The 144,179-nt window shown below is 38.7% G+C and overlaps 1 protein-coding gene and 1 pseudogene across 3 annotated transcripts; both read left to right on the forward strand.

Moving 5' to 3' along the window:
* Positions 1-489: 489 nt before the first annotated feature.
* On the forward strand, positions 490-85,652 carry CD28 (CD28 molecule). 3 transcript variants are annotated; one of them, XM_053598090.1, is made up of 5 exons: positions 490-655; positions 21,791-22,147; positions 24,280-24,404; positions 28,003-28,148; positions 29,528-29,640. In XM_053598090.1, exons 1-4 carry the CDS (start codon positions 529-531, stop codon positions 28,135-28,137), a joined length of 744 nt encoding a protein of 247 aa, XP_053454065.1. In that variant the 5' UTR covers positions 490-528; the 3' UTR covers positions 28,138-28,148; positions 29,528-29,640. The 3 variants fall into 3 exon arrangements, with proteins under 3 accessions (XP_053454065.1, XP_053454067.1, XP_053454066.1); XM_053598092.1 differs by lacking the exons at positions 28,003-28,148; positions 29,528-29,640 and adding an exon at positions 85,082-85,652; XM_053598091.1 differs by lacking the exon at positions 28,003-28,148 and having other exon boundaries at positions 29,528-31,105.
* LOC128590695 (securin-like) lies at positions 30,536-31,104 on the forward strand (annotated as a pseudogene).
* Positions 85,653-144,179: the final 58,527 nt, after the last annotated feature.

The raw sequence follows: 144,179 nt of genomic DNA on the forward strand, positions 1-144,179 counted from the left end.
ACAACGCCCGGCTATTTTTTGGTTGCAGTTCAGCCGGGGCTGGGTTTGAACCCGCCACCCTCGGTATATGGGGCTGGCGCCTTACTCACTGAGCCACAGGCAATCTATCATCCTATGAAAATCTCACCATTGCAAGATGATTTTTTTCCTTCTTCAGCACACTTTATCTACCCTTAAATCTCTGCCAGATTTTGAACCCCATCAACAGAGAATAATTCTCATGAGCCCATCATATAGTGATAGACACAAGGAAAGAAATAAGAAGTCTAAGAGTCAGCCAAGTGCAGGTGTGCACCTGTAGTCCCAGCTACCCAGGAGGCTGAGGTGGGAAGATTGGAGATCAGCCTGGGCAACATAGTGAGACCCTGTCTCAAAAAAAAAAAGCCTAAAGTCATCAAAACAATGTAATATCCTGTATGAAATGCTGCAGTCACGGTGCCTTGTAGTTTCAGTTCCTTCATTATGTGCCCCTAAGGGAAGTAAGTTGGTGGTGACTGTAGATGACAGAGCCTGTCAGCCTCGGCACAGATGTCTTCAGTTCACTTCACACTTTGGGTTCCTCGGGAGGGGGGGCTGGAGCCCTCGCCCACCGTTAGGACAATGATGTTTAGGCTGCTCTTGGCTCTCAACTTATTCTCCTCATTTCAAGTAACAGGTAAATAATTTTAATTTCTTTCATCTTCTAAATTTGTTTTTTGAGGTCTTGAGACCAGCTTGGTTTATTTTAAATTTCAAACAATCTGTGAAATTTAGACATTTGAGGTGAAGTTTTGTTCTAATGTGGCAACTTATGATTTAGAAACTGATTTTCAGACTATAGTATTTTAACAAAATTACTTTGGAAATAAATAAAATTTATTTAATTATTAGTTGATGGTATCTCAAGAATTTTAAACTTATGTATATGCTTTTTTTTTTTTAACTTAAGAAAACTGCTATTAGTAAGTTGGTTCTGAAAATTCTGAATTTAGGCTGCCTGCATTCACATCACTGATCCAATTCTTACTAGCTAAGTTTAGGTGTCTGTTTAAACTCTCTAAGCCTATCTTCTTATCTGTAAAATGGGAATGATAATAAGCTTCATCCTGAGGCCATTGTGAGGATAAAATGAAATAATCTGTGTGATAGCCTTAGCTCAGCCAGTGCTCAGCTAGAAAGATAAATCTTACTTATAATTTACTATGTCTACCCAATTGAATGAGTGTCAAAATGAATCCTAGGGTCCCCACAGAAGTGGGTACCTATAATTGAGTTTTCCTAGATTAAAATTCTTGAAGTTCCTCAACGATGATGGGGAGGATAATATATCTAACACTTACAGAGCACTCACTCCGAGAGCACTTACTTCTCATGAGTAGAAGGTGGGTATTGCCGTTAACCCCGTTCAGATGGAGAGACTGAGGGGTAGGCATGGTAAGCAATCTGCCTAAAGATATACAGGCATCAGTTATCAGAGGCAGTCTGACCCCAGAGCTGGTTCTCTTGCCCACTCTGGTATTCTACCGACCATGATATTGTGGTTGTAATTTCATAGGCCCAGGTAAATCCAGGATTAAATCATCTTTGGAGAAATCAAGATTCTCAACAAGAACTTGTTATTTTGGTGGGCTGGAGTAAGATATTCATTCAGCTTACTCTCTGAGAAGGGTCCCTCTTGGCTCAGAAATTGTACTGATAAGGGCTAACAGGCATATTTAAATAAAGACAGGTATTTTTCCCAAAAGATGCACTGAAAAGCCAGTATCTTCAATTTTATTTCTTATTTGTCTTGGAGGTATAGAGATTGCATTATTTGCTATTGCTCTTAAACATTATGTGCATATACCCCAAAGAGTATAATTTCCTAGCCTGCAGAAAAATAATAGTTGCATATCCATTCATCTATTTTGTGGTGTGATGTACAGTGAGCCTAAATTGTGTATATTTATAAAAGGTGTTGAAGTGATGAAAGACATGAGCTTGTGCTAACTTATTTTCTAGTATTTGGTACCAAATATTTAGAGCTACCAAATAAATTCTAAAAGAATCTTTATAATTTATTTAAGAAATATACTTAACATTTATTTTTAAGAGATCTTTAAAATTTAAAAAAATTTTAAATTGAAAAAATTTAAATTTTTTTAATTGAAAAAATTTAAATTTTTTTAATTTTAAAAAATTTAAATTTTTTTTAATTTAAAAAATTAAAAAAAATTAAAAATGAAGCCCCTCACTCCAACTGAAAACTATTTAAAGTTGGTAATTGTACACAAAATAATTTTCTGATGTGCCTTGTGGACATCTATGTCTTATTAATTCATTCACTCTCTTTTGGAGATTTTTTTTGGTAAGGGTCCCCTTCTCCTTAACAAATATTTTAAATGTTTTTTCCTTAGAACATTATTATAAGGCGGATAGCTAAAGAAGCAGTTGGAGAGTTCACACACGTGAAGCCTTTGTTTTCTACTTTGAGATACTTTTACTTTTCAAACATCAACTCACTTTCCTAATAACTTTTAGGATTTGAGGTTGAGTGTCTATCTAATGAAGAAGGAAAGGGATTGGGGTAGACGGGACACTTTTGAAATGACTCTTTTCAGTAAGAAAACTTAAGAGAAAGAAAATCATTACAACGTGCAAAAATGTATGATCTGTACTAATCAAATGGTGCAAAGCCTTCTGTGTGCTCTTTGTTTCTCTCACTGTGATTGCCCTGCATTAAGAAATTATCACTAAGGAAATTCTCTGGTCAAAGTGTAAGTGTCCTCCCTGGGACAGTGAGAAACTCCTCTAACAGCTATGTTGACTTGTGTGTGTGTGTACATGCATGTATGAAGAACAGTTTCTTTCCCCATGAATTTAATAATTCTCACTTAAAATACTTATGCTATTATAGAAAGATCTTATGGCTAAATTAAAGTAATATGATTAAGAGTGACAAATCTTTAACTTAGACAAGTCCTTTGCTAAAGTCATGTGTTTTTTTATGAGAGTCGAATAATTGTGCAACTGAGATCACCAGAGAGGACTTTGTTGGACTTTGGAATATTAGCCCAGCTTGGAAGTGCAGGCTCTTACAAAAAATCCTATGTACTCAATTTTGATATGAGGACAATTAATGACAATTAAGGTTATGGGGGGGGGAGGAAAAGTAGAAAGAGGGAAGGAGGGAGGGAGCTGGGGCCTTGGTGTGTGTCACACTTTATGGGGGCAAGACATGATTGCAAGAGGGACTTTGCTTAACAATTGCAATCAGTGTAACCTGGCTTATTGTACCCTCAATGAATCCCCAACAATAAAAAAAAAGAAAAAAAAAAGGATTTGGGATTGATGATGGGCATATGCGCGTACTACGCAGCATGTATTACATTTTTCAGATAACCTTGGTTATTTTTCAGCAAGCTAACCAGCCAGTATGAAGACACAAATCAGGACAACACCGTTCACTTTTCCACGAGGGTGTTCATTTTCATTTCTCCCCAACATTAGCAAATAAAGTATCAAAATGACCAGTTGGCATACAGTTATTTTGCTTACGCTGCTGCATCCCTATAGCCCTTCTTTTTCTGAGAGAGAGTCGAAGGCAGGACAATAATTGGCATTCAATGAAAAGTCATAAGGAAAGAAAAGTGATTAGAAACTTTATTTTTACTTCAGTGTTCAGCAGATGACTCTGCCGAGGTAGCTGTCTGCAGAACAAAGTAATTTCCTTCTCACAGTTAAGTGATGCTACCGGGCTATGCTTGGGAAAATAGGGTAAAAAAGAAAACTTTGAAAAATCAATAGATTGCTGTATTTACACGACCTTTAATACACTGTGGCCAGTTTTGCTGACTTAAAAAATTGCCTGGGTGGTTTGTCACTTCAAGTAAATCTGATGGATATTTCAAAGTACAGACATTACTTAAGAATTTGCTTTACTCTAATACTGTATCCAGATAATACACTAATTTTTTCAAAGGCACTCATCCTGCAAAGACTTTTACAGCAAGAACTATTAAATTAATATCAATATATCAATTCCAGGAAGTAGTATGAGTCATTGTCACAGACAGATTAGAAGTAGAAATGAATCTGTGATTGTAGCTCTGAAGCTAGACATTCAAACATTTACTGTTGGTGGGAAGGGGACCTTGCTGTCTGCCCTTCTTTAAGACATATACCTTGTTAATGTCTTTCTTCTGTTTTTTTCATGGGTGGAGAAATGCCGTGTGATTACCACTTGGCTTTTATCTTGTGTGGATATCTTCCTCCAAGTATTTCCTGCATGCAGTGTGCTGACATTTTCAAAATGAATTTTTTTTTTTTAATGCCACCAACATCCCAGAAGAAAATTCCGTTTGTGGTTTATCATCTCTAAAACAATAGCTCTTCATTAACTAGCATAGGCACTGATGAGGATATGCAGTTCATTTCACTTTCTCGTCCAAAAATCAGAGGACAGGCACTCCTTCAAAGCATAATTATTTCACTGCAGGTCATTGCAAGGGACAAACACCTTTGTCTCTTTTTCATCTTGATTGCCAAGATGAAAAAAAATTGCCATTTTTTCAATAAATTTATTATTTATGACATTTCATAGAGGCTAGAACTTTTCTTCCCAGTAGATAGATCAGCAGAACATTAGGAAAACTGATATCTAAGTGGTTTTGTGATCGATTGAAGGGGTCTCTGGCTTTCTATGCTGTGTTAAAGTATCTTTGTCTATTTTTTTATAATGATTTCTTTGAATACCTCCCTCCCCACCCTGCCTTTTGGCTGTGATAGGGTATTAGCACCAAAACAAAAGAAAACAAAACAGAATCAAACAAAAAAGACCCCTAAAACTTCAACTAGAGCTTTCTGTCTGAGAATAATTGCATGAGAATTGGCTCCTGAAGCCAGAGGGAAGGTAACCCAGGCTCTGCAGAGAAGTGGTTGCACAGTGGGTGTAAGTTTTTGGTTGTTACTCATTTTGATGACTCTAAACAAGAGAAGAGGGAGGTGCACCAGATGGGACCCAGTGCTCCCCAGTCAGGGTGCAGAGGTTTGCCCCTGTAATCCAACCTACTCAAGAAGCCAAGGAGGGAGGATAGTGTGAGCCCAGGAGTTGGAGGCTACAGCGAGCCATGATATTGCCACTGCACTACAGCCTAAATGACAGAGGAAGACTCCCTTCTCTTAAAAAAAAAAAAAAAAAGCATTAGACAGAAAAAAAAAAGAGCTGCCCAGCCACTTGGTAGAGTGGAGAAAGAGAATCTAGAGTTCTTTAGCCTTAGTATTTCAATGCTAACTTCATAAGCATATTAATTTAGTCTGGTATCACCATGCAAGTTACATGTGTTTTTGGTTTTCATTAAGGAAGAGAATTTGCAAGGTGGCGGAGAATTTCTTACGTAACTTTGGGCTACTCCTTTATCTCTGCATCACCATTACCGTCATCTTTTTCTTTGTTATCATCTTCATTATCTTAAGAACTCTGGTTGACAAGGTACCGAGGTTAATGGTTCCTAATGGTGTCATTCAGAATTACTCACTCATAATTCACTTTGGCCTCTGATCTAATCAAGAGCACTTTTCTACAGTACCCAAATCACCTCAGTGGCTCACAGTCTACCATGTAATGTGCTGATTATAGCATAACTCCTATTCACCCCTCACTAATTCATACAGAAATCCGAATTATTGACATGTCTGCACATTTTAGTAACAACATGGGTTCTAGATTCCCTTTTGAGAACGTAGGTGGGTGTTGTACATTTTTTTTTTAATTTGCTGAGAAGGTAGAAGGTTGTGCTTTTCATTGTTCAAGGATACTTGACATGTAGTAAAGTATCAGAATATCACCAGAGATGTATTTGTAGCTTTTGTGTTACTTGATGACTTTCTTTGATATGGACCACTACCAGTTATAAGGGTACATAATTTAAGATGAAGGAGGTTCCATTTTTGATCCATAGACTCTTTCTCCTAGAGGGTGGGAGCCTTCTCTGAGATGAGTCCTAATGAGGTAAAAGTTTCCTTTCACAATGAGACTCCTGGTGGACTAAAACAGGCCTTAGCAGGTTTCTGTTCTCCAATGTGCCAGCTCCTTCTCATGCTTTGATAAGACAGGTCCTCATTCATATTCAGGTATGTGTGTTGAATATTTTCTGTGTGCAAGATACTATTCTAGATTCTGTGATAGATACGAAATCCTACTTTGAGCTTCCAGGAAGTAAAAATGAAAATTGTGAAATTTTCCTAGAATTGTTTTCTTACAATTTAGGGCCATTGTGAATAATATTCTATCCATATGAATCTATGTTTTGGAAAACATTTATAAGCAGAAGCATCCAGAGAATTGCTGGATTCAACCACAGATATTTAGAGATGGGAGGGAATTTAGACATCTCTCATTTTACAGAAAATGAAATAGCATTGATGGTTCCTAGAAAGATGACATTTCAAAGTTTCCTGGAATTTTTGTATGCTTTTAGGCTGGACTTGTCTTACTTTTATAAACTTTCCTTTCGTGCCTTAATATAAGACCTTCAACTCTAAGACTGCAGGTTTCTTCACTGTTTCCATAACTCCATTCTCCCTTTAGGATCTTACCGAGGCCGTTTCCCTCTTGAAATTCACTCTTTCCTTTTTCTGTTCATCCAAATCCTGTCTTTTACTTAGATCTTTGGTGCAAGATTCACCTTTTTGAGGCAGCTTCTCCTCCATACTTCAGCCTTTATTGTGGACTTGTAAGGGGAGTTCTGGAAGGGTAGCTTAATTTGACAAATATGTATTAAATTTCTCTTCCATTTTAATCTCTATTAGAGTCTGAGGGAATGTAAAAAGAGGAAAAGAAATAAAAATATTTAGCACACAAGAACTGCTTGTGTAATTAATTGAATTCTCTTTGTTTTCATGGATTCCATAATTTAATGGAAAAGACTATAACATCTGGAAACAGACAAATGATAACACTGGCACTCCCCTACCTCACCATGCTATTTGGTACCTTAATGAATTTTCATATATTATTGTTATAGTCTGGAATGTCCCCTACACCTCTCACCTGAAAAAGCCTTCTCTGAGACTCAACATGGCAAATTGACAGACTTCTTTCCTCCTTAAAGTTCTCAAATTATTATGTGTTGACACATCTACTTTTCCCACTATACTGTGGACTTGTAAGGGGAGTTCTGGAAAGGTAACTTAATTTGACAAATATGTATTAACGTTCTCTTACATTTTAATGTCTATTAGAGTCTAAGGGAATGTAAAAAGAGGAAAAAAAATACTTAGCACACAAGGACTGCTTGTGTAATTCAAGCAGTTGAATCCCTTTAGGGCAGGATCATGTCTTATTCATCCTTATAAGCTGTGTTAGGCACAATGCTTGAAGCATGTAGATAGTCAATAAATATTTGTTGAAAAAGAAAATGACTGAATTAGTACAAAAACAAGGACGCGTAAGAGGAATACTCCAGTAAGATTAATGTAGAGTGATAAGTCTTTATGAAGAGTTGGGAACTGAGCTACATGTTAATGGTAAATAGGATTTATATGAATGATATTATTAAAGTAATTGCTAGCTAGCATTTATTTGGCACTTATAATGTGCCAGACACTGTTCTACAATGTGTGTTATTCCAGTGATGGATAAACTAAAAGCTGAAAGCCTGGTTTCACCACTATGAAATCTATCAATGTAACAAATACACTCGTACCCCATAAATGTATACAAATAAAGAACCATGCAATCTCCCCTCAAGTCAGATGAAGTAGTTACTATGATCACTATGATCATGCTATTTCATAGGTGGGGAACCTAAAGCACAGAGTGTATAGAGCAACTTCCCTGTGGTCACATAATGACTGAGTATGGAAATCCAGATAGTCTTGCTCCAGCATTCACATTCTTACCAATACTATGTTTCTGCAAGAAAGAGAAGCCATATTAATAAAGAAATCAAACCAGGAATACTGTCATTTCATGTTCTTGAAGCAGATGGCAAGTCTGAATGTGTAGGGGCATGAAAGAAGTAGGGCAGAGTCAGGTTAAACAAAGGACTGAACACTGGTAACAGAAGTTCAAGCTTTATTTTCCAGGTGTTTTGAAGTAGCTGAACTGGGTAAAAAGAAAATATGTAGGAATCTTTATCTTTGGAGTAAAGCTGAAGTCATGGGAATGGATGGCTAGTTGAAAGGGAAAGGTATAATTACAGAAAAGCAGAATGGAGCTGAATCTGGAAAATAGCTCTGGTTAGGAGTCAGCTGAAAAGGATGACAAGTTAGTGGAGGAGATAGATGTGGTTAGAGAGGCCAGAGAGGAATGTCTAATGGAATGTCACTAAGGCCAAAGGGGGAAGGAGTTTTGAAAAGAGTGGTTGATGGCACTATGGGTAGGAGGGAAGGAGAACGTGAATAATGGTTTGGGATTTGGCTGAAAGGAGGCCAAATGGGATTTTAGAGTTTAGGCAGAGTCATGGAGAAGGAAGATAAGACTTCACAGGGTTAAGAAAAAGTGGAGGGAGACAAAACTGAGACAGTGAAAAAGGAGATGAAATAGATAAGGTGAAGACAATTATAAACTCAGAATGTCTAACTTGGTATTTTGTTTATGGTAGGTATGAAATAAATGTTTACAATCTGAACAATTTACTTACCACATGGAAAGAGCCCAATGCTGGATTTGTGTGTGTGTGTGTGTGTGTGCGTGATGTGTGTGATGTGTAGCATTGCAGGGCTGGTAGGGAGAGAAGGCTATTAGGAAAGAAAGCAGGAGGAGGGAGAGGGGAAAAAGGAGGGTGGGGCTATTTATGTAAGGAGATGGGGAGGGGGGTGTGATGCAAGGGAGAGGGGAGTACTAGAGAGGAGGACAAATCTATAAGAAGATGGTCAGGAACAGAAGAGCTTTATAGGGACAGACATATTTTGGGATGAAGCTAGGGTAGAGGAGTAATTCCATGCTGGTAAACCAGAAGTTAAAAACTGCCTTGTTAAATAAGTCAATAAAAATAATTCTCTCAAAATAGATCGCAGTGCTAAACCTGTATCAGCAAAGGCCAATTCAAAGACTGAGTCCCTGTGTCTTTTATATTTTTGCTTGAATCCTCAAAAATTCACAATGATTGGACTTGACCTCAGCTCATGGCAGCGATAACAGGGTCACTAGGTTCAAACCAACCCTGCCCAACATTGTCTGTGGGGCTCCTATTTACAGTCAGGTATGCTAATCTTAGTATCTCCCTGTCTATTTCAGAACAAGGATGTGGTTGCTTGACCTAAAGCCAAGGATTTCTCAAGGTTGAGGGGTGCGATTAGGACTTTTAGTCTGTTGCACTATGACATAATTTTTCTAGTCCACAGTTTCTTCATCTGATACATGAAGAGCTTAGACTAGAGGGTATCTCAGGTCTATTTTCTGGCTTAAGAATCCTTCTACAGTGAAAGAAAAAAAGCCAGTTTTTATCAGCTCTATCAAAGCAATTCAACCACCTCACCCCTTTGTGAATACTCATCTGATCTGACAGAACAAATGCAAGGAATTGCAAACCAGGCCATCTCTGAATTCTCTTGGAGGGATTGCTCACCAGGATCTTAGATCTTAGAAATGACTGTGGGACTTTGGGTGTGTGTGTGCAATTTTATCTTTGTTGTCTCTTATTGTCCTATATAAAGATGAAGTCTAACATAGTAATTATTCCCAAATAATTGCCCAAATAAAAGTCCATGGGTATCAGGCTGTGACACTTACCTTAGAAATTCTATATATGCCAAACCTCTGAGTTGGCTCTTCAGAGGTTTAGGATTTAGGGAGAATGGATCAGACAGGAAAAATAGACTGTTGTCGTTTTTTTTAGAGTTGGTTTGAATGAGGGCTAAGAATGATGGTGGCTTGATGATTCTCAAATGTGGTCACTAGATTAAAAAATACATCTATTTAGAAAAAAACATATTAATAGAGGAGGTCCCTCTATACCCATGGGTTTTCTATTGATCTATTAACTGAATTACCATCATAATATTTATACAGAAATCTATGAGGCCCTGGTTACATACTATTTGGACCACAGGCAACCTCTTAGGATAATAAAATTTGATTTTGGGGAGTGGTTTGGCAGCTTTTGATATGGGTACCACTTTCATATGTGGCCATATTGTCCTCTGAGATTGCCCTTCTAGTATTAGGAGAAGACAGGAAGATTGCAGACTTGTGAACTTGGTCACATTGTGTCAAGTTTGCTTTGTGTTTAGGAAGATTGGGGTTTGGGGAGCTCACCTCCTGTGTTTCTGGGCAGTGTCTGTGAGTGGCCGTGATGAGAGCACAGGCAATGGTTTTAGAAGTTTCAAAATATTAAATGTCTTCCTAGTACAGTTGATTTTTCAATGTACATTTCTAGTCCACACTGGCTTCCTTGACCTCTAGTCTTACATTTCTGACTCCTTAGGATCTTTTCTCCAGGATGCCTTAGTCACCCCTCAAACCCAACTTATCTAAATATGAACCCAACAGCTTTTTTCCCAACAAATTTCTTCTCTTAATTTATCTAATTTTGTCAGCAGTGCCTCCACTCTTGCCCTCACCCAGCCCATGAACTCCATGTCAGTGTCCATTCCTGCTCACTGTGAGTCTGCTCAGACCAGCTCCAGGGACAAGTCTACCCCTTTTGACCTCAGCTGCTACCTCCACAGCTCAGGCCTTGTAAACTCATGTCAGTGTATTTCTTTGGCTCCTGGAATGATCACTCACTACTATGCTAACCTTCTTGAAGGAGCATGTCCACCCCATTCTCAATTCAGATGTCTTCAGAGTCTGCTATAACTTTCCTGGTAAAATCCATTGCCTTTTCCTGACATTAAAGGAAAAGGACTGAAGACTCTCTGTGCATGGTATCAGCCATCTTTATCCATTTCCTCCAGACATGAATGGAATACTCTGCTATTTCTTAATAAACCTTTACAGTAAGGTTAATTCTTTGATTTTTAGCCTGCCCAAATTTGCCCCAGAACTCATGGCTCAGCTAAAGGCCAATCTGTACAAAAACATCCAGAATTATCCTGCCTGGAAATAATGCCTCGCTCATGTGACTGTCAATGACCTTCTATAGAGGTTATGCTACACAATGCTACTCATGGATTTGGAGTGGAGCTAGTTGCGCACCTGCCTCAGGAGTTCTCCTCAGAGGAAGCAGCTCTGGCTTTCACATCTTTCTATCTCCTAAGAACCAAGTCCATCAAGTTCCATTATTTATTTGCTAAAGAAATGAATAAACTTGTTATGGCAGAAGTCAGAATATCAAAGAATAATTCTCTGATCCGCCAGAATTCCTTTTCAGGAAGTACTCATTGATCATTTTGATAATTTCTCTCTCTCAAAAATAAATGTCTTAAGTCTTGATGCTCAGACGGGACTTTTTACTCCTGAACTATTTGACCTTTGAATTACTTTCTGACAGTTGCTTGTAGCACAATTTTTTTTTTTTTTTAAAGGACAAAAGCTAGTGTCCCCCATACTACAGTGTCTGGCTGTGTAGGAACAAAAATAGGGGTTAAATGTGGGGCTTAGACTAGTGCTGGCCAAAAGCATCTTGTTTAGCAAATTTATAAAAAGGCTTGTGTTTCTATTTCTGTTGTTACCTATAATCATTGTCCTTGTTTGAACTAAAGTCTCTTTGGTTTTTGTTTCGAAATCATACTTTCTGTCAATAAGTATTAATGTGCTTAGTATAACTTACAGAGTCCTTGCACAGGGCTGCTTGCCTGGCCTGCTTGTCTTGATAGTCTGTCAAAGTGGCTTCCTCTATACAATTCATTTTCCTCTGGTTCTGGTAATTCCCTGTCCCTTTACCTTTTCAGACCTAAGTGTGGTCATAACTCTGCTGGGGCAAGCTATAGTCCTTTCATAAAGAAACCCTCCTACTATTGCCCATTGTCATGTGTGCCATTTGTTTCCTATTGGGACCATGAAGGAGACAGCACAGTTGGCTCTCTGTACCCGTGGGTTCCATATCTGTAAATGCAACCAACCATGGATCGAAGATACAGAATTCGGGAGACGCAGAATTTGTGGATACAGAGGACCAACTGTTTGTATCCACAGGTTCTGGGGGCTCAATTTTCACATCTGTGGGAATTCTGGAGTCAGTCCCCCGCAGATACTGAGGGGTGACTGATGCATGTAGATGAAGCTTATCTAAAGCTTTTTTAAAAAAAGATGGAGATACTTTCCTTAAATCTCCATTCCTTATGAAAAACAGGGAGAGTTTCAAGATAACAGACAATAGAAAATTAGATGAAATGACCACAAAGTTATTTTGAAACTGTAACCTGAGTTATTATTATTTTTTCATTTTGACATGAATTTCTGGGAGAGAGAGTGTCTGGAGCCATTCAACGCATGATAGGTCATTGATAGCTCTGTTTTTAATCTTCCTAGTAGCTTGCAAATGTTCTGTACTCCTCTTTCTCTCAAATCAGTGTGAAACCAAACCCCCTGCTAAAGTTATCAGACCTCAGACTCGTGCATCTCTCTTTACCACAGGAGAAACAATTTGTCTTAGAGGTTACTGAGCAAGCACTGGATTGCCTGTGGGGGAGTCTGCCCCTTTTGGACAAAAGGAGCCAGTGGTCAGAGGGCCACGTGTTGAAGGATATCCTGGGCCCAAACAGGAAATATACTCAGAGGAAAGTTATAGTAACTTAACTAGCTCTGTGGTCAGGAGTGAGGTGTTCTTCTGTGCCAGGGAAACTGGCGTCATCTTCACGATATGCTCACAAACATCATAGGGCAAGATGGCTGAAAAGAGAAGCTTTCATTTTCTTTGGTTCTTACCTAACCCATTAAATTATGTTTGTCAGAATTTAAAAAAGGAAACAGCATGATTAGTATCTTATAAACTGATTTTTCAACTGCAAAAGAAACTCTGGCTGTGATGTGCATAAATGGGACCTGATAAAGTTCTTAAACATTCTGGAGGAAAATCACATAGCTAATTAAACATGTGTTCTCACTTTCTAATTGCTTCTTTTACTTTCAAGTGCAGACTTTAGTCTTGAGTGCTGTTTACCACACTCTGGTTCACCAGCTTCTGTGTGCCATTTTATTTCTTGGTAGTGCTATGATAAAGGAACAAACAAAAGTAATTCATAAAATCTCCACAGTAAAAGATTTGCCCAGTTAGGCAAACGCGACTTTATGTATTGACTAATGTTCTCGTTCAATCAATTTGTACACTTGGGCAAGCTGGAATGGAAGACCCACAATGGCATAATCACTGTTTTTGCATAAAAATAATTGACACGAGGTGTCCCATGTCAGTAGATTGTCTGCAGACCCTATCTGGCACCCATCTATGACCTTCAGGTAGTGTTTCAAATCGTAAGCAAAATGTTTTGTATATATGCTTTAGATGAAAAAAAAAAGTTTGGAAATATACTTTCTGTAAATATGAGCATGAAATCAATTCAATCTTGCTGAATGAACAAAGTTGTTTTTCTACTCATTCATGATTTAAAACCTAGATGTCTAATAAATTTATGATTTACTCCTAGATGTCCAAATAAATAAGTTACTTCTCAGCTCTTTCATTATTTGTGTGACCTTGTTCAAAAAGTCATTTGCTTCTTTTGTTTTCAGTTGTCTCTTCCATAAAATGAGGGATTGGCTTAGATCATCTCCAATTTTCCATCCAGCTCAGCAGTTTTTGCAGGATGGGACTCCAGCAAAATGGTGGAGAAAATGAAATTTATCTTGTTCTGGTTCTTTTCACATTCTTTTTACTCCCTTACTTAATGACAGCCTCCTCCCTAACTCTCACTTCAGATGCTGAGTACCATCTTCTTTATCAAGTCCAACTTTGAGAGGATCTAGAATCAATCAAAAAATTGTTTTGAAAATTTGATGCAAAATGGCAGAGGGAAAAGAACAAGAGCTTAGAAGTGATGAGGCATGGCCTCAAGTCTCAAGGGTCACTTACTTTTCCTATAACCTCAGACAACTCACCTACCTCTTTGACCTTGGTTGGCCCATCTGTAAAACAGGTGTGAGGATGATGATCCTATTTTCTTCACAGATTAATATGGAGTTCAGAAGAGATAAAGTAAGAGAAAGCATTTTGTAGCCCTACAAATGTAAGCCTTTGTGTTTCCCACATTACATTTTAGGCTTCATTTTCTTTGGGAATCTAAGTATTAACTGAGGGTCTTTCAAGGTCAGAGAGCCACACTTTAGGGGTGGTTATTCATTCCACCTGTGCAGAGGGTTGACCTGGTTACTGAACATAGTAATTGACCCATTTATAATAGGTAAAAAGAGAAAGGTTTTTTGTTTTTTTGGTAACCAACCTGCCACCCAACTCTGGCCCCCATTCTCATGGAAGTCCAAGCAACTTTCGATTTTCCTTAAGTCAGCTATATCACAAGATTATCTGTGGGAAATCTCTTCATTCTCACTGCCTTGCTCATAAGCAGCAGATAAGTAGCTTCTCACCTCCGATCTTACTCTTCATGTTGCCTATTGTCAGGCAAGAGTTGTGAGGGAAAGAGGTTTGAGGTTACTGTTTCCTGTCTCCACACCTTTAGCTGGTTTAGCTGTTAGGAAAGGCTTTGCAAAGCAAAGCAGTAAATTCATCATCAAAACAACTTGTCAATTCAGTTACAGAAATGTCAGTCAAGCTAACCTTTTGATACCATAAGCAAATACAGTTGATGGGTTGACAATGTTTCTCTTTTAACATGTAGGTTTGACCTAGGTAGAGCTTGACTAATATTCACAAGGAGGAAAGTCAAATATTCACAAGCAAAGGGCTAGGTCTGCTATATCAGTACTAAAATAGCCTAAAAAGGGTGCTTTCCATTCCTAGCATGCACTGGAAAGCAACCAAACAGAAGTTAGTATGGGGAAGCTAAATATTCCTCAGATTTTTTCTGAGTGTAGATTTGTCCTTAAGTTTTACAATATGTCCTTAAATTATTTGAAGTACTATGGATTCCCAGAAACTCAGAGAACCAAAGTATGTATCAAAACCAAATGTTGTCAGATGCTCTGATTATCAGCTGTTTTGATTTAGCCAAGGTTTTGCTTTACTCTCATTGAGTAAAGAGTGTACATTTTTTTTTCTTTTTTTTTCTTTTTATTGTTGGGGATTCATTGAGGGTACAATAAGCCAGGTTACACTGATTGCGTTTGTTAGATAAAGTCCCTCTTGCAATCATGTCTTGCCCCCAGAAGGTGTGGCACACACCAAGTCCCTCTTTTTCTCTTTCATTTTTACACATGCTCCATTTTAAGAGAAAATAAGAGGAGTCAGAATGGTGTCTACTGTAAATCATAATAATTATATATGTTCAATATCACTTAGAGTAACTGGTTATCTTTTTCTACCCACTGAAAGTAAATTTATTTCATTTAGCAACTCTCTAAAGCAGATGTAGATTTTGAGGTCCTATGAGATCGTTTCTCATTTGGGTTTCTCTGAATTATTGACATGAATCAAGATGGGACTAAGTGATATAAGGGTATAAATATTGCAAGATAAGAGATTTTGTTAGCTGACTTTAAACTCAGCTTGAACCCTACACTAGCAGCCTGTTAGCTACATATGAACACACAGTAAGCAAGCTATTGCAAGCATGTGTTTAAGGATCAGCTAATTTAAAAGTTATCTGTGTTGACATAAGAAGAGAAAGGAAAGTAAACATTGACAGGTAAATTGGGTGTCTTTTTTTTTTTTCATAAAATGGCCATATCGAAAACCAATAGTTTTCAATCTCTTTCCCAACAAAATCTTAGCACAGAGAGTAACAAAATAGTTTTCCTTCCCCTGTTCGGTTGCTGAATAGGCCATCAGCCAGGAGAATGCTGAATATGTAGCCAGCCTACCAGGCGTCCACAAACTTTTTAAACAGTTTACTGTCCCTCAGACTGTTGGAGGGCCGGACTATAGTTTAAAAAAAAAACAACTATGAACAAATTCCTATGCACACTGCACATATCTTATTTTGAAGTAAAAAAACAAAGTGGGAACAAATACAATCACACCGCCTCATGTGGCCTGTGGGCTGCAGTTTGAGGACCCCTGGGCCTAGACACTGGTCTCAGCTTGGCCCTGCTCCTGTAGTGCCTAGGTAGAGTGGGCTCTGGAGAAATCCTATCAGTCTCAACAATGCTGATGTTTGAATTTTGAGGTCCCACTGTGGACAGAAGGGAAATCCATCTGCCAGTTATCTCACTACATGATGCCTTGTGAAGGAAAGATAGTTTCGGGAGAGAAAGATCACTGCTTCTCTCCTCTGAAAAACAGCTCCAGGGAGTCGGCTGTGTTCCCAGCAAACTTCAAGGTGATCTGTATTTTCTTCACAATGATGCCTCAGGCTGAAAGAATGTTTTCCTAAAAGCTCAGATGTCCACACTTCACATCGGTGTCTAAGCTGTCTCTTCTGGTAATGTGATGAAGAAGAGCTGAATGAAGGAGAGGTGGAGGAAAAGGAAAATAGTGACTTTCTTAGTGAGGTCTATGTGGCCTCAGGACAGGCATTTTCAGCTCCTCCTTTTTTCTCACCACACTTAAGCAAATGTCAGGTTTTGCAAAGTGCATCCTGTAAATATTTCTTGAGTTTATCTGCTTCTTTCATACCATATTCCTGTCCCTTATCCCCTGTTGCCTAGAATCCTATGGATATAGCTTAACTGGTCTCCATGTTTTCACTCTTGAGCCGTTCAAATTTACCTTCCATGTTTTTGCCAAAGTGCCCTATATAAAATGAAAAGTTGCGCACATCACTTTTCTGCACAAAAGCATTCAAAATCTCTGTTGCCTGCAAGCTAGAGCTCAAGTTCCCCAGTGAGGTGAACTATGCTTGCTTTGCCAATCTTATCTTTCGTAACTCATGATCCAGAAAATTGAGGTAGCCATAATTTACCTACATCTGTCATACTCTTTCTTACCTCTTTCTCTCCTTTGCTTAGACTGCTGTTTTTCTGTTTGTCTTTCCCTCACACAGTCCCCTAACTCACCCCCAACCACAATGCACATTCTCCCCCCTTAACCCAGGTGGGAGACACATCTTAGCCAGGCTAACTTTTACATAGTAAAAGTTTGTCAAATCAATGTATGCATGACCTCTCATGACTCAGGTGAGCAGTCATCTCCTCCAGAAATCTTTAGCTGGTTCCCCAAGTGTCCCCAGGAGCTCTGCACAGATCACTGTTCCACTATTTGGAAAGCAGTATCTGTTTAGTTTATAGTCTTTCTTTTCTAGTAGAGTGTGTGGAAGAAACTGAGTACAATTCATTTTTGGGAAATCAATTCTTCCCTTCCACGTGCATCTTAGGAACATGTCACACCCTGAGTTAGACAAGTTGTGTTCAGCATACAGCTGGGGTAGAAATGCAAGACCTTCCTTTCTCCCTCCCTTCCCTGGCTCCACCTCACTGTGTGTACCTGGAGAAGGGAGCCCAACTGGGTAACAATCTGGGCTTTCTCTCTAGCCTCACTCATTTTCTCCACCCACAGTCCCTTTTTATCCCCACAAAGAAGTTCTATTCTCATCTTTTTCTTTATATTAAAAGCAGATCAGGAAGAATTTGAATGCCCAATAAAACAAAATCCAGACAATTAGCAACAGAAACACAGATCCCAGAAGGCTCCATAAACAGAAATACAGATGTCTAACCTCTACTCCCTGAAACGGAGAGGAGATGCTGGCATTTGTTGCTGGGGTTGGTTACCCTTCCAGTCAAAATTGGCCTCATGACTCCTTCTAACTAAACAAAGACAAAAGCCAAACAAAATAGAAACAACAAACAGGTTGGACTTTCACAGTGAGACAGGTTGAACTTTTCAATTCTTTCATGTTTACTTCTCAGTGCTTCCACAGAATATTTGTTGACTGAATAATAAATGAAACCCAACTTGTTGAGACACAGTTCTGAACAGGGATTTAAGGAGATGGCAGTCAAATTGGCAGCTAGATTTGACAGCCATGTCCTTAAATCCTGAAGAATGATATAGTCTCCTTAAGAAAGACACAATCAGATCACCATTTTTCACTCAGCAATTATTCTATGAGATCCTATTACTTCCTCAGTATTATATAAAGAAATGGAATATGTAGCCTTTGTTGTGAAGAGACTTGGACACTAGGGGCCTAGGGAATTATATATGAATCGAAAGCTAAACAAATTGAACCATGTGAAAAAAGAGGCGTTCAAAATGTAGAACCTGACCAAATAGCAAAGGAGTGATACAGACAATAATAATTTTGAGATCTGAGAAGAGTGGTGTGCTGGGCTATACCAAGTCAGTAGACAAAGTGTGGAGGCAGAAATACTGATTATGTTCTTGGGGTGTTAACTTAAATGGCCTGGTTAATTAGGAGGTTTGGGTTAGATGAGATGAGGTGGGAAAAGTCTGTGGAGGCCTATGAATTTGAGGATAATAAGTTGTGTTTCATTTGTTAGCCCATTTGTTCTCAAACTTGATTGCAATTTACAATTACCAGAGAAACTTAAAAAAATATGAATGGAATGCCTGGATCTTATACCCTGTGATTGTGATTTAATTGGCCTGGGAATCATAGGTTTTTAGAATTCTCCAGGTGATTAGTCTAATATGTTGTCAGCTGGAGAAATCAATTAGGCCATACTTGTTTTCAATCCCTACTGAATACTAAAGTCAAGTTGGGGACTTTTAAGACAACTCATGGAATGGGAGAAGATATTTAAAAATCACATATATGATAAACATATATAAATAACTCTATCATCCAATAATAAAAAGACAAATACCAGTTAACAAATGGGAAAATGATCTGAATAGACTTTTGTCTAAAAAGAATATACAAATGGCTAACAAGTACATGAGAAGATGCTTATGTCTTTAGAGAAATGCAAATCAAACCATGATGAGACACCACTTCACACCCACTAGGATGGCCATAATAGAAAAGACAGACAATGATAAATGTTGGCAAAGAAGTAGAGAAATAGGAACCCCATATTCTGCTGGTGGGAATGTACAATGGTGCAGTTGTTTTGGAAAACAGTCTGGCAGTTCCTCAAAAAGTTAAACAGAGTTATTATGTGACCCAGCAATTCCACTCTTGGTATGTACCCAAGAAGACTGCAAACATATGTTCACATAAAAACCTGTACACAAATGTTCATAGTAGTGTTATTTATAATAGCTAAAAAGTAATGAATGGAAAAACAAAATGTGTTTATCCATACAGTGAAATATTATTTGGTCATAAAGAGCAATGAAGTTCGGATACATTGATAACATGGATGAACTTTTTTTTTATGGTATGCACTTTTTTTTTAAATTAAATCATAGCTATGTACATTAGTATGATCATGGGGCACCATACACTTGGTTCATAGACCGTTTGACACATTTTCATCACACTAGTTAACATAGCTTTCCTGGCATTTTCTTAGTTATTTTGCTAAGACCTTTACATTCCACATTTACTAAGATTCACATATACCCTTGTAAGATGCACCGCAGGTGTAATCCCATTAATCCCCCTCCCTCCACCTACCTCCCCCCTCCCTCCCCTCCCTTTCCCCCTTCTCCCTATTCTTAGGTTGTAACTGGGTTATAGCTTTCATGTGAAGGTCCCACATTAGTTTCATAATAAGGGTGAGTACATTGGGTACTTCTCTTCCATTCTTGAGACACTTTACTAAGAAGAATATGTTCCAGCTCCATCCATGTAAACATGAAAGAGGTAAAGTCTCCATCTTTCTTTAAGGCTGCATAATATTCATAAACTTGACACAAGAAAGAAAGAAACCAGACATAAATGCCCACATATTGTGTGATTCAATTCATCTAAAGGTCCAGAATAGGCAAAACTAAATAGTCAGAAAGTAGATTAGTGGTTTCTAGGGCTTGAAGGAATGGAGGAATGGAGAGTGGCTACAAATCAGTATGGTGTTTCTTTTGGGGGTAATGAAAATATTCTGGAATCAGGTAGCTGTGGTCCATTCACAACTCTATGAATATACACCAAATCCATGGAATCATACATTTTAAAAGGGCAAATTTTGTGGTATGTAAATTATATCTTAAAAATATATCAATCCTTCCCCACAACTATCCCCAGCATAGACAAATTAAATCAGAATTTCTGGGAGTGAGAGAACCTGGGCACTAGTATTTTTTTCTAAAGTTCTTGATATAGAGCTAGAATTGATAACTATATAGGAGACCAAAAAAGCTGTTATTAATTCAATTCTATGCAGCTCCTTTACTCCCAAAGCGAAAACAAAACACCTGAATACATAAATTCAAATTCAGATTATATTATAAATTTCATTTTAATGGTTCTGATTCTTTTGCTCTTCAGAATGGGTAAATGGGGTGTTGCTTCAAATAACTTTTTTTTTTTAAATGCAGATAGACAGGTAATTATTGGCATCTCCCTAAACAATAACAAAAAACGTTTTTGTTGGTATTGAAATTTGAATCAGAGACACAAGGCAATTTGTTGTTTTAGAAAAAATTTGGAGGGTCTTTTGTTTATAAAGTTGAGTTTTAATGTTTCAGGGGTCTATTTCTCAGGTGATTGTGGATGACTTGGGTTTCAGTTCTGGCTTTGCTCATCTTTTGCTCAATGACTTAAGAAAAACCATATAATGTTTCTAGGCCTACAGTCAATTGAAAAAAGAAAAGGAACATATTGTCATGTGCCAGCAATGAGGGTACAGTGGGAAACAAGGTTGTTGTGTTCTCCTCTCCCATGGAATTGATAACCTAGTTTCAGTTTCTTTGCTTTAAAGGTGAAGACAATTAAATGATCTCTAGATTCTTTGATCTTTTATTGGGGTAGCATAAGGGTAGTAGATGAACTAGAGAGATAACTCTTGTGAAATCTTTCCATTCTTTGTGATTTAAAGAATAAACCTGTGAATTTCTTGGGGAGGCTATTTTCTGAATTTGCTGGGGAAGAGAAATTAAAGAAAACTCTTTGGGCTATGTATTTTCTTACCTCTTCATCCTACTTTTGGAATGGCCAATAAAGTCAAAATGTTTCAGGATCATACACCTAACTCCACCTTTAACCCAAATACCTAATCTTACTCTAATACTAACCTTAACCGTAAACCTAATGCTAACTCCCTAAATCTAATTTTAAATCTAACCCTGAACCTGGACAGTTAAGTCTAAGCCTAACCCTCCTACTAGGTCCTAATTCCAAACACATAACCCTAACCTGAACCCTAACCCCATCCCTAACCCTAAGCTCCAACCTCTAACACTAACCCGTAACCCATATCCCTGACACTAACACTAACACCGTAATCCTCACCATAACACCCTATCCCCAACCCTAACCCCCAAACCTAACCCTAACATTAACCTAAGCCTAATGTGAGGAAAAATTTCAAAGTATTTTAATTCCTTCATGAAAGTCTATATTACAGCTTAAAAACAAATCTATCTGTGCCTGTGTCAGGTGTTAAAACCGCTTCCAAATATATCACCCCTGGAAGAAATCAGCTTAATTCATGTTTAACTTCTCAGGAATCTCAATACAGATTAAACAATTCCAAGTGCACAGTGGCAAAGCTCAGTTCTGTTAGAAGGCTATATTCTGCCTTTCAGATGAACATATGCTCCATTGTCCCATTCAGAGGAGGGTGAAAATGATATCAAAGTGTAAACTTTTAAACTCTTTGTATAATTATCTCCCTCAAGAGCTCCTAAATCTTTATCTGTCATGAGAAAGCCTTTTCTAGAGAAGTCTTGATTTGGTTAATTAATATATCTTGATTTCAGGGAAAAAAACGTTATCCTTATGTTGTTGTTCTAAGAAAATGATTTCTCCCCCCCCCCCCCCCCAGAAAACAAGATTTTGGTGAAGCAGTCGCCCTTGCTTGTGGTGTATAACAATTCAGTCAACCTTAGCTGCAAGTATACCTACAACCTCTTCTCAAAGGAGTTCCGGGCATCTCTTTATAAAGGAGTTGATAGTGCCATGGAAGTCTGCATGTTGTATGCGAATTACTCCCATCCGCTTCAGTTTTCCTCAAATACAGGGTTCAACTGCGATGGGAAGTTGGGCAACGAGTCAGTGACATTCTACCTTTGGGATCTGTATGTTAACCAAACAGATATTTACTTCTGCAAAATCGAGATCATGTATCCCCCCCCTTACCTGGACAATGAGAAGAGCAATGGGACCATTATCCACGTGAAAGGTAATGTGCAACTCTACCAGTATACCACCCTACGGTAATGGTTTTCAACTGCATCCCCGAAAACTAGGCCAGGGTCAGTGGCAGGGTTGAATAAGTCCCAGCTGATCTGATACTAATAAAGTTAATGTTTTCAAAAAATGTTTTTGGTTTCCCTTTAGAGGAGATTTGAGGTTATGTCTTGAGTATCTTTACTTTCCCTCACTGACATTGAGTGGGAGGGGAAGGGGTGAAGTTACAACCTACAGGAATAGATCACTCATAACGTCACTCTCCATTAGAGTGGATCATGGCAGAAAAAAGCATGCCATTAAAATGTAAGCCCAGGTATCCTCAAGAAGCAACTTGGTCTAACAGATCAAGACTCAAAAAGAATGAGTTCTCTTTCTAATTAATTCTCTTTTTGTGCTCCATGGTTGTCTTCTGTAAAAGTATCTTTTTATTTTCTAAAACATACAAAGGATGCTGGCCTAAAAACTAGGAAATATGATATTTGCTGTTAACCAACTCTATGATCTTGGATAAGTCACTCAACCTTTTCATGGTTCTAATCTCAATACCATGAAGCAGTAATCATGATTTAGTGAAAATAAGTCTACTGAGCTTATGTTGACCTTATGTTCTCTCTAAAGGTTGGGGGGGAAATCATACTTCCCAAACTCAGAATATAGTTTGTTGGTAACAACAAGTAAAACTGAGAGAGTTCACATCACTTTTTAGTCCACCACTTTGTGGCCACAGTAAACCCTTTTTTTCCCCCCCTGTAGAATGATAAATAAGAAAATGGATGCTCAGTTTTATATTTAATATTAGCATAATTCCAATAAATGTTTTTTCCTCCTATGCTAGAATAGAGCTGTGCTGTGGTGAAAAATAAGATATTAAATAAGCAAAGAACCATTAACTGAATGTGGCAGAGTCGCTTTTGTGTTCTGGCAGAATAGAGGCAATTAATGTGTGACCATTTTGCTTGCTGAGTCCCTTTGAGATTTCCAATGTGTCTTATGTCTAAGCAGAACATTTTAATGGAATCAAATTAAAGGTTAAAAAAAGTCTATTTTGGAAGTTAAGAATAGAATTTTTTTTCTACATGAATGATACATTACTTTAGGATAGTATTATATATTATCCTTTAGGATAGTATATATATATATATACATATACATTATGTATATAATTTATATATATAGTTATGTATATAATTATATAGTAATATATTCTAATTTATATATAATTACATTAATATTATATATAATAATGTTATATATATACACATATATATGTACCACTATATATAATTTATATTAGAACTGGAGAAGACACTAATGATTTTCTACTCAGTAATTTTCAATCCTGTCTACATATTATAAATCTGGGCAGGGGCAGGTTTTTAAAAGACACCAATGCCTGAGTCCAACCCTGAGATTTTGATGCAATTGATACGGGTTGAAAAAAGGTGCTGGACCTTGTTATATTTTCAAACTTCCTCAGATTGAGATCATGTATCCTCCCCCTTACTTGGACAATTCCTCAGATAATTTTAATGTTTTTAATGTGCAGCTGGGATTGAAAATCAATGAACTAGAATTTTTGGTATTCTTTCTAGTTCTAATTTTCTCCAATTTTGAATAGAAGTCCCCCCCTCAACCTTTCTGATTCTCAAAGGTTTAAAGTGACTTCTGTCATCATGTACTCTATTAGACAGTGTTGGAGCTGGAAATTTATCTTCTGGTTACTAGACCAGTATTCTGACTGCCATTAATAGGCTGATGATTTTCTTCAGGTTCAAAAACATGTATATCATTTAACTGATTTTAAGGACATAGTTTAGGGTTTAGATGATGAAGGGGAGTTTAGGGTTCTGATGAAGGGGAGAGATCTTTGGTTGAGGCAACGGGAAGTCACCATTTTGAATCCCACCGTGGATTTAACAAAGTGAAGTGAATGAAGCTTTACCAGTGTACCACCCTGAAGTAATAGTGTTCAACTATAGTCTTGAATGCTGACTGGATTGGGGATGGGGTTGGATAAGTGATAGTTTTCATATTTTTACTTCTTTCACATTTTTCTGTGATATTTTAATGCACTCAACTGTCATTCCTGTATTCTTTAATCCACTGTATTCTATTTTTCAGAGAATTATTTTTGTCCAGATCGCCCATCTCCTGAGTCTTCCAAGCCCTTTTGGACCCTGGTAGCAGTTAATGGAGCCCTGGCTTTCTATAGCTTGCTGGTCACAGTGGCCCTTTTTGCTTGCTGGGTAAGAGAAGTGGCACTGCTTTTACATAACTTTTCTACTGTACATGAAATCTGAACGTATTCAAGAATTTTGCCTCTGTGATTTATTTTCTGTGTAATGTATGATTATTATTTTCTTTTTCCCATGCTAGTGTAGGCAATCTTTTACCCTGTTTAACTTTATCTAAGTGAGTAGGGCGCCGGCCCCATATGCTGAGGGTGGCGGGTTCAAGCCCAGCCCCGGCCAAACTGCAACCAAAAAATAGCCGGGCATTGTGGCAGGCGCCTGTAGTCTCAGCTGCTCGGGAGGCTGAGGCAAGAGAATCGCGTAAGCCCAAGAGTTAGAGGTTGCTGTGAGCCGTGTGACGCCACGACACTCTACCGAGAGCGGTACAGCGAGACTCTGTCTCTACAAAAAAAAAAAAAAATCTTCTATTTTCCAGAAGATTGGTGCCTGGCAGAATAATAAACTAAATGGGCAAATTAGGGTGTGGGGATTAGGAACAGTTATTTTCCTTCTCCTCATTTTGCAATGAGGATACATGAAACCGTTGTAATACATACATATGTATAAAAATCCAGGTAACTTGGGAAGCTAAGGCAACTGAAGCCAACTAAGAACTTCAGTTTGGTCAAAAGTCATGAGAAACCTGGCTATTGAAATTGTGTATTCAAACCTAGCAAAGAAACTAGATCTAGCGATCTGAGTCATATTTTTGTCTCCTCTGAAGCACTTGAATTGTGTGAGGCCAACTATGGTGTTGTCATTATGAAACTGTAAGAGGAGTTAGACTTTTCTGAGCTCTTGCCACCAAACTTAAGTTTACTAACTTTTGCAAATGTTTGTGCAATAAACTTTGTGTATTTTTCTTTACTTTCCTCGATGTTGCACACATTTTGATGAACATATATATCTACAGTTAAGAAAGGACCTTGTGATGAAGGATCATTTCCCTACTCAGAAACTTCCTTCTTATATACCCAGTGCAGTACAGAATACCTCCTTTGTTGACTCCATGTTGTCTTTGAATTTTTTTCTAGAAGTTAGATGCATGTGTGAGTCATTTTCTCAATGAGAAATGTCTTCTCTTTAAGGATAAAAGACTATCTTTCTTAATATTCTCTATCCATGTGTATTAAGTATACTAAGAATTTAATGAAAGCTTATTGGATTGATGAGCTGATAAACCCCAGGAGGTAAAGTTAAGGACTTAAATTAGCCTGTCTGAAGTGGTTGCTTTTTCCTGGAAATTCTTTATACTTGGTTCATCTGCAGCATGCCTGGTTTGCCTTCTGCAAGTTGCTCAACCCTGACAGAGGGCTTTACTATAGTTAAATATTGCCTATGTTCTGCCCCTTGAATACTTTCATCTTTCTAGACTTTGGTGTTTTCATCCACGGTATCTTCTAACTTTGATCCACTGTGGTGTTTTCCAGTGGTTTTAGGATTTTTAGAATTCTTAGTTCTTGTTTTTATCCAAATCCCTGGTTAGGTTTTATGCCTGCTATACAGCTTTTCAATCCTCTTACATCTCAAATTCCTAACTTAAGGATCAGGTGCAGTGGGCCTTTGGGTACCCCTCTAGGAAGGCTGCTCCCCTGTCATATGCTGACCTAGTAAATTACTAGTAATTTACTAGTTTTGCAAGGAAGCAGTTTTGGGAACTCTTTTAATTTTCAGTGGCCAGAAGAGTACTGCTCATCATTTAAGGTCTAATGTAAATATCCATTAGAATGTCAGTTCCACAATGAGGCACTAATTTGAGTGACTTGAATCACCCACAAGGCCAAAAGCAGCTTCTCACTTTCAATGAGTTTGAACAGTTCACTTTCAACTCAGATATATCATAGACTTTCTGGGGTTTATCTTGGTAGCACTACTAATTCCTAGCAAGGTTCATCTTGCTTTGCCTTTTTTTTTTTTTTAACTGACCCTTCATTCATCAGTCAGATCTTGCTTTGTCTTGAGAAAACTTATTGTGGTTTTACTTTGTCTCACAGACTCCCTGTGAATTGGGTAGTTTCAGTGCTTGGCATGGTTTATCTTCTGTGGCCTCATGTAGTTTCTTATGTTAACCAGTAAGAACCATTCTTTATTTGCATCACAAACCTAGGCTTTTGTACTCTCTTACCAAAAGAGTATAAATAAAAAGATGTCTATTATTTCATAGAACATAATGGCATTTTTACCCTGAGCTCATCTTTTCCTGTTAATTACTATTTAAGAAATAAGCAACCTGCTGAGCTGGGCATTTAGGCCATTAGGGATCCCTAGAGTTTAGCCATTTCCTGGGTAACTTTCTGGGATCCTATTTTTGGCTACTGTGCAGCATGCCTTGGTATAAGTTGCTGTTTTCTGGAACTTACTGTATGCCTGTGATGTGCTACTGTAGGCAGTTCTGGACTGAGTGGGTTTCTGGGAACAGCTGCAGATTCTATCCCCGTTCCTGACCTCATGTTGACACTGAGTAAATGAAGAGCTCCCCTTGGTCAGTCTGCCATAGACCAGCACCTGTTACTCTCATTCAATTCTCTGTTCACTTAGCTGAGCTGGTAAACCTACTCCTTTTTCTAGTCTAAAGGAACCTTTTAAAAACATGGTGTTCCCACCCGGTGGGGAATGTAGATAGTACAGATAGTAGTATCTGCCTTTTAATCCAGTAGATACTTGAAGATAGAGTAGCCCTTATTTTCCCTTACTAGTTTTGCAGGAAGCAGTTTTCGGAACTCTTTTAATTTTCAGTGGCCAGAAGAGTACTGCTCATCACTTAAGGTTTAATGTAAATATCCATTAGAATGTCAGTTCCACAATGAGGCACTAGTTTGAGTGACTTGAATCACCCACAAGGCCAAAAGCAGCTTCGAAAACTGCTAAGATTTATGGTGAGTGTAAATTTTGCTACAGGTTCAGCATAGCCCTTATTTTCATACTATAGATAGTAATATCTGCCTTTTAATCCAGTAGATACTGTACGTAGAGTACCCTATGCATTGCTGCTGCTCCCAGGAAACAGTGGATAAGGCTGGTGTGGGGTTCATGGCACGGAGAGACTGGTCCTGACCACATATTGTTACTCAACATCAATGAAGGGGTGGAATAGATGATAGTCACACAGACACATAGGGTGGGTACTCCCTGCACACATACACACGTGTGTTACATGCACATGGACACTGTGGGTTCTCACTGGTGTTCCCAGCCATGACTGTGTCATTTTCATCCCACTGCTATGTTTATGGTTAAGATAAATAAATTCACCATTTGCTGATAGCATAAGGGTAAGCATGGAATTAACTATAGTAGATCTTTCATTATCTTTATGTGCAACCTGGAGACCTCAGAGTCAAGTCATCTTTATTACTGAGGCCTCTCTACCAGCTATCATTTTGTTTGGGAGTCTGGATTAAAGATTGTCACTTGGAGGTTTGGCAAAGTGATTCATTTGGGTTGAAGTAAGTACTAAAATGCTCCCAAGGTTATCATTAGCAGTCTTCTACACTTATCTGGGGACGCACATTTTCTTAGTTTTGCCTGTGCCTTGCTGTAACACTGTGCCCAAGAGAGCTCTAGTCTTTCATTTATAGAAAGGATGTAGGACCAAGATAATTCTTTGTTGCAGGTGGCTCCTTGTACATTGTATGATGTCCTAGAAGCATCTCTGGCTTTCCTCACCAGATGCCAGGAGCATCCCTCCCTGTTGTGGCACCCAAAACGTCTTCACAATTTGCCAGATGTCTTCTGGGACAGGGGCTAAGAAAGCTTGAGGTATCAAGGACCAGGTTTGGGAGGCCTGCCTTGGGCAAACATATATATGGTAGTGTCATTTACTGTGATGAGAAACACTTAGACAGGAGTTCATTTTTAGGGAAGATCTTGAGTCTTATATAGGACAGGTTGTGTTTAGTCCAGAAATTTGGATGAATAGGTGGTAATTGAATCTGTGGAGGTGGATGAGACTGCCTAGAGAAAGAGGACAGAGTGAGTAGAGGAACTGGCCTAGGACGAAGTTGGGAGGAATTATGGCACTGAATGGCTAGGGAAGGATGAGCTTGCAAAGGAGGCAGGGGAGGAGTGGCCAAGGAGGTGGGGTGAAAACCGGATGTCACAGAAGACAAAGAGGAAGAGTGTTGCAAAAAGGAGAGAGTAATTGGTAGTATAGAATACTGCTGAGAGTTCCAGAAGATGAGGACTGAAAACATGATAGTTGTGTTTAGTAACATGAAGGTCAGTGTTTATCAAACTCTTCTTTAGCACTTTCTCTTCCATGGAACTAAGGTCAAAGAGGAAGCTGCTCACTTATTTATTCATTCAGGTATCATCTCATTCATGTGCAGCACATCTACTTATACTTCAGGCCTATGTGCCAGGAAACAGGCATTTTTTTTTTCATAATAGAGAATTCTGAATCCATAAATCCAGATGGCTTTATGTTTTTAGAAGTTTTATGGGTCATTTGTTAAAAATGTAAAACTTACCTTACTTTGACCCAGGAACGACAGTTCTAACCCTCAGTCGAAAACTGCTAAGATTTATGGTGAGTGTGAATTTTGCTACAGGTTCAGCATAGCCCTTATTTTCACTCCTAGTAGAAATTTGTCCTGAGGGAGCTGAGCCTGCAGAATAGAGATGAGTGATGCTATTGTCCCTAGAGTCAGAAAGGAGTAGGAATGTAATTATTTGTGTGGAACTGTAAATTGCCATTAACTGGACTCTGCTTTTACAAATTTATGACTATACCAGACTCTGGAGGAGCGAAGGTCCCTATGGTTAACTATGGAAAAATGGCTTTTTAAGCAAACACTAATGTAAGAAGATTTTGATGGGGATAGGCTTAATCTTCTCAAAGGGGTGAGGGCTTTCAAGTATATTTAAATATCAACAGTAGATATGTTAATTGATATGATTTTGGAATTCAGGTTAAATAGCAGCATTGAGAACAACGTGGATGGATTTCTCTAAAATATTTTCTTTAATTGAGATTTTTCAAGTTCATTTACAAGAATTAGTGGTTAAGTTTGACTAGTTATTACCCAAGTCTGAGGTGCTCAAGGAATGCTGCTGTTTAGTGTCATGTGACAGTCAATGTTCTGTACAGTTAGAACTCCTTCCATGTCCTTCCACCTTGACACTTGTCTCTGCTGCAGATGAAGAATAAGAGGAGCAGGCTCTTGCAGAGTGACTACATGAATATGACCCCACGGCGGCCCGGCCCCACCCGCAAACACTACCAGCCCTACGCCCCTGCACGTGACTTTGCGGCCTACCGCTCCTGACACAGACGCCTATCCAGAAGCCAGCCGGCTGGCACTCCCCATCTGCTCAACACCACTGCTCTGGATAGGAAAGGACCACCTCATTGTCAGCCAGCCACCTCGGGCCCCTGTTAGGCCACCAATGCCAAGTTCTCTTGAACGACTATCAAATGTCAAGATTCTTTTGAAGCTCTGAAATGAAGTTAAAGAAATTACTGTGGTAGGCCAAGTCTTGTAGTGCCATGACCCCAATTCAAACTTACCATGTATTTATTGACTTGACTGAGAAGTGGGTAGAAAATACAAAGTGAGTGGACTCTGTTAGCCTTGAAATCTGCTTCCAAGTTGCTGGCAGAGCTTGTTTCGTTTTCCACTCATCTGCACATCTCAGTCAAACATCCACTAATGGATATTTTAAATGGAGGAGAAAGGCTAGAATCATTCCTTTTGGTTAAATGAGTGTTTAAGGAGGGAACAACTTAGTGTAGGGAGAGGGGGAGGGAGACTTGACTATTTTAAAACCATTAAAACACTGTCTCCTATTCATGAAATGAGCCATTTAATTCATATTTAATGTTGTTTTCCTTTTAGTTTAGAAAGATGTAGACATTCTCTTTGAAGAATTTTGACCTTACTTAGTTATTTGGAGCAATGGGATCCCCTCAAAACAATGCTAGGCAAATCAATTTGCTTTTCTCACTCCTTGAGATGGGAATTCAGTGTTAGTATTCACAGTATGACTTCAAAAGAATAAAATAGTTCTCCCAAAAGGAAGAATGTGTCAGAAAATAAGGTCATGTGAAGTCAAAATTATTTGAATACTACGAAGGATTATTTGTTCAGCAGCAGCTCATTCTAGACAAACCATGCAGTGGGGCTGCGGCCTTAGAATAATCCAGAATGGCTACTCTGATCTTTGTCGATAAGGAAAACAGAGAACCAGCCACTTTTGTGGCTTCTAAAGATGGGCTGAAGTTGAAGTCTAGACCTTGAGTCTAAGGTTTAGATAGCAGATCTCAGGTTTCAACACCACATGTTGGCAAAACGTTTGATACTCCACCAGCTTTACCTAAATCTGCCAGAAAGGCTTTGGGAACTGTCAACAAAACTACAAAGTCAGTAAAGACTAAGAGACCCCTAAAACAAAAAGAGCCAAACTTCACTGCAAAAAGGTGACTGAGAAGACTACTGGTGCAAAAAGCTCTGTTCCTGCCTCAGATGACACCTATCTAGAAGTAGAAAAATTCTTTCCCTTCCATCTTCTAGATTTTGAGAGTATTGACCTGCCTCAAGAGCACCAGATTGCAGACCTCCCCTTGAATTGAGTGCCTCTCATGATCCTTGATGAGGACAGAAAACATGAAAAGCTGTTACAGATGGACCCCCCTTCACCTGTGAAGATGCCCTCTCCACCATGGGAAGCTGGTCTGTTAGTCTCCTTCAAGCATTCTGTCAACCCTGGAGGTTGAGTTGCCACCTGTTTGTTATAACGTAGATACTTAAATTTCTTAGTGCTTTATAGCTAGTGTGTGTTTGTATTAATAAAGCATTTCTTTAACATGTTAAAAAAAAACAAAACAAAACAAAACCACACAATGGCTTTTGTGTTCCATACATTTCAGGTTTGAACAAGTTGGTCTTGTTACCGTGTGTATGTAGATCTGAAGTGGGTTGCTGAAAGAGCAGCCAGGGGGAATTGAGGAGACTGTGAAAAGGAGACAGTAACATTCATGAGGGTATGAGGGATAAGTCCCAAGAAGCATCTTCTGAAGGAGGGAGAACAGAAAGGAAGAACAAAATTCTTGCCATGTGCTAAGGAGGTAGAGGCATCAGGTGGAAGCTTTCCAAAAGGTTCAGGCAGAAGAAGCCCTGGGGCTCCTTTACATGAACTTGAAATGCTGAGGGGATCAGGGCTCCAAAACTCTGGGCTCAGCTGCCCCTGTGCCCTAAAGATCCATTGACATGGGAAAGTATTTTGGAGGGAGTCTTTTGAGACAGCATTAAAATTCTCAAGAGACTCTGCAAGGCCTCACCCTGGAATGACCATGGATGTTTTTCTGCCTCCAGTTTGGATCAACTGGAATACGCCTGGAGACCTTAAAGAATGGCTTCAGTTAATTCAGGTGTTGGAGGAGACCAGGTTTGAGAGGCAAATAGACTTGGGTCAAGTCCCATTAGCTGAATGGCCTTAGGCAAGTGTCACCATGCATCTGAGACTATGATTCTTCAACAATAAATTGGAGAAAATGATCACAAATGTCTGTTCCTATTCTAAAATCTCCATGAGGGCATGACTCAAGTCTTTGTCTTTGCTTGTCCCTGGCATTTAATACCATGCCTGACATATAATGTTAGCTATTATTATTATTGCCATGTAGATAAATTATGTATAAAAATCAAACTGGGTAATGACTGAAGAAGGGAGGGAATATTGTAACACAAATTTAAACCCACTACACAGGGAAGAGGTGCTATGATATGTGAGAACCTCTCAATTCTCACCATGTTCCTGTTTATTGGAATATTTTATCTTGTAATGAAGTATAGAGCATTTTTCCTTCCCTATTTTTATGTATATAAAAAGGTCTTTTAACTGTTTTTGTCTTTTCTTTTTATGGGGTAGGGGAGAGTGGAGGAGAGGGGTAGGAATCTCATTATTCCAGACAGAAAATTTTATACTCTGGTTGATTTTTAAATGGGCTTCCATTCCAATGATTTCATTAATCCAAAGAAGATCAAACCCAGCAGTACTTGGGTAATGAAGGACTATTGAGTTTACACTGGCATTTCTGCCACTTGTTGGCCTTTTGATACACAAACTTCTTCAATTCAAGATATCAGATTATAATTGAAAATGACAGACCTAGAGAAATTTTAGAGAGGGCAGCAGCAAATAAAAATTTTTTTTTTTAAATGGAAAGATTTGATCTAAGGTAGTAAATGGTTTTATTTTCTAACTGGAAAAGTAGGTTTACTAAAGATGAATCATACCTGAGATTTTTCTTACTCACTCTGAACAGAACCAAAGTAGAGATGTTATATAGGGAAGGACGTTTTCACTATTAGTGTGAACCAAGAAATGGCTTAACAACAGAGGTTGGAGTAGAGCTTTTATAGTTTCAGATATGGTAATTATGAAGCAAACAATCTCATTTGCTGCTATTACTGTAAGAGCCTTATAATTAATGATATTCCTGTAATTTTTTATTGTGAGCTTACTATTTTGGGTTAAGCATGCCAATTTAAAGAGACCAAGTGTAAATTATGTTCTGTGTATTTAGTGATAAAATTACTAAACTACCATATGCCTGTTTTAAGTTTGTACTTTAATATTATCTTTTAGTATTAAGAATGATATGCTTTCAGAGTAGATAAGCTTCACTCAGCAAACTTGCTATTTAAAAGAGGTGTGAGATAAATCTTTTTATACGTGTCCAGTTTAGCCTTTTTTTTTTTTTTTGAGCTAGACTTTCAAATACTAATTTCACTTCAAGCAAGGTACATTTCTGGTTTGTTTGCTAGCTTTAGTCACAGTTTCTCAGTAGGACAATGGTTCACCTCTCTGAGGTGTTGGGCTGGGCTTACCTGTGCATTATGTGTGGTGTGAATACTCTGAAGTTTCAGCCTTGACTCCATCAGTTCTCAGGGTAACTAACTGAACTACCAGTCCTCATGGCTGTTTAAACAGAGATATTTGCGGGCAGCGCCTGTGGCTCAGTGAGCAGGGCGCCTGCCCCATATGCCGAGGGTGGCGGGTTCAAACCCAGCCCCGGCCAAACTGCAACAAAAAAATAGCCGGGCGTTGTGGCGGGCGCCTGTAGTCCCAGCTACTCGGGAGGCTGAGGCAGGAGAATCGCGTAAGCCCAAGAGTTAGAGGTTGCTGTGAGCTGTGTGAGGCCATGGCACTCTACCGAGGGCCATAAAGTGAAACTCTGTCTCTACAAAAAAAAAACAAAACAACAGAGATATTTGCAGTCGAATGGACTTTTCATCCTTCACAGCCTTTTGCACTGCTAGATGCCAACTATACCAGACCTGGGGACTGACCCTAAAGTGTTAAATTCCTATATACTGGAGATTGAAGATGGTGTCAGTGATGGACCCAGATTAAGGATCACTGCCCTAGACCCAGGTCTAAGATAGTGGCATGGACTCTCTCAAGACCCACAGCGAATGAGTCTCTGTGATCTGCAAGATCATTTGAGTTTCAGGCACTCTCTCTCTATTATGGGGATATACATGTTTTCTGACACAGTCTTCCTCCAACACCACAGGCATGTTCCCATTTCAGGGCCTTTACACTTACTGTTTCTTCTGTCGGGAATGTTCTTCCCTAGATATTTACCTGCATTGCTGCCTTGTCTCCTTCAGGTCCCTGCTCAAGTGACCCCTTGTCCCCTTGTTAAATTCCCCCATACCCTGTCCGCTTCTCTTACTTGTTTTTCTCCATAGCATTTTACCATCTCTTATAATAGACATTTTACTTATTTGTTTATTGTTACTTGTTTCCCAAACTAGAATGTAAGCTCCATGAGGGAAAGGACTTCATCTGTTTTGTTTATTATTGTATCCCCAGTGACTAGAACAGTGCCTGGCATACAATGGATATTTATTGATTGAGTGAATGACCTTTATATGGCCTTATGAATTAATGGTCAGTCTAAATGTTCTAATCAAACGTTCAGAGGAGGTATGTCAGATTTATTTTCTACTTTCCTGTTAACAAGTTCAAAAATGCATTTTATCAGAAAAAGATATATACATGGCCAAATCTGGTGAAAGAAAATCTAAAAGATTTAAGTTCATTTATATTTTAGCAATCTTTGTGCAGTGAGGAAAACCAATACTATTAGAAAGAATCATCCTAAAAAGTCACGTTAAAAAGGACAGTCAGGAGTAGACTGATTTTCCACTGAAGTCTTCAAATTCCCTTTTAATGGAGTGCTGACTAGTGAGGTTTTAAACATATTGTTTGCCTAAGATTTCTGGAAATTTTGCTTTTGTAGTTGACCTGCTTCTCTTTCCTGGGGGGTGATTTTACCCCAGTAAATTCTATAAGTGCCTTATCTGGCTCTGAATCAAAGAGAACTAAAATAAATAAATAAATAAAAATAAAAAACAGGAATGCTGGGGACTGAAAGTTTCAGCTTCTTCACCTGTCATGCTCATTTCATAGCTGAACACTGATAGCTTGAAACAGTTTGAAAATAAAATAGCAACAATAAACAAATTGGTGGCATTTGGAATAAGTTGAAAATTTGAATCATATTTACATTAAACACACACACACAGAGCTATCATCTCTCAGGTAGGGGAAGGCCCTTGAACAACAGGCACAAGAGCTGGTCTGATGATTCGTGTGTGTAACAGCTTCTGTTTCCTTCGCTGTCTATTTTACTTTGAGGGTAACCTGGAGTCGAATAGTTGTGATCTCTAAACTGACTCTTTTCTTTGTTGAAATGGAGCTTTTTAAACTTAATAAGGGTAACTAAAACTTGAAAAATATGAGCTTACATGTTTCTTATTAGTCCAGTAGAGACCGAACTTAGCTAGTTGCTCATGGATGATCTGATAGGACAAATCGAATCAATTGGAAAGAAACAAGATTGGTTAAAAAAAAAACCCAAAAAAACAGTCAATACTACGTGAATCTCTCAATAAGCCCTCCTTTACTGTACTAATAAAAGTAGTGTATCCTAATTATTAAAAAATGATCTAAAAAAAAAAGGGGCAGTGCCTGTGGCTCAAAGGAGTAAGGGGCCAGCCCCATATACTGGAGGTGGCAGGTTCAAACCCTGCCCTGGCCAAAAAAAAAAGATCTAGTACCTTGAAAGTCAAATTCAAAACAAATTAAAATGCAAATTTCAAGACTTAATAGACCTCCCACCATGTTCCAGCTATACAACTATGTGAATATTGTAATTGTGAACAGCTATGAATTCATTTTTTTCCCAACAATCTGATGAAAAAGATTGATTCCTTTTAAAGCAGCACCCTTTCTCCTCTCTCATCTTGTTTGGAATAGAGATAGTGGATGGATGGGTAAGAAAAATTAAAGAAACTTCTGGATCCACTGTAATGGGCCTGACTACCACACTGAACTGCAGCAAATGGAGTGGTCTGAGAACCAGACCAAAACCTTGCTTGGTAACTTTTGCTTCTCCTAACATCTATTTGTGTTTCCTAAACTGAGGCCTAACTCTTGACTTTTCAGCAGTGGTTGGGTTCTTCAGGAACGCACCTGGGTGTCTGGATCACTCAGTTTTCTCAGATGTGGCATCCAAGCAGAGCAGTGTGCTTTCCATTTGAAGATTCACAGGCTCCCAGTATTTAGAAGACCAGGTTACTGTCCAGAACAGAAGGTGGCATTATTTTCTCAGCATGTCTTTTGTTCCTTTCAGGGAGTGGACATTATCTATGAAAAATGATTGGGATGAAACTTTGGTGACAGAAGAATACCCCAGCTTTTCCAAGCTGACCTCATTCTTGGTGCAACTCTAAGGGCCAGAATGCATTTTTCCCAATTCCCCTACCCTATTTGCCTGTTTAAACTCGGTGAAAGGGTTCTTCAGTGCTGGGAATTCAATGAGTTGGGGGGCAAGACATGATTTCAAGAGGGACTTTACCTAACAAATGCAATCAGTACCCTCAATGAATCCCCAACAATGAAAAAAAAGCGAAGAAGGGTGAATTGATTTCAGAGTAGGAGTGGACTGGATTTTACTTACACTTCATCAGGCAGAGCAATCTTAGTGACAGTTTTAAACACTGCTTCGACTCCAAAGAACAAATTGTGAGCTTGGTGGAAATGTCAGTTGAGACAGAAGAGCAGCAAACAGCTTTGTTTTCCTATAGTTGTGGTTTTGCATGGTGATGATGACACATGAAGCTGAAAATGTGCAGCATGAACTCCAGTTGTTATCTGAGTAAGCATCTGTGCCAACAATGAAGGATATGTGTGGGTGTCACCTGCAAGGAGAAAGAGAGAGAGAGGCCCTGTTTTGGAAAGAAGAGCCAGTTAATCAAAGATCAACAGTGACAAGGGGTGCTGTTTATTTCATGAGCTTTATATTTGCTTTCCTTTGCCTTGCTAATCTCCATGTCTAGTAACTGGGGAAGGGGATGGAAAAGTGAGCTTGAATGACCATCAGGGCAGTTATCACAGCTTTTTAGTTATTTCTTCAGTCTCTTGGGCACACACTTAGCTTCCAAAGTTGGGATTTTTGCTAACTTTTGGGAACTCATGACATTACCCAGGGTAGACAAATTCGAGCTGGTTTTTGGGACCCTTTTTTAACTTCCCACCCTGTGCAACTCTTGTTTCACTTGCTTTGTTTCTCCTTCCTCTCTTCCTCTTTACTTACTTGGTGCACCTACCCAGCTCTAAGACATCAGCTAGGTTTGGGGATGTGGCAGTGAGCACCATAGTCCTTATTACCTCTATGCCAGCACTTAGTGTAGAGTGTATACTTTGTATATCCCTCCACTGATTTTTTTCTGCTCACCATACCCTGCTCCTCAGGGCAATCATCTGGTCTTGTCTGTGGGCCTTAGGCTTTAATGTGGTTAATTGATAGCCTCGGTCTTATTGGTTTGCCTGCAACTTATTTCTTTGAGATATTCTCATTTATTTATTTATATTTGTTTTTGTTTTGTTTTTTGGCCGGGGCTGGGTTTGAACCCGCAACCTCTGGCATATGAGACCGGCGCCCTACTCCTTGAGCCACAGGCGCCGCCCTTATTTATTTATTTTTGAGACAGAGTTTCATTTGTCACCCTCGGGAGAGTGCCATGGCATCATAGCTCACAGCAACCTCAAACTCCTGGGCTTAAGTGATTTTCTTGCTTCAGTCATCTCTCTTTTAATGTCTTAAAGGGAATTGGAATTTTTTTTTTCTGAAAGGGCAAGATAGTAAGTCTTTTAGGTTTACTAAATTACTGCTTACTAAATCACTACCTGATTTTTGTCAAGTGGTAAGATAGCACCACAGACAGGATAGAAACAAATGGGCATGTCTGCCTTCCAGCAAACCTATAACTAGAGATAGTGATATTTAAATTTCACGTAGTTTTCATGTCATGCAATGTTACTATTCTATTACTATTTTTCCCCTAACAATTTACTCATGTAAAATCCATTTTTAGCTCATGGACTGTATAAAGGCAGGTAGGTAGTGGCCTGCATTGGCCTGCAGATTGCAGTTTGTAGATACTTGTTATAGATCTAAGCCTTGATTTTAGCTATTAGCTTGTATTTGAGTTCCAGCCAACATCTATATTTTTAAGGCTGGAAGGAATCAGTTTGGGTGTGTGTAAAGGCTTGTTGGAAGTGATTAGTGTCAAGTATCTGTTTTGAAAGAAGGGCATGATTCAATTAAGAAGATGGAAGAAGCTTCATCTAAGGAAAAGCCATTTGATGTGGAAGAAATGGGAAGTTACAAGTGAAGGGAATGAGGAGGTTTTTCAGGATGACAGAATCTTCTGTATATTATTGTTAAACACCTAAAGATCTTGGGAATTTTTCTTCAAATCCTCTTTGCTCTGTCTCTTCTTTTCTAGACATCCACACCTTATGATCTCCAAGGAAACAAATTTCTATTTACAGAAGGCAGGGGAACAGGATCAACTTTCCCTATTAATTCTTACCCACGTAGCACACCCAATCCAACCTGCATGGGTGGAGAAGAAGTCAGAAGCAGCTGTCTCAGAACTGGCCTCCTATTTACTATCCATCTTGTTTTTTTCAATTTGAACTTGGCTGCCATTTTATAGGTGACCAAGAGTAGTCTGTAAGGCTCAGTATTTCATAGGTAACAGGTGAAATTAGTTTAACCCAGATCAGAAAGGCACTGACTTGAGCTTTACCATCTTTCCTCCCCATTCCTCACTCTTGTCTATAGCTGCTGTTTACACCCAAGGTACAAAGTGTTCCTGGAAGCAGCCCAGTGTGTGGGGGATCCCTGAGCCACACCCCCATTCACACCATCTGGGCCATTTGAAAATAGGGCCAAATGTTTCATTTAGCCTGGCCTGTCTAGCCAAGATCAGGAAATTGCCTCTAAAAGGTCAGATGATTAAGATTATTATGCCAACACTCTAGGATGTCAGTAATAAAAGAAAACTTCTAGCGGAATGGATTTCTCTTGACTTTGTATGTGACATTCAAATTCTGAGTCTGGGCGAATAGCCTCTGGAACTCCAAGATTTTTCTTCTCCAATGTGTAAGAGTATTGCGCACATTGGTTCATTGTGTGCCCTGTACAAGGGCCCCTAGTGAAGGAGAAAAAGAGGCCTGAAATTCAGTCAGAGTCCCCTTATTAAACTCCACACCAGCTTAATAAAGGAGAGGCACCTTCTCCCTTGTCCTCATAATGGGCTATTATGGCCCTGAGAAAACACATTGCTTTTCTGCCACTTGGTTAGTGAGCTTTATAGAATAAGATATATCCCCATTTTCAAAACAGGAATTAAGATGAACAACTATTTAAACAAAATAAAACAAACAAACAAAAAATTGGAATGGTTTATAATACTATAAAATTTTCTCTCCTAGGTTCCTTCTTTAGTCTTTCCTTTCCCTTGTCTCTGCACATTTTAATTTAGTTTGTTTCTTGACATATTATCTGGTGGGGCTGTCTTTGAGGATTAATGTGAAAAGAAACTTCCTGGTTCAGATCTAAGAGGAAAAACAAATATGTTTTTGTGACCTGGAGAATACTGAGTTTGGGATTAGTACTTGGGATGTCCCTGAAAACTTTCAGTTAATGCTGAGTCTACTCTTATTTTCCATTTATTAGTATATGGGGGCACTAGACTAAATAATCTCAGGGCTCATTCCTATTATAGTTTTCACACTCCATATTATAACTCTTCTTGAATTGTCTAACTACCATTGTTTTTGGGTTGTCCCCCATTGTCACATTTATAAGTCTTACAGATATAAACGTTTTGTTTGATATTTGTCAATCAGGATTTAACTATTACATTCATTAATTTACCAAAATTATTTGCATCACTTTCTTTTACAAAAACAATGACTTCTACTCATAAGTTTAGGCTAGAAATCTGGAAAATTTGTTAAGATTTGTGGATTTGGGGGGTAGATTTAAGTTGAAGTGCACTTTGACATTGTAGCATGACAAATAGTTACATTATTTTTAAAGGTTGGGCATTTTCCAAATAACAAACTTTTGGATGAAAATAAGTCATACTTTGCCAGCCTTGCTGACTCAGAATTTGGGGTGTGTGCCTTCCCCCATCTCCTCCCCAAGAAGGACAGCAGGAGGCCCAGGAATTTGAATTTAAACAAGTGTTCCAGATAATGCTGACTTCCAGGAAACTGAGGTGAGGAAGACTTTGACAATGTTGTCAGGGGTGGAGGCAAGATGGCTGACTGAAGCCAGCTTTCCACAGAAGCTCCCATCCAGAAGGAGAGTTAAAGGACAGAAATTTAGCAAGTAACCTGGTGGATTAGAGCTGTGCCAAGAGAGAAGGTTGAAGAATGCATATCAACCCTGCTGAGGTGAGCTGCAACCCCAAGGATATAAACAAAAGGTACAAAATCCATTGCCAAGCAGATGGGAGTCCCCTCCCCCACGAGAATGGCTCGGAGTGCTCCATACAATCAAGTGAACAGAACCCAAAAGTCCTTTCATTATATCTCACGGGAGAGACCCTCTAAAAAAAGGACCTAATTCCCCCACTAGGGTGTCATGGTGCTCTCCTGCCAGGCATAAAATGATATAAAATGTATGTATTCTCTACCTGCAATTCTGAGCTCCCAGCACTCCCTTCCACTCTCACTCTGAGGTCTGGAAGCCTGTCCCCCAGGAGTCCAGATTCTTTGGTATTTTCTTGAGAGGTATTTTCTCTAGTGGACAGGTCATGGATTGCTGCTGGTCAGTGCTGATTCAGTGCATGGCAGTGAGGAGAGGACAACTGGCTGAGAGGGAACCACTACAGGAGTGGCGGTGCCCCGATGCACAGAGCAGCATCTATTTTTGGCAACAATAGGGCTCACCCCTGGATATCTCGGAGTCACACCCCTGGTCTCTCTGGGCAACCAGAGGAGGCTGGGCATCTTCTCTGGTGGCAGCCACTAGCGGAAATGCTGGCCCTGTGAGCAAGGGGTTTGCCTGATGTGGTACCAGCTTGTGTGGAGCGTAGGGACTAGAAAACGCACGCCCAGAGCTGGCAGATTCCCAGGGTGGAGCTGAACCAGAGGACTGCTTTCCTGGGCCTGGGATGTACCAGCCCCCAAGGGATCATTAGCCGAGACAAAGGAGGGCAGGTGGCTGGAACTGACAGCTAACCATGCTGCAAATACAAACTATAGGTGAGACCAGGCAGCAGCACAGACAGGGCCTGAGGTGCAGGTTCTGTGAACTCTAACAGCCTCTCTTCTGCAGGGGAAGATAGCTGGGACAGAAAAAATTCTGCAAAGTTGTTCTGTTCTGTCAGTAACATCAATCAGGGGCAGGGCTGGAACTGAGTGAACAGCCTCAGCCTCCATTAAGCACCTGAGTTTGTCAGGCCTCACCTCCCCCTTCTGCATAGTGACAGAGAGAAGTGGCCTGGCTGAGGAGACATAGATCTCTGTGTGATTCAGGCAGGTGCAAACCCCTGGAGTATCTGCTCATTGGAGGCAACTAGGTCACAGCCCTGTTGGGTTATCACTGAATGGGTGTGACAGAGGTGCAAGGTGGGGAAGGAGGCATCAGCCTTCCCAGACTAATCTATTTTCTGGGTAGGTCCTCCTGACCTCACGGAGCACCGGAGCAACTCATATTTGAGTTGAGTTGTTAGCAGAGCCCTGTGATCTAGTTGCCAGAGACCTTTTAAACTCTCCCACTTGAGACAGGTGCTGACTGAGACAATTGATTTGGACCTCTTGAACTGGGCCAATCACCCAAGGACTATCCAAGTGGTACCCTGGGTATGTGGTTGTAGGAAGGTTTGATTTTCCTTTTCCAATTGTTGCCTGTGGCGGGGTGGAGTGACTTAATTGCTGGCATTTCTCCACAGCTGAAACTTCAACCCAGAGTAACTAATTTACTAGGGTCAGACAGAGACCAGCTGAAAACAAGACAGAGTCACTTAGCCCCACCACACCAAGAAGGTCCCCAATTTCTCAGGCCATAGCACTATACAGGTCCTTGACAAAGCTCAAGGGGAAAAGGTACAGACACCAGTCCCACCTTTTGGGCAAAGGGCTGGTTAATCACTACTCCTGGAACACTGAACCCAACTTTTCTTTATCTAGTCAAATTTATCTTGACTCAAGTTTATCTTTATCTATAGTTTACTATAATCTAGTAAAACAATTATGAGGCCGAATCAGCAGAAAAACTCTGGTAACATGAAAAACCAGAGTAGATCAACCCCCCCAAAGAAAGATATGGCAGACATAACTGAAGATCCAATTCATAAACAGATGGCTGAGATGTCAGAAATCGAATTAAAAATTTGGATTGCAAACAAGATTAATAGAATGGAGGAAAAGTTGGAATTAGAAATTCGAGAAGCAATTAAAAAGTTGTCTTAAGAATTCAATGAATTTAAAGACAAAAATCACCAAAGATTTTGACACATTGAAGCAAGAATTTGCAGCATTCAAAGATCTGAAAAAATAGTAGAATCCCTCAGTAACAAAGTGGAGCAAGCAAAAGAAAAGATTTCTGCATTGAAGACAAAGCTTTTGAATGCTCCCAAACTCTCAAAGAGGAAGAGGAATGGAGAGCAAAAATGGATCATTCTCTCAGAGAGCTCTGGGATAATTCGAAGAAGGCTAATATCCGCCTCATAGGAATCCCTGAAAGTGATGAAGTGGCTTCTCAAGGCACAGAGGCTCTTCTCCATGAAATTTTGAAAGAGAATTTTCCAGACATGCCAAGAGATTCTGAAATTCAGATAGCAGACAGTTTCAGTACTCCAGCATGACTCAATCCAAATAAGACATCCCCCAGGCACATCATAATTAACTTCACTAAAGTTAATATGAAGGACAAAATTCTGAAAGTGACCAGATGTAAGAAAACCATAACCTACAAAGGGAAGAATATTAGAGTGATTGCAGATCTCTCTGCTGAAACCTTTCAAGCCAGAAGAGGGTGGTCATCAACTTTTAATCTCTTAAAACAAAATAACTTTCAAGCCCGGATCCTGTATCCAGCTAAACTGAGTTTCATTTATGATGGAGAAATTAAATACTTTAATCACATTCACATGTTGAAGAAAGTTGCCATAACTAAACCAACTCTTCAGGATATTCTCAGACCTATCCTCCATAATGACCAGCTAATCCTCTACCACAAAAGTAAACTCACTCAGAAGCTTTTGATCAAACTCCAACTTCCACACTGGTGAAAAGATTAAAAATGTCCACTGAACTTTTGAAAAACTCCATACCCAAAAATCTTACCAGGCTTATCAATATTTTCCATTAATGTGAATGGCTTAAACTCTCCTCTAAAGAGGCACAGGTTGGCTGACTGGATACAAAAACTCAGGCCAAATATTTGCTGCATACAAGAATCACATCTTACCTTAAAAGATAAATATAGACTCAGGGTGAAAGGATGGTCATCCATATTTCAGGCAAATGGTAATCAGAAAAAAGCAGGTGTTGCAATTCTATTTGCAGACACAATAGGCTTTAAACCAACAAAAGTAAGGAAGGATAAGAATGGTCACTTCATATTTGTTAAGGGTAATACTCAATATGATGAGATTTCAATTATTAATATTTATGTACCCAACCAGAATGCAATTTATAAGAGAAAATCTAACAGACATGAGCAACTTGATTTCTTCCAGCTCCATAATAATTGGAGATTTCAACACACCTTTGGCAGTGTTGGATAGATCCTCCAATAAGAAGCTGAGCAAAGAAATTTTAGATTTAAACCTAACCATCCAACATTTGGATTTAGCAGACATCTACAGAACATTTCATTCTAACAAAACTGAATACACATACTTATCATCAGCCCATAGACCATACTCCAAAATCAATCACATCTTAGGTCACAAGTCTAACCTCAGTAAATTTAAAGGAATAGAAATTATTCCTTGCATCTTCTTGGAACACCATGGATAAAAGTTGAACTCAGTAACAACAGGAATCTGCATACTCATACAAAAACATGGAGGTTAAATAACCTTATGCTGAATGATAGCTGGGCCAGAGATGAGATTAAGAAGGAAATTGCCAAATTTTGGGAACAAAAGGACAATGAAGATACGAATTATCAGAACCTCTGGGATACTGCAAGGGCAGTCCTAAGAGGGAAATTTATAGCACTGCAAGCCTTCCTCAAGACAATGGAAAGAGAGGAAGTTAACAACTTAATGGGACATATCAAGCAACTGGAAAAGGAAGAACATTCCAACCCCAAACCAAGTCAAAGAAAGGAAATAACCAAAATTAGAGCAGAATTAAATGAAATTGAAAACAAAAGAATTATACAACAGATCAATAAATCAAAAAGTTGGTTTTTTGAAAGGTCAATAAAATAGATAAACCTTTGGCTAACCTAACCAGGAAAAAGAGAGTAAAATCTCTAATCTCATAAATCAGAAACGACAAAGACGAAGTAACAACAGACTCCTCATAAATTCAAAAAATCATTAATGAATATTACAAGAAACTTTATTCTCAGAAATATGAAAATCTGAAGGAAATTGACCAATATTTGGAAGCATGTCACCTTCCAAGATTTAGCCAGAATCAAGTGGAGATGTTGAACAGGCCTATATCCAGCTCTGAAATAGCATCAACCATGCAAAATCTCCCTAAAAAGAAAAGCCCAGGATCAGATGGCTTCACATCAGAATTCTACCAAACCTTTAAAGCGGAACTAGTACCTATATTGCTCAACCTGTTCCAAAATATAGAAAAAGAAGGAAGACTACGCAACACATTCTATGAAGCAAACATCACCCTGATCCCCAAACCAGGAAAAGACTCAACAAGAAAAGAAAATTATGGACCAATGTCACTAATGAATATAGATGCAAAAATATTCAACAAGACCCTAACAAACAGAATCCAGCAACACATCAAACAAATTATACATCATGACCAAGTTGATTTTATACCAGGGTCTCAAGGCTGGTTCAATATATGTAAATCTATAAATATAATTCAGCACATAAACAAATTAAAAAACAAAGACCATATATTTTCTGAGTTTATGCAGAAAAAGCTTTTGATATTACCCAGCATCCCTTCATGATCAGAACACTTAAGAAAATTGGTCTAGAAGGGACATTTCTTAAACTGATAGAGGCTATCTACAGCAAACCCACAGCCAATATCATATTGAATGGAGTTAAACTGAAATCATTTCCACTCAGATCAGGAACCAGGCAAGGTTGCCCATTGTCTCCACTGCTCTTTAACATTGTAATGGAAGTTTTAGCCAAGTTTTAGCCATCGCAATTTGGGAAGAAAAGGCAATAAAGGGTATCCAAATAGGGTCAGAAGAGATCAAACTTTCACTCTTCACAGATGATATGATTGTATATCTGGAAAACACCAGGGATTCTACTACAAAACTCTTAGAAGTGATCAAGGAATACAGCAGCATCCCCGGTTACAAAATCAACATTCGTAAATAGGTAGCCTTTATATATACCAACAATAGTCAAGCTGAAAAAACAGTCGAGGACTCTATTCCAGTCACAGTAGTGCCAAAGAAGATGAAATATTTGGGAGTTTATCTAACAAAGGATGTGAAAGATCTCTATAAAGAGAACTATGGAACTCTAAGGAAAGAAATAGCTGAAAATGTTAACAAATGGAAAAACATACCATGCTCATGGCTGGGAAAAATCAACATTGTTACAATGTCCATTCTACCCAAAGCAATATACAATTTTAATGCAATCCCTATTAAAGCTCCACTGTCATACTTTAAAGATCTGGAAAAAATAATACTTCATTTTGTATGGAATCAGAAAAAACCTCGAATAGCCAAGACATTACTCAGAAATAAAAGCAAAGTAGGAGGAATCACACTACCAGACCTCAGACTATAGTATAAACCTCAGACTACACTATACTATACTATACTATACATCACACTACCAGACCTCAGACTAAACGTATAAGCATTGATAGTGATCAAAACAGCATGGTACTGGCACAAAAACAGAGAGGTAGATGTATGGAACAGAATAGAGAACCAAGAGATGAACCCAGCTACTTACCATTATTTGATCTTTGACAATCCAATTAAAAACATTCAGTGGGGAAAAGATTCCCTATTTAACAAATGGTGCTGGGTGAACTGGCTGGCAACCTGTAGAAGACTGAAACTGGACCCACACCTTTCACCATTAACTAAGATAGACTCTCACTGGATTAAAGATTTAAACTTAAGACATGAAACTATAAAAATACTAGAAGAGAGTGCAGGGAAAACCCTGGAAGAAATTGGTCTGGGCGAGTATTTTATGAGAAGGACCCCCTGGGCAATTGAAGCAGCTTCAAAAATACACTACTGGGAACTGATCAAACTAAAAAGCTTCTGCACAGCCAAGAACACAGTAAGTAAAGCAAGCAGGCAGCCTGCAGAATGGGAGAAAATATTTGTAGGTTATGTCTCTGACAAAGGTTTAATAACCAGAATCCACAGAGAACACCAACATATAAGAAAAAAAAGAACAAGTGATCCCATCTCAGGGTGGGCAAGGGACTTGAAGAGAAACTTCTCCGAAGAAGACAGGCACACGGCCTACAGACATAGGAAAAAATGCTCATCATCCTTAATCATCAGAGAAATGCAAATCAAAACTACTTTGAGATATCATCTAACTCCAGTAAGATTAGCTCATATCACAAAATCCCAAGACCAGAGATGTTGGCATGGATGTGGAGAAAAGGGAACACTTCTACACTGCTGGTGGGAATGCAAACTAATTCAAACTAATTCGTTCCTTTTGGAAAGATGTTTGGAGGACACTTAGAGATCTAAAATAGACCTGCCATTGGATCCTACAATTCCTCTACTAGGTATATAACCAGAAAACTAAAAATCACCTTATAACAAAGATATTTGTACTAGAATGTTTATTGCAGCCCAATTCATAATTGCTAAGTCATGGAAAAAGCCCAAGTGCCCATTGATCCAAGAATGGATTAATAAATTGTGGTATATGTACACCATGGAATATTATGCAGCCTTAAAGAAAGATGGAAACTTTACCTCTTTCATGTTTACATGGATGGAGCTGGAACATATTCTTATTAAAGTATCTCAAGAATGGAAGAAAAGGTATCCAATGTACTCAACCCTATTATGAAACTAATTTATGGCTTTCATATGAAAGCTATAAGCCAGTTATAACCTACGAATATGGGGAATGGAGAGAGGGAAGGGAGAGAGGATGGGTGGGTGGAGGGTGATTGGTGGGATCATACCTATGATGCATCTTACAAGGGTACATGTGAAACTTACTAAATGTAGAGTATAAATGTCTTAACACAATAACTAAGAAAATGCCAGGAAGGCTATGTTAACCAGTGTGATGAAAATATGTCAAATGGTATATAAAACCAGCATATGGTTCCCCATGATTGCAATAATGTACACAGCTATGATTTAATAATAAATAACAAAAAAATAAGAATGTTGCCCAAGGTACATATTGGTAGTTAGTGGGAGAGCCAGGTTTCCTATTCAGGCAATCTGTTCCAAAATAAAACAATGGAAAAAAGTCATACTTTATTAAATTGTTCATGTAAAACCATATCTTGAATATGATAGATACTCAGAATATCTGAATGAATAAATTGATGGGTAAATGAGTGACAATTTTTCATTTGATAAATTGCTCCAAGCTATTTTAGTGTTTGACAAATTAGATGAAGTACGTATTTTAAAAAGACTTGGGAAATCGGAGGTGATCAAAGATGGTGGCTGAGTAACAGCTTCCTTGCAACTGGGCACAGTGAGACTGGGGAGAGAAGACTCCAGGCATCTCTGGCTGGTGGGATCTGCCCAGCAACAGAAAAAAATGCTCATCATCCTTAATCATCAGAGAAATGCAAATCAAAACTACTTTGAGATATCATCTAACTCCAGTAAGATTTAGCCCATATCACAAAATCCCAAGACCAGAGATGTTGGTGTAGATGTGGAGAAAAGGGAACACTTCTACACTGCTTGTGGGAACGGAAACTAATACATTCCTCTGGGGACAGAGGGAGACAGCAAGAGACTTCTGGACCCCATGAGGAGGACAAAAAGCAGTGGAGAACTGGCAAGTGTTTGCATGTGTTTGTTTGGTCTAATCCCACCGGCAGCTGTAAGTATAGCAGCAATGATATTCCAAAATATCATTTTGTTTTTTGGAAAGCTGTTTTGTTTTTTGTGGACTTGGCACTCAGTTGAACTACCTTGGGAGAACTTGGGCAAGAGTGCAGAGGACTTTAAGCATTGTCTAGGGCCCCGGACTGCACCGATGAGCCGGACAGAGCTAATAGTGTTCAGCCACTGTGGGAGAACTGCCCCAGAAGCCCTTCCCTCACGGTCGCAGAGCCAGGATTGGGTGGGACACCTTGGGCAAGTAATCTAGTGACTGAGCAGGCTAAAGATGCCTTACAGCCTTGGCCTTCAGGGGCATAGAGTGAGACCAGTTTTGGCACAATGGGTAAGTGGACAGCCACTTCAGAAGTGATCCCAGTGACAAGTGCTTTCCTGGGAAATCTTCTGTTTAGCCAAGGTTAACAGTTTAAAGTGCCTTTTAAGCAGACTAAGGGGAGATTTAAGCTCTCTACACTGTAGGGTTTGAGAAATCAGCAGAGGTCTCCAGTCTATATCTTGTATAGCTGTAACAGCATTGTGATTAACTTCTCATACCCCAGAAGATCTCCTGTTGCCCAGACCAATATTCAGCAAGATATATATATATACATACATACACACTGCTTTTTAAAGAAATTCCAACTTTTCCCTCTAGATTTTTCTTTTTTCTTTCTTTCTTCATTTTTCTAGTTTATATATAATTTTCAACTATTGCCTTCTTTAACAACTAAAACTTCATTTTTGCTTGTGTTTCTACCCCTATTATTTGGTTTCCCCCCCAATTTTATCCCATAAAGTTTTCTGTTTGCTTGTTTTGGTTTGATTTATAGTATTTTTGTCTTTCCTCTCTACTTGGTGGATGTAGGGTACTGTGTCTGAATAGGCTGGCAAAGAGCTGCTGATCTCAAGGGAATCACCCAACCCAGCACCTGCAGAGGTTGGTTTTTTTTTTTCTTTTTCAGAATGGTAGAAGATTTATTTTTTTATTTTTAATTTTTTTTAATATTAAATCATAGCTGTGTACATTAATGCGATCATGGGGCACCATACACTGTTTTTATAGACCATTTGACATATTTTCATCACACTGGTTAACATAGCCTTCCTGGCATTTTCTTAGTTACTGTGTTAAGACATTTATATTTTACATGTACTAAGTTTCACATGTACCTTGTAAGATGCACCGTAGATGTAATCCCACAAATCACTCTCCCTCTGCCCATCCTCCCACCTCCCTCCCCTCCTTCTCCGTCTTCCCCATATTCTTAGGTTATAACTGGGTTATAGCTTTCATATGAAAGCCATAAATTAGTTTCATAGTAGGGCTGAGTACATTGGATACTTTTTCTTCCATTCTTGAGATACTTTAATAAGAATATGTTCCAGCTCCACCCATGTAAACATGAAAGAGGTAAAGTTTCCATCTTTCTTTAAGGCTGCATAATATTCCATGGTATACATATACCACAATTTATTAATCTATTTGTGGATTGATGGAGCACATTCTTGTTAGAAGACACAACAAGGATCCCATTGAACTACACATTATAGCTGCCACTAGGACATTTTGGAGTTTTGTTTGAAAGAACCAGCAGGCAGGAAGCAGAGTCACCATAAGCAGAGTCACCCTGATCAAAGAGGAGGTAAGTCTGCTTCTCTACAACAGGAACAGGGAGGAATAACAGTGGAACACATGTGATCCTCTCTGGTGCTCTCTGGTATTCTTGCCCCATTGTAAGTGTGAACGAACATGTGTAACAACCCAGAACTGCTAAATCAGAAATGATAAAGGGGAAATAACAACTGATGCCACAGAGATACAAGAGATCATCTCTGAATGCTACCAGAAACTCTATGCCCAGAAATTTGGCAATGTGAAGGAAATGGATCAATATTTTGAATCACACCCTCTACCTAGACTTAGCCAGGAAGAAATAGAGCTCCTGAACAGACCAATTTCAAGCACTGAGATCAAAGAAACAATAAAAAATCTTCCAACAAAAAATGCCCTGGTCCAGATGGCTTCACACCAGAATTCTATCAAACCTTCAAAGAACAGCTTATTCCCATACTGTAGAAATTATTCCAAAAAATTGAGGAGGAAGGAATCTTCCCTAACACGTTCTATGAAGCAAACATCACCCTGATACCAAAACCAGGAAAAGACCCAACTAAAAAGGAGAATTTCAGACCCATTTTACTAATGAATATAGACACAAAAATTCTCAGCAAAATCATAGCCAATAGATTACAGCTTATCATCAAAAAAGTCATACATCATGATCACGTAGGTTTCACCCCAGGGATACAAGGCTGGTTTAACATATGCAAGTCCATAAACGTTATTCAATAGGAGCAAAAACAAAGACCATATGATCCTCTCAATAGATGCAGAAAAAGCATTCAATAAAATCCAGCATCCTTTTCTGATTAGAACACCGAAGAGTATAGGCATAGCTGGCACATTTCTTAAACTGATTGAAACTATCTATGACAAACCCACAGCTAATATCTTACTGAATGGAGTAAAACAAAAAGCTTTTCCTCTTAGAACTGGCTGTCTCCTTAGCTTCTGTAGAGCTAAGGAGACAATAACCAAAGCAAATAGACAACCTACACAATGGGAAAGGATATTTGCATATTTTGAATCAAACAAAAGCTTGATAATTAGGATCTATAAAGAACTCAAATTAATCCACATGAAAAAAGCCAACAATCCCATATAGCAATAGGAAAGTGACATGAATAGAAACTTCTCTAAAGAAGAGAGACGAATGGCTAACAAACATATGAAAAAATGCTCATCATCCCTAATTATTAGAGAAATCAAAATAAAAACCACCCTGGGATACCAACCATCTAACCCCAGCAAGAATGGCCCACATCACAAAATCTCAAAACTGCAAATGCTGGCCTGGGTGTAGAGAGAAGGGAACACTTTTACACTGCTGGTGGGACTGCAAACTAATACAAACTTTTTGGAAGGAAGTATGGAGAACTCTAAAAGAACTCAAGCTAGACGTCCCATTTGATCCTGAAATCCCATTACCCAGAAGGAAAAATGTCCTTTTATCATGAGGACACCTGCACTAGACTGTTTACTGCAGCTCAATTTACAATAGCCAAAATGTGGAAACAGCCTAAATGCCCACCAACCCAGGAATGGATTAACAAGCTGTGGTATATGTACACCATGGAATACTATTCAGCCATTGAAAAAGATGGAGATTTTACATCCTTTATTTTAACCTGGATGGAAGTAAAACACATTATTCTTAGTAAAGCATCACAAGAATTGAGAAGCATGAATCCTATGTACTCAATTTTGATATGAGGACAATTAATGACAATTAATGACATGGTAGGGGTGGGGGAAGGGAAGAGCAGAGAAAGAAAGAAGGAGGGAGTGGTGGGGGAAAGGAAGATCAGAGAGAGGGAAGGAAGGAGGGGGTGGGGTCTTGGTGTGTGACACACCTTTTGGGGGCAAGACACAATTGTAGAGGGACTTTACCTAACAAATGCAATCAGTGTAACCTGGTTTCTTGTACCCTCAAATAAAAAAAAATAGAATGGAAAAAAAAAGACTTGGGAAATGTATAATTTCTTAAATTGTATTAATGTGTCCACTAATATGCACTTTAAGACATCATTTAACTGTACCTTTCCTTGGCTACAAACAGATATGTAATGTGTGCAGGTATTTACCCTCCACGTGCTTCTGGGGAGTTCCAGGGAATCAAGAATGATTGGTTTAATCCAGATTATTATTCTCAGCCTTCTCATCTGTGATAGGTTTAGACAATTTTTGGCAAAATTCTGACCAATAGCCTCATGGTGTGTTCTGAGAAGACTCTGGGAAAGTTTCTCCTTGCTTTTAAAAAGAGATACTTGGAAATAGACATTCTCTTTTCTGCTGTAGAAGGTTGTGCGTACAAGCAGTGCTTGAAACGACCACTGTAGGACCAAGGAGTGAAGCAGGCAGAGCAGGAAGAAGAATCTGGCTCTTGATGACACACACCGTAGACCTCCAGATTGAACCAACCTTGAAACTATCCTTCCTTCTTCTTGTCATGTGAGATGAAATAGCTTTATTATTTAAGCCATATTGAGTTGGATTTTTCGATTGCATAAAGCTTAAAACATTCTAGCATTCTTCATGTTTTCTGATGTGTATAAATACTCATAGATTATATTACTTGGGGATATAAAGAACTTGACTCAATAGTATCTTATCCTATTGCCATGCTCAATTATCAGTCTCTAGTAACCTTGAAAAACTAAATGTTATCATCACATTCAGGATGTTATCCATGTCTGCTGACACATGAAATTTTGGGCAGCTTGTTTCTTTGAGCACATTATCTATCGGGAATGTTGTAAGTCACAGAATAGTAGAAGATACAAGGACTTATGCAAGAGATCATTAAGACTTTCTGTTTCTTTTCCTTTTGTCATATGAATTGATGAGAAGGAATAGCTGCTGGAAAAAGCCTGGGGAATTGTATTGTATTATATTGTATTTTGACTTAAAATATTTATGTGAAAAATGGGAACAGTGGCACTTACTTCTTGGCAGTATAAGACATCAAACAGTAGTAAAAACTTCCAAGATTTTTCTAGCTGAGGGATCTCTTCCTACCCCGTGTTCCTTAAAGTTGCTCTAAACTCCAGGGTCTTATAGGTCTTTATACTTGTAAAACATATTTTTTAATATGTTGCATTTAAAAATTCAAAATATACTCACATTCAAAATTTTCTTCTAATGAAATTTTTTTTTTTTTTTTTTTGTGGAGACAGAGTCTCACTGTACTGCCCTCTGGTAGAGTGCCCTGGCGTCACACGGCTATGAAATCTTATCAGAAGACCAAAGTAAATGTCCTGGACCTGGACCAACATCCTTTTAGACAACCTTTGCTTCTGGCAGTGGTGCTTCAGGCCACACTGATTTTCCATGGGTGTCCTGGGATAACACATTAACTTCTAGAATGATCTGAGGATTTCCTGATTGTGTCCTGTGAAAAGGACACAAAGTGCCTACACATATGTGCAGGTTAGTGAGGGACACTGAAAAAGACAGAAAGTGGCTTGACATAGTCCTGACCTCAGAAATTTCTATCTAGCTGGGAAACAACTGGTTATAAAGGCAGTGTATACTAAACTCCAATTAAGTGATATACAATTCATATTAGGAAGTGAAAGATTATTCTGGATTGGAATTCTAAATTCAGCTCTCAACAGGAATGAATATTATATACAGCTTTTCCACTTGTGGTAAATAGAATTGCTTGGAGGAGTACTCACATTTTTAATTTTTAGAAACATTGCTAGTTTGCTTTGTGTAGAGGTAAGTACTTCCATCAGTCGCGTACCAGAGAGCCTTTTACCCTAATTATTCTCGTTAGTAATTAGTCGTTTTCAACACTTTTGATCTTTGCCGATTGATAGTTTTAAATGGTATCTCATCATTGGGTTAATTTGCATTTCATTTTTATGAATTGGATTCATCATCTTTTCATTTCTCATGAGAGTCATTTGTTCATGGAAAGAGTATTTCTTTTTCTGTGAACTATCTGCTCATATATTTTGCCAATTATTTTTTTCAGTTGTCTTATTGACATTTGAATGTAGGACTACTTCAAGCAAACTATTTTTTTGTTTGTAACTCTTTCATTTTAGAGGTGAGTAGATGCAAGCTTATTGTTTCATTGTTCCTTCATCAGCATTTATTAAGTACTTATTCCATGCCAGGCACTGAACTTGGCACAGGGATTAGAAATAGATCCTATCCTCAGGAAGCTCCCAGGCTATGGGAAATACATTATTTTTCACATGGTTTTCTGCTCTATGATAGAAAGCTATGCATAGGGAATTAGCATTTCAAAGGTGGGGCATCACCTAACCCATGGGAGGAGTCGGGGAGGCTCAGGAAAGTATCTGTGGAGTAGATGACAGCCTCAGAATCTTAAAGGACAAAGAAGACTTAGCTAAATGACAAAGGGGGAAATTACACTTCAGACAAAGACCAACTTGTGCAGAAACACAAATACAGTGCCTTTGAAGTGTTGACCTGTGAATTCAGAGTGGCCTGGGAGTAGTTAAAGCTATGTGAGAGTTTAAGAGATGAGGCCAGCTGCATGGACTGACCTCATATTAAGACAAACTCTTTCTGCTAAGGAATTTGGAGTTTATCCTAAGGGAAATGGCAAGTTAATAAAAGATATATTTTTAAAATTTGCATTTTAAATTACTTTTGATGTATAATTAATACTCTTACATACAAAAGCTACAAAGCAAAAACTAAAGGTCTTCCTTTTCCTTGTCCCGACCCCTGCAGTTCTGTTCTTCAGAGGTTACCATTTCTTTTTTAGCAATTTTTATTTACCTCTATTGTCTTAAAAGTTCATGTATAGTATTCCTATTTCTTGATTTCTCAAAGCTAACAGAATTTATGGACTCTCCACTATGAAACATGAAAACTTTAGCTCACTTCTGCTAACTCCCATCCTTCTAATTTTTTGGAAGTCTTTTAAGCACAGGAGGGACCTGTTTAGATTTTGGAAAGACTATTTTACTAGTGTGTAAAGTGTAGTTTAATAGCTTTTATAGTACGTCAAGCAAGAATGCAGGTTGGAGGGATGGGTTAGTGGAATGTACTTACTGGATAGAAAGGTGAGGACTGGTGGCTGACTAGAAGTTAAGGAGATGGTTACTCCTGGGTGCTGACTGGTGCTTTGGCAGGTGGTACTACACTGAGATGTGGCTATAAGAGGAGAAAGTAATTTTAAAGGGGTGGGGAAAGATGGCAAATATCACTTAGGACATGTTGAATTTGATATGCTTTTGGAAATCCACGTAGAGATGGTTTATGAAGCAGTTGGACACAGAATTGTAGCACTCAGAAGTGAGCAGGGGCTAGTAAAATAGCTCTGTGAGTTAGCCATCAATATATGGCTTTTTCATTTCTTATTCCTTCATTTTTATTGAATGTCTTCTATGAGCTACCTGCTGGGTATAAAATGGTGAGAAAACAAATCAGTTTCCTCACCTCACAGAGCTTTTAAGCCGGTGGGGGAGAGAGACATTAACACATAAGCTCTGAAATACGTATGTAATTACAGATTGTGATAGGTGCCACAAGAGAAAAATACAGGCATATCTGACAGAGTGAGAAGACCAATCAAATTTAGACTGTGGGGGAAACAGATGGGCAGGCCAGGCTTCTTTACCCCTAGACCCACGGAGCGCAAAAGAGTTAAAGAGGCTATTAGCAGAGGAAATTTTGAAGTGGAGGTCATGGTCAGGCCCAACCCTGATCCTTGTGGAACTTAGGATAAAGTATAATCAATGGAGACTCACTCAATATCTAAATATCACCAATCAAGATGACAAAGTGAGATCAGCTATGCTCTATCCCTCACTTCCACAAATATACCTTCATAATGACAAAATAGAAAAATACATGTAAAGTAAAACTGAAAGTTGGCAAAATATCAATGGCAACTGAATTTAGTTCTTATTACACATGTCTGGGCCTTCTGTTAATTGGCTGAGATGACTGAATGAGAAAGAAAATGAAGACAGGTATCATATTCTGTGTCCTGAACTGGGTCCTTAAACTTCACTGTTCACTCTTGTGAAAATCCATTGAGCTTTATTAAGTATGATTTGTGTAATTTTCTGTATTGCTATACCTAAGCAAAAGTTTGAAATATTTATCAAATTCTTGTGCCATAAAATTTATTTTGCTTGCCTTTATTTCAGCATAATGTGTTTTAATCAAGATTTTCAAAATACTTTGTGTATTATTAATTGTAATGTTAAATCGGAGAACTTGTCTGTGTATTTCTTAGTCTCAACTGAATCTGTGACTCTATCTCAAATGACCAAAAAATGGTCTTGAGATAAATTAATTTCAGGATTATTCACGGGTAAAACAACTTATTTATGTCCATATGAATAGTTTAGTGTTTTGTTCTGATTGTTTTTCATGCTTCGTTGAAATGACACTCCAACTGCATTTTTTAACAGGTAGTTTCTTTTGATACAGAAAACTCATTTACTCTAAAGTACAAAATACTTTAAATCTCTTTTAAAAATAAAATATTCACATTTAGCTTTGTTTCTTTTTATAATAAATAACATGTAAACATTCATATCCAATAACTGTAGCTAGAGCTAATATAGAAGCAATTTAATTTTCTGACAAAGACCACAATTTGCATCTTCTTTTGTTTCACTTATCTCTTCTAAGATATTTTATATCTTGTCTGAGTTAAATCTAATTGCTTCAATAGTATTTAGTTGGTATTCTTATCTGTCTTAGCCATTTCAGGCTACCATAAAAAATTACCAGGCCAGGTGCAGTGGCTCATGTCTGTAATTCTAGTATTTTGGGAGGCTGATGTGGGTGGATTGCTTGAGCTCAGGAGTTGGAGACCAGCCTGAGCAAGAGCAAGACCCTATCTCTAAAAATAGGTAGGAGTTGTGGCAGGCACCTGTAGTCCCAGCTACTTGGGAGGCTGAGATAAGAGGATCACTTAAGCCCAAAAGTTCAAGGGTGCTGTGAGCTAAGTCACTCTCTACCAAGGGTGACAAAGTGAGACTCTGTCAAGAAAAAAAAAATCATACACTGGAGGCTTAAACAACAGAGATTTATTTCTCACAGTTCTAGAGGCTGGGAAGTCTAAGATCCGGTGTCCTGGTTTGCAGATGGTCATCTTCTTGCTGTGCCCTTACATGATAGAGAACACAGAGAGGAAGCAAGCTTTCTTGAATCTCTTCTTAGAAGGCACTAGTCTCATCATAAGGACTCCATCCTCATGACCTAATTACCTCCTAAAGGCCCTATCTCCAAATTCCATCCCACTGGGAGTTAGGATTTCAACATATAAATTTTGGTGGGACACGAACATGTGGTCCATAATACCATCATGTGTGCAAAAGCAATTGTAAGGCCAAATCTGATGTCTTTCATCAATATTTATATCTTTTGGCAGATCCAGCCATAAAATATTATGTATAATCTTCGAATTTTTCCTAAGACTGTCATCGCTATCAGCATATTTTCAGTCATGTCTCCTAATGCCAAATACAAACAATGAATCATATGTGGCTTTGTTTTAATTCATATGCATCTTTCTTTCCAACCATGTTAGTGCCATTTTCATTTCATTGATGATTAAAAAAAATCATTAAAATAAAACAAAAATTGTTTTAATTTTTTAAAGATTTAAATAAATTGCATTACTGTTATATAAAGATAAAACTATTTTTAATTCTACCACTTAATATAAATTTAGTTGCCCATGGAAATATGATAGATGCTAAGATGTCTGGATTCCTGGTGGGACCTGTGTATTCATTCCTGTAGCTGCTGGAGTGTTTACTTCTGAAGGCTCACAAGTGAGTTCCTCTCCAGGGATTGTCCTGGTCGTGGATGGGAGCTGCCTAACTGTAAATTATGCCTTTTCCTGGCAACAGCCTTTGACCAGTGTCTGGTCAATTTGGAGGTGACCCCAATGGCGTCATTCTGAAGGGCCATCCATACCTGCTCCAGAGCTTCCTGTAGACAGTGGCTTCTGTTTTAGCTGCAAATGTGTCATGGTGCAATTTCTCCCTCTACTCACTTCTGTTTCACTCCCTCACTGCCCCATAGAGGTTTTTTTTTTTTTTTCTGTAAAAACTTTAATAAATTTCAGAGCCTCAGAGTCTGTTTCCAGGGAATCTAACCAGCAGTAGTAAAGAATCAGCATCAATTTTCACATATGTTGTGTCTATGCTTACATGTATACAAATTTTGGAGTCATTTAAATTATGTGATATTGCAAAATATTATGTGGAACTGTTGCAAATACTCTGCTAATTTGTGAACACTTCAAATTGGAACCCAAAGGGAAGCCAGAAAAAGAGTGTTTAGCAGTAGTGGGAGATATTTATACAAGAAGCTATTGCATTCATGCTATTTGAGAGGAAGTATTTAAAATTTAAAGTCTAATTTTAATTAGTTTTCCTTTTCTCCTCCTGGAAAGTTTTAGCCACTCAATCCTCCCCAAACATGGAAGCAGTATCTGTGTCTGAAATTGATACAGGTAAAATTTATGACCGTGGCATTTGGAGGCAGTTACCCATTATTCTGAGGTCACAGGACAGGAGATGTGGAATTGCACTTCCAGGATCCTTGTCAGCAGGATCCTAAGGAAAGAAGTCTTTTCTTGTGGGAAGTATTTACAGTGTGAAGAAAACACAGGACCCTGGAGAATGCCAAGCTAAGGAAAGGACTGAGGGAGGTAAACCCGAGGAGGCATAGAAGGAGCTGTTGGACAGGAGGGGAGCAGAACTGTTACATGGAACCATATGCAACTGCTTATAGTTGGCCTTTTAAAAAAATTAATAAATTTTATTTTTTAAAACTTTATTCAAATTAATATGAGGGTGCAACATTTAGGTTATATTGTTCTCACTTTGATGGCAAAGTTCCATTTGTAGAAGAGCCCTTCACCCAGGGAGCGTGTTATACACTCCCACAATGGGCACATTAGGTGAGATCCTACCTCATGCCCGCCCTCCTTCTGCCACACATCCTCCTCCCTTTCCCCTCCCACTTCCTTCTACCCCTGAACTGGACTACCATAGTGTTTTATTGTGCTTAGGAACATGTAATTGTTTATATATTGATTTCATATTACTATGGAGTACATTGGATATTCATCTTTCCATTCTTGCAATACTTTACTAAGAAGAATATATTTCAACTCCATCCAGATAAATGTAAAAGATGTAAAGTCTCCATCTTTTTTAATGGCTGCATAATATTTCATGATATACATATGCCACAGTTTGTTGATCCATTCATGGGTTGATGGGCACTGAGGTTGCTTCCACGATTTGGCAATTATGAATTGAGCTGCAATTAGATTTAATTTTAGAGCAGTTTTAGGTTCAGTGTAAAATTAAACAGAACATATAAGTTCCCAAATATTCCCTTCACCTCCAACAGCTTCCGCCACTATCAACACCCCACACCAGAATGGCGTTCACCTTTGTTACAATCAGTGAACCACCACTGCATCATTATCAACCAAAGCTCAGACCTCACATTGAGGTCAACTTAAGTGTGGTAGATTTCAAGGGTTTTGACAAATGTATAATGACATGTATCCATCATAATATTATGATAGTATCTTACAGAAAAGTTTCACTACCCTAAAAATTCCCTGTGCTCTTGTTCACCCCTCCCTTTCCCCTAAATCTTGGCTATTAACCATTTAAAAACATTTCTTGCTTTTCTTTTTTTGTATGTATGTTTTCAATATATACCATTTACGATTTTACAAAATCTGTGACCTTCTAAAGTTCAAGGTAAAGGAGGGAAAGGATCGCACCTACTTGAAAAGGGAAAAAAATTCTAAGTCTGAAGGTACAGTTTACAGTGTCCATTAGGTAAGCAGATGAGGAATGAGAGCAGGTCTTTGGATTTTGGAACTAGAGGCCTTGGCATGATTAGTTGAAGTGGGATTTGGGGGCTGGAAGTGAGGTCTTAGGTCAATTGTGTTCAGACAGTGAAGAGTAAGTGGCCAAAAGAGCTGAACTTGCAGCAAGAAGTTTCCTTGTGAAAAACTTCCTGGTACCTGAGTTCCCTGTATTGGTCTGGGAACTTCTTGAGGCTATCTCCAAAGTCCAGCAGATTACATAGTAACTGGCATGTGGTTGGCTCTCAAAAGTTTACTGATTGGAGAGTAAGAGAAAAAGGATAAGGTAAAGGAGTTTATTTGTTATAGTTAGAAGGCAAAGATTTAACCTGTTTATGTGTTTAGGAAAGAGTGAAATGAAACTTGAAAAAATAATAGAACATAATGGATCATGAAAGATCCTTGAGGAATGAGGTGGGTGATGGTGTTGGGGAAGGTGGGTGAGTGGGGTTGGGTGGAGCAGGAAATTTCATCCTGAAGATTCCTGGTCTCGTACACACACACACACATTCACACACATACAACATACTGAGCACCCATTCTTTTCTGAGCTTGGGAGAAGATCATTTTGACCAGCTACTCCTGACCTGTTAGCTGCAGTGTACATTGGATAGAAAGGAATGGACTATGGGGGATTAGTTTCCTGCCAAGAAAGATCTTCTAGTCCTCACTTGATGCAAAATGCACAGAGGTGCAAAAACAAATCATCAGAGCTTGTGCTATATTCCTTTTATATGTGGGAAGAAGTGTCGACTCTTCCCTATATGCCTCCCTGCTCAAAAGAGGGATCAATGGTTCTGTAGGGGTTGTGGTCTACACCTAAAAGTAGAGTCCTGCTCCCCTTCCATCATCTATTAATCTGCAACAGACAATCCTGAGCTTAATGGCATATAGCAACAACAACATAGTTTTATTATGATCTCTTACAGTTTAAGTTTGACAAGGCTCAGCCTGGTGATCATAACACAGGGTCTCTGGAGCCATCTTGAAAACTTCCAGCACTGAATTCAGCATTCCAAACTGAATGTCAAGATTTCAGTGGAGGCTATTAGCTGGAAGTTGGTGGCCTGAACAGAACCTTTCCAAACAATCTGGGCTTCCTAATTGTATTGCAGCTGGGGTACCAAGGGCAAGAGTATCTTAATGGAGCAAGGCTCCATTAATGGTTGCTTTGGAAATTAGAAGTGAGTCCCAAAGACCAGCCTATAATTCAAAGAGAGGAGAATTAGACTCTACCTCAAGATAGGTAAAGCTACATCCCAAATCAATAACAATGTAATAAAACAAAGCATGGATAAGTGGAAAAGGTATAGGACTGAGAGTCAGGAGACTTTACTTGGGAGATAATGTACTTTGTAAGATAATTTTAGTGCTCTCTACATCCTTGCAAGCCTGGAGTGGGGCTGTCAAAAGACAACATGGAGAGTGCTTGCTGGGTCTCCCTTCATTTGCATTCAGCATCTCTGTGGTCTGTATTACCTCTAGGTTCCTTTAAATGCCTTGCACATATGTGTAGCTTTTATGTATTGGCATTTAAGGAGCTAAAATTTGTTAATATAATTAGTAATAATATCATGGCCAACACTCAGAGAATGCTTGTGTATGAAGCACTATGGCATGTAGCATGTAGTAAATCTTATAGATAGTAAATGTTATAGTAAATGTTAGTAAATGTTATACATGTAGATTTACTCAGTCCTCACAATTCTTCTGAATTTATCTTTCCCATTTTCTAGGCAAGAAAACTGAAATTCAGACTTAGAGAATTTAAGTGACTCTTTTGAATGTGGACCAAAGTTCAAACCCAGGGAATTTATTTTCAGATCCTCCTGTGTATGTGTGCATTATATATATATATATATAATATATATATATAATGCATTATATATATTATATATATAATGCACACATATATATATATAAATAATTTTTTTTAATGTGGAGTCTTGCCCTGTCACCTATGCTGGAGTGCAGTGGCACAATCAAATCTCACTGTATCCTTGAACTCTTGGGCTCAAGTGATCCTCTTGAGTAGCTAAGACTACAGATGTGAACTACCATGTCTGGCTAATTTTTAAATTTTTTGTAGAGATGAGGTCTAGCTATGTTGCCCAAGCTGGTCTTGAACTTCTGGCATCAAGTGATCCTCCCACCTTGGCCTCCCAAAGTGCTGGGGTTATAGTTGTGAGACACTGTGCCTGACCCACAGCCATATTCTTAATTATTTTTCTTTACAAAGTGTTTTTTTCTCAACCTGTTGAGAGATGCCAAGGCCTATGACTTGTGATAAATTGCCATTGATTTTAGATATGAATGTGAAATTTTTCTTCCTCTGAAGTTTGTCTATGGAGGTAAGTCACTTAGAGATGAGCTATGCTAACAACGTGCCAGGGTAGTTGTCTTTTTTTGTATGGTACAGACTTCTGCAGTAATTATTGTGATAAGATAAAAAACCTTTGTTCCTTATTGAGAAGTGGCCTGAAAATAAATATAACTGTTTGAGCCAATGCTGAAAACAAAGGTCAGGACTCTTTAGGTTGTAAGTGACAGAAACATGACTTGAACTAGCTAAAGTAGACAAAGGGGATTTAGTAGCTCAGGTGTCTGGGATAGGAAGGGGACAATGCAAGTAGAGCCTCAACACACATAAGATTCTTTCAACCTCTTGCTTTTGCTTCCTTTTGGATATAAGCTCCATTCCCTCCTCCTTCTCTATGAGATTAGACATGCTGGGTATAAGTTGACTGCCTATTGGGCTCACATCATTTCAAATGAGTAACCAAAGAATAAAAAGAGTATTGTTCTCTTTGTTTCAGCCTGAAAAATCTCAGAGAATGATTTTGACTTGCTTGGCTTGGATCCAGTGCCAAAGAAGAGTCTTTTGTTGGAACAAGAGCACAGATAGGATTTCTGGAGAAACCTTTGTTCCTTGAGCTGCCACCATGTTTGTGACTCCTACAGGTCTAAAAAATGTCTGGTTCTTCATAAGAAAATAGAGGTTTTAGGGATGTCACATTGTTTCATTCAGTGACAAAGTTTCATGAATCCTGTTCCATTTTTTTTTTCCCAAATAGGGTACATTGTGGGCTTCTTTATATTATATAACTGAGCTACCACCAAATTCAAGTGTTTGTAACCTTTTAATGGAACATGGGCTCTTTTTAAAAGTCATGAAATTTCTTCCCAGAAAAGGGCACACAAACAGAATTTTTTCTGTTGTTTCGTAGTATTTATTAGAATACTTAGACTTGTGAAGAAGTTCTCTTGAACAAGCCAATGGAAAGGCCAAAGGAGGGGAATAGTATGTCATTATAGGGAATATCAACATCTTAACAAGTGTCAAGGGTTCTACTTTTGCTTGTTTTAGGAATGTGCATGTTTGAATCCACCCTCATATAGAATCAATTCATAGGAAGATACACAAGTTTAAATTTATTTGGGTCCAAACAAATCAGGTGCTTATGTATAATATTTCCAGATATTATGTGTTTAGCATCTTATAGACAAGTACTTGGAAATTGTGCTTGACTGTGAATTTGCTTTAAGTCTTGAAAACTTTCTGGATAGAAAAAAGATAGATCAGTTTTATTTTATGAGGCCCAGAGATTTAGAATGAGGACCTAGGACTTGAAATCCCAGAACGAATTTAAGATTGTTGAAGCCTCTCTCTCTTTCATTCCAAAATGGCGAGGGAGGTATGTTTAAGGTAAGAATGAAATGTTTTGATTGGGCTCAGGAGGAGTGATTTGTTTAAAATATGCAACCAGGGTATATTATCTTCAAGTTCCTTACTCCAAGTCAAAGTGTTAGGGAGAGAGAACTGGTCTACTAATCGGCATATGGTTCCCAAAAGGTAGTCCCATAGTTGACATCAGAGCCTTGGTTAACAACTCATTTCATGTAAGAGGGACACAGCTTCTCCTTAACTCTACTTCCAAACTTCCTAAGACAGCAGTGTGAGGGAATGATGATTTCTTGCTTTAATTCACGCTGGCCATTCTCCTTCCACCTACACACAAAAAAGAGGAGAGTGAACTCCCAGTAGAGCTTTCTCCTTACATACCACAATGCAATAATTATCCTGGTCATGTTATAAAACTAAGAAATACCACAGATGACTCTATGCCGCAGACATCTTTTTGGATGGCTCTAAATATTCTTAACCTCACCTGTTTCCTTTTCTTCCCTCTGCTCAGGCAAACAGCCTTATGCAGTTTCAGCCTGAAAGTACCTCATCTCTGGGGCTTTTGTGCTGATACCTTAGTGTAAATTTCTCAAAAATGCAGTTGGTGCCTGCATGTGCTTGGTGGATTAGATTAGATGATGGCTCTCAATCTTTACTCCTTCTCTGTAATTGAAACCCATTCTCGAGTGGTTTTATTTTTAGTGCCTCTCAGTAGAAGAGATGGAGATTTATATTTGTCTTGTTGACTTTGGGTTTGGCTATGTGACTTGCTTTGCCCAATGGACTATAAGAGCGTGGGCCTCAGGCAGAGGCTTTAAATGTGTCTGTGTAGTTTGACTTGGCCTCTGTTTCTGCCATTCAGCAGGAGCGATGGCAGGAAATTTCTTTTCCAAAAAAGATGGACATATGGAATAGACTTGAACCCAATCCATACACAGTCTGAAGCAGAGCATGGACAGCTGACCCACAGATTCATGAGTGAGAAAAATTAGTATTTGTTTTGTATGCCACTCCAAAATTTTGGAGTTGTGGACGATTCAGTATTTTTGGAGTAATAGTTCACAAATATATGTGTGTAATCTGGAGGCATGGGATGTCAATGTCCTGTGGGATAAACTTTGAACTAGTGGCATTTGGGAGATGATGACTTCCCCCTTTCTACAAGGTATTGTACAAGGTCCCATATAGTCCTGCAGGATTGAGCAATCAGTCCCATATAAAGGTGGCTAATTTAATAACTCATCCTTCAGTTGGCTCTCTCCTGTCTGTGTTGGTGTCACTTTGCTTCCAGTCCTGCTTTCTGGATCCCTCTCTTTAGAGTATTCACATAGAATATTTTGTTTCACACTTAGTTTTCTGAGGAACCCAAGTTAAGACATTGTGCATTTGCTTCTGATTTTCACTGATTACATGTTGGTTTATATGCATTGTTTAAATGTTCAAAGTTCTAAAGTGTTCCCTACCTCACCCTTCCACACTTTTGCCATCAATTAGATAGTCAAAAATTTTTAATTTTTATTGCTTAAGCTTAGGGAGCTTAAGGGAAGGGTGTGCAAGTGTAAGATGGCTAATGAGAAAATGTTGACCTGACTGAGCCTGAATTTTTATTTTCTCTTCTTGTCTATCTGTATCTACAGCCTCCTTGGTTAGTCCTTAATACAGCCCTTGCTTATCATCCACCCTCTGGACTCTTCCTCCTTGGACAGTTGGCAATCCCAATGTTAAGGATGTACTTTGTAACTTTTGAAGAGTCTTCCAAAAATGAATGGATTAACTAGAGAAGTAATTGAGTTTCTTATCACGGAAGGGGAGTTAAGGCAGCTGAGTGATCATTTGTTAACCATGTAGGAATTGAGTAAGTGGATAAATAAGATCATAGCTACCACTTATCTGGTGTTAGGCACAATGTAAAGCATGTTAAATACATTACCTTATGAAAGGTGTAAACAATGGTACTCAGAGATGAGGCTGCAAAAGAGATGTTCAGACCAGGTTTATTGAAAGAGGAGGGTGACTCTTTTGGAGCAGTTAGAGACCCCTTTTATATGGGGCCACAGTGGGTGGGCAAATTCCACAGCTTGCTTGGAAAGTTAGGGTCTTTTGGCACAAACTTCTGGAGTGGGGCTAGCCAGAACTTTTGTGTCTTTGACTTAGAAGTAGAGGAGGAGGTGGAGAAGGGGAAAGGGTTTGTGTGTGGCTAGGTTAGGCCCCTCAGCACCTTGAATCTTCATAATTCTGCACACTATTATCTCTGTTTTTCAGTTCATGGATTTTAGACCCTGGGAGGTTAAGTAACTCATTTATGGTCATGTGACTAGGAAGTGACACAGCCAACCCATCCTGCTTGAAAGTCTATTCTCTTTTAATGAGTACATATGCCAATTTAATTATAGACTAGGTATTTAATCCAACTTCACTTTAATATCCCTTCTAATTCAGAGATCCTATAAGTCTACTAAGTTTTGCATCAAAGCATGGTAGCAAAAGGGGATGAAATAATACTGTGTGAGGTTTCATCTCCACCTTTTAAAATTCATTCTTTGGGGGTTAGGGTCTAGAAGTTGAGAAGAATAACACTTCATAACTCTTTTAACAAACAAGTGGGTATAGTGGTTTTCATACTCAAATCTAACCCAAGGTTGTTTTCTGACTCTGGATGGGCCCTTGCAGAATGTAGTCATTTGTAACTTAGGTAAAGGCTGTGCTTGACTGCTGCAGCTAGAGTGGAGAAAATGAGCCATAGAGGTCTGTGGGAGTACAGGGGTCACATTGGGGAGGTGTAGGTGAGTTTAGGAAGACAGCCACCATAGCCAAAGATGTGCTCCTCCTGGCTCGCCTCTGGGTGTTTGGGAAGGATAAAAGTACTAAATATGATACAAAAGGGAAAAAGAGGTGGGTTTGACCCAAGAACTTAGTATCTGACTCATGGAGACATGAAAATACTTGACAGAAGGGGAGGAAGGTACGTGCATCAGGAGGATGTGAGTGCACACAGGCAAGGTAGTAAACTTGTGAGTTTGCAAGTGCACTGGGACTTTTCATGACCCAACTAAGGAAGTGCCACTTAGGCTAGTCTAAGACCCAAAATGTGCTAAATGAAAAAACAACAACAACAACAACAACAACAACAACAACAACAACAACAACTATGTGCTGTCTTTTTGTTTTTTTTTTTTATTCTTTTTTTTTTGTAGAGACAGAGTCTCACTTTATGGCCCTTGGTAGAGTGCCGTGGCATCACACAGCTCACAGCAACCTCCAACTCCTGGGCTTAAGCGTTTCTCTTGGCTCAGCCTCCCGAGTAGCTGGGACTACAGGCGCCCGCCACAACGCCCGGCTATTTTTTGGTTGCAGTTTGGCCGGGGCCGGGTTTGAACCCGCCACCCTCGGTATATGGGGCCGGCGCCTTACCGACTGAGCCACAGGCGCTGCCCTGTCTTTTTGTTTATTGTTTTCAAGATGGGGGGGGGTCTCACTCTGTTGTGCAGGCTGGAGTGCCGTGACAAGATGATGGCTCACTGCAGCATCAAACTCATGGGCTGGAGAGATCCTTTCACCTGTGCCTCCTGAGTAGCTGAGACTACAGGCATGTGCATCAAGCTTGACTAATTTTTAATTTTTTTTATAGAGACAGGGTCTTTTGATGTTGTCCTGGCTGGTCTCAAACTCTTAGCCTCAAGCAATTATCCCATCTTGGCCTCTAAAAGTGCTGGGATTGCAGGCACGAGTTACAGTGCCTGGTCTGTGCTCTGTTTTTGTACTAGCATGCAAACCAACGAATGTAGCACTCGTATTATACAGACTACAGGCATCTACAGCTGGGACTTGAAAATGTGTAAATCAGACATTAGGTTTCAAAAATCTGTAGTAAAGAATTAGGTGGGCATGGTGCCACATGTCTGTAGTCCCAACTACTCAGGAAGCTGCAGCAGGAGGATTGCTTGAGCCTAGAACTGTGAGTCTGCAGTGAGCTATGATGATGCCACTGCACTCTAGCCTGGGCAACAGGGTGAGACCTGTCTTAAAAAACAACACAAAACAAAACAAACTATAGTAAAGAGACTTGTGATTAAGACTTCATATTATATTATTATTTTGTAAACGATTAATTAATTACCTTTAGGAAAATATGATCTATAGACTGGAAAGGGAGAATGTGTTGCTATAGTCCAATCTGTATTTTTGTTGCTTTGGATTCTTGTTAATATTTTGTTTCCTTGAGTTCCTGAATATAGTGTTATACGTGTAGTAATGTAGTATATTGGTTGGTTGGGTAGTTTTTGCTCTAATAAAACATTGCTTTGGAAAATTTGTTATTCCCTCCCTGTTAACAGAAATCCAAAATAACAAACATTAGAGAGGATATTCTAGAAATGATGTAACAAGAAGTAGGAATGCAGAAATGAAAGGGGAAAGGGTGAAAGATAAAGTTGTACTTGCTAGAAATAGTATTTTATTTTTATTTTAGGTTATGTTTTTTTTTTAGTTTTTTATTTTTTTTATTGTTGGGGATTCATTGAGGGTACAATAAACCAGATTACACTGATTGCATTTGTTAGGCAAAGTCCTTCTTGCAATCGTGTCTTGCCCCCAAAAGGTGTGGCACACACCAAGGCCCCACTCCACCTCCCTCCTTCCCTCTCTCTGCTTTTCCTTTCCCCCACCCCCACCGTGTCCTTAATTGTCATTAACTGTCCTCATATCAAAATTGAGTACATAGGATTCATGATTCTCCATTCTTGTGATGCTTTACTAAGAATAATGTCTTCCACTTCCATCCAAGTTAATACAAAGGATGTAAAATCTCCATTTTTTTAATGGCTGTATAGTATTCCATGGTGTACATATACCACAGCTTAGTAATCCATTCCTTGGTTGGTGGGCATTTAGGCTGTTTCCACATTTTGGCGATTGTCAATTGAGCTGCAATAAACAGTCTAGTGCAAGTGCTAGTCCTTATGATAAAAGGATTTTTTTTCCTTCTGGGTAATGCCCCGTAATGGGATTGCAGGATCAAATGGGAGGTCTAGCTTGAGTGCTTTGAGGTTTCTCCATACTTCCTTCCAGAAAGGTTGTACTAGTTTGCAGTCCCACCAGCAGCGTTAGAAATAGTATTTTGCAGAGGGAGAGAGAGAGAGAGAGAGAGGGAGAGAGGAAGGAAGGAAGTGGTCAAAAATTTGGAAAAACACTACAGATGATATTCTTCTCAGATCTTCAACTCTGTTACAATAGCAGGTTAAAGATTCTTACAAGTCCTGTAATAAAAGGAACAGATTTGACTTAATTAAACCAGTGTTTTCCAACTCATTTTGATCCTCTTACTTTTAATGTTTTAATCCACAATATCTATTCCATGATAACTTATGGAATTAGTGTTCTGTACCACTTCTTGAGAAATTAGTCCAGGATTCCTCCTGGTTCAACTCTTGGCCTTTAGTGAAGATTGTTAATACTTGTCTTATCCAATTTGAAGCTAAGAATTAAAATAATAACAAAATTGTATAGCACTTTTCAGTTTATGAAATGCTATCACATATAGTTCCTCTGTTCATTTCCATGGGCATGCTCTGAGGTAGACACTATCATTCCAATTTTACAGATAAGGAAACTGAGGTATAGAGAGTCTGCATGGTTGTTATGACAACACATAGAGAAGAGAATGGAGCTGAACTTCATCTGAATGGCAAGCCCATATTGATCATGCTTTTCAAAGTGTTTTTGTATAACTCTATACACTTGATTAAATATATACAACAGGTATGTGTTGGGGAGAAAAAGACGTGGTGATGTGGAAAGCCTCTGCTCTCCTTAGGGCAGTATCTATACCCCATATGGATTCAACATATTGTGATTCACCATATTTCTTCTTTAGGAATTGCCCTAAAGAAGACCAAAGCAATTTAAGCACAGAAGGATGGAGTGTGGGCTGGCCTCTCTGGAACTTTAGACTGCAGTGTGCAGAACCCAATCATTTTCAATATTTTTAATGGGCATTAGAAAAAATAGTTTATTTTATTAACTTGGATTTCATAATGACTCAATGTTTATCACTATTTAAACTATTTAGCTAAAAGTTTTTCTTTGAATTTAAACACTTTAATCATTGGCAGGAAAGAACACCAAAAGCTTCACTACTGGGGCAGTAGTGTGGTATTTTATCTTGGTATTTGCTAAATGGACCACAGATAAAACAAGGGCGATAAAATTTGTTAGTTCCCAGAAGGATTTCTAATTATAGCCAAAAGTTTTAAACAAGAATTCTTAATGGCTCTGGCATGTGAAATTTAAAATTCCCCAACCATGTTCTCAAGAATAAAAGGTTTAATCTCTAATGTTAATGTGTGTGTGTGTGTGTGTGTTTGTACAGTTACATGAAATATGATATAGTTAGACCACAGGACTTTGATGAGTCAAGAAACATAATTTTGGGCCGGGTATGGTGGCTCATGCCTATAATCCTAGCACTCTGGGAGGCCGAGGTAGGTGGATTGCTTAAGCTCATAGGTTCGAGATCAGCCTGAGCAGAGTGAGATCTCATCTCTAAAAATAGCTGGCTGTTGTGGTGGGTGCCTGTAGTCCCAACTACTTGGGAGGCTGAGGCAATAGAAACCCTTGAGCCCAAGGGCTTGAGGATGTTGTGAGCAATGACACCACGGCACTTTACCAAGGGTGACAAACTAAGACTCTGTCTCAAAAAAAGAAACATAATTTTTAGGCCAAGCTTTTGAATTCAAGGAGATATTTTCATAGTGTGAATAAAAACAAAAAGGAAAAAGCAATCACAAAAAGGAAAAGACTTACAAATAATTGAGGGGAGATGTTCTGGTCACACTTTGTTCGGAAGCCTTTTTCCTCCCTGAAATAAGGAGATCTCTAAAAACAGACTCTTCTCAGGTAAACATACAGAAAAGATTTTTTTATATTGGTCTTTTATAGGAGACATTTGAAGATAGCATTTCAGAACACATTTCCCTGTAGGAACATTTCCTGAATTTTCAGCATTTGTGTGGCTCTGCGTAATAAGATATAAGAGCATAAAGAGCTACACCAATGGACACATAGTTACTGAAGCATGTGGCTGGATTAGAAAGTGTGGTTTAAATGGAACCTCTAGGATTAGAGAAATTCGAATGCTTCATTGTTGGTCTGTTGCTCTTGGGTCTGACTCAGGATTCAACGTACCGTGATGACATGAATGTGATCAGAAGATCATTAGAGAAGACTATATCTGGGTGTAGAATTCAAGAGTTTCACCAATATTTTATCTTTAAAGATTTAATTCAGATGAAAGTAAAAGACAGCCTTACTTTAGGAACACATTGGTCACATCACAAGATGCTTGGTAGGCTTCCCAGGGCTGGTAGAGGTGTTCAACCACGTGTTGAAAACCAAGGCGCTTTTGTCTTCCATGCCATCACTTTTGGTATGTGGCTGATGTCCTCAAGCTTGCACACTATCTGCTTCATTCTGGGTATCATATCTATATAACACTTTGGAAAAAAGTGGAAAGATAAAAAGCCTTTATGAACTTGTCCTCTTTTTTCCTCAAAAGTATTTTTTTTATTGTAAAATATGTCATATGAGTAATATATGTTTAATATGCCTATGTACACATATATGTGGTTCAAAGTAAGATAATGTAATGAAAACCTGCATACGCCTGCTCTAGAATAAGAAATAGAACATACCCAGTAATCTGGAAGTTTCCTTAAATCCCTTTTTCATTCTTCCTCTCTCCTTACCAGAGAGATATCTTGATTTCTGTTTTTATCATTTTCTTGCTTTAAAAAGTTTTTTATCAAATATGTGTGCCTCCTTAAGCAATATAGTTTTTCGTTTTGCATGCTTTTAATTGATCTTTACCAAAACTTATTTTTATGTAAAGAGTCGTATCCTGTGTTTTCTTTTGCAACTTACTTTTATGCTCAATGTGAGATTTGAGTTATTTATCCATGTCCATGCTGTTCATTTGCCCTGATTTACAGTTTTTCCACTGTTTGAATATGTATCACTCTAGTCTCCAATTTGAGTTGTTTTCTGTTTTTTTTCCCCCCCTTATTTTAAGGAATGAGGCCATTAAACATGGACAAAAAGTGGACATAAAGTTTGTGTGCAATTTAAAATAGTTTAAGATAATAAATTGCACACAAATTTTATGCCTGCCCTATACATCTCCAACTGCATGTGTAGAAGATTTTCTTCATAGGATATATATATATAGGAGTGGAATTGCTGCATTATAGGTTATATCAATTTTCAACTTTTTAAGATAATAGCAAATTATTTTCTAGTTATTTTATTGATCTTCTTTCTCTCTGGCAATGTTTATGATTACCTAAAACTGTGAAACTCCTGGAAGAAAACATAAAAGAAAAACTTCTAGACATTGGTCTTAGCTATGATTTCTTGGATGTAACACCAAAAGCACAGGCAACAAAAGCAAAAATAGACAAGTGGGACTATAGCAAACTAAAAAGCTTTCGCAAAGCCAACAATCAATAGAAGGAAAAGGCAACCAACAGAATGAAAGAAAGTATTTCTAGACCATATATCTGACAAGGAGTTAATTCTTAAAATATATAAGGAACTGCTAAAACTTAGTAGTAAGGAAACAAAGTCCAAATAATACAATTTAAAAAATAAGCAAAGGCTTTTTCCACGTCTTAGTAGTTATGAATTTGGCTGCAATAAACATTCTGGTACAAATATCTTAGTTAAAATGTGATTTTTGGTCTTCTGGGTATATACCTAGTAGAGGAATAGATTAATAAATTGTGGTATATGTACACCATGGAATATTATGCAGCCTTAAAGAAAGATGGAGACTTTACCTCTTTCATGTTTACATGGATGGAGCTGAAACATATTCTTCTTAGTAAAGTATTTCAAGAATGGAAGAAAACGTATCCAATGTACTCAGCCCTACTATGAAACTAATTTATGGCTTTCATATGAAAGCTGTAACCCAGTTATAACCTAAGAATATGAGGAAGAGGGAGAGGGAGGGGAGGGAGGCTGGAGGATGGGCGGAGGGAGAGTGATTGGTGGGATTACACCTGCGGTGCATCTTACAAGGGTACATGTGAAACTTAGTAAATGTAAAATATAAATGTCTTAACACAATAACTAAGAAAATGCCAGGAAGGGTATATTAACCAGTGTGATGAAAATATGTCAAATGGTCTATAAAAACAGTGTATGGTGCCCCATGATTGCATTAATGTACACAGCTATGATTTAATAATAAAATAAAATAAAAAAAATAAGCAAAGGACTTAAACAGACATTTCTCCAAAGAAGACATAAAAATTGCCAACAGGTGTATGAAAAGACACTCAACATCAGGAATTATTATAAAAATTCAAATCAAAACTATAGTGAAATATTATCTCACACCCGTTAGAATGACTATTATATAAAAAAAGGAAAATGTTGGTAGACCTTGTACACTGGTGTTGGGAATGTAAAATGGTGCAGCCACAACGGAAAATAGTAAAAAACATTAACAGTAGAAGTACCATATGATCCAGCATTATTACTTCTGGGTATATAGCCAAAAGAATTGAAATCAGGATCTTGAAGAGATAATACCCAGGTTCATTGAAGCACTATTTAAAATAGGCAAGATACGGAAACAACCCAAGTGTGCACTCACCAGATGAATGGATAAAGGAAAAGTGATATATACATACAGTATCATTTGCCTTAAAACAGAAGGAAATTCTGCTATTTGTGAAAACACAGATAAATCCGGAGGACAGTATGCTAAGTGAAATCACTGGTTACAGAAGGACAAATCCTGGATGACTCCACTTATAAGTTAACTATAATAGCCACACTCAGAAGCAGAGAACACAAAAGTGGTTGTCATGGGCTGGGTCATGGGAAAAATAGGGAATTGTTGTCAGAGTATAAACTTTAAGTTACTCTACATAAATAAGTCCTAGAGATCTGCTGAAGAAGACTGTGCCTGTTGTTTAACAATACAGTCTCAACACACTTCATAATTGGTTAAGAGGGCAGATCTTACATTATGTGTTCTTACTGGAAAAAACAAAACAAAACAAAAGTAACAAACAACAAAAACAAAAAGAGACAGGAAAGGCATTGGATATGACTGTTACCTTGATTGTGGTAGTAGTATCACAGATGTTTATGTATGTCCAAACTTATCAAATTGTCCGCTTTAAATATGTGTGGTCCTTTGTATATCAACTTTACTTCAATAAAGCTGTTATAGAAGATTTATTTTTCTCCAGATCATTGCCAAGACCATTTTCATTTAATTTTCACTAGTCTAATGGGTGGAAATAAGTATTGCAATGTATTTTACTTTATATTCGTCAGATTACAAATAAAGTTGGGTATATTTTCTTATTTTTTTTGGCAATTTGTGTCAATTTTCTCTTTAGTGAAATGCCTGAATAAGCCCTTTTGCCCTTTTTCTGTATTTTTTTCTCTCTACATCACATTTGCTCTAAGGTGCTTTTAAAACTATTTCTGAATTCCAGGTCTTTGTTATCTATGTGTGTTACAAACATACACATGTATTTCCATTTTGTGACTCATCTTTACATTATTGGTGTCTTCTCATAAATTGGCTAAATAAAACTGGTAATTTCTGCTCATAAGTATTTCCATTTGGGGTTTATGTGTTTCTGTTCCATTTTTAAAATCCTCTTACTTGAGATCATAAATATATTTTCTTCTAATGGTTTTTAAGTTTGTCTTTCACACCTAAGTTCACAATCTATTTGAAATTGATTTTTGAATATAATATGAGGTTGGGATACAGTTTTATTTTTTCCATATAGATCTTCATTTGTTCTACCATTTCACTGTTATTTATTGCCACCCACATATGGGTGTGGATCTATCTACTAGGGCTCTCTGTTTCGTTTCAGTTGTCTAGCTGTCTCTTTTGTTGATCTAAAACTGACTTCCCCTAACAACTATGGCTTTATACTAAATCTTGTTTTCTGACTTTCTTCAGACTACTTTGGATATTTGGTCTTCTATATAGATTTTAGAATTAACTTATCAATGAATCCCAAAGAATAAAAAAAAAAAAGAAAAAAATAATTAACTTATCAAGTTCCATGAAAAATCCTGTTGGTATTTGGAATGAAGTGTCATTGAATTCAAAGGTCAATTTGGGGATTATTAACATATTTATATATTAAGTTTCTTTGTCTAAGGACACAGTATGTCATTGTATGTATTTAGTATTCTAAAACTATACTATAAAAAGCAGTAAAAATAAAGTATCTAGAAATAAATGTGGAAAATATGTGCAATAACCTCAGGAGAAAGTAAATATCTTATTGAAGATATACTTTTTAATCTTTTGTTTCTGGTATACAGTAATATAATTGGCTTTCATACATTGATCTTGCCAAATATACTTTTTAATTATAATTTTTCTGGCTATTCTTTGATGTTATATATGTAGCTAATCATACCATATATGGATGTATGCTTTTCAATTCTAATACCTTTTATATCTTTTTCGTACTTTTAACTGTAACTAAGGCCTTCAATATAATATGGAATAGAAGTGGTGAGAGCAGGTATTCCTTTCTGGTCCTGATTTAAGAGGGAAGAATTTCAATGTTCACTATTATTTTAAGATTTGTTCTCTCTCTCTCTCTCTCTTTTTTTTTTTTGGTAGATACTCTTTGCCAGTGAAGTATATTAGCTTCTAGTTATATTTGCTAAGGATTCTTTTAAAACAACAAATGAACATTAAATCAAGTGTATTTTCTTCATCTTTCAAAGCTAATTTTATAACTTTTCTAATCTATTAATGTGGTTGTGATGGTTGTGAAAACTTGTCAATCAGATCTGTTGATGCAGGGGACAAAACTGACCAAGGACTCCAGCTGCCATCCTCCTGGACAGCATTATATTCACATTGAAGCCAAATGGCTATGAGCTGGTCCCAGCCAATGACTAAACAGGGTGTAAGTCCTAATGCAGGACTATTTCCACAAGACATGGACTCCCTGAGAGAGTTCTTTGGCTCAAGAACTCTATATTAGCATGTTTATTACACCATTATTTATTATCAGGTATATATTTGTTTGTTTATTTTTATGTATAGAATAGTACCACTAGAGTTTTGTTGGAAGTCTCAATCTCCTAAAAGAAACAATTTGCTTTCTTATTTTAAACATGTTTTTACTGGTTATTTAATCTTTCAACATAGAGGATAAAACAAGAAGAACCATAATTCTGAAATAATTGATTAGTAATAAAAAAATCATTGCTGTGAATGTTAAGCCAACTTTTGGGCAGAAGTGACACTCTTCCACTATAGAGGTGATAAAATAGTCAATGAGAAACAATATTGGGCTCATTCTAGTAAGTGAAAGCCTATTTAAAATGTTGAGGGGTTTCTCACGACCAGACACTCCAAAAGTGTAGATAATACAAAGTGAATGGGCATGTCTTAAAACGACATCTTGAGAATGTGTTGAAAATGATTACAGTAAGGCAGAAGTGGAAACAGCAGAGATAATGAAGTTGGAGAGGTTTGGTGAGACCAGAGTTTAAAAGGACACATCCAAGTGATGGAAGATGAGCAAATGTCACTGGCTGTATTTTAAGCTATCAAGTCTTGGGTTTCTTTTTCTCCTTTTTTTTTACACTATTTCTATTCAAATAAGAAAGTTACTTTAAGCTTCATTGTCTTATGGTGGAATATATAAAGAACTTTCTAGGTTTTGTTTTAAGAACTTGAGCCCTTAGAAATCCTTAAGCAAAAAAAAAGGATAGCTTTCTTGGGTATGGGCAGAGTTCTGAGGGAGCTTGGGAGGTTAGAAAGAGATTGTTCTCAGGATGGTAGGAGGAAGGGTGGTTTGTAGAGGCCTTGCTCTCTGGTTGTGCTTGTTCAAGTCCATAGCCCATGATTCTCTAGTACAGAGCTCGCTACTAGGCAAAGGCTTATAAATATTTGTTACATGTATGGGAGTCTGAAATCTAGAATGCAATAACTTATGAGGAATTCTGAGGATAACAGAAATAACATTGGAAAAGCTTCCTAATAGAAAGGAGAAAAAGGAAGGGAGAACCCACCATTTGGCACTGTTGATATATCAGAAGACACCAAGAAGACAGCATTACTACATTCTTATTTCATGTCCCTGCTTTCTAAAGTGGAAACTTATCTTTCAACTGAGATGTGTAAAACATATATGGCAAAGAGGATTTCTCAGGCTGAAGTGTGCTGGTTGGTCTTCATCTCTCCCCTTCTCTGCATGATATGGGCTCCCTTGCTAGCTGGCTTCTACTATAGTTGGGTCTGGCCAAAAGGAGGCACCAGCTAGGTTAAGAGAGAGAGGGTGGGGCATATCATCCCTGCATCCCCCTGCTTTGGTGCCTCATTCCTTCACTTCTGATGGCCTCGCCTCCTACTCTAGTTCCAAGTTGCAGAAGGTTCTACAACATTTCCTCCTCTTTCCCTTCAGACATAAGGGACTGTCCTGGCTATTCTTTGCCCTTCTGGATCCACTCAGTCTCATCCTTCACCTTGCTGTGTGCACAAGAGTCTACCATGTATGCCCTTCACTGAAGGGCTTCCTTTTCTCTGGCTTCCAAGTGAGTTCAGGCAATGAGAGGCATAAGAGGGATTTCAGAGGGTGAGGAATTACACTGAGTTGATTGTGGGCTATGGGCCTCTACCAAAGGCCACACACAGCAGGTGTCAGGGGCCAGCCCATACTACAGTCTCTCTGGGTTCTAGTAATAGTTTTTTCTACTTACTCATTCAGGCTCAGGGGATATCCACTCTTCCTGTTCTTACTAGCCCTAGGATACTGAGCCATTATTTCTTATTTATCCTAAACACTGTACATAGCTTTGTAAGTGACCTCTCCCTTGAGGTCAGTTATAAAGTTTAAGCGTGTTGTCTATTTCTTGCTGACTGATACAGAGGATTAGCAGCTTCCCATTGTCTCTGGGTGCTTTGCCATCCCTGTTCCTTAACTCTGCCTATGTCCCTGTAAGAAACCCTTCTATTGAAGTCTCTTCATGCTGTTCTTCTGGGGTAAGGAGGGGATTTTGTGCCCTGCCAGGATGCTGATTGATACGTGAAGTGAGGCTATAGTTAAACATTTACTTACTGTATTAATGGACTTCACATTCTCAGCCACAGACAGACTGTAACTCATAGAACTGAAGTTACTTGTATTAGCACTCTAGAATTATTGCCAATAAGTTCTTAAAAATTGTAGAGGCTAGGAGGCATGATGGGAAGCTAGATGTGAACAGTGTGGCCCTTGAAGTTCCAAAAACAGAGAGAAAAATGGCATGTAGAAAATCCATATCCGTGAAAACATAGGCTTTTAGCAGGAATAAATTCTTCTTTCTTTTGTGGTAGAATAAATTCTTAAAGGGACATTTCATGATTGCTTGGAAAGAGAAGTAGTCATCACCAAGAAGCCAACATAGTTATTCATTAAGATAAAGGAGTAAAACCTTTTACAGCTTACGTAAGAAAGAGTTTAGACTGGAGAGAACAAAGGGAATTGTTGGTCTGCAAAATACATGAATTTCAAATGAAATTTGATGAAGTATCTAGTGATATTCTAGGGAAGAAATAGGATGCTGGCTGTGACATATGTAGATGGATCAAGTGATAGTTTGAGTACTTGCATCCAAAGAATGCTAAGTAATAACTAGTTTCAACTTTGAAGCAAGTCTCTTAAGGTATTCACCATGGTTTTGTTTTTAGCCTTTTCTTGTGTAAAAATTTTTACTGGGCACTGATTTGAATGATTGCACAGCATGCATATTTATCATCCACAAATCTGATAAATTGCTGGCGAAGATAATATTCTGGGTTATAAAATTATGAATTAAAATGTCTTCAACCAGCGGGAATTTTAGAATCAAAATGAAAGCTAAAATGCAATAAAGATAAAGATAAGGGTTGGAAAATAAAAACAAAGTGTTATGTTCACAGATAACATGATAGCAAATGTAGAAAGTCCAAAAGAATCTACAGACAAACTATTTTGGTATGTGAATTTAGGGAGGTCTCTGGATATAAGGCATGTATGCAATAACACTGTGTTTTTATATACGAGCAACAAATAGAGAATAAAAATTTAAAACATACCATTTACAACAGTGTCAAAACCCATTAAGTATCTAGGAATAATTTTAACAAAAGACATGCAAAACTTTTACCATCCATACCACAAAACATTATTGAGAGAAATTGTCATAACAAGTGGTGAAAGAGACCACTGTTGGAAGACTGAGTATTATAAATAAGTCAGTTTCATACAAATTACTGTATGGATTAAAAAACATTCCAGTCAAGGCACCACAGATTATTTTGTGGCGATTGCCCATATAGTTCTAAAATATAATGAACCAAGAATAGTAAAGACATTTTAGAAGTAGAAGAACAAAGCTGGAAGATAAAATTGGCAGTAGAGAGGCAAAATGATCAAAGGAACAGAATAGAAAGTCTAGAAACAGAATCTGCATATACATATTACCTGACTTATAACAAAAAAGTCACTCAATGCAAAACAGAAAAGTTAGGTCCTATTTATTTACTTATTTATTCATTTATTTCTGAGACAGAGTCTCTGTTGCTGGGATTGGAGTACAGTGAAATCATCATAGCTCACTGCAACCTCAAACTTCTGGGCTGAAGTGATTCTCTTGCCTCAGCCTCACAAGTAGCTGGGACTATGGGTGCAAGCCACCACACTTGGCTAATTTTCCTATTTTTTGCAGTGATGGGGTTTCACTATGTTGCCCAGATTGATCTTGAACTCTTGACTTCAAGGAATACTCTCACTTGGGCCTCCCAAAGTGTGAAGATTACAGGCATGAGCCTTGGTGACTGGCCAGAAAAGATAGTCTTTTAAATCAATGGTGTTGAGCCAACTGGATATACAAATGGGAAAACTATATCATGATTCATGTCTCATACTACATCCCAAAATTTCACTTTAGATGAGTTGCCAATCAACATTTGAACAGTAAAACAATGAAGATTATGAAAGAGAATGTAAAACAAATCCATGATTCTGAAGTAGGTAAGGAATTTTTAAGTAGAACACAAAATGTGCTAGTTATAATGAAAAATATTGCTTAATTGTTCCATATTAAAATTAAGAAATTCCATTTTAGCAAATATACCATTAAGAGACTGAAGAAGCCAGGTACAGTGGCTCACGCCTATAACCCCAGCACTCTGAGAGGCTGAGGCTGGTGGATTGTCTGAACTCAGGAGTTTCAGGTCAGCCTGAGCAAGAGTGAGACTCTAAAAATTACCTGGGCCTTGTGGCGGGCGCCTGTAGTTTCAGCTACTTGGGAGGCTGAGGCAAGAGGATATCTTGAGCCCAAGAGTTTGAAGTTACTGTGAGATATGACCCCAGGGCACTTTTCTGAGGGCAAGAAAGTGAGACTGTCAAAAAAAAAAAAAAAGAGAGAGAGAGAGAAACTAAGAAGATGGTGTATTTACAGAATGGAGTGATACCTAAAAATGAGGATAAATCAATGGTCACATACAACATTGTGAATGAATCTCACAATACTGGGCAAAAAGTACACACTGTATTATTCCATTCATATAAAACACAAAATGATAAAAATTAATATATGCTGTTAGAAGTCAGGGTAGTGCTTACTGTGGGCTTGTGGAGATTGCCCATCTAGTTCTAAAATACATGTGGAAACACAAAGAACCAAGAATAGTAAAGACATTTTAGAAGTAGAAGAACAAAGTGGGAAGATAAAATTGGCAGTCGAGAGGCAAAATGACGGGGGGCTGAAAGAGGGCATGACGGGGCTTCTGAGACGTTCTCTTTTTTGTTAGTTACATATGTGCGTTCAGTGTGTGAAATGCTACTGAATTAATTCACTGTAGGTAAAGAATTTATGAGTGGAATTTTAGAAAGTTAATAGTAATATATGTAAAGTTTTGAATTAAAGTGTAAACAAATGAATTGCACAATCACCGGACTGCAGAGTCAGGCTAATCAATGTAAGATGCCACAACGAAGTCTGATATTATGTTATTTTAACAATAAATATTCATTTCTCATTTATGCAAAGTCTGATGAGAAGCCTACTTTCCAGAATGCATTCTCCAAGTTCCCTGCAACAGGGATGAGGGTGATGGAAGAGACATTCTGGCTCTTAACTGCCTATGCCCAGAAGTGACACACATTATTTCTGCTCCTAGGAAGGTAAACATGGCCCCAACCACACCGTGAGGGAGGCAGGGAAGTGTAGGGAAGCAAATAGGATATTTGGTGAACACTGACTGTAGCACAGTCAGCAGTTGGCTTGAAAAATACCTCTGTGTTTTTAGTTAACTACAAATGTAGCTTGTGCACCTGTGTATTTGTAATGAAGTTGCTAAGCAGAAGGCAACTTTGGAAAGCACTGATAAAAATATGGTACTCAGAGAAATGACAACAGCAATAACAAGAAGGGAAACAGTTTGCAGTGTCATTCCATCAGGGTGAGGTCACATTTGAAAAACTGGGTTCAGTTCTTGATATCCTCTTTTGAGTGTCATTGACAAACTAGTGTAGGTCCAGCGAAGGTAACTATAAAGATATGTTAGCCATGGTGGGCTAGGAAATGTTGCAGTAATGGATCAATCCTCAAGTCTTAACGGCATAATACAACAAAGGCTTATTTCTCACCCACGTCACACTCTGACAGGTGTTTGACAGGTAGTCTTCTATGTGGTGACACAGGGATTCAGGCTTCTTCCATATTACAGCTTCCATGAAAACTTTGAGGGTCTCCTTGGAGTTTTCCACTGGATCCATGGCATTAAGCACACCAGTGAGTGAAAGAGAACACAGCCTGGTGTGGAGTAGCACATGTGCCTTTTACTGTCATTTTATTGGCCAGAGCCTAGTTACATGACCCCAGTCTAGGGTAGGGTATTGTTATTATATAAGCCCAAGAAAAGGAAATGGAATCAGGAGGTATCCAGCTACCTCTGCCACATATGGCGATGGAGCCAAGTCAGGTGAGATATCATGTGGAACCCTGATACCTGTCCTCAAATATATGAATGGAGGCACACAATAGCTTCCTCAAATATTTAAAGTGCTATTGTGTGGAAGAAGGAATATGCTTATTCTGGATAGCTTCTGAAGGCATAACTACAAAGAAAGAATGAGGTTATTAAGAGCCTAATTTTAATTTGTTTACTATAAGAAATAACTTGCTATCAATAGAGCTTTTCATCTCAGAACAGATTACTAAGAAAAGTGTTTGTCATGTGGTAACTCCTTAAATCATTTAGTTGTAGTGACCACTCTTGAGTTAGTACTGTTAATACTCATATCTTGCAGACGAGGAAGCAGGTCTTAGAGAGATTATGTAACTTGCCCAATGACATACAGATAGTAGGGAGCAGAGTCAGGATTTGAATCCTGGTCTTCCAAAACCTCTGAACCCAAACTATGTACACTTAAACCCTATGCCATACAGGCCTATTTCTTATTTGTGTAGATAACAGTTCAGCAAGAATATTTCAAAGAGGATTCCTTTGCTGTGTCTGGATTAGACTGAGGTGGAAGCTGCTTCATGATAAGAATGTGTAAAGAAACTTCTGGGAACATTGGGAGGCTCAGTTAAGTGATTAATAAAAACTAGGAGGTCTGGGGGATGACAATGATCCCTGGTGCTTTTTCCTGTGTGTGAGGGTTTGGCTACTACCAAAGCAAAGCCTGATGGAGCCTTTGCTAAGAATATTGCTGGGTTTTAGTTGAATGCTCAACATCTCCTCCTACAGAGCTTAGAGATGCACATCCTCTACTGGTGTTGGCTGCAGTCACTTGTTTAGTTCACACCGTCACATAGATGCAGGCGCTGGCAGCCTTAGTAATTTTGTCAGGTAGCCATGGAGATGCTGTGCTGCTTCAGAAATTCATCACCTACAAAGGGAGAATGGATTCTGAAAGCATTGGAAGCACATCGTAATGCCCCGTCTCTGGCTTGCATTTGTAAAAGCAGATGTGCAAAACAGATACACATGGACCCAAGCATCCAAACCAATTAACTGACTCATCCGAGAAAACACAGGACTGCTAGCCTTGCATCCCTTAACAAACAAGTTTTTAATCTTGATTCAAGTGGCCATTCGGGAATTGCTGCATGCCAAGAATTCAACACTGCAAAAAATGTGCACTCTCTAGTTTGTAAAAATTTATACCCTGTCTAAAGTGGTTCAGAGGTCACCATAGACTACAGCAGTTACAATGTCCTTTAAATGTAAAGCAGAGAGAAAGGAGAAAGAGTAAGTATATTTAGGGCACAGAGTGGAACAGATTGCCACACTTGGGCAAGAAAATTGCTAGAAGATTTCCACTTGCTAAAGCTGCACGAGAAACACAGTTATATATTTTTCATTTTCTGACAACAGGAAGTTAATAAATCTATCAGCAGATAGATCTTTTCACCCTCCAGGTAAATAAAATCACAAATGGCTCTTGAACCAACCAGCCATAAAGGCAGAGGGCATAGCTTTAAGCAACAATGAAGTAGTTTTTGCAGCAGGTTCTGTTGACATAGTGCAAACATTCTTTTTCCAGGGTTTAACTTAATAGAGGGATAGACCTGGGAAGGTCTGTATTAGACATTCTCAAGTTTTATTGAATTACCTTGAGAACTTAAAAAAAAAAAGGTGGATTCTGAAGCCCCTTTTCCAGAATTTTGGTTTCAGTCTGTTTGGACAAGGGCCCTGAAATCTGCATTTTTAGAGGTGTCCTGTGGATCTGATTTTGAGAAACAGATGGGATGGTGAAAGTGGACTTTGGGGTAGGTGCTAGATCAACCTGTTTGCAATGGGAAGGAAACTGGCTGGGGGCATTTCACAGCCTCTATGGACTTTTCAAGGTCTAAAGTGGGCCAGGAACCCTGCTAAGTGCTTTGCTTATACTGACTCATTTAAAGAAACAAGGAGCCACAGGCTGTATTTCTCTTTGCAACATATTAGATTAGATGTCTATTTAAAGTATCTGTCATGAGTTACTTAGAGTAAAAGCCTACTATATCATTTTAGTTACAGAATTATGGGAGCATTTTGGTATGTCCAGAGTCCCAGGAATGTTAAGTGTATCCTTGAAATGGCTCACTTTTTTCTAAACCTCATAGTTATGAAATAGTTTAAAGCCCATGTCCCCTTAAAAAAAAATTACGCTTTGAAGTTCTTTCTGCATTTGAGAAATCTAAATATGTGAGTGGTCTTCATAAACTAACACTGGAGGCCTGACCCTGTAGGCGTGGGGTGGGGGGCTGTGCGTGTAGGTGATAGGCAGGAAACTTGGGGACAAGATCAGAGCTCCCTCTACTTTTCTCATTGCTACCTCAAAGGTTGTGTGAGTTTTGAAAACAGAAACAAAACAAACAAGCAAAAGATTTTTTTTTTGGGGGGGGGTCTAAGAGTGGTTAGCTTTTGGGACCTGTTGTTGAAGCACATCCCCTTTCATGATGGGTGTAGGTCAGGTGGACAAGGGAAAAAAAAAACCCATGACTGCTTCTTAGGGTCTGATTCAAGGACATGTCCCAACAATGGGGGTACAGCATGAAATCTTTGAAAGGCCACATAAGAGATTTCAAAGTCACAGATCTTGTTTATTTATTTTTTGAAACTTGTGTTTTACTGGAGTAGAGGGCATCTATCTTGGGGCATAGTTGTAGAAAGGAAGAAAAAGCCCAGGCTTCTGAATTCAGACCAATTAAAGACTGGACAATGGCAATCTATACATAATATTTCCCCCATACCAATTTGACATATTAGAAATCTTATCAAACATTTGTTTTGTCTTCACAACATGAAACAATGTGAACATTTTTTCCCCTTCATTAAACAGTTGATTAAACAGCTGTTTCAACTCAACATTCTTTGTTGTGATTATTTGTTGTTTAACATTTGACCCTGATAATATTCCCAATTCTAAGTGCTAAGAATATGTTTAAATCAACTAAAATATTTTGGTTATGTTTTATTTAAGGGATTTTCCCCCCTGCTTATCTTTTAATTTTCTAAAAGCAGGGAGACAAATTATTAGCTCATCTAGTTTGGCAGAATAGAGCGATGAATGGTTTAAAAAGCTCAGAAAATGTAAAACTTCAGAGAATCCTGAACAACATCCAGCCTGTAATGCTGTTTATGTACTTTCTATATAGGATATACAGCTCCATCCTGCGGAAGGATTTCCTTCATTTGAATCCCCGAAGGCCTCTGACCGACTTTCCTCTTCTTTTGGCACTGCTTGTGTTTAAAAAATAATGCCCCAGAGAAAGATAATCCTCATTCTGTTGCTTTGTGGACACACATACATTCTCATCCACTTTCTGTTCCCTCTTCCTTGTAAGTGATGAGATGAAGAACTGAGTTTAATTAAGCACATCCTCAAAATTGCACCGTAAGTGGTCAGGAGTCTTTCAAACAGCACGAAAAGCAGCTGAATTACCAGCGAGGAAAGCGCAGCTGGAGGCTAGATATTGCATCATCTGGCCTTCCTCTGCTGAACAAAGAAAATTGTTTTGTGAATTATGTACAGATGCTCTTATTTCAAATGACAGAATGCATTTGTTTCAATGGAGGTTTTCAATCTGCAACTTTGAAACTTTCCTTACTACGGAAAACCCCAAGACAACTCACTGTACCCTGGGGTATATTTGAAAGCAAATAATCGTAAAAGCCAAAACTAGCAATTTGGATAAACTTGGAGGATGATTTTTCTGGGGCATTTCCATTTTATATTACAACACAGAGGTTCTGTATTTATGTCAAAAGGGAAGAACTAGGAAAAGGTTTTCTGTAGGTCATGAAACTAATTATGTTTTGTGATTTCAAATGTGTATTGACCACTATAGTTCAAATATTCAAACTGAGATTCTTAGAAGTGAAGAATTTTTCAGAAAAGTAAGCACCAATACAGGCTTCTAAAATCAAACTAATTGTTCTCATTTATTTGACTTCCAGGCCGACGCTTCCTTCAAAACATCCTGGGCAAAGCAACAAAGATGATGCCAAAAATCCAAATATTTTTGCATTTATTCTAAAGATTAGTGGTAAATATATTGGTGGATATTTTATGGCCATAAACTAATTGCACAAGAGATAACCCCCAGATTTAACATAGGAAAAAGAGAGTTTCTTCATGCCTAGTTAAAATCGTGGATGTGGGTGGGCATGGAGGCTCACACTTGTAATCCTAGCACTCTGGGAGGCTGAGGCCAGTGGATGGCTCAGGAATTTGACACCAGCCTGAGCAAGAGACCAGGTCTCTATTAAAAATAGGAAAACTAAGCTGGGTGTAGAGGCACATGCCTATAGTTCCAGCTACTTGGGAGGCTTAGGCAAGAGGATTGCTCAAGCCCAAGAGAATTTTTAAGTTGCTGTTAGCTATGATGTCACAACACTCTATCCAGGGCAACATAGACTGTGTCTCAAAAAAAAAAAAAAAAAAAAATCACAGATGTGATTCATCCTCCTCTATTAGGTAGGAAAGTAGCTTGTAGAAAGGAGGAACATGCACATTGTTTAAGCAGGCTGAGAAATGGAAAAAGTGGATTCTGAAGTGGATTCTGTCTGGACTGAAGTAATGCTTACCTTTCTGATTCAGAATCTTGGGGGAATTTCTTTGTGTATCTCTTGCACTTTATGTGTCAGACCAAAATAAACAGGAATACCAGGAAGAGTTTGTTCAGATTCTTTAGTTCAGTTTCGGTTCCCCCCATTTCTCAGAATTGGAGGTCAATGATATTCCCTCTGTGATGATTCATCTCATCAGCTTCATTTCTTATTAGAGTAAGTGCTTGATAAAATACATGTTGGAGTCATGTTGACACAATGAATCAACCAGAATTTATTTATTACCTACTCATAAAATGTTCTGAGCTAGGTAGTATTGGTGGGGGTGGGGGAGTCATACAGAAGTGTAAGCTCTGATCTTTTCCAGTAAGGAACCTGGATTTTTACAGTCTCTTTAGTAGGGTCCTTCTGCTCTAGCCAGGCCAATTCACCTGCTGCCCATACCCAGGCCTTAAATCCCTCCCTCTGGAAAGCTGCTTAACTTTTCCATCTGGAATACCTTCCCCACACCACTCTGGCAGGTCTCATCCTTCAAGCACAGCTCAAAATTCAGTCTTTGAAAAAGCCTTGACAGGTGAAACTCGCCCACTTTGGTGTTTCTGTGTCACCTCTGCAATTAATGTGTGATAGTTCCAACTTTGTATTTTCTAATGAACTCTTTGAACATGGGGACCATAATTAATTCATGTTTGTATGCCTTACGCCTGAAAAACCTATTTTAAAAAGTCCAAAAAAAATAACAAATACATTTCTTTATTTATTTGCAGTGGAAGGATTGATCTAAAAAAACTAGACTGCTGTTACTGGAATTAGAAGCATGAATCTCTTTTAAGAACATTATATACCCTGATTTCCTTATCATTTTTCCCACATAATGGTATCTTTAGCTTGAGGAGATAATGAAGAGGAACCTCTAAGCATTTGGTAATATTGTTTAAAAATGTGTTTTTTTGTAGATCCCAACATACATCTATTATCTATGAGTTTGTTCTCTGTGTCATAATTCCCTAAATTCTTTAAGAATTTTCTGCCCTCTGATTGAGAAGCACATTTAAGATATTAATTTTTTATTATTTTTATTTTTTATTGTTTGAGATTCATTGAGGGTACAAAGAATTAGGTCACATGGATTGCATCTGTTAGATAAAGTCCCTCTTATTATTGTGTCCCACCCTAGGGTAGAATATTAGTTTTTTGACTGGACTTAGTGGCCTAGTATAGTGCAATATTAGACTAAAGCATAACAAGACAAAGATAATCTTTTAATCTTAAATTTAGGCTCCAGATTTTATTTTCTTCATTTTTTTTCTGCCTCCTTTTTTTTTATTCCTTCCCGTTTTTCTCCTGTCTTTTTTTTTTTTTTTTAATCATTTGTCAGACAGGCTGGATGCCTTAATAATTAAGTAATACATTAAAATCAACTCCTTTTGGCTGATACTAAAGGTAGACTTGAACTTCGCACTTAACAATAATAATCACACAAGGTTTACCAAGTATTGGACAGTCTTCACATATTTTACCTCATTAAGCTCTCAGAAGATAGGTTCTGTTATTTTCATCATCATCATTCCTTCTTTCCTTTTATAGGTCAGTCTGAACATAGATTCTCTGATCTTCATTATATAGGTTGATCTTCTGGCTGTAGGTTTATTAGTTGGTAAAAAGCAAAAATAAATGCAGCTCCTATTTATGTCCCGAGTTGCCAAAAACTAGTGCTGGGAAAAACTTTTTCAGGCTGACAATTGTTGTTAAAGGCAGCTTTCCCCCTTAGGCTGCCTGGCAAAAGCAGGAGGGCAGGTGTGTTTTCCCATGATTGCCAAAGCAAGGACGGCTTCTGGTAGAAAGGAGTGTGGCATACCTGTGTATTTCTCTTCTAGGCTTAGCTGCTTTTCTATTTCTTCTCTTTAACCGTTCTGCTTGTGTGTGTGTGTGTGTGAGATTACTTCATACTTCAGGTCCTGATCTACTTCTTTCTTCTATCTTCAAGCACACTCAGAGCATTTTTCGCAAAGATAACTTCAAAAGTTTAGAAGTCATATTCTGGATTTTATTTTAAGGGCAAATTTTATGACTTCTAAACATCTCTAGGCAGTGTTAAAATTCATTACCCTGACAATTGCCGTTTGGCCTAAATATAAGGGTACCTGAAGCACCCTATCCTAGGATTCTCCTTGCTACTCTTTAGGAGGTAACAATAACAATTTTTTATGAATCAGAGGGCAAGTCAGTGAATAATGTCTTTGATACCACCCATGATAGTATTGCTACTGCAAGTAGAAAACAAGTTTCATAGGGCCACTCTTTTTTTTTTTTTTTTTTTTTTTTTTTTTTGTGGTTTTTGGCCAGGGCTGGGTTTGAACCCGCCACCTCCGGCATATGGGACCGGTGCCCTACTCCTTGAGCCACAGGCGCCGCCCCATATAGGGCCACTCTTTACAGTACACTTTAACAGCTGACTATGACATAATGTCAAAACTCACGTTGGTAAAATTCTACAAGGAGTGAAACACAGTGTGCAAGTTTCTGATGATCTGATTTAATTCGAGGATAAACTTACCTAATTCAATGAAGAAGTCCATCACAAATCTTACTTCTTCTCCAGCACTGAATTCTAGGTTAAACCCTTGGATGAATGAAGATATTTTACATTGGCCATTACCTTTAAGGCTGTGAGGAATACAAGAAATCCTCTGAAGATGTGCCTCTAAATACACAGTCATCCCCATCCTCTAACCATGTGCTATTGGAGTATCCTAGTCAACAGAAAGAGCTTCTAAAATAATTTGGGGTTGATGCTACTGCAGAAGAATGGATGGTTATAGAACTAAAAAATTATAAGCTCCAGGCTGGGAGTTGTGGCTCATGCTGGTAATCGTAGCACTCTAAGAGGCTGAGGCAGGTAGATTGCTTGAGCTCAGGAGTTCAAGACCAGGCTGAGCAAGAGCACGACCCCATCTCTAGTAAAAATAGAAAAAATTCCCCCACCCCCAAATAGAAGGGCCATTGTGGCAAGTGTCTGTAGTCCCAGCTTCTTGGGAGCCAGAGGTAAGAGGATTGCTTCAAGCCCAGGAGTTTGAGGTAGCTATGATGATGCCATGACACTCTACCCAGGGCAACAGAATGAGACTGTCTCAAAAAGAAAAAAAAAATTATAAGCTCCAACTTCATTAATTCAAACTGGATTAAAATTAAGCTGAAATCAGGAATTGAAAATATTTAGTAGGATGGTGCCTGTGACTCAGTGAGTATGGCGCTGGCCCCATATACTGAGGATGGCGGGTTCCAACCCTGCCCCCGGCCAAACTGCAACAAAAAATAGCCGAGCGTTGTGGTGGGTGCCTATAGTCCCAGCTACTCAGGAGGCTGAGGCAAGAGAATCGCCTAAGCACAAGAGCTGGAGATTGCTGTGAGCTGTGATGTCACAGCACTCTACCAAGGGTGAAAAATTAAGACTATATCTCTAAAAAAAAAAAAATGTAGTAATAGGAAACTTGATACATGTATTTTAGGAATACAAGACATCGAATTGATTTCTTAACATTATCTTTTGAAATATAAGAGAGTTAGAAACTGCTGATACATGTATTTTAGGAATCCAAAACATTTGACTGATTTCTCAATATCTTGTTTTGAAATTTAAGAAAGTAAGTTAGAAAATGTTTGTATACCAGTTACCATAAAATTTGGATTAATTTAATTTCTATTCTCTTTCTTTTTCTTACATTGCAATTGTGCCAACTGTTCTTTGATAAAGAAAGAGCAAATATTTTTCCTGAAATATTGAAATTCTAATGGTTTTTAATAGTTTCAAAATTGCTGACTTATAATTGTGAGGCTTTGAATGCTTGTTATAAAAGATTACATTTGTAGAATGTTCCACGAGGAAAGCTGTTAAAGTAGAAAACGGTATTTTCCGTAGTAAGTTGATTTTACTTATCAACCGTGAAGAGGTTTCACTTGTCTTCTGTTGTACCAGTATTATTCACTCCTTCCTCTGCAGCTGCAGAACTTTTAGCTCGGCACAGAGCTAGCTGTAATATAGGTAGCATGGTGTAGTCATGTGATTAAATAGCAGCCAGTAGGATGTGAGCAGAAGTAATTTGTAAACTTTTGAAAATATTCTCAAAGGGAAAGGACATGCCCTACTTCTTGCCTTCCTCTTTCTTGGGGTCTGGAATGTGGATGGAATGGCAAGTTATCTTGCAGATGAGGACAGAACTCTAGTGATGTGGCAGAGCAATGGTAGAAGGGCCTGGGTTTCTGACCCTACAGCAGAGGTGGGGGTGTCATCCCTGAGACCACTGATCTTCAGACATCCTTGAAATAAACAGATGTTTTATTTAAGTTACTTCTATTTTGGGACTGTTTGCATACTGCCACACCTAACCCTAACAAATCCTAGTCCACTTTGGACCAACTTTGTGCTAACTGACTGGCTGACTGTGACTTTATTGCTTAATTTCAAATTAACTCCATCAAAATAAAAGAATTTCCAGATAATTTAGAGACATATACCTAAATATATCCCCATTGTAAAAAAGTTATTTTAGTAGAACAAATAAGTGGTTCCTCATTAGATTAATTATAGAAATACAATATAGAAACTCCATTTTCTGAGATAACTATCAAACCAGAGCTGTCCAGGCCCAGTGCAGCCATTTGGTACAGGTGGCTATTACGTACCTGAAATACTGGTAGTATAATTGAAAAATTAAACTTTTAATTTCATATAATTTTAAGTAATTTGAATTTAAATAACTACAGCCTTAGTCTTGGCTATAATAATTTTAGCTTTCAAAACTTATAAATCTCAAGACCAGAGATGTTGGCGTGGATGCGGAGAAAAGGGAACACTTCTGCACTGCTGGTGGGAATGCAAATTAATACATTCCTTTTGGAAAGATATATGGAGAACACTCAGAGATCTAAAAATAGATCTGCCATTCAATCCTGTAATTCCTCTGCTGGGCATATACCCAGAAGACCAAAAATCACAACATAACAAAGATATTTGTACCAGAATGTTTATTGCAGCCCAATTCATAATAGCTAAGTTATGGAAAAAGCCCAAGTGCCCATCGATCCACGAATGGATTAATAAATTGTGGTATATGTATACCATGGAATACTATGCAGCCTTAAAGAAAGATGGAGACTTTACCTCTTTCATGTTTACATGGATGGAGCTGGAACATATTCTTCTTAGTAAAGTATCCCAAGAATGGAAGAAAAAGTACCCAATATACACAGCCCTACTATGAAACTAATTTGGGACTCTCACATGAAAGCTATAACCCAGCTACAACTTAACAATAGGGGGAATGGGAAAGGGAGTGGGTGGGTAGAGGGAGGGGGATCGGTGGGATCACACCTGTGGTGCATATTACAGGGGTATTTGCGAAACTTGGTAAATGTAGAATGTAAAGGTTTTGGCACAGTAACTGAGATAACGCCGGAAAGGCTATGTTAACCACTGTGATAAAAATGTGTCAAATGGTTTATGAAGCGAGTGTATGATGCCCCATGATCATATCAATGTATACAGTTATGATTTAATAAAAAAAAATATATAAAAAAAACTTATAAATTTCAATGACATAGCCACAGTATTTCTCTCTCTCTCTGAAAATTTCAACTTTCTGGTGAACATTCCAAGATAAATATATTACAAAATAATACTTAGGTATCTTAACTTGCTTTATAAAGTCATTAACCTTAACAACTTAGACCCTGCTCGGGGCTTAAGGCTGTTAAATATTGGGGAAAAAGTGGTTACCTATAAAATCTGACCTTTTTGATTTAGTATAATTGATATTTAGCACTACTTTGGAACAATAATTTAAAATGTGGCCAATGATCTATTGAAGCCTTTCCTAGATTATGATAATAAAGCCAAGTAATTAAATAAAGAAGAATGTTTACTTTCTGTCCTCTCTGGTGGGAATGACATGTATTTAGCTCGGCCCAAAGTGGCAACATCCATAGATTAAAAGCTCAGATGAAGTTAGAGGAAGATTCCAGCCCCAGCTCAACTAATTTACTATGTGACCTTGGACATGTTGCTCAATTATCAGTTTCAGTTGTTTATAAAATGGTGGTAACAGTAACAGCTACCTAATAGATTTGTTAGGCTCATATGAGATTATTTGCACTCAGCGCTTGGGGAAGCAATAGCATCAGAGTAAACACCTGAATCTTACAGAAAGACAGATCCAAAAGATGGAAAGGAAAAAGGTCAATAAGGATAAGAAGCAATATTGCAAAGCAAAGCATCTTGGCTATGAATGGGAACACATTCATCTTATAAATGCTGTGGGAGGCTTCTCTGTGGAGGAAGAGGTAGAATATACAAAATTAGATTATTAAGTAGTTAACATATGATCAAATATGAAATAGACTGTGATTTAATAGGGGGTGATGTTAAGTGTTAAGAAAAATTATGTCTACTTTTCAAGAAAGCTGAATCAGAACCAGAGATTTCTATCATATGACACAGAAAGTTTAAAAGCAGACTCTTTAAAACCAAGATAAAGATTGGTTGAATTTATCCTGATTATTTTTTAATTGCCCTAAAAGCTGGAGGAGATTAAAAGGTTAAAAACTAGTGCAGATTAAAAATGGGATGTTCTAGAAGAAGATCCAATACACTCTGTATGTACTCATCCAATTAACCATCTTTAGGAAAACTACCTCTTTTTATTTGTATTGGGGTAGTGACGTAGTGCGAGAAACTTCACATAAGAAATTGATAAATTGACTAATTCTCACTCTCTGACACCTTTGGTTCTGAAATATTTGCTGGACATTTGCTGTTTCTTTTAAATGTAGGTGTGTAGGGGAAGAAAACAGAAGTAAGTTAGGAGTAAAATAGGAGTAAGTTAGGAGTAAATTATGGTCTTAATAAAAGTGGACAAATCTTAAGAAAATTGTGGATCAAATAAAAATTTTACCAACATAATAACCTGAAATAACATATATCAGAGAGCTTTACCCAGTTTTAGCCTGACTTTTTATTATCTTAATACTTTATATATTCTTGAATTAAAGTCAATGGCATACTAGAGGATGTTACTACAAAATTGCATGATTCTTATCTCAAAATAATCTGAAATGTTAGACTTTCTTACTTTTATGACTGAATCTGGCTGCCTTTCAGGAGAGGGACTTCAGTTATTTCAGGGGTCAAAGTCCCTGGAAGATAGGAACATTTTGAGGGTAAGGTGGGCTTTAAAGGGATAGTGATGAAAAACTGGTGTTGCTTAGAACTGGCTAAACCTGTAGCTACGAGCATAGCATACCATCCTGAATTTGGCAAACTAAGTTGATTTGGTTTGAGGTACGAACATCTAACCAGTTTCTAGACTTGGAGGACTTTTCTGGCATTTTAGATCCATTGAAATTTTGGTTGTAAACATCAGAAATCAACTCCAAGTAACTTAAAAAGGAATTGTCAGGAAATTCACAGAATCAATAGGAGATCTGAAAAATTAGGCTTGGAAAATAGGAACCAAAGGAAGTTTGAGTGCAAGAAACATGGGCAAGGGTTTTACCACTTACCAATGCCTTTTTCACTAGACCCATGATGCTGTGACCAAGTCCAGTTTCTCAGCCATCCCTGAATTTTTGTGTCACCACTACAAGAGTCAAAGTTTCCCATGAAAGCATCTGATTGGACAAGCCTGCTTCCTTTACCTTATCTTTGAGGGCTGAGGCAAATCAGTGAGTCCTTTTAGCTTCCATTTCAAGATACAGACAGTAGGGAATTAGCCCTCAGAGAAAAGGTGTTGAAATAAAAAAATAATAAATGTTCACAATGCTTTCTGGACCATGTCTTTTAGAGATGGATTTACTGGTACAACAAGCAAGCAGGAAGCTCTTCCAGGAGGTAGACCTGGCCCAGGGTAGTTGAGTAATATAAGGAAGCTGCTAGAAGGAGAGGCACGTATTATATCAGAGAAGGACAACTTTAAATCTCTGTGGTGCTTACATCATCAAGGTATATATTAAACATGGAAACAGAGCATGCTGGGAAGATGATGGCTAGACAAGTCACCTTCTCTTCCCTTTAATCATGAACTCCAAACCCAAATCTCTCTTGGACTAACTAGGAGCTGGGACTGGGAGGTAGGTGGGGCCTGGAGAGCATGAACTTCCCTTTCCTGCTACTGCCCTGAAGCCAGGTAAAACTCAGACAAAGCCTGGGGAAGGATTTGAAAGCTCCAGTTCCTGGGAGGGCTTGGCCCATGGACATCTCTGAGCACTCAGGGAGAGGGCTGACATCAGCTAGCCTGAGCGTGGCTATCTTTTTGGTCTCTAGGAAGCTGAAGAGGAAGGCTGGGTTGTCTCCACTTCGGAGGTTGAGAGAAGATGAGGAGACAGGGGTCTTCCCAATTCTTCAGCAGGGAGTTGAAAACCTTTTCAACAGTGCGATGAGTCACAGGGTCAGAGACTGCTGGGCTTCTACCACTCTGGAGATTGCTCCTGCTAATATACCTTTAAGAACAGTTACAAGAAAATATACTGCATCTCAGAGGCCAGCAGCCATAGAGAAGAAGAGTGAATAAAATAAAATCTGAGGCATTTACTTGAGGAAAGATTTAAGGCAAATAATAAGTAAATCCAAAGACCTCAAGAAAGGGAAAGATACTGAGGGGAGAAAATGTTTGTATTAAAGGAATCTTGCAATATTTATCATTAAATCAAAATGGATAACCACAGCTATTTAACCATATATTGATAATGACACCATTGTGGATAATATACTATACTCCATGAGTGCATATAACCTAAGAGAAAACTAATAGAGAAAGCAGCTGAAATTATTGGAATAGAAATTTGAAAATGGAACAAAGCCTAAATAAATTTGAAAACTGATTCTTTGTAAAACATGATAGAATAGATAAGTCTCTTGAGTACCTGATTAAGGAAAAAAGAAATAGTGCAAAAGTATATAATATCAGGAATGAGAAAGGAAACATAACCACAGAAATCTAAGAGACACCTTCTGGGGGCAAGACACGATTGCAAGAGGGACTTTACCTAAAAAATGCAATTGACTCCCTACAAAGATCCAGCAATAATAGAGTGATCCCGCTGGGGTCTAATCTTGGAGAGACACCTCCCCAACTCTGAGGACAGCCAGAGGCAATGGTGAAAAACAATCATGAGGCGAAATCAACAGAAAAACTCTGGCAATATGAATAATCAGAGTAGATCAACTCCCCCAAGGATCAATGGGGCAGACACAGCACAAGATCCCATGCACAAACAAATAGCTGAGATGTCAGAAATCGAATTCACGATCTGGATAGCAAATAAGATCGAATTAGAATTCCAAGCAGTAACCTAAAAGATATCTCAAGAATTCAACGAATTAAAAGAACAAATGACCAAAGATTTTGACACATTGAGACAAGAAGTTGCAGCCCTCAAAGATCTGAGAAACACAGTAGTATCCCTCCGTAACAGAATGGAGCAAGCAGAAGAAAGGATTTCTGACATTGAAGACAAAGTTTTTGAACGCTCTCAAACTCTCAAAGAGGATGAGAAATGGAGAGCAAAAACAGATCTCTCTCTCAGAGAACTCTGGGATAATTCGAAGAAAACCAATATTCGTCTTATAGGGATCCCTGAAAGCAACGAAGTGGCTTCACAAGGCACAGAGTCTTTTCTCCATGAGACTATGAAGGAGAACTTTCCAGACATGCCAAGAGATTCTGAAATTCAGATAGCAGACAGTTTCAGAACTCCAGCATGACTCAACCCGAATAAGACATCCCCCAGACACATCATAATCAATTTCACTAAAGTTAATATGAAGGAGAAAATTCTGAAAGCAGCCAGATGAAAGAAGACCATAACCTACAAGGGGAAGAATATTAGAATAACTGCAGATCTCTCTGCTTAAACCTATCAAGCTAGAAGAGGAAGGTCATCGACTTTTAATCTCCTAAAACAAAATAACTTTCAACCCAGGATCCTATACCCAGCTAAACTGAGTTTTATTTCTGACAGAGAAATTAAATACTTCAATGACATTCACAAGTTGAAGAAATTTGCCATAACTAAACCAGCTCTCCAGGATATTCTCAGACCTATCCTCCATAAAGACCAGTGTAATCCTGGTAAACAACAAAAGTAAACTCACTCAGAAAATTTTGATCAAATTCCAACTTCCACAGTTGCAAAAGGATTAAAAATGTCCACTGGACTCTTGAAAGGCTTATCAATATTCTCAATTAATGTGAATGGTTTAAACTGTCCTCTAAAGAGGCACAGGTTGGCTGACTGGATACAGAAACCCAAGCCAGATATCTGCTGCATACAAGAATCACATCTTACATTAAAAGACAAATATAGACTCAAGGTGAAGGGATGGTCATGTATATTCCAGGCAAATGGAAAGCAGAAAAAAGCAGGCATTGCAATCCTGTTCACAGATGCGATAGGCTTTAAACCAACCAAAATAATTAAGGATAAGGATGGACACTTCATATTCGTTAAAGGTAATACTCAATATGATGAGATCTCTATTATTAATATTTATACACCCAACCACAACGCACCTCAATTTATAAGAGAAACTCTAACAGACATGAGCAACTCGATTTCCTCCACTTCCATAGTAGTTGGAGATTTTAACACCCCTTTAGCAGTGCTGGATAGATCCTCCAAAAAGAAGCTAAGCAAAGAAATTTTAGATTTAAACTCAACCATTCAACATCTGGACTTAACAGACATCTACAGAACATTTCATCCCAACAAAACTAAATACACATTCTTCTCATCAGCCCATGGAACATACTTTAAAATCGACCACATCGTAGGCCACAAATCTAACCTCAGCAAATTTAAAAAAATAGAAATTATTCCTTGCATCTTCACAGACCATCATGGAATAAAAGTTGAACTCAATAACCACAGGAACCTGCATTCGCATACAAAAACATGGAAGCTAAACAACCTTATGCTGAAGGATAGATGGGTTATAGACGAGAGTAAGAAGGAAATCACCATATTTTTGGAACAAAACAACAATGAAGACATGAATTATCAGAACCTCTGGATACTGCAAAGCAGTCCTAAGAGGGAAATTTATAGCACTGGAAGCCTTCCTCAAGAAAATGGAAAGAGAGGAAGTTAATAACATAATGGGACAGCTCAAGCAACTGGAGAAGGAAGAACACTCCAACCCCAAACCCAGCAGAAGAAAAGAAATAACCAAAATCAGAGCAGAATTAAATGAAATTGAAAACAAAAGAATTATACAACAGATCAATAAATCCAAAAGTTGGTTTTTTTAAAAGATAAATAAAATAGATAAACCTTTGGCCAACCTAACCAGGAAAAAAAGAGTAAAATCTCTAATTTCATCAATCAGAAATGGTAAAGATGAAATAACAACAGACTCCTCAGAAATTCAAAAAATCCTTAACGAATACGACAAGAAACTCTACTCTCAGAAATATGAAAATATGAAAGAAATTGACTAATACCTGGAAGTATGCCACCTACCAAGACTTAGCGAGAATGAGGTGGAAATGTTGAACAGGCCTATATCAAGTTCTGAAATAGCATCAACTATACAAAATCTCCCTAAAAAGAAAAGCCCAGGACCAGATGGCTTTACGTCAGAATTCTACCAAACCTTTAAAGAAGAACTAGTACCTTTATTACTAGACTTCTTCCAAAATATAGAAAAAGCAGGAATATTACCCAACACATTCTATGAAGCAAACATCACCTTGATCCCAAACCAGGGAAAGACCAAACAAGAAAAGAAAATTATAGACCAATATCACTAATGAATATTGATGCTAAAATACCCAATAAGATCATAACAAACAGAATCCAACAATACATCAAAAAAATTATACACCATGACCAAGTGGGATTTATCCCAGGGTTTCAAGGCTGGTTCAATATATGTAAATCTATAAATGCAATTCAGCACATAAACAAACTAAAAAATAAGGACCATATTATTCTTTCAATTGATGCAGAAAAAGCTTTTGACAATATCCAGCATCTCTTCATGATCAGAACACTTAAGAAAATTGGTATAGAAGGGACATTTCTTAAACTAATAGAGGCCATCTACAGCAAACCCACAGCCAATATTGTATTGAATGGAGTTAAATTGAAATCATTTCCACTTAGATCAGGAACCAGGCAAGGTTGCCCATTGTCTCCATTGCTCTTCAACATTGTAATGAAAGTTTTAGCCATTTCAATTAGGGAAGAAAAGGCGATCAATGGTATCCACATAGGGTCAGAAGAGATCAAACTTTCACTCTTCACAGATGATATGATCGTATAACTGGAAAACACTAGGGATTCAACTACAAAACTTTAAGAAGTGATCAAGGAATATAGCAATGTCTCAGGCTACAAAATCAACACCCATAAATCTGTAGCCTTTATATATACCAACAATAACCAAGCCGAAAAACAGTCAAGGACTCTATTCCTTTCACAGTAGTGCCAAAGAAGATGAAATATTTGAGAGTATACCTAACAAAGGACGTGAAAGATCTCTACAAAGAGAACTATGAAACTTTAAGAAAAGAAACAGCTGAAGATGTCAACAAATGGAAAAACATACCATGCTCATGGCTGGGAAGAATCAACATTGTTAAAATGTCCATACTGCCCAAAGAAATATATAATTTTAATGCAATTCCTGTTAAAGCTCCATTGTCATATTTTAAAGATCTTGAAAAAATAATACTTTGTTTTATATGGAATCAGAGAAAACCTCGAATAGCCAAAACATTACTCAGCAATAAAAACACAGCAGGAGGAATCACACTACCAGACCTGAGACTGTATTATAAGTCGATAGTGATCAAAACAGCATGGTATTGACACAAAAACAGAGAAGTAGATGTCTGGAATAGAATAGAGAACCAAGAGATGGATCCAGCTACTTGCTGTTATTTGATCTTTGACAAGCTGATTAAAAACATTCAATGGGAAAAAAAACAAAGAAAAAAAAAACATTCGATGGGGAAAAGATTCCCTATTTAACAAATGGTGCTGGGTAAACTGGCTGGCAACCTGTAGAAGATTGAAACTGAACCCACACCTTTCACCATTAACTAAGATAGACTCTCACTGGGTAAAAGATTTAAACTTAAGACATGAAACTATAAAAATACTTGAAGAAAGTGCAGGGAAACTCTTGAAGGAAACGGCCTGGGTGAATATTTTATGAGGAGGACTCCCCAGGCAATTGAAGCAGTATCAAAAATATACTACTGGGACCTGATCAAACTAAAAAGCTTCTGCACAGCCAAGAACATAGTAAGTAAAGCAAGCAGACAGCCCTCAGAATGGGAGAAAATATTTGTAAGTTATACCTCCATTAAAGATCTAATAACCAGAATCCAGAGAGAACTCAAACATATTAGCAAGAAAAGAACACGTGATCCCATCTCAGGGTGGGCAAGGGACTTGAAGAGAAACTTCTCTAAAGAAGACAGACGCACGATCTACAAACACATGAAAAAAAGCTCATCATCCTTAATCATCAGAGAAATGCAAATCAAAACTACTTTAAGATATCACCTAACCCCAGTAAGGATAGCCCACATAACAAAATCCCCAAACCAGAGATGTTGGCGTGGATGTGGAGAAAAGGGCACACTTCTACACTGCTGGTGGGAATGCCCACTAATACGTTCCTTCTGGAAGGATGTTTGGAGAATACTTAAGAGACCTAAAGATAGACCTGACATTCGATCCTATAATTCCTTTACTAGGTTTATATCCCAAAGACCAAAAATCACAATATAACAAAGACATCTGTACCAGACTGTTTATTGCAGCCCAATTCATAATTGCTAAGTCCTGGAAGAAGCCGAAGTGCCCATCGACCCACGAATGGACTAGCAAATTGTGGTACATGTATACCATGGAATATTATGCAGCCTTAAAGAAAGATGGAGACTTTACCTCTTTCATGTTTACATGGATGGAGCTGGAACATATTCTTCTTAGCACAGTATCTCAGGAATGGAAGAAAAAGTATCCAATGTACTCAGTTCTACTATGAAGCTAATTTAAAGCTTTCACATGGAGGCTATAACCCAACTCTATCACAAGACTATGGGGAAAGGGCCAAGGAAGGGGAAGATAGGGGGGAGGTTAGGGTGGAGGGAGGGTAATTGGTGGGGTGTATCTTAGAATGGGTACAGGGGAAACTTAACTAAATGCAGAATACAAATGCCTACATACAATAACTAAGAAAATGCCATGAAGGCTACTTTGAACAGTTTGATGAGAATATTTCAGATTGTTTATGAAACCAGCACATTGTACCCCTTGATTGCACTAATGTACACAGCTATGATTTAACAATAAAAAAAAAATAAAAAAAAATGCAATCAGTGTAACCTGGCTTATTGTACCCTCAATGAATCCCCAACAATTAAAAAAAAAAAATTGTAAGGTAAGACCACTAATCCAATAGTTTGAAAAATTAGAAAAAGTGGATAATGGTCTAACAAAATATAATTACCAAAATTAACATGAAATTAATTGAAAAACTAATTAGCATAGAGTGGTGATAAGAATTACTTGTACTTGCTAACACTATAAATTCCTGTCATTGACTCTGTCTCAGATCCAGTGAATCAGCGTCTTCAGGGTAGGGACCTAGTAAATTTCCACATTTTGTCAAGAGTCCCAGTTGATTTTTATCATCAGTGAAGTTAGGAAATGCTGCCATAGAAGTTAAAGGCTAGCTGATTGCCTACCTGCAATTTAAGAAAAGGCTTTAGAAAACCTGATGTTTTATAGCTGAGTTCTATTTAGCCTTTAATTAACAGAAACTTTCAAAATTATATTACTAATCTAGGCCATTGAAAATGATAGAATAATTCTTATGATGCTAAGTAATAGTAATACCAAAACTTGATATAATATAAAACAAAAATAAAAAATTACAGACCAAATGAATGTAGATGGAACAATGTAACAAACAGCACAGAGAATAAAATTTATTTCATGTTCATAAGAATAATTTTAAGACAAGACTATCAACACCATATATTTCATTAACTGAAAGAGCAAAACATGATTATGTCAATACATGCTTAAAAGATGTTTGTTAATATTCCTAACAAAAACTCTATGCAAAATTGAAATAAAATGAATATCAGAATTGAATATTCAAAATCGAATATCAGAAAGTCTGTTTTCTAAAAACAGAATAGTGAACAGCAAATATAAGTAGCAATATGCCAACATTTTCAGTTAAAATAAGAAATTACACAGGGCTGCCAGCTATCATTATTCTTATTTAACATCACCTTAGCATAGTAGCAAATGGAATAAAACAATATTAAAAATAAACAGTATTAGGAAAGTAAAAAGCATAACGTTTTGCTCATTAGATCACTGTGTATAGAGAAAGCCCAAAAGATCTTGCTAAGAGATAAAAACTGTTAGAATTATTGATATAATCTAGCAAACTAATTGGACGAGGATAAATATAAAAATACAGCTTTCCTATTTATTTCAATAAGAACTTAAAAATGAATTGAGAAGAGGAGAGGCGGAGCAAGATGGCGGCCGAGTAACAGCTTCCTTGCATCTGGGCACCGTGAGTCTGGGGAGATAGGACTCCAGGCATCTCTGGCTGGTGGGAACTGCCGATCATCACTCCTATGAGGATACAGGGAGTCAGCGAGAGACTTCTGGACCCCAAGAGGAGGACTAAAACAGTGGAAAACCGGCAAGGGGTCGCATGTGTTCAATCCGTCTGAACCCGCCCACAACTGTAAGTTCAGTAGCAGCGAGACTGCAAACCAGAAAGACCTTACCTGTGAACTGTTTTGGTGTCCTTGGACTTGGCATTGAGTTGAACTGCCTTGGGGAGGGCCTGAGCGGGAGTGCAGAGAACTTTGGCCATTGTCTAGGGCCCCAGTCTGAGCCGCTGAGCCAGACGGAGCTAATAGTGTTTGGTGGTGGGTCACACAGAACCATTGTCAGGGATCTGCCCCGGCAAGCTCCGCCCTCAGGGTCGCAGAGCTACAAACGGGTGGGAGCTGGTAACTCAGCAACCAAGTAGCCTAAGGGTGGGGTCTGAGCCGCCTTGCAGCCCTAACCCTCAGGGGGCAGAGTGAGACCAGTTCTGGCACACTGGGTAAGTGGATAGCCACTTCAGCAGTGATTCCAGCGAGAAAGCTGGGAAAGCTTCTGCTCAGCAAGTTTACAAGTTCAAAGTGCCTTTTAAGTGGGCTGAAGAGAGATTTAGGGTGTCTACCTGCTGGGGTTTGAGAAATCAGCAGCCTCCAGTCGTATCGTTGATTAACATCTCATACCCCAGAAGACCACGTGTTGCCCAGACAATATTCAATAACATATACAAACTGCTTTGTTTTTGGTTGTGTATTTTTTTCTTATTTTTTTGTTTGGTTGTTTTTTTTGTTTATTTTGACGTTGTTGATGTTCTTTTGTTTTTTAATTTCAATCTTTTCCATACAGATCCCTTTTTCTTTCTCATTTTCTCTAGTTTAATTATAATTTCCCATTGCTGCCTTTTTTAATAACTAGAACTTCATTTTTGCTAGTGTTTCTACCGATATAATTTGGTTTTTCACCCAATTTTATCCCCATTAAGTTTTCTGTTTGCTTGTTTTGGTTTGATTTATAGCATTTTTGTCTTTCCTCTCTACTTGGTGGAGCTGGGGTACTGTGTCTGATCAGGTTAGCAAAGAGCTGCTGACCTCAAGGGAACCACACAACTGGGCACCCCCAGAAGGTGGGGTTTTTTAAGGTTGTGTCAAAGTACCCTACTGTACACCTATATTGCCCTGTCTCCCTCTTTCTGTGCCTCTCTTCTTTCTGTCAATATTCCTTATACCCACTCCCTCTCGTTTCTCTATTTTTCTTTTTTTTCAAAGACAAAAATGCTATAAATCAAACCAAAACAAGCAAACAGAAAACTTAACGGGGATAAAATTGGGTGAAAAACCAAATTTTCACTCGGTCCTCCTTTCTTTCATCCCTTTTTTGCTCTTCAACCTTCTCACCCTTCTGGTCCTGTAAGCCTTAGTCCACAGGCACAAGAACTTAAAGAGCAAGAGGAAGTGAAAGGAAAATTAGGGCAAGGAAACAGATAAAAGAAATCACTCATGAGGAAGAATCAGCAGAAAACTCCAGGCAACATGAAGAACCAGTCTAGAACAACCCCACCAAGGGACCATGAGGTAGCTACTGCAGATGATTCCACCTGTAAAGAAATGTTAGGAATGACAGAAAGGGAATTTAGAATACACATGTTGAAAACAATGAAAGAAATGATGGAAACAATGAAGGAAATTGCTAATAAAGTGGAAAATAACCAAAAGGAAATCCAAAAACAGAATCAAATAAGAGATGAACGATATGAAGAATATAAAAAGGATATAGCAGACCTGAAGGAACTGAAACAGTCAATTAGGGAACTTAATGATGCAATGGAAAGTATCAGCAACAGGTTAGACCATGCAGAAGAAAGAATTTCAGAGGTAGAAGACAAAGTTCTTGAGATAACTCAGACAGTAAAAGAGGCAGAAAAGAAGAGAGAGAAAGCAGAACGTTCACTGTCAGAATGATGGGACTTTATGAAGCGTTCCAACATACGAGTTATAGGAATTCCAGAAGGGGAAGAAGAATGCCCCAGAGGAATGGAAGCCATACTAGAGAATATTATAAAAGAAAATTTCCTAAACATCACCAAAGATTCTGACACACTGCTTTCAGAGGGCTATCGGACCCTAGGTCGCCTCAACTCTAACCGAGCTTCTCCAAGACACATTGTGATGAACCTGTCCAAAGTCAAGACAAAAGAAAAGATTCTGCAAGCTGCCAGGAGTAAGCGCCAGTTGACCTACAGGGACAAAGCCATCAGAGTGACTGCAGACTTCTCTAATGAAACTTTCCAAGCAAGAAGACAATGGTCATCTACCTTTAATCTACTTAAACAGAAAAATTTTCAGCCCAGAATTCTGTACCCTGCTAAGCTAAGCTTAAAAATTGATGGAGAAATCAAATCATTTATGGATATACAAACATTGAGGAAATTCGCCACAACAAGACCAGCTCTACAGGAAATACTTCAACCTGTTCTGCACACTGACCACCACAATGGATCAGCAGCAAAGTAAGAACTCAGAAATCAAAGGACAGAACCTAACCTCCACACTGATGCAAAAGATAAAACTAAGCAATGGACTCTAACCAAATAAGACGAATAGAATACTACCACACTTATCAATTATCTCAATAAATGTTAATGGCTTGAATTCCCCACTGAAGAGACATAGATTGGCTGACTGGATTAAAAAACACAAGCCATCCATTTGCTGTCTGCAAGAAACACACCTGGCTTCAAAAGACAAATTAAAGCTCCAAGTCAAGGGTTGGAAGACAATTATTCAGGCAAATGGAATTCAGAAGAAAAGAGGAGTTGCAATCTTATTTTCAGATACATGTGGATTTAAAGCAACTAAAGTCAAAAAAGACAAAGATGGTCACTTTATATTGGTCAAGGGAAAACTACAACAAGAAGACATTTCAATTCTAAATATTTATGCACCCAATTTAAATGCTCCCAGATTCTTCAAGCAGACCTTACTCAGTCTGAGCAATATGATATCTGATAATACCATCATAACAGGGGACCTTAACACTCCTCTTACAGAGCTGGACAGATCCTCTAAACAGAAATTAAACAAAGATATAAGAGATTTAAATGAGACCCTAGAACAACTATGCTTGATAGACGCATATAGAACACTCCACCCCAAAGATAAAGAATATACATTCTTCTCATCACCCCATGGAACATTCTCCAAAATTGATCATATCCTGGGACACAAAACAAATATCAACAGAATCAAAAGAATTGAAATTTTACCTTGTATCTTTTCAGACCATAAGGCACTAAAGGTGGAACTCAACTGTAACAAAAATGCTCGACCCCACCCAAAGGCATGGAAATTAAACAATCTTCTGTTGAATAACAGATGGGTGCAGGAAGAAATAAAACAGGAAATCATTAACTTCCTTGAGCATAACAACAATGAAGACACAAGCTACCAAAACCTGTGGCATACTGCAAAAGCAGTTTTGAGAGGAAAATTTATCGCTTTAGATGCCTACATTAGAAAAACAGAAAGAGAGCACATCAACAATCTCACAAGAGATCTTATGTAATTGGAGAAAGAAGAACAATTTAAGCCTAAACTCAGTAGAAGAAAAGAAATATCCAAAATCAAATCAGAGATCAATGAAATTGAAAACAAAAGAATCATTCAGAAAATTAATGAAACAAGGAGTTGGTTTTTTGAAAAAATAAATAAAATAGATAAACCATTGGCCAGACTAACTAGAAATAGAAAAGTAAAATCTCTAATAACCTCAATCAGAAACGATAAAGGGGAAATAACAACTGATCCCACAGAGATACAAGAGATCATCTCTGAATACTACCAGAAACTCTATGCCCAGAAATTTGACAATGTGAAGGAAATGGATCAATATTTAGAATCACACCCTCTCCCTAGACTTAGCCAGGAAGAAATAGACCTCCTGAACAGACCAATTTCAAGCACTGAAATCAAAGAAACAATAAAAAAGCTTCCAATCAAAAAATGCCCTGGTCCAGATGGCTTCACTCCAGAATTCTAACAAACCTTCAAGGAAGAGCTTATTCCTGTACTGCAGAAATTATTCCAAAAAACTGAGGAAGAAGGAATCTTCCCCAACACATTCTATGAAGCAAACATCAGCCTGATACCAAAACCAGGAAAAGACCCAACCAAAAAGGAGAATTTCAGACCAATCTCACTCATGAATATAGATGCAAAAATTCTCAACAAAATCCTAGCCAATAGATTACAGCTTATCATCAAAAAAGTCATTCATCATGATCAAGTAGGCTTCATCCCAGGGATGCAAGGCTGGTTTAACATATGCAAGTCCATAAACGTTATCCACCATATTAACAGAGGCAAAAATAAAGATCACATGATCCTCTCAATAGATGCAGAAAAAGCATTTGATAAAATCCAGCATCCTTTTCTGATTAGAACACTGAAGAGTATAGGCATAGGTGGCACATTTCTAAAACTGATTGAAGCTATCCATGACAAACCCACAGCCAATATTTTACTGAATGGAGTAAAACTCAAAGCTTTTCCTCTTAGAACTGGAACCAGACAAGGTTGTCCTCTGTCACCTTTACTATTCAACATAGTGCTGGAAGTTCTAGCCAATACAATTAGGCAAGACAAGGAAATAAAGGGAATCCAAATGGGAGCAGAGGAGGTCAAACTCTCCCTCTTTGCTGACAACATGATCTTATACTTAGAGAACCCCAAAGACTCAACCACAAGACTCCTAGAAGTCATCAAAAAATACAGTAATGTTTCAGGATATAAAATCAATGTCCACACGTCAGTAGCCTTTGTGTACACCAATAACAGTCAAGATGAGAAGCTAATTAAGGACACAACTCCCTTCACCATAGTTTCAAAGAAAATGAAATACCTAGGAATATACCTAACGAAGGAGGTGAAGGACCTCTATAAAGAAAACTATGAAATCCTCAGAAAGGAAATAGCAGACGATATTAACAAATGGAAGAACATACCATGCTCATGGATGGGAAGAATCAACATTGTTAAAATGTCTATACTTCCCAAAGCAATCTACCTATTCAATGCCATTCCTATCAAAATACCAACATCGTACTTTCAAGATTTGGAAAAAATGATTCTGCATTTTGTATGGAACTGGAAAAAACCCAGTATAGCTAAGGCAGTTCTTAGTAATAAAAATTAAGCTGGGGGCATCAGCATACCAGATTTTAGTCTGTACTACAAAGCCATAGTGGTCAAGACAGCATGGTACTGGCACAAAAACAGAGACATAGACACTTGGAATCGAATTGAAAACCAAGAAATGAAACTAACATCTTACAACCACCTAATCTTCGATAAACCAAACAAGAACTTACCTTGGGGGAAAGACTCCCTATTCAATAAATGGTGTTGGGAGAACTGGATGTCTACATGTAAAAGAGTGAAACTGGACCCACACCTTTCCCCACTCACAAAAATTGATTCAAGATGGATAAAGGACTTAAATTTAAGGCATGAAACAATAAAAATCCTCCAAGAAAGCATAGGAAAAACACTGGAAGATATTGGCCTGGGGAAAGACTTCATGAAGAAGACTGCCATGGCAATTGCAACAACAACAAAAATAAACAAATGGGACTTCATTAAATTGAAAAGCTTCTGTACAGCTGAGGAGACAATAACCAAAGCAAAGAGACAACCTACACAATGGGAAAGGATATTTGCATTTTTTCAATCAGACAAAAGCTTGATAACTAGGATCTATAGAGAACTCAAATTAATCCACATGAAAAAAGCCAACAATCCCATAGATCAATGGGCAAGAGACATGAATAGAACTTTCTCTAAAGATGACAGACAAATGGCTAACAAACACATGAAAAATGTTCATCATCTCTATATATTAGAGAAATGCAAATCAAAACTACCCTGAGATATCATCTAACCCCAGTGAGAATGGCCCACATCACAAAATCTCAAAACTGCTGATGCTGGCGTGGATGTGGAGAGAAGGGAACACTTTTACACTGCTGGTGGGACTGCAAACTAGTACAACCTTTCTGGAAGGAAGTATGGAGAAACCTCAAAGCACTCAAGCTAGACCTCCCATTTGATCCTGCAATCCCATTACTGGGCATCTACCCAGAAGGAAAAAAATCCTTTTATCATAAGGACACTTGTACTAGACTGTTTATTGCAGCTCAATTTACAATCGCCAAAATGTGGAAACAGCCTAAATGCCCACCAACCCAGGAATGGATTAACAAGCTGTGGTATATGGATACCATGGAATACTATTCAGCCATTAAAGAAAATGGAGACTTTACATCCTTCGTATTAACCTGGATGGAAGTGGAAGACATTATTCTTAGTAAAGCATCACAAGAATGGAGAAGCATGAAGCCTATGTACTCAATCTTGATATGAGGACAATTAATGACAATTAAGGTTATGGGGGGGGGAGCAGAAAGAGGGATGGAGGGAGGGGGGTGAGGCCTTAGTGTGTGTCACACTTTATGAGGGCAAGACATGATTGCAAGAGGGACTTTACCTAACAAGTGCAATGAGTGTAACTGGCTTATTGTACCCTCAATGAATCCCCAACAATAAAAAAAAAAAAAAGAAAAAAAAATGAATTGAGAAGAAAGATTCCACTTCTATAGAAACAAAAATCTGTAAAATTCCTAGGAATAAAGAACAACAGAGGCACTGGATCTCAGAAAACAACCATAAAATCTTACCCACTTAAAACAAGATCTGAATAAATGGAAAGGTATCATAGTTTTGAATGTAAAGATAACTTTCCCCAAACTAATGTATAAATATGATGAAATTCCAAGTATAATGACCATAAGTTTTGTTTTCAATTGTATGAAATACTTTAAAATTCATGTGGAAGAATGAATGTTTGAGTTCAGAAAAGTATTAAAAAAAGTAATTGCTATTAATTGAGCACTATTCCGAGGACTTTGCATACAGTAATTTACTCTGGATTTGTTTTTCTTTGTTTGCAGACTAAACAACTGGAGCTTAGAGATGTACTCTTGTTACATCACACAGCTACTAAATGGCAGAGCTGGGATTTGAACCCAGGTAGTCTTACTCCAAAGCCAGTATGTTTAGCCACCATGCAATGGTCTTGTTTGCAGATATTACATCATACTATAATTCCAGAAGTCAAATCAATATGGTTTTCACATAGGAATAGACAAATAGATCAATAAAACATAATACAGCATATATGAAAAATGATATTAATTAAGTGGGAAAGGAAGATTTAATGAAAGGAGCAAATTCTTCCTAATTACCTATTTGGAAGAAAGTGAGGTTAAGTCTCTATTTTACATTGTGTACAAAAATGAATGACAGATTAATTAAAGATAAAAATGATTTAAAAAGGCTAAAAAAGGCAATAAAATATTTTTTAAAAATCTAGGAGACTTACCTGTATTATTTGGGAGATGGGGGAAACCTTAACTAAACAGGCAACATGGAGCTATAAAAAAATTTTGATGGTATAAAAATAAAAAAAAAATTCTGTTTGTAAGGTGAAAGGTACTATAAACTAACTTAAAAGGTAATTGACAGAGTTAGAAAAAATATTTGCAATTCAGATGTAGTTAGCTGACATCTGCAATGCACAAAAAATAAGAAAATGATTTGAATAAATAGTTCTTAAAAGCGTAAATCTGTCCAGGTGCAGTGGCTCACATTTGTAATCTCAGAAGAATTGCTTGAGGCTAGGAGTTTAAGACCAGACTGGGCAACAACAATAAAAAAAACAAAATAGACTGAGGAGGTGTGAGCCAGTAGTCCTAACACTTAGGAGGCTGAGGCAGGGGGATCGCTTGAGCCCAAGAGTTCAAGGCTGTAGTGAGTTCTAATTACACCACTGCACTCTAGCCTGGGTGATAGAGCAAGACGTTGTCTCCAAAAACAACAAAACAAAACAATCCCTCCCAAACCTAAATATCCAATAGAATGTGAGAACATGGTCAAACTAGCTAGCAGAAAACACAAATTGCAAATTAAAGTGGAAGTAAGAGATCTCTCTCTTGAACAATTGTTAGTATGATGAGTCGGTAAACACCCACTCTTGATGGAGATAAAGGGAAAAGCACCTTTTCATACATTTGACACCTCCCTTACAAATTGATGAAGGGATGTAAGTAGAGTAAGGGCCTCAGAACTCTGTAAAGGAACAAGCTTAGCTAAAACAATGAGAATAATCAGCCTCATCAGCCACTATCACCTGGTTTGCTTGATAATAGTCACTGGCCTCTCTTTGCTTCCAGCTGGTGGTTATAAAGATTCTTAACTTTTCTCACATAGGTGGTAGTTGTACAGATTCTTATCTTTTCTCCACAGATAACATCACCTTTTGGAACTCTAAGGGTAGTTTCTAAGCTATCTTCCAGGACCCCCATTCCAGTGGACTGGCTAACCTGTCCAACCAGCGGCCCATGCCAAGAAACTGACTCAGCTGGAATCATCTCCCTAGGAGCTGGAGCAAAACAGGAAGATGATTTCTAAACCGCCATAATTTTGCCCCAAACTTAGCCAATTAGCAAACCTAATTATCTAATTCCCTGCCAGTGATACTATCCTTAAAAACCCTATTTTGAGGAATTCCTCCCATCTCCCCACTTAGTGTTACGTGAACTAAACTCTTTCTCTGCTGCAAACCCCACTGTCTCTGGATATTGGCTTTTCTTGGGCAAGGGACAGATGAACCTGGCTGGGAGGCAGGAAATTGATCTTGTTTTTATAGCTTTTGAAGAAAGAAATTTGGTTACACATTCTTTTTGTTTCTTTTCTTTTTCCCCATAGGTATCTGTCCTGTGAGATTACATCAGTTGAAACAAAAAAATCATAGGAGAAATCCTATTGCAGAGAACCTATGTCCCAGAAATAAGAGCAGCAGAAAGATTATAATAGATGTTTATTGTGGCATTTCTGTAGTGATAAAAAATTGGAAGCACATTTCTAAAGATAAGAAAATGGATAAATTAAAATTAGAGTAACTTCACATCATGGAATATTATATAAACATTAAGAAGAATGAAATCAACTAACTTGCAGGAATTACCACGAAGTATTGTTGAAGAAAAACAAATAAGATTCAGAGATGTGTACACTATGACACTATTTTTGTAGAGCAAACAGTGCCAAAAATCCCACTATTTATCTGACAATTTGTGAATATCTATGTACACGCATATGTGTATAAATATGTTTTATATGGTTATATATGTATGAAAAGCACAAAAGGGTACATATTGGTGTTTACTTGAGTAGGAGGATGAAGGTGAAGGTGAGTGGTGTGGGGGCGGAGGAGGGAGACAGAAGCATGTAAAAGCAAAGATAGGCTGTTTAAAAGGGTCCGACAGGTAAAATATAATCCTATGTATGGAAAAGGATGTATGTGTGTATATACTGACATATAAATCATTTTTAAGCAAATTAAATTAAATTAAGCAAATACTTTAAATCACATCCCAAGTACCTCATATAACTTCATCTTACTGAAATGTTTTAGTAAGAACCTCCAAAATATATTTTTATGGATGCTTGTACCAGTATTATGAACCAGGAAAAAAAAAAGGTAGAAGGCTATCCACTGGGTTGATAGTATTTGTCCCCTTAAGGGGGTGGAAGGTTGTGAGGGGAGCAAAAGGGGTACAATTAGCTTTGCCTTCATATGTTTTTGAACTGTGTTGCTTCACTTGTTGCAATAATCATGGAAAAAACTGGCTATTCAGTCCTTTGGTAGGTCTTGGAGGAACCTTTTGCATTATCTGTCATCTTTTCTGTCATACTCAAGGCAGTATGCTTGAGCAGTTGTAAACATAAAATAACTAAATAGTAAATATTAGTGAGGAAGTAAATGCATGGCTTTTTTACCAAACCTGTTAAAGTCAATATAATATGTAATTGTCAAAGGTACCACAAAGCAATAGGGCAAAGAGCTTACAAATTTTGAGTTGACGAATTTTATATGCTTATTGGCACATCCTGAGGAAATAAATCTAAATTTTGAAAATACTTCATGCAAAATGCTTTCAAGTGGATACACTCACATATTTTCCAATTGTTGGACATATAGATTATTTTCCAAATAATAATGTAATAAGTATTTTTTGTGCTGTCATTAAAAATGATGTTTAAAAAAAATGACAGGGTAGCCAAAACCTTTTTCAAGAATAAGGTTAAAAAAATAAAGAATGATAGGTGCAAAAAATCTCTACCCACTTCCCCCTGTAAAAAGACCTATGTTTAGAAAGAAGACAGAAAGGAAATACACTCACTAGGATACTAACAACAGTTGTTTTTCAAAAGCAGTATTTTAGGGATTTACAAATAGTTCTTTCTATTGTTCTGTGTTTTGTCAACCTTTCTTTAAGGAGTTTACAATATTGTATAATGAAAAGTAAAACCAATAAACTTTAAAAGAAACTTAAAGAAAGAAATGCTAAACTTAAAAATTCAAGTGCAAAAGTTTATTTTGACAAAAAGCATTTATAAGCATGTCGTTGAGGGTTTTTTTTAGTTCTTTCACCATTTTTGGCATTACATAGATATGTGAAATATTATGGGCAGAATTACACATAACATCTTTAGTTGGGCCAAAATCTCATTGTATTAAAAAATCAGAACTATATAAGACACTGTAGAAAGGAAAACGAGAATGCTTTGAAATTAACATTTTTGGATCCACTGTCAGGAACATACCAGCTTGGCATGAGGTACAGGAGAGGGGAAAAAACAAAAAAAGATAAGGCTTTTTCATTACAAATGTGACAAAAGCAGAAACATTACCAGACCAGAACTAGAATAATTCAACTTCCTCTTCCATTTAGTTAATTTCATTCATTCATTTTCATTTATTCATTCATACAAATATTCATTCATTCATGTGTCATGCACTAAGTCAGGCAAGTTAACCTCTCTGAATGGCAGTTTTCTCATGTGTTAAATGGGAACAATTTGTAAGGTAAGTACACTTCCCTTTCTTGCTGTACTTCTGAAATTAAAGGATAATGAATGTGAAGTTCCTGGCACTTAATAGATGCACACACACACAAAATAGAACCTGTTACTGTTACTATCAATTTTATTAGGTGCCAAATTCTTGGCAGAGTTTCACAATTATTCTGAGGAAGAATTGATACCATAGTGTGTTAGATGTTATTTATAATTAACAGTGTAGAAAACTGTGTGTTTTATCCCACAAAGTAGATTCAGTACTTCTGGCAAATTTTAAGCTGATTTTTATTGACTAAGCTAAGTCCTTGGTTGAAAGATGTCTCCTGATCCCTGAGTCAGGGTAGCCTAATCTGTGCTTCCACTAGCTCTGCCCCTGAGGCAAGTCATGCCCCTTGCCTTCTTGCTGGTAGGTAAATCACTCTTACCTTGGTGTGAGGTTATGACATGGGCTTCTCAAATCCTTCTGGAGGCTGCTGCTAGGCTTCTTAGTAGAAAGCACTAGATGGAAGTTTCTCTGTGAGTAGCTGGTAACAGTAACAATGTAACCCAGTGGCTAATGCATCTCACAGCCACTTGGTATAGCAACAAGAATCTCCAGATGGGAAGGTTCCTACAAATGAGATTTTATATAGTTAAAAGAACATTTGGAAGTCTGGGGATACACATGTACTTTATGTAAACTAAATTCAATTTAGACAGACATCATGGCCTTCTGGCACCTGACAAAAGAAGGCAACTGGAATGTATATCCCCAGTGGGTGGTAACTCATTAGCTGGAGAAGTCAAAGCTTTCAGTGGCTGTGGAGAGGTGAGGGTTACATGAGAAAATGCACGGAAAGAGCCCAGCACAGTCAGCAGTCAATAATGGAAACTCTTATTTCTGTTGTCAGCATCCTAATCATCATTATCATGACCTGTGGTGAGTACCGGAGGGCTCAACCAAGAAAGAGCTTGCCTAAGTCCAGTCGATTGCAAGATAAACTCAGGGCAAAGGAAACTGCTTTTCTGGCCATAAAATCTGGTTTAGGGAACACGGGGGTTTTAACATATAGAGATATCCTGTTTTGTCTTCTCTACTCCCTAAGTTAGCTGCTCTTTTTCTGTCCTAGAAATCAGCATTTTAGAATACCCCTTTTTAATGCCCATTCCCCTTTTATGCTGAGATACACATGAGTGCTACATATTCTCACGGAACATATCCAGATTTGATTAAAACCGAAAAATTGTGGTGAAGTAAAACACCACAGAAATTCATGAGTGCCTCAACTATATACTGTTCACCAGAACTGATGGCTGCAGAGACTAGGGCAAGGACTTGGGTGCAGGCAGTTTATTTGGGAGGTGATCCTACGAAGCAGGAGTGAAGGAGTGGCCAGAGTGAGGCAGGAAAAGGAGGAAAAACAAACATCAGGTGTATTGCAGAAGTTGTCCCATTCAGCAGGGGTCGGAGGGGTGGTGGGGTGTAGATTCTCCCAGGAAAATGGGAGAGATGATGGGGTGAGAATCATCATCTGAAAGAGTGGCTCCAGTCACACAATGCCTGACACTGCCCAGAGCTTCACTGCTCTGAAATTCTAGGCTTGTGCTTGGACATTGTGAGATGGAGTTCAGAAAAGGTCGTGAGGTAAAACAGAAACAAAACAAGCAAATCAGGGGTGTGTGTAGGGGAGACTTTCTGGAAAGGTACAAAAAATCTGCTCTTCCATACAAGCAATGAGAGCTGTCATAATCAACTTTTTCAGAACTATGGACATCAATTAAAGGTTTGCACCAATCCAAGAAAAACAGCCGAATCTCAGTAAGAAGTGTAAGACTTGTGGAGTTCCAAAGTGCCCTAACTCCATCCTGGTGAGGAATTGTAAATCAACAACTATGGTAGCTGTGAAAACAACAGTCTATGGCAGTCACTGCAGGGTGAGAACAGGTTTGGAGTTCCACAAAAGCCCATCCCCAGAGAGGTGCTATTTGACCTGTCAACTTACCCAAAATCTTTATTCCCAGGACTTGTCTTTGGTTGACTTGACCCAGAGCAAACAGTCCTTCCCACAGGGAATTTATCAACAATAAACAAGAGGCAATTGTTTAACAGGGCATGCATTGCATAAGGTGTCATTACACACTGGAGATAACAAGAAGCTGCCAACAAACTCAAGAGGAAAATTGCTGAATTCAATGTCTATAGGGGGGTTTCAAAAGCTCTCCTATGTCTTATAGATCTAGAAGGCCACATGCATTCACAGTGCTGTGCACATGCTCAAGAAAGGTCTGGAAAACGCTAAGCTTTCAACCTTTGGCGAGCTAAAGGTTGTGAAGTGAAGGCATCAGGAAGTGAAGGCAGAGGCAGCGTTTGAAATGGCCTGCTGGAGTGTTGCAGGTGTGCCCGGATACACACACAGTTCCCGTAGGAAAAGCTTGGGAAATTCATTGGTTCAAAACATTTAAGGAAATATCTGTCCAATTATTAGCTGGCTTCTAAGTTAACCAAGCAGAGACTCCAATGGCATAGGACAAAGAATATAGACTTTACAGAATTAGTCCAGGAAAGTTGCTAAACATTCACTGGCATTGCAAACAACAACAAACCCTGGGAAAGGAGGGGACTCTGAGATTTAGAGTTGACACTACATCATTTAAAACCTCTAGTTTTCAATAAAAAAAACTATAAGAAATGCAAAGAAACAAGAATGTATGGCCCCTGTGTGGGGACAAAAAGCCAGTCCATAGAAACTGCCCCTCAGAAAGCCTAATATCTCTCCATATGAAGAATTCAAATCAGTTATAAATATGTTCAAAGATCTAAAGGAAACTACATCTAAAGAATTAAAAGAAAGGATAAGAACGATGGCTCACCAAAGGCAGAATATCTATAAAGAGTTGTAGGCTGGGCATGGCGTCTCAAGCCTGTGATCCCAGCACTCTTTGAGGCTTAGGCAGGAGGATGGCTTGAGGCCAGGAGTTCGAGGTTACAGTGAGCTTTTAAAGTGTCACTGCCCTCTGATTTGGGCAACAGAGACAAGATCCAGTCTCTCTCTTTCTAAGAGAAAAAAGAGTCATAAATTACAGAAAAAAGAACCAAGTAGAAATTCAAAATTTGGAAATGTTCCATAGACTAAATGTTTATATCCCCCAAATACATATAGATTTCCAACCTCTCGTGTGATTGTATTTGCAGGTGATTGGGTCATGAGGACAGAGCTGTCATGACTAAGTTAGTCTCATTTCTTCCACGATGTGAAGACACAATGGAAATTAGCAGTCTGCAACCCAGAAGAGGGCTCACAGCCCAACTCGACCATGTTCAGAACCTGGTCTTGAATTCCCAGCCTCCAGAACTGTGAGAAATAAATTACTGTGGTTTACAAGCTTCTCAGTTTATAGAACTTTGCAAGAGCAGTCTGTAGAGATTAAGATGAAAGTACAACAGCTCACAGGAAAAATTCACTGGAGGAGATCAGCAGTGGCTTTGAACGGGCAAAAGAGAGAATCGGTGAGTGTGAAAGCAGGTCAACTGAGATTATCCGGTTTGTGGAACAGAAAGACAAGGAAATAAGGAAAATGAACACAGCCTCAGAGACACCACCAAGCATGCCAGAGATGCATAATCACGTGACCAGAGTTCAAGAAGAGGAAGAAAGAGAAAAGAAGAGAAAGGGAGAATATTTGAATAAATAATGGCTAAAAACTCCCCAAATTTGATAGAAAGAACACGAATGTGCATATTTAAGAAGCTCAACAAACTTCAAGCAGGATAAGCTCAGAAAGATTAACACCCAGATACATCCACCGTAGTCAGACTTTTGAAAGCTGAAGCCAGAGAGACCATTGAAAGAAGCAAGGGAAAAGCAACTCATCACATACTAGGGATGCTCATAATAGCATCGTTCATAACTCTCGAAAAGTGGAAACAGAGGCCCGTTGATAGATGAATGGATAAACAAAATGTGGTACACTTACATGAAAGAATACTATTTGGCCATAAAAAGGAATGAAGTTCTGATCTATATTATACCTTGAGTGAACCTTGGAAACTAAGTGAAAGAATCCAGTCATAAGTTACCATGTATTCTATGGTTTCGTTAATATGAAATGTCCAGAATAGGCAAATTCATGGAAACAGGAAGTAGACTAGTGGGTGTTAGGGGTGAGAGGAGGAAGAAATGGAAATTGACCACTAATGGGTATGTGGTTTCTTTTGGGGGAGGTGACGAAAAAGCTCTGGTATTAGACAGTGGTGATTGATGCACATTGAGAATAAATTAAAAACCACTGAATTGAACACTTTAAAAGGGTGAACTTTATGGAATGTGAATTTTATTAAATAAAGCTATTATTTAAAAAATCAAACAAACCACTTGGTGAGTACTTGGGATGGGACCCTGACAGTTTGAAGACAAATTTGAGCTCCCGTGGAACTGCCCTGCCATGGCTGAAATCAAAGGTGAATTCAGATGATGTGATGTCTGGCACCACAGAAATCTACAATAGCCTGTGAGTAGATAAAATAAGCTATAGGTTATGTGTTATTTCTGGAGTTTAGGGGTCAATTTGTGCTTTGCATTCCCACTCAAGAAAAGGAAAGGGAAATGACTGAATGGAAGTGTGGTACAATTTATAGTCATTACCTGCAATCCTATATAATTAATTTTTACTTTTTAATTTATAATTATTATTATTTATTTTCAGACAGAGTCTCACTATGTCGCCCTCACAGCTCACATCAACCTCAAACTCCTGGGCTCAAGCAATTCTCTTGCCTCAGCCTCCCAAGTAGCTGGAACTACAGGTGACTGCCACAATGCCTGGCTATTTTTTTGTTGCAGTTGTCATTGTTGTTTAGCTGGCCCAGGCTGGGTTCAAACCCACCAGTCCTGGTGTATGTGGCTGGTGCTGTAACCACTGTGCTATGGGCATTGAGCCTATTATTATTATTTTTGAGACAAAGTCAAAGCTATTATAGCTCATGGCAACCTCAAACTCTTGGGCGCAAGCAATCTTCTTGCCTCAGCCTCCCAAGTAATGCCTGGTTGCCTCCCTGTCACAATGCCTGGCTAGTTTTTTTTCTATTTTTAGTAGACATGGGATCTTGCCCTTGCTCATGCTGGTCTCAAACTCCTGAGCTCAAGCAATTCACCCACCTTGGTCTCCCACAGTGCCTGGCCTATAATTAATTTTTAAATATAATTCTAAATTTTATATTCTGAATATAGTCCCAAACTATAATACTTTAAAAAATCATAAATACAATTTTTTTTGGTAACACATCTGACAATAGGTAGTAACCTAGCACTGTGTGATAAGAGCCTGGTAGAGGGCCACTGCTTAGAGATCATCTATTTCAGTGGATTTCAGATTTGATGAGCACTAGAGTTGCTTTAGAAGTTATTGAAAATGTTGACTTTGGATCTCTCCTACTCTCTAAACTCCCTCCTCAGTCCACTATTAAAGACTGTGATTCAGTAGGACAGGGGAGGGGCTCAGGTTTCTCTGTTGCCCCAAAGCAGCTCTGGTGATTCTGATGTGGGCAGTCTGTCACAGGTAATAAACACTGATCTTGCCAAATCCCTAGACTTAGGTGACATAATCAAAACACAAAATGGGCAAATGACTTAAGGTCATGTGATAGAGGCAGAGATACAGAGTGGGAATTTAAATTCAGGTCTCATCACCTGCAATCTTATTCTCTTTCCACTATATCACTGCCCTTCTCATATGTTTGTGTCAGAGCAGCTCTGTGGCCACTGCTCATGTGAGCCCCAGAAGCAGTGGAACATGTATCAGGGAGCATTAAAGCCCCTTCACACTCCCCTATGTCTCAGGCAATCTGAATTTGTGCTGCTTTTGCACAATAAAAGCATCTTGTGCCAAGCACCAGAATGTGAGTGATACCACATGGCCACTGTGGGAGGGCCCATGAATGTGAGGGTGTGTATGTGTTTGAAAGTATTTGGAGATTTAGGAGAGCAGTAACCCAAGGACACACAAATTACTTGTTTCTTTTTAGAACAGAGCTACACAGTGCTAAGCATTCAAGTATTTTCAGAAATGTGGATCACTGACTTAAGTGTTCAGTTTCCTGCTGGCATCTCATACCATGAAACCACATTGCAGAGAATTCCAATTCATAGTCAGAATAGTTATAAATATACTTGGCCACAAAGAACAGAGACGGTGGAATGTATGAGAGAGAGTGCTATGCACACTCTTTAAGGATAAATGATTATCCTTAAAACTACATTATGATTTTATATCAAGGTCTGGGCTGGAAAAAGAGAGAAAGGAGGTTTTAGACTGAGAAAACCTCATTTGGTGGCATAAAAAAACATGGTGCTTTGGGGGGACTGGGAGGTGGGGAATTTGGTGGGACTGGGTTAAGGAGCGTGTGTGGATGGGGTTGGGGTTGTCAGGGATAGGGAGGTGATGAGGTCAGAGTGAGAGGCAGGATCCAGATCACTGAGGGTCTCAAAAGCTATTTTACGGAGTCTGGACATCACATTATTGACAATAGGGAACCACTGGAGGATTTTAAGCACAATCATGACGCATATGGAATTGCAGTTTAGAAGGATCACTCAGGTTGGAGTGTGGAGAGAAATTGGAAGGGGATGCAGGGTCCAGGACCGGTTACAAATGACAAGGGCCCAAACCAAGGTCCTGGTTATTAGTTCTTCTCAAGAGTGAGGACAACCAATTTCAATTGCTACCACTGTGGAGTACTCAAGAGGCGCAATGCTTGGGACTGTTTTGCTTCCTGCCTTTTTACTTCCTGAGAGACATGTGTATAATGAGATTTGTGAATCAAATTTCAGAGAGACAAGCTTGGATGATGAGTGTAAATGTCATAAGAAAAATTGGTAAGGAGAGGAAAGGGTAGAAAAAGGGGAGGAAAGAGAAAAGAGAGAACATACATGAATATTTAAAACTGAGAAGAATAATCATGTAAAATTCAATGCAAAAATATTTCATAGGGATTGCCTCAAGGAAAACACCCAAAATTTTCAAGCTGCATATCTTCTTTAGTGATTAAATGTATTTCTAGATGCATTTAAAGGACTCATTATTTTTCAAAAATGAATTATCTCATGGTGATCTCATGGATATATATCATGCCAAAGAGGTAAAACGTTCTTGGGGCCTCACAATGGAAGCTGAGGAGCATTCTGTGGTTTGACAGTGTGCATTCAGGACAGGAGCCAGGGCCTAATGTCATCACATCTCAGAGGAGCTCAGTCTTCCTGAGAAGGGACTGAAAAATGTGCTCTCTCTGGAGGTGGTGGAGGAGGCTAAGGCTACAAGTCAGGTTGCCAAATCCCTGTCTGGAGCACGTGGGCAGATGTGAAAAGTGGGTGGAATGTTCAGACCGCACGGTTTTTCTAGTAAAAATGCCAATGCAAACTTGCAACCATAGCAACACAATAGCCCTACTAAAACACTGTCGGATTTAGATTTAAAACTAAATCTCTTTGTCAATTGCACCTAATTGAAAAAAACTCCACTTTTTGCTAATAAGTCCTGCATTTATTTTTGTTTGCCTTTTATCCATCTGCTTAGGAACACCCTGTTAATAGATTTCAATTCCTCCTAGATAACCCTTTCTAGTACAAAGGCAAACAAACATTTTGGAAATATAATCTGTCCTCTAGCTCCAGAGGTCCTGGGGCTATAAGTCCTGTGATTTCCCAAAGATATGTGGAATCAAACATTTCACAATTTATAAAGGAGAGAAAGCATCACCTTATGATTTTTTTCTTCTAGATGTTTTGGAGATTTTCCCTTTAGTTTAAGACATTTGTTTACATTATATCTTAATGCAGTTTTCTTCTTACTTCTTATGTTCATGGTTGGTTGAGCTTCTTGGACCTGTGGGTTTAGAACTTTCATCAAATTAAAAAAAAAAAATCTTAAATCATCATTTATTTAAATATTTTTTTCTGTCTCCCCAATTTCCATGAGGGACTCCAATGCTCAAATTACATATACTTTGCATCACTAAAATGTCTCTTACGCTCTCTTAATTTGTTTTTTCAGTCTTTTTTCCCCTAGGGTTTTATTATGGATGGATTCTGTTGCCATGCCTTAAAGTTTGCGGATCCTATTTTATTTAGTGTCTAATCCACTGTTCATCCTACTCAGTGTATTTTTAATTTCAGACATTGTAGTTTTCATCTCTAGAAATTCTATTTGGATCATTTTTGTGTATTTCGTGTCTCCTTTTTTATTTTTATTTTTTGAGACAGAGTCTCACTGTTACCCTTGATAAAGTGTGTGGCATCATAGCTCATAGCAACCTCAAACTCTTGGGCTTAAGCGATTCTCTTGCCTCAGCCTCCCAAGTAGCTGGGATTATAGGCACCTGCCACAATGTCCAGCTATTTTTTTGTTGCAGTTGTCACTGTTGCTTAGCGGGCCTGGGCTGGGTTTGAACCTGCCGGCCCCGGTTTATGTGGTGGGCAACCTAACCACTGAGCTGTGGGTGCTGAGCCTCATGTCTCCTTTTAACACAGTCTGTCCTCTACCTTCTCGAACATATAGAATTTAGTTATAATAACTATATGTTTTAATGTTTTTTTTTTTTTTTTTTTTTTACTAATTTTAACATCTCTGGGTCTGTTTCTACTGATGAACTTTTCCTTTTTTATTATTATGTATTTTCTTGCTTTGCATGCCTAGTTATTTTAGACTGGATGCTGGACATTGTGTATTTTACCTTGTTTGGTGCTGATTAGTTTTATATTCCCCCAAAATATTTTTAATATTTATTCTAGATGCAGGTAAATTACTTGAAAATAGTTTGATTTTTCCTCACCACCAATTGACAGTCAGATAGGCCATGAAATATGAGGCTTTCTACTCTGATAGGAACAGGAGCTAGTTTCAGCCCTGTGTGAGCAACAAGTATTATATCCTTTAACCCTTTCCCTGGCCTTAGTTTCTGTCCATGAATACATTGATTGGTCCCCATTTGAGGAGCCTCTCAGAGGTCTGGACCTGTCTTTGTGAAGCAGATATTCTGTCATGAGATCTCTAACTGCCTCAGCCTCCCAGGTTCCCAGCTCCATCTCCTCAAGTCAGAGAGACCTGCTCTCTGCACTGTGTCTCGGAAATCTTCTAGGCAGTATGCTGGGACAATCATAGAGCTCACTTTACTTGTTTCCTCTCTCAGGGATCATTGTTTTATTTCTTCCTGGTTTCCAATAGATTAAAAATTGTACTTTCATATATTTTCCCCATTTATATATTAGCTTTTTATGAGAGAGTGGATCAACTTGGTCCCTGATACTCCACTTTGACTGAAGTGAAAGTCTCTAACTTTATGAGCTCTGAATGGGGTTGATGAGTAATATATTCAGAGAACAAAATAAATTATGTATTCAATGATCAATTAAAGCTTTTGGAAGAGTTTAAGACACCCTAATAGAATTTACATCATCTTTGTGTCAAAACATAATTCTCATAATTTTATGCTCATAATTTTCATATAAATACTTAGTGAGCAAGTATCAAAGTTTCATTTCTCATGAATGAGGTAACCAGAAGGATGATAAAGCCAGTGTTAAAAGTGAGACAAAGAGAAGGCAAATGACCTATTAGAAGAGGTCCAGGGGCAGGTAAAGAATGGAAAAATATTCTAGAATAAGATTGCTAAATTAGATATAAAACTGGTTAATGTTAATATCCCACAGGGCAATAAAATCATAACCTTTGGAATTACTGTCTTGGCTGAACAGAAATAATTTTTCTTTATTATATAAAAACTCATTTGTATCAAATTTTTTCCCACAAGTTAACCTCTAACTTTTACAGATCTAAAAATGTCTAAATAATAGTAATAGTAAGTAAAATAAAAGTTACTTTCCCCTAGCAAGTCAGACAAATCTTAAGCCAGGGCTGAAGACAATATTTTAATAAGGCACTAAATGGATAGAAGTCATCTTTCCCCCTTATTTCTGAATTTTAGAAAACTTTTTTTAAACACAAGAATTACCTGTAAGTCAGTGATATCTGCCAATACCTAGCCAGTCACTCTGGGTCTACATGTGCTCTTTTAATGAAAAGACTAAATAAGAGTAATGGTGTTTAACTGTGGTTATATGTTAGAACCACCCAGCAGGCGCTTTTCAAAAATACCAAAGCCAAGATCTCTTAAGATCAACAAAATCAGATTCTTTGAGGGTGAAGCTTGGGCATCACTACTTCTTTAAAAAGCCCTGGTTTTTCATATGTGCAGACAAGGTTGAAACTCACTGGTCTAGACTGAGATACTCAGACCCCTTTTAATGCTCTGTCATTCTAAAGCTTGAAACACAGGCAAATCACTTTTACACTGCAGAAAGTAGATGTACACACAAGCTTTGCTGACTGCACTGCATTCCCAGTGACTTGGAAATGATTCAGGGCTGCCAGCATTCATTTGGTGGTGTGGAAGCAGAGGGAAAGGCCAGGGGTGGGAGAGCTGAATGGCTGGTCTTTGTGTTCCCATTAGATACAGTCAGCTTGAGTTGTTAGAAAGAGATAGGAATGTCTGGGGCCAATTTCTTAAAAAAAAAAGATATATCAAAATTCATTTTGTGCCCCTGCCTCTCTACTGCTGATGTCATCCCTACTTCCAGACCAGGCACTCTTTCACACAGTTATTACTGGAGATTGCATATCTGATTTAAGGCTGTGTGTTACTAAATCAAGGCCATGACCAATAACATGCACATGCACAAAAAGAAAATAGTGCAACCTTGTAAGGCTTTAAAATAATTTCAAATAAGGAAATTCAATTTCTTCATACTTGCTATCACTGAGAAAGTTTTTCATATCTACTTTTTTAAATTGAAAAGCATTTTTAAAAGCAAGGGCTTTTGAAACTCTTCACCCTGAAACTATGTCTATGAAAAACACATAAGATATGTAACTAATGAGTAAGCCAGAAATTAAAAGTTGTTTAATTTGGTAGGAGTTTTAAAAAACATATTATAAGTTAATGTTGATTTGTTTTAAATGGACGTTGAGCATCTTTCTTGATTATTGTATGACTTCTTTTCTTTGATCTGTTAGCTTAGTGAATCATATTAATAGACATCCAAATATTAAACTATTATTTTACTTTTGGAATAAGTACTGGTTGATCATGATGGATTATTCTTTTAATATTCTGTTTGATTTCATCTGTTTCCTCCCTGATACTTTTGATGATAATCATCTTCTTTCCTTTATAGTAAAACATCCCTGTGCATTGGGCAGGGATGGTATGTGTGTACTAGTTTCCATAGCCATTTGAAAGATTAGAGAAACGAGACACAGAATCAATGAGAACAAAAGAAAAATCAATAACAAAGCCAATATATAAATGTTCAATTTTTGGCTTAGGGATTTTATTTTTTTCTGTTCTCTGCTAGGAAATTAGTGTTTTTATCAAGCAAATATCACAATCATCACCTATTTCAGCTAACATGTGATATTTCTCATAACCCGAGATAACGCCTTAAAAATAGAATTTTCTATTTTAGCTACATCATTAATGCTATTGAAAAATTCTGATTCCTAATGCTTTTTTTTTTTTCATTCTCTGCAGTGACAGTTCTTATAACTATACCTAACAATCCTGGGGCTTAGAGAAAAATAAGGGATGGAAATGGAGGAGATGAGAACAAGGAAAGTGATATGAATGGCTGAACCATTAGCTGAGCTACAGAACCTGCTAGGATGAGGAGATTTAAGAGTGGGCTTACCAGGGATGGGCCTAGAGAGGCTCAGACACAATGGTTTGAGTTTCCAGGTGTGAAATCTACAAGGTAACTGAGAACATAGTTTTGGAACTCTGGAGAGAGGTTGGGCTGAGCATGTGCATTTTGGTAGTGACTGGCATATAGATGGTACTAGAGTTTTGGGGAATTAATAAAATCGCCCAGGGAGAGTTTGGGGAACAAAGAAAAGGGAACACAAAATGCCAACATTTCTGTGGCTAGAGGATGAGGAGTCAAGAAGAAATGCAGAAAGAAGAATCAGGGAGGGAAAGAAAGCAAAAGAGGACAGTATCGTGAAAGGCAAGGGAAGAGAAGGATTCTCCTCATTCCTTACCCCAGTCCTGTCTGCTCCCAGACTTGCCCATCTCAGTAAATGACTTACCACCCACCCAGGAGCTCACGTAAGCACACAGCTATCTCTCTGGTAAGAAAGCTTCCCGTTGTTACCTCCCCCATCAGCAAGTGTTACCAATTCAGTTTATTTTTGAATTTCTTCACTTTTTTCCCATTGGCATCCTTTCCCCCAACCCTAGGTCCAAGATGCCAACACCTCACTCATGACGCAACAGGCTTCTCACTTACCTCCCTGCTTCTGATCTCGTCCCACCACTACCTAGAATCTTCCCCACCCAGCAGAGAGAGCTTTTATGAAAGCACAAACAAGGTAGTGCTATTCCCCTGCTTACGATGTCTGATAGTTTCCCACCACACTGTGATAAAACCTAAACTTTTCACTGTGACCTAAGTGCCTCGTTTGACCCCTGCCAACCCCCCAACCTCCTTCTGCACCATTCTGCCCCCTTACTTACTAAATCCAGCCCAGGGGCCTCCTCTCTGTTCTTTGAGCATACCACGTCCATTCCCAGCTCAGGGACTGGCCTTTGCTGCACCTTCTGTCTAAAATGGTCTGCCCTAGTGTTATGCAGCGCTGGCTGTTTCCTGTGGTCAGGCCTCAGCTTAAATATTACCTCCTTAGAGAGGCCTTCCCTCACCACCCATCTAATTAGCAGATATCCATTAAACAGGTTGAGTATCCCAAATGTGACACTCCAGAATTTGAAACTCCAAAATCTAAAACTTTTTGAGTGCTGGCTTGATGCTCAGAGGAAATGCCCATTAAAACATTTCGGAATTCTGACTTTTGTATTAGGGATGCTCAACTTGGGTAATTGTACTGCAAATATTTCCAAATCTGAAAAAATGTGAAATAGGAAACAGTTCTGGTCCTAAGCATTTTGGATAAGGGATATTCAACCTATGCTAGTTTGCAAGGGCTGCCTAACCAAGTATCACACACTGAGTGGCTTCAACAACAGAAATTACTGCCTCTCAGTCCTGGAGGCTGGAAGTCTGAGATGGAGGTGTTGGCAGGTTGGTTCCTCCTGAGGGCTGTGAGGGAGAGTCTGCTTCAGGCCTCTCTCCTTGACTTGTAGGTGGCGGACTTCTCCTGTGTCTCATCACATGGTCTTTCCTCTAAGTTTGTCTATGTCCAAATTCCCTTTTGCTATCAGGACAACAATACTATTGGTTAGGGCTCACCCTAATTATTTGACTTTAACTTAATTACTTCTGTGAGAATCCTATCTCCAGATAAAGCCACACTCGTAGGGGTGAGAATTTTAATGTATGGGGGAGGTCAAAATTCAGCCTTTACCACCCATACCCAGCTTCTATAGTAGCATATGATTTTATCTCCTTCATAGTGTTTGTCCCTATGTGAAATTACGTTATTCATTTTTTGATTGCATTTTATTATTTGCCTCTGGAATCTCTATAGAACAGGAACCTTGCTTGTCCTTGGAGAAGATTCTGCCAGTGCCCCTTACGTAGCCTCTGTTGCCATAGATACCAGTGGCTTCTTACTGCAAACATCTGTGACTTTCTGTCCAAGGCTTCCTCTAGCATGCTCAGCATTGCATAGGGCAGTTGGAGGTGCTGGCAAGGTCATGACAGGTGAGAGCTGGTGGAGGATTACACGGCAGGCTTCCTCACCCCCGTAGGGGAGAGTGCTGAGGTTTGCTTTCTGCCATTTCTGCTTAGATGTCCCTAGCAGGACTGAGCCAGGTTCCCCATCCGTTGTGCTCTGGCATATGTCTATATTGTGTTCTCCCCCACCTTGAGAGCAAGAAGTTCACTGGTTCTTAGTTCATTTCTAAGAGAAATGCTGGCAGAAGAGAGGGGGTGAGACAGAGAAGGGGAAGAGCCCGAAAAGGGTGTGCTCTGGGGACAACTGGAACCCTCTGGGAGCCAGCGGAGAAACACGTCGGAGTCATCTCCCTGAAGGGGACCAGTGTACACTAGTAGACACTGATGCCCATCAGCTGCTGGTTAGAGCTGCTTTGGGGGTAGTCACGGGCTGAGGGTGCCTAGGACTCTGGTGATTCAGGAGGCCACAGCAAAGAGATGCTGGCTGTTGGAGGATAGTCTACCAGTGGCCACTGAAAAATAAGACCAAGCAGGTAGGGATGGGGCATCAAGAATTTCTGTTACTGATTAACTGTGGCTTTGTTTCTAGGGTAGGGAGACAGTGAAGCTATAAGGAACATTTTCCTCTAGGAAGTAAAGTTCTGGTATGAACCTTTGCTTAAAAATTATTTTGAGTAGGTAATATTGGCAAATGGGGTAAAATTCAAGCATAAAAGCGTACACAGTGAAAAGTAAGTCTCCTTTTCTTCCCACTCCCCTCCATCTTTTATTGTAGTTTTCGTATGTCTTTTCCGAGACAGTATAATAGCTACTACACATGTGTGTCCGTATTTACAGGTGTAGGTATTCTACAAGTATGTATATTATAGTTAATTATGCTATAGTTAACACATGTGCATAGAGGTACGTATACAATACACAACTTATCCATTTTTACATAATTGCCCCACACAAGTGTTAGAATATTACATATTCTGTCCCTTTTCCATTTATAAATGTATCTTGGGGGGAACTTTTCATATTATTGTGCACAGATTTGCCTCACTTTTTTAAATGGATGCATAATTTTATTAAGTCCATTAAATGGATGCATAAGTTTTATTAAGTCTTTTATTAAGTTGTTTTTTTAATCTTATTTTCCTCCCAAACTAAGCATTTTTGCACATGTGTTACAGAGAATACCTTATCAATCTGTAGGATAAATACCTAGGAAAATAATTGCTGAGCATCTTAAATTGTGCAAGTCAGTACTGAATTTCCTGGAACCAATGTACAGTCCCAGGGGACTGGACGTAATGAGGCCAAAGAGTGGAGGGAGGAGGAGGTGGAAGGGCAGGGTGGGGTGGCCGGACGGAGAACCGTCAGATAAAATTCTGGTGGGGTGCTTCCTGCTCTGGACAGGCTCTGGATGTGCTGGTACCAGGAAGCTGTCAGCATGGGGCGGAGACCGGGCAAAGGTCAGCAAAGCAAAGGAAGTTAAAGGACTACTAGGAGGTGGCTGATGACTCACCAAGATGACCACTCACCCAATCCCTCCTGGTGAGCTTGTCATCTTCCTAACTTGTGAAATGCTCTGAAAGACACTGAGCTTTCATCAGCAGGGGAGAAGGAGGGGATGCCTCCCAGCCCTTTCTAGCCTGTGGAGAACAAAACTCTTCCCAAGAGATGGTTGAGGAGGAAGTGTGTCCGTTCCCATGGCTGCCTCAGGGGATGGGCAGTGATGGCTTCGTCTGTGGCACCGGGGCAGGCAGGGCTGTTTTCTTGGATCCTCCAGCTTCAAGAAAGTTGTGCCCATGGATGACTCATTGTGCATCTCTGGTCCTCTGTGTCTGATGTATCAAACTAACCCTGGCCTGGGGCACCCCTTTCCTGAGAGCAAAACCAACAGCAACAATAGTAACAGTAGGAGTTAACATGCTGAATCTTTGGGAGTTGTGTTTAGCAGCATGTAGCAGAGACCTGAAAAGCACTGGTTTAAATCACTGGTAAGTTCTCTCTTCTCTCACGTAATCGAAAGTCCAGACGTAAGTACTCCACAAGCTAGGCAGCTCTGCAACGTCCTCGGTGTCTGTGGCCCTTCTCTCCCTCTCTCTGCTCTGCCTCTCCCGGGCTCACTTCCACCCCCAAGATCCCGTCATGGCTTCTGCATCGCTGCTGGAGTTCCAGCCATTGTGCCCATGTTTCATGCTGGAAGGAGGAGGCAAAGGGTCAAAGGCAAAATGGGGCAGGCCAGAGGAGTTGGCCTTTGATGGCTTCTCCCAGAAGCCGCGCTTGGCAGTGAAACCTCACATCTCTTCGGACAGCTTACATTCCCGTGGCCACCCCTCTGCAGAGAACAGATTTTGCTGGGCTCATTGCTGCCCCCCAAGGTTCTGTTACTGAAGAAAAAGAGGGCAATAATTGTTGGCTAGGCACCTGGCAGTCTGGCTCAGGTACTCACATTTAAAAAAATTGTATTTTACTTTTTATTGTGGTAAAATATATATAACATCAAATCTGTCATTTTAACCATTTCCAAGTCTATTCACAATGAGGCACAACCATCACAACTATCCATTTCCAGAACTTTCTCATGATCTCAAACAATAACATTATACCCATTAAATCGTAACTCCTATTCCTCCATCATCTGGGACACTGGTGAGTTCTACTTTCGGTCTCTGCAAATTCAGTAACTCATGTGAGAGGAATCATACAGTATTTGTCTTTTTGCATCCAGCTTATTTCACTTAGCTTGGTATTTCTGTCTATGTTGAAGCATATCTATAACTTCATTCCTTTTCATTGCTGACTTATATTCCATTGTAAGGATATACCATGTTTTTTTTTTTTTTATCTATGCAGCTCTTGATGGACATTTGTGTTGTTTCAGCTTTCGACTCTTGTGAATACGCTGATATATTGATGTACAAGGATCTGAGTCCTTGCTTGCTTTTTTTTTTAACTAGAGGTGGGATTACTGGATCAGGGGCCATTCTACATTTAACTTTTTGAGAAGCTGCCAAAGGTACTTTATGTTTTGTATATTTTTATGACTCTTCTAGTCACTGTAGGCATTCTTTATTTTATTTAGCCTTCACCGGATTACAATTATTGAAACCAAACATGGAAACTCTGATCTAGAGGGGCTGCCTACTCTGGAGCTAGGTGGCTTCCCAGCTGGTTGATGCTGCCCACTGTATTCATTAGGGGATTCCTGTTCATAATATGCTGAAGTGAGCTTGATAGACCTATCCTCATTTTAGAAATAAGAAACATATATAAGAGGCTAAATCAGTAATGACCCCCTCTTCTCTTGGTAACCAGAGCTCCACTAATTAAACTCCTGGCTCTGCCCTTAGGAAGCCTCACCAAGTACTTGTGGGCAGCCTTTATTAGGTCTGCACTGGATTTCTTTGGCCAGTTTGAGCTTGTAAAGACCGAACCATGTGGCTGCAAGAGCTCTTTCCACTCCCATGCTCACGCTTGAACCAACCTGTCCCAAATTTAACAGGAAGAGGGAAGATTAACTTAGTTCATTCCGTGCCCCCAAATAGTTCAGAGTGAGTATTAGCATAGTGGTTAAGAACATGCTGGATAAAGCCAGGTGGCTTGCGTTTGGATACCAACTCAATTTGTTGTGTAACCTTTATTTAACTTCTCTGTGCCTCAGCTTCCTCATATGTACATTGGGGATTAATAACAATGCCTTTATTTACTTCATATGCTTGGTGTAAGGATCACCTGAGTTAACATGTGTAAGCAATTACTTTAGAAAGGTATCTGCACTGTGGAAGCACTCTTTGTGTGGGAGTCAGTAGTGTTGACATTACGATTATACCCAAGAAATGTCAATTCTCTAAACAATAACAGTTAATAGCAAACTAACTATGACCACCACTGTAACTCTGGACTTTTTTTGTAAAGGAATGCAGTTAGATCCCCAACAATAAAAAAAGAACACAAACAAACAACAAACAACAAAAAAAAGGAATGCAGTTAGGACACACATAATGTGTGGAAAGTTAGAGCTAGATGAATTGAAAATTTGTGTGACTTTGTCCTTGGCTCAATGTTATAAGGCTAGAACATTCTAACCACCCAACCTCTTAAATTTGTTCCTTACCTCCAAATTGGAGATAATTCAACTAAGTTCATTACATCACTGTGAGGATTTACTAAGGTGAAGATCAGTTTTGATAAACTATTATTATTAAACAAATAATATCAAGACTTATGAGGGAGGTTGTGGAAAACATAAAGAAAGTTCAGAGGCCAAGAGTAGACATCAGGGAGAGTTGGAATTCTTACGTAGTGTATTTTGCACTGAAAATGGGTGTGGGATGAATTGCAGCAGGGGCTGAGGAACTAGGCTGGTTTCATGTTATATGGAGCTAAAAGGCTCTCAAAAGGGTGAAATATGAGTCCTCCTCTTTGATTTTCCAACTGTGATAGAGAAGTGGAAGTTAGACCACCAGTAGGATAGTTAATACTAAGGATGGGATGGAGTATAAGCTCCAGCTTGAGACACCTGCTTAGACCTGATTGATGCTGAGGGTTAAAGCCATATTTAGTGGTCACCCTGCGCCATCTATAGGTCATTATGTTTCATTGCAGCTATAGGAGCGTGGGCTGTGATTATCTTCAGACACAAGGCTGATGATCTGACTTCTTTTTATAACTGGGGATAACTCTCTCTTGTCAGTGAAAACCACTTTCTTTTTTAGATGCAACATTTTGTGTGATTATCAATAATTCTCCCTTTGAAGCAAAGGGGGAAATTTTTTATTGAGATACAGACATACATGAAGGAGGACCTAGATGCCTGGATTCCACATGCTGATGTGATTTTAACAAGCAGAAAATTCTTCCTTCTCTATTAAATGGGCAAGACATTATTTTTAAAAATCCTGTGAGGCTTGCATTTCTCCACAGTTTATTGAAAAGGAGGCCAGGAGTTGGAGTGACTTCTGCTTTCTATTGTCCTAATGTTTTATTCTTAGCACCAACTAGGATAGAGAAAGCCACTGATTTCAACAAAAGAAACTCAGAAGTGATGTGAAGGGCAGGACAGGTGGATGGGACCAACCATTTGGGATCTCTTTTAGTTTCTGAAAAGTACCATGCTCTCTATCACTGGGACCTTTGTATTTGCTGCCTGCTCTGCCCCAAACACTCTGTGCCCTGGGAGCTCCTCTCCATCTGTTGGATTTCAGCTTAAAATCTACTTCCTCAAGGAGGCTGTGCAAAAGCCTGCAGACCAGGCTGGATCTCTGCCTGGGGTGGTGCATGACATTTTCTGGGGGTGTGTTTGTCATGCTGTGGTGTGTTTGACATGCCCCATGTCCAACACGCATCTTCTCTCTATCCCCCTGGTCTAGGAAGAAGCACATGGAGAGGTCAAAGGGGGGAAAAAGAGCAGCAAAACTGTACATATTCCATTATTAAGTTTTCACTGGAGGTTTATTTTAGAAGGGGACCAAATGTGCCCAATCATCTACTCCTGGGGGGGTTGGGGAGAGAATACTGGGGGTGCCATTTTCTTAGCACAGCACTGGGGTGGGCTTCTCTTTTCGGATCCTACACTGGTCCTGTGGGGAGAGGAGGGCCACACCTTTCTGGAATGGAGGCTCTGTTTTTCCTCCTAATCCCAGGGATGAAGTAGGATGGTGACTGGGCATATAGGCTTCTCTGGGTGGAGCATGACAATACCAGTAAGCTCAGGAAAGAGGGAAGGGGACTTTTCTCCTTCCATTCATTGAGATAAACTATTTACTAGAGTGCAGGGGAGAGTTACAAAGATTATGTCCACAGTGCAAGCCTTTACTTTTTTTTTTTTAAGGTGAGAAATAGAGAAGGCTAATTGGGCTGCAATATTTGGAGCAAATTAGAGAAGATAAGTCCCAGAGAGACGGTGAGTGTTAGGGCTGAGACAGAATCTACAAGGTGGTTCTGGAGGAAGACTTGGGTCTTGACCTCTGTAGTCTGCTGGGCAGCCCCAGTAGAGTGGCTGGGGACACCTGGCTCAGCAGTTAGTGTCAAGTTGGTTTTAGAAAACTGTTCACAGAGTTTTGCAGCAAACTATTACCTCACATGTTCCAGATGTCCCCATGTGAATGCCATGTCAGTATTATTTGAGGTTCATGAGAGGATTCCTTTTTGTTACCAGCAGGAAGCACCTGGTTTTGCAAAGCTGGGAAAAAAGTAGGAGCTGGGATTTATATGCAGGCCTGCTCATTTGCCTCCTGGCTCACATCAAAGAGATTTGAGAATGACTGAGGGGTGGGGAGGACACTGGCTTTTAGTGCTTGTACCCTGGTAGTAGTAGGTTTCCTGGGGAATGAGGTCAAGGTTAAGGGAACTCAGTGGCACCCCTCTCCCCCTTATGTTTTCAAAACTCTCATAGGGTCATGGAGAACTGCTCATGTTGTACCCACAGAATTGGCCAAAATCTTTGAATCCATTCCAGCTAACACCATGATCCTTAGTCTGACAGGAGAAAATCCCAAGTGTAGACATTTAGGAATATGTGTTGGGATTTTACTGGCCTTCCACAGCCAAATAATTGAAGATATGGCCCCTTGAAGTTTCTTCTCTTCAGTGCTCTTTCTGGGAGGCTGCCTGAAGTGGTGGAGAGGAAGGCTGCCCCTGCAGGAGAGAGTCTGGGTCCACCTCATCTCACTGCTCTGCAGCTTTGTCCATAAGCAAGTAACTTCGCCCATCTAGAACCCCAGTTCCTCACTGTGAGGTGAATCAGTGAAGGCCTCTTCCATCTCCAACCCTCAGTAACTGGAGGCAGTGATACAGCTTGGTGCTAGAGAACAAATGGAGGCATCTCTTCTGTTAGGGAATGAATTATGCCTCCCCACAAATTATTATGTTGAAACCCTAAACCCCAAGAAGTCTCTATTTGGAGAGAGGGCCTCTAGGGAAGGAAGGTTTAATGAGGTCATGAGGGAGATGCCTTAATCCAGTAGGACTGATGTTCCTCTAAGAAGAGGAAGAGACCTGAGATCTCTCTTTGTGTGTGCACAGAGGAAAGGCTGTGTGAAGACACAGTGAGAAGGTGGCTGTCTGCAACCCAGGGAGAGAGCCCTCACCAGATAGCCAATGCTCCTGGCACCTTGATCTTGGATTTCTAGGACTTTGAGAGGATATATTTCTGTTGTTTAAGCCACCCAGCCTGTGGTACTCTGTGAGGCAGCCGGAGCAGACTGATAGACCTCCTGATTTAATGATCTGTGGTCTTTGGGGAGTTTGCGTTTAATGTTTTCCACTGGCAAAAGAATAGCAAAGTAAATTGGAAAAGATGGCACTGCACTGCTTTGGCATTTATAGGGTGGAGTCATGGATATTTCTGGGGTGTTTTCTCTGACACCAACCAATTCTCTGACCCCGGCATAGTGTCCAACAATTCGATTCAATTCTGACACTATCTCCCTGAAGTTCTCATAAGTTAGAGGGCTCAGTCCCACAAGACACCATACTTCTGACTGACTGGCTATAAATTACAAACTGGGGTTCCCACAACTTCCTCCTCAAGTTTGTTAATTTGCTGGAATGGCTTAGCATAACTCAGAAAAGCATTTTACTTATTGTATTTACTTATTTCTTATAAAGGATCCAACTCAGATGCACAGGGCCAGGTGTAGGGTATGCGTGGCCACGGAGCACCCATGCTCTCTCCAGGTGCACCATCCTCCCAGTAGCAAATGTGTTTACGTGCTCGAAAGTTCTCTAAATCTTGTTGTTAAAGACTTTTATTTCTCGCTGTCTACCCCTTCCCCAGAAAATGTCCAGTCTTGGGTGGTCTTTTGTACTGGTGTGGAGGAGCCTATGGGGCTACTTTCTAAGCAAAAATTGGGCTTGGAATCCTTGAAAATACATTGGTACTCACTAAAGAAGATTTCTGGGACCTCTTACAGGACACCATGGTTGTGGGGCACTGTGTTGAGCAGACAGCTGTGGGACACTGATTTCTGAAGGGAACGTCTATGTGGTCATGACCAAGGCCCAGATTCCAGGGCAAAGAGCTGGGGGTGTGCAGAGTTGAGCTTCTCCGCCTTCTCTTCCTTAGGAGTTCCCTACTTGGCAGTGCTTGGGTGGTGTCTCAGAACTGACCTGTTCCGAGGACCCGCAGGGGAGAAGCAGGCAAGTTGCAGAGGAGCTAGACAGCAAATACAGGGGTCCCCATGGGGGTTGGAGGGATGTGAAGACCCAAAGTAACAGCAAACATGCGTATCGAGGATCCTGGACTGGCCTTTGAGATTTCTGGGAGGCTGCAGTCGAGTGTGAACAGGCTTTCTTGGTGGGAGCAAGATAATAACATTACATAGTGTGGTGGAGAACGCAGGGCCAAGGACAGCCAGCTGCAGGTTCCTATGACTGCACCGTGCCTGGCCCTGCTGTGAGGGTCACTTGTGTGTGCCAGGCTGGCTCCCCACCCTGCCTGCAGTAAAGCCTTATTTATTCTCATTCCCATTATTGCAACTATGTCTAATTTGGAAATCTGAGTGCTGACTTATAATGTCCTCTCAAAGCTGTTGTTATTAAGCAAGTCAGAATAAATGATTTTCTTTTCTTTTACACTTATCTGCATTAGAATTCATAGTGTCACTAAATTATTGAATGTTCTAAGAAACAAATAGTTTAAAGAGAATGTACATTTTATTACTTTTTTTCCTTTTCTTTTCTTTCTTTCTTTCTTTTTTTTCTGAGACAGAGTTTTACTATGTCCCCCTTGGTAGAGTGCTGCGGTGCCACAGCTCACAGCAACCTCAAACTCCTGGGGTTAAGCGATTCTCTTGCCTCGGCCTCTCAAGCAGCTGGGGCTACAAGTAGCCACCACAATGCTTGGCCATTTTTTGTTGCAGTTGTCATTGTTGTTTCGCTGGCCAGGGCCAGGTTTGAACCCATAAGCCTTGGAGTATGTGGCTGGAGCCGTAACCACTCTGCTATGGACTGAGCCTTTATTACTATTTTTTAAGATTTGAACTCTGTGGTCTATATAGAGATTTTCTGTACCTTTTCTGTACCTTTTTTTCAGAATCTCTGAGAATTTATTATGTGGATGCATATAATATTGCATAGGTATATTCTATGTAAGAGAATAAAACCTTTCACACACATTGGCAGCATTTTTAAAAAATAAGGTTACCTTGCTAATGAAAAGTATTTTTTGTAGGAAGTACCAAAAGGCCATAACTCACAGAGTTAATTGGAGCACAGTGTGAGCATGTAACATCACATGACATTTTTGTAAGTATATAGATATTGAGCCTGCGTGTGATTCATGTCTGAATCCCTAACATATCCCACTTGGTACTGTATATGTGATATATTCTTGCTAACCTATTGTTGGATTAATTTCTTTCTTTCTTTTTTTTTTTATTGTTGGGGATTCATTGAGGGTACAATAAGCCAGGTTACATTGATTGCAATTGTTAGGCAAAGTCCCTCTTGCAATCATGTCTTGGCCCCATAAAGTGTGACACACCCACCTCCCTCCGTCCCTCTTTCTGCTTTTCCTCCCCCCCCCCATAACCTTAATTGTCATTAATTGTCCTCATATCAAAATTGAGTACATAGGATTCATGCTTCTCCATTCTTGTGACGCTTTACTAAGAATAATGTCTTCCACTTCCATCCAGGATAATACGAAGGATGTAAAGGCTCAATTTTTTTAAATAGCTGAATAGTATTCCATGGTATACATACACCAAAGCTTGTTAATCCATTCCTGGGTTGGTGGGCATTTAGGCTGTTTCCATATTTTGGCGATTGTAAATTGAGCTGCAATAAACAGTCTAGTACAAGTGTCCTTATGATAAAAGGAATTTTTTCCTTCTGGGTAGATGCCCAGTAATGGGATTGCAGGATCAAATGGGAGGTCTAGCTTAAGTGCTTTGAGGTTTCTCCATACTTCCTTCCAGAAAGGTTGTACTAGTTTGCAGACCCACCAGCAGTGTAAAAGTGTTCCCCTCTCTCCACATCCATGCCAGCATCTGCAGTTTTGAGATTTTGTGATGTGGGCCATTCTCACTGGGGTTAGATGATATCTCAGGGTAGTTTTGATTTGCATTTCTCTAATATATAGAGATGATGAACATTTTCTCATGTGTTTGTTAGCCATTCATCTGTCATCTTTAGAGAAAGTTCTATTCATGTCTCTTGCCCATTGATCTATGGGATTGTTGGCTTTTTTCATGTGGATTAATTTGAGTTCTCTATAGATCCTAGTTATCAAGCTTTTGTCTGATTGAAAATATGCAAATATCCTTTCCCATTGTGTAGGTTGTCTCTTTGCTTTGGTTATTGTCTCCTTAGCTGTACAGAAGCTTTTCAGTTTAATGAAATCCCATTTGTTTATTTTTGTTGTTGTTGCAATTGCCATGGCAGTCTTCTTCATGAAGTCTTTCCCCAGGCCAAAATCTTCCAGTGTTTTTCCTATGCTTTCTTGGAGGATTTTTATTGTTTCATGCCTTAAATTTAAGTCCTTTATCCATTTTGAATCAATTTTTATGAGTGGGGAAAGGTGTGGGTCCAGTTTCAGTCTTTTACATGTAGACATCCAGTTCTCCCAACACCATTTATTGAAAAGGGAGTCTTTCCCCCAAGGTAAGTTCTTGTTTGGTTTATCGAAGATTAGTTGGTTGTAAGATGTTAGTTTCATTTCTTGGTTTTCAATTTGATTCCAAGTGTCTATGTCTCTATTTTTGTGCCAGTACCATGCTGTCTTGACCACTATGGCTTTGTAGTACAGACTAAAGTCTGGTATGCTGATGCCCCCAGCTTTATTTTTAATACTAAGAACTGCCTTAGCTATACGGGTTTTTTTCCGGTTCCATACAAAACGCAGAATCATTTTTTCCAAGTCTTGAAAGTATAATGTTGGTATTTTGATAGGAATGGCATTGAATAGGTAGATTGCTTTGGGAAGTATAGAGATCTTAACAATGTTGATTCTTCCCATCCATGAGCATGGTATGTTCTTCCATTTGTTAATATCCTCTGCTATTTCCTTTCTGAGGATTTCATAATTTTCTTTACAGAGGTCCTTCACCTCCTTTGTTAGGTATATTCCTAGGTATTTCATTTTCTTTGAAACTATGGTGAAGGGAGTTGTGCCCTTAATTAGCTTCTCATCTTGACTGTTATTGGTGTAAACAAAGGCTACTGAATTGTGGACATTGATTTTATATCCTGAAACATTACTGTATTTTTTGATGACTTCTAGGAGTCTTGTGGTTGAGTCTTTGGGGTTCTCTAAGTATAAGATCATGTCGTCAGCAAAGAGGGAGAGTTTGACCTCCTCTGCTCCCATTTGGATTCCCTTTATTTCCTTGTCTTGCCTAATTGTATTGCCTAGCACTTCCAGCACCATGTTGAATAGTAAAGGTGACAGAGGACAACCTTGTCTGGTTCCAGTTCTAGGAGGAAAAGCTTTCAGTTTTACTCCATTCAGTAAAATATTGGCTGTGGGTTTGTCATAGATAGCTTGAATCAGTTTTAGAAATGTGCCACCTGTGCCTATACTCTTCAGTGTTCTAATTAGAAAAGGATGCTGGATTTTATCAAATGCTTTTTCTGCATCTATTGAGAGGATCATGTGATCTTTATTTTTGCCTCTGTTAATATGGTGGATAACGTTTATGGACTTGCGTATGTTAAACCAGCCTTGCATCCCTGGGATGAAGCCTACTTGATCATGATGAATGACTTTTTGATGATAAGCTGTAATCTATTGGCTAGGATTTTGTTGAGAATTTTTGCATCTATATTCATGAGTGAGATTGTTCTGAAATTCTCCTTTTTGGTTGGGTCTTTTCCCGGTTTTGGTATCAGGGTGATGTTTGCTTCATAGAATGTGTTGGGGAAGATTCCTTCTTCCTCAATTTTTTGGAATAATTTCTGCAGTACAGGAATAAGCTCTTCCTTGAAGGTTTGATAGAATTCTGGTGTGAAGCCATCTGGACCAGGGCATTTTTCGTTTGGAAGCTTTTTTATTGTTTCTTTGATCTCAGTGCTTGAAATTGGTCTGTTCAGGATGTCTATTTCTTCCTGGCTAAGTCTAGGGAGAGGGTGTGATTCCAAATATTGATCCATTTCCTTCACATTGTCAAATTTATGTGCATAGAGTTTCTGGTAGTATTCAGAGATGATCTCTTGTATCTCTGTGGGATCAGTTGTTATTTCCCCTTTATCATTTCTGATTGAGGTTACTAGAGATTTTACTTTTCTATTTCTCGTTAGTCTGGCCAATGGTTTATCTATTTTATTTATTTTTTCAAAAAACCAACTCCTTGTTTCATTAATTTTCTGAATGATTCTTTTGTTTTCAATTTCATTGATCTCTGATTTGATTTTGGAGATTTCTTTTCTTCTGCTGACATTAGGCTTCGATTGTTCTCCTTTTTCCAATTCCATAAGATGGTTTGTGAGATTGTTGATGCTCTCTCTTTCTGTTTTTCGAATGTAGGCATCTAAAGGAATGAATTTTCCTCTCAAAACTGCTTTTGCAGTATCCCACAGGTTTTGGTAGCTTGTGTCTTCATTGTCGTTATGCTCAAGGAAGTTCATGATTTCCTGTTTTATTTCTTCCTGCACCCATCTGTTATTTAACAGAAGATTGTTTAATTTCCATGCCTTTGGGTGGGGTTGAGCATTTTTGTTAGAGTTGAGTTCCACCTTTAGTGCCTTATGGTCTGAGAAGATACAAGGTAAAATTTCATTTCTTTTGATTCTGTTGATATTTGTTTTGTGTCCCAGGATATGATCAATTTTGGACAATGTTCCATGGGGTGATGAGAAGAATGCATATTCTTTATCTTTGGGGTGGAGTGTTCTATATGTGTCTATCAAGCACAGTTGTTCTAGGGTCTCATTTAAATCTCTTATATCTTTCTTTGTTTAATTTCTGTTTAGAGGACCTGTCCAGCTCTGTAAGAGGAGTGTTAAAGTCCCCTGTGATTATGGTATTATCAGATAGCATATTGCTCAGACTGAGTAAGGTCTGTTTCAAGAATGTGGGAGCATTTAAATTGGGTGCACAAATATTTAGAATTGAAACATCTTCTTGTTGTATTTTTCCCTTGATCAATATAAAGTGACCATCTTTGTCTTTTTTGACTATAGTTGCTTTAAATCCACATGAATCTGAAAATAAGATTGGAACTCCTCTTTTCTTCTGAATGCCATTTGCCTGAAAAGTTGTCTTCCAACCCTTGACTCGGAGCTTTAATTTGTCTTTTGAAGCCAGGTGTGTTTCTTGCAGACAGCAAATGGATGGCTTGTGTTTTTTAATCCAGTCAGCCAATCTGTGTCTCTTCAGTGGGGAATTCAAGCCATTAACATTTATTGAGATAATTGATAAGTGTGGTAGTATTCTATTCATCTTCTTTTGTGAGAGTCCATTGCTTAGTTTTATCTTTTGCATCAGTGTGGAGGTTAGGTTCTGTCCTTTAATTTCTGAGTTCTTACTTTGCTGCTGATCCATTGTGGTGGTCAGTGTGCAGAACAGGTTGAAGTATTTCCTGTAGAGCTGGTCTCGTTGTGGCGAATTTTCTCTATGTTTGTATATCCGTAAATGATTTGATTTCTCCATCAATTTTTAAGCTTAGCTTAGCAGGGTACAGAATTCTGGGCTGAAAATTGTTCTGTTTAAGTAGATTAAAGGTAGTTGACCATTGTCTTCTTGCTTGGAAAGTTTCATTGGAGAAGTCTGCGGTCACTCTGATGGATTTGCCCCTGTAGGTCAACTGGCGCTTACTCCTGGCAGCTTGCAGAATCTTTTCTTTTGTCTTGACTTTGGACAGGTTCATCACAATGTGTCTTGGAGAAGCTCGGTTAGAGTTGAGGTGACCTGGGGTCTGATATCCCTCTGAAAGCAGTGTGTCAGAATCTTTGGTGATATTTGGGAAATTTTCTTTTATAATATTCTCTAGTATGGCTTCCATTCCTCTGGGGCATTCTTCTTCCCCTTCTGGGATTCCTATAACTCGTATGTTGGAATGCTTCATAAAGTCCCATAATTCTGACAGTGAACGTTCTGCTTTCTCTCTCTTCTTTTCTGCCTCTTTTACTATCTGAGTTATCTCGAGAACTTTGTCTTCTACCTCTGAAATTCTTTCTTTTGCATGGTCTACCCTGTTGCTGATACTTTCCATTGCATCTTTAAGTTCCCTAATTGACTGTTTCAGTTCCTCAGCTCTGCTATATCCTTTTTATATTCTTCATATCGTTCGTCTCTTATTTGATTCTGTTTTTGGATTTCCTTTTGGTTATTTTCCACTTTATTACCAGTTTCCTTCATTATTTCCATCATTTCTTTCATTGTTTTCATCATGTTTATTCTAAATTTCCTTTCTGTCATTCCTAACATTTCTTTACAGGTGGAATCCTCTGCAGTAGTTACCTCATGGTCCCTTGGTGGGGTTGTTCTGGACTGGTTCTTCATGTTGCCTGGAGTTTTCTGATGATTCTGCCTCATGAGTGATTTCTTTTATCTGTTTCCTTGCCCTAATTTTCCTTTCACTTCCTCTTGGTCTTTAAGTTCTCGTGCAGTTGCGGGCGGGTTTAGACCGATTGAACACAGGCGACCACTTGCCGGTTTTCCACTGTTTTAGTCCTCCTCTTTGGGTCCAGAAGTCTCTCGCTGACTCTCTGTATCCTCGCAGGGGTGTTGATAGGCAGATCCCACCAGCCAGAGATGCCTAGAGTCCTATCTCCCCGGACTCATGGTGCCCAGATGCAAGGAAGCTGTTACTCGGCTGCCATCTTGCTCTCCTCCTGGATTAATTTCTTAGAAATAAATAGTCTGAGCCACTTCTTTGAATAACTTGAGAGTTTGCATTAACAGAAATGGGAGTCTTATTCAAAACAGACAGAGAGAAAGACCCAAGGGATCACAGATTTTCCATTTGTGATTTCACTTCGTCACAGTTCATGGGCAAGTGTGGCTTTCTTGTGACACTGCCACATTCAGTACAGTACAGGTAGTTGCTTTCATCTGTTTTCTTTTATGCTTCACTCAACATGTCACTGTGCACCCGCTGGCTTCTGCTAACTGCCCATTCTGCTCTGGCTGCCTTGTTTGGAGGCTGAGATGTCAAAAGTCCCCTCCCTGTACAAGGCCAGCCGTCTAGTGGTGAGTCTGATCAGAAGGAGTTATCTACCACTGGCCCTAGACTTCTCAAAGATGGGGACAACACCCTTTCCCCCCTCCCTTTGGCTTTCAGAATCTGTCAGAATTCTTAGTTATAGGGAACATAGGCTCCAGCTGATTTAACCTCATTTATTAAAATAACATTGCGTTGCCAGGGGTGCTGGAGAACCAGGCTTGGAGCTACAGTAGCAGAGCATGATAACCCAAATCCTGCCACAGTGTGCTCTGGTGAAGATGCCATTCCCACTGCTATTGCCAGATGCTGCACTTGGCTGCCAATACAGCAGAACATCTCCAGGTGCAGTATGGGGACAGGACTGCAGCCACTGCTGCCATGGAAACGGGACCTTGCTGCAATTGTCATCACCTCTAGAGAGGGTCTGAGTGGCTGCTTCTTTGTGTCACTAGCACCTGATTCAGACTCCCAAGTGGGTGCTTGTGATTGCTGGACCCTGGGTCCTCTGCCCATAACTCCCTGCAGGGGATTCTGGGAAAGGTAGTGTCTGGCGTTTCAGATTTTATAGTGGAAAGTGGCTGATAAGAAGGTCGATGCTCCAAATACAGGTAGGAGATTCAAATGATAAACAGTCAAAAGGAATGATGACTATTTACGATGTGGGCTGAAATATGCCAACTCCACCCTAGCAAGAGGAAAAAAACTTGCCATACACAGATTATTAAAAAGCAAATAAAATCAAAGCAAAAACAGACAATAGTAACCATAATGGAAAAGAGAAATTCCTAAAAAAGAAATTCAGAAAAAAAAAATTCAGCCCTACATAGCTGATAAGAAAAGAGACACTTTTTTCCTTCATTGTTTTCTTTTGAAAATCCGCAATACTGTGAGAACTATTTCAGATGTAATTGTTGAAAGTGTACTAGATTAGGAGTTTCAGCTTCATCCAAATGTCTTCTTTAAGGGAGCTTTGCTCAGCCTCTCCTCCCTCAGCCTATGGTATGCTGTGGTATTGAATTGAAATACATTATTTTCCTTTCATGGAGATTTCTAATTTGTACATAGAGGTTATGTTTCTAGAAACATCCCAACTCGAGAGCTTTAGTACTTAAAACTTCTGTGGAGATAATTAGGTTTTCTGTAACTCAATTTAGCCAATATCTTTCTGGATTTAAAAAAAAAAAATAGAATGAGCCACTTCTACTTAGGAAAAAAAGTGTTGGTTTCTTGTACCCTCAATGAATCCCCAACAGTAAGAAAAAAAGTGTTATATATCACTAGATTTGTACTGTGTTATTTTGTCACCCAAGTTTTCCAATTCACTCTTACAAAGGTGCAATCTCAGAGTACGGTGCATGTGGCATATTGGTGAAAAAAGGAGAGTGGTGGGGCAGGAAGAATGATAATCCAGGGAATTCCTGGACCTGCAGTACAAGCCAGTTCACCCTCTGGAGAGTGTACCTCCCAGCCTGAACCCTGATAACATTGGTCTAGATATTTCAGATAGAAGTTCAGCAGTCTAACACTCCTGTAACAGATGAATTGAGGATCGTTCTGAAGATTTACCTTCCCACTGACAACAGCATGTCTCAACTGAGGACACATGAGGGTAGATAAAAGAGGGAGAAAAAAGTTCTTCATCTTGTATACTTCACTCCCAGCATTGGTTAATTAGTTAGTTCATTCTGTAACCATTTACTAAGACCCTAAGCTGTACTAAGCTCTATACTAAGCACCTTGCATTCCTTACCCAATTTAATAATCCCTCTAACAACCTTCTCCTGTGAAGTAGGGAGCTCCTACCCATCACCATTTGAGAGATAAAAAACCTAAAGCTCAGAGAGCTGAAAAGGCAGAATTAGAATTTGAATCCATATAATTTTGACTCCAAAATCTGTGATTCTACCCACTATTTATCATAATTTTTGGTGCTTTGGACATCAAAGTGGTTGGCAGATGGTTTCTTTCTTTTTCTTCTTTTAATTGTTGGGGATTAATTCAGGGTACAAGAAACCAGGTTACACTGATTGCATTTGTTAAGTAAAGTCCCTCTGGCAGATGGTTCCTATCCTCAGTGGTGGTTGGACATCAGAAAAGAGGAGACATTAGCTATAGTGTGAGCTATGCTATCATACTAATATACACAGGAGGCTGGCCTGGAGGCTGGATGGGAGAGTGGTTAGGGAAAGCTTCTCTTAGGAGGTAAAAACTTGAGTAGTGATGAAGGGTGACCCAGATGTTTCCACAGGAAGAGCATGTGTGCAGGCATGAAGGTGTGAGAAGCTGTGGGCATGGCTTGTATGTAGGATGAATATATGTGTGGAGAGAACACATGAATATATGTCTGGATGTGGTAGTGAAAATCATGCATGTGGGTGTGATCACTCAGGAAATGAATATCAGGGCAAAGAAAGAATAGGAGTCAAATGATGGAGCTTGGGAACTCTAGCATTCAGAGGGAGAGAAATTGTGAAGGAATTGTCAGAGGAGTAGGAAGAACCATGAGAGTCATGTTATGGAAGCCAAGGGTTATGGACTGAATTGTGTAACCCCTCCTTCCCAATTAATATGCTGAAGCCCTAACTCCCAGTGCGATTATATTTCAGGTGAAAAGAAGGCGCAGGGATGGGCAGGCTGCTAATTCTACGGGACTGGTATCCATAAGAAGAGGAAGAGGCACCAGATCTCTCTTTCTTAAGAGAGAGGACACAGAGAAAAGGCCACATGAGGATACAGCAAAGAGGCACTGTCTCCAGGCCAGGAATAGAGGCCTCACTAGAAGTCATCCTTGCCAGCATCTCAACCTTAAACTTCCAGCTCCCAGAGTGGTGAGAAAATAAATTTCTGTTTCTAAGCTACCCGGTCTATGGTATCTAGTTGTGGCAGACTGAGCAGACTAATACACTGAAAAGAGAGAGTTCCAGGGACGGTTTAAAGAAAGACAAATGTAAACAAAGATAAGGATAGACATATGTCCTTTGAATTTGGCAATCCCGGGACCTTACCAAGAGCAAGGAAGTGCCAAAGCTTGGAAGCCAGCCTTTGGGGGATTTCAGCATTGTGTGAGCAGGAGGGATGGCATGTGTTACATGCAAGTGTGGTCACCAGG

The sequence above is a fragment of the Nycticebus coucang genome, chromosome 7 (genome assembly GCF_027406575.1).
Source record: "Nycticebus coucang isolate mNycCou1 chromosome 7, mNycCou1.pri, whole genome shotgun sequence".
Lineage (NCBI taxonomy): Eukaryota > Metazoa > Chordata > Mammalia > Primates > Lorisidae > Nycticebus > Nycticebus coucang.

Bases quoted from the DNA above. Each gene is read 5' to 3' on its own strand.
- CD28 (XM_053598090.1), top strand. From the start codon at position 529: ATGTCTTCAGTTCACTTCACACTTTGGGTTCCTCGGGAGGGGGGGCTG. The intron at 656-21,790 runs GTAAATAATTTT...CCCCCCCCCCAG, and splicing joins CTCCTCATTTCAAGTAACAG to AAAACAAGATTTTGGTGAAG. The intron at 22,148-24,279 runs GTAATGTGCAAC...TCTATTTTTCAG, and splicing joins GACCATTATCCACGTGAAAG to AGAATTATTTTTGTCCAGAT.